General features: G+C 43.7%; 1 long non-coding RNA gene across 1 annotated transcript; it reads right to left on the bottom strand.

Moving 5' to 3' along the window:
- Nucleotides 1-65,211: 65,211 nt before the first annotated feature.
- On the bottom strand, nt 65,212-129,401 carry LOC141252973 (uncharacterized). The gene is made up of 3 exons (XR_012314175.1): nt 129,092-129,401; nt 81,186-81,233; nt 65,212-65,291 (listed from the first exon to the last, which is right to left on the bottom strand). It is a non-coding gene; the product is annotated as an uncharacterized lncRNA (long non-coding RNA).
- Between the last annotated feature and the right edge of the window lie 14,778 nt (nt 129,402-144,179).

Below are 144,179 nucleotides of genomic sequence, written 5' to 3'. Positions count from 1 at the left end.
TGCTACCTGCCTGCTAGCCTACCTGGAGGCTCCGCCGTCACTTGCCGTGACCACCTGCCTGTCCAGAGACTCGTGTCTGCTCACCTCGGAGCGCTCACCTGCTACCTGCCTGCTAGCCTACCTGGAGGCTACGCCGTCACTTGCCGTGACCACCTGCCTGTCCAGAGACTCTCGCATGCTCACCTAGGAGCGCTCACCTGCAACCTGCTTGCTAGCCTACCTGGAGGCTCTGCCGTCACTAGCCGTGACCACCTGCCTGTCCAGAGACTGTCCCTGTCACTTGCCGTGAGTACCCGTCCTTCTACCCAGAGACTGTCCCTGTCACTTGCCGTGACTACCTGCCCTGCTACCCAGAGACTGTCCCTGTCTCTTGCCGTGACTACCTGCCCTTCTACCCAGAGACTGTCCCTGTCACTTGCCGTGACTACCTGCCCTTCTACCCAGAGACTGTCCCTGTCACTTGCCGTGATTACCTGCCCGTCTTCCCTGGGAGCCACCCGCTTCCTTACAAGGACCGCCCCCTTGTATAGTTGCTCAGAGGTTCCGCCTCCCAGTCCCGTTACAGTTTGCTCGGGCCATGGAATCCGGTGGCACCCAAGCTCCCTCGCTCTCGGACCTATGTCATGAACTATCCCGTCAGAGGTCCCAACAGGAGTCCATCCTGAGTCACCTGCGGAGTGTTAACTCTCGCCTGGACCCTCTGTCTGCTCCACCTGCAACCACCGCTAGTGTCATGACTCGCAACCCGGCAGCGCCGCTGCCCACCAATACCATGGTATCCTGTCCCGGACCCCAGCTTTCTGCACCTCCTCGTTTCGGAGGTGACTCCGCTCAAGCTCGGGGCTTCATAAACCAGTGCACCCTGCACTTTGAACTCTTGTCCCACCAGTTTATCTCCGACCGGTCCAAAGTAGCCTTTATCATGTCCCACCTCACGGGGGAGGCTCTGGCTTGGCTAAATCCTCTGTGGGAGAGAGGAGGTCCCCTGGTGTCCGACCTGCCAGCCTTTCTCACGGCTTTCCGGAAAGTCTTCGACGAACCCGGGCGGAAGACCTCATCCGCATCGTCTCTGCTACGCCTCCGTCAAGGAGATCTCACCGTGGGCCAATATGCCATACGGTTCCGTACCCTTGCTTCGGAGCTGGCCTGGGATAATGACGCTCTGGTGTCTGTCTTCTGGGAGGGTCTGTCCGGCTGTATTAAAGATGAACTCGCCGGTCGGGACATTCCTACCACTCTCGACGACTTAATAACACTTGCCACCCGGATTGACATCCGATTCCAGGAGCGCGCCAAAGAGGTCACCCGTGAGAGGAGGTTTCCACGTCTAGCCCCCACTTTCCAGAAACCCGTCACTCCCTCCGTTACTCCCCAGGCACACTCACCTGAGCCTATGCAGGTCGACCAGACCAAGATGGTCAAAACCCGTCAAGACTTACGCCGTGCCGAGGGGAGCTGCTTCTACTGTGGCAGTAAGGAGCACCGGATCCGTTCCTGCCCAGAGAGGTCGGGAAACGCCTGTGTCTAGGATCGCTCAGAGAGGTCTCCCTAGACAAAAGTAAACCCTCTCCATCTCTGATGCTGCCAGTCTCTATCACCTGCGGAGAGAACCGCTATTTCGAACTGGCTCAACTTGACTCAGGAGCTGCTGGAAATCTCATTTCTCAGTCTCTGGTAGAGAAATACCGCATTCCCACCAAACCTCTGGCCGTAACTTTATCTGTCGCCGCCGTGGATGGGGGCCTCTTACCACATCCCATCCAACTCATCACCGAATCCATAACTCTGCAGGTGGGAATGCTGCATTCTGAGAGCATCTCCTTTCATGTTCTGCCTGGACTCTCTCACGCACTCTTGTTAGGCCTACCTTGGCTCCAGAAACATGCACCCGTGCTTGACTGGCAGACCGGAGAAGTCCTTCGCTGGGGACAGGAATGCCATAGGACTTGTCTAGTTCCTGTTCATCCTGCTCGTCCTTCTCCTACCCCAGTCAGTCTACCCGGTCTACCGGTTCCCTATTGGTCTTATGCGGATGTCTTCAATAAAAAAGAAGCAGAGACATTACCCCCTCATAGACCATACGATTGTCCAATCGACCTGATACCCGGCTCTACTCCTCCCCGTGGGCGTATCTACCTTTTGTCCGCAGCGGAGACCCGGTCCATGTCAGAATATATTGAGGAGAATCTGGCCCGGGGATTTATCCGGAAATCTACCTCCCCGGCGGGAGCAGGCTTCTTCTTCGTCAAAAAGAAGGACGGCTCACTCCGTCCCTGTATAGACTATAGAGGCCTTAACCAGATCACGGTGAAGAATAAATACCCCCTTCCGCTCATTCCGGAATTATTTGACCGTCTGAGGGGGGCTAGAATCTTCACCAAGCTGGACCTCCGTGGGGCGTATAACCTGGTCCGTATCCGTCAGGGGGATGAGTGGAAGATGGCATTCAACACCCGGGACGGCCACTATGAATACCTGGTAATGCCCTTCGGTCTCTGTAACGCTCCTGCCGTCTTTCAAGAGTTGGTCAATGACATCTTCCGTGACCTTCTCTACTCCTGCGTGGTGGTGTACCTGGACGACATCTTGGTCCTCTCTCCGGACCTTCCTACTCACCGGAGGGATGTTCGACAGGTCCTGCTCAGGCTCAGGCAGAACCACCTCTACGCTAAATATGAGAAGTGCATCTTTGAGCAGACCTCTCTTCCATTTCTGGGCAACATAATCTCTCAGACCGGCCTACAAATGGATCCTGAGAAACTGTCTGCCATCCAGAAGCGGCCCCGACCAGAGGGGTTGAAGGCTATTCAGCGGTTCCTGGGCTTCGCCAACTATTACCGCCTCTTCATCCCGCACTTCTCTTCCCGGACTGCCCCTATCTCTGCGCTCACCCGTAAGGGTACTAATCCCAGAAGATGGCCGCCCGAAGCTGAGGAGGCCTTTCTTTCCTTAAAACAGGCCTTCTCCTCCGCCCCGGTGCTGCATCGTCCGGACGGCAACAAACAATTCTTCCTAGAAGTTGACGCTTCCTCCTCTGGAGCCGGGGCGGTACTTACCCAAAAGTCTTCTTCCGGAAGAATGGTAACCTGCGTTTTTTTCTCCAAACTCTTCTCCTCTTCTGAGCGCAACTATTCTATTGGAGACCGTGAATTGTTAGACATTAAGCTGGCACTGGAGGAGTGGCGTTACCTGCTCGAGGGGGCTCTTCACCCGGTAATAATTTACACGGACCACAAGAACTTGGCTTACCTTCAGAGCTCCCAGAGACTTAACCCGCGCCAAGCCCGGTGGTCCTTGTTTTTTGCCCGCTTTGATTTTGTTCTTCATTTTCGCCCGGCAGACAAAAACATCAAAGCTGACGCCTTGTCCCGATCCTTCCTGGTATCTGATCTAGAGGAGGAACCTAAGCACATCATTGATCCCGCCAGAGTAATGCAAGTGGCTCCCGTGAATCTAAAGCGTCTCCCTCCCGGTAAGACGTTTGTAACTGTACCTGATCGGAAGAAGGTCCTACACTGGGGTCACTCGTCTAAGCTAGCTGGCCACGCCGGTCAGAAAAAGACCCTCCAGCTCATTACCCGGCATTACTGGTGGCCTACCCTGCACAAGGATGTAATAGACTTTGCTTCTGCCTGTGTGTCCTGCGCCCGCAACAAAGTTCCGAGACACCTGCCAGCCGGTCGCCTTCTTCCTCTTCCAGTACCTGCTGCCCCGTGGCAGCATATTGCTATGGACTTTATAACGGATCTTCCTGTCTCTGCTGGTTGTACGGTCATTTGGGTGGTCGCTGATCGCTTCTCCAAGATGGCGCACTTCATTCCCCTGCCGGGTCTCCCGTCTGCACCCGAACTGGCTAAAGACTTTATCCGCCACATCTTCCGTCTCCTTGGCCTGCCCCTCCACATCGTGTCAGATCGTGGGATTCAGTTCACCTCACGCTTCTGGAGAGCCACATGTAAGTTGCTTGACGTCACTCTGGACTTCTCCTCCACTTACCATCCACAGTCCAATGGTCAAGTGGAGCGGATCAATCAGAACCTGACCAGTTACCTCCGGCACTTCGTTAATGCCCACCATTCGGACTGGGTGGATCTCCTACCATGGGCCGAGTTCTCTTATAATAATCACGAGAGCGAATCTTCCTCCAAATCCCCGTTTTTTGTAGTCTTCGGTCAGCATCCTCGGATCCCATTTCCCGTCTCCACCTCGGTGGACAATCCGGCTGCGGAATCTCTCGTTCGCGAATTCTCCTCCATTTGGGAGAGTACCCGATCCGCACTCCTTCAGTCGTCCGAACGGATAAAAAAACACGCTGACAAGAAACGCCTGGATCCTCCACAATTCCGTCCTGGAGATAAAGTCTGGCTCTCGTCCAAATATGTCCGGCTCAAGATTTCCTCCTACAAGTTAGGGCCTCGGTTTATCGGCCCACTGGAAGTTATCAAACAGATCAACCCGGTGGCCTATAAATTAAAACTCCCGGCCAACTTACGGATCCCTAACTCCTTCCATGTATCTCTCCTCAAACCCGTGGTACTTAACTCTTTTTCCAAGTCTTCAGGTACGCCTCCTGCTCCGGTTTCCGCTGAGAACGAGTTTGAGGTAGAGAACATTCTGGCCACCAAAAGGGTAAGAGGAAAAACCTTTTTTCTGGTAGATTGGAAGGGGTTTGGTCCTGAGGAGAGAACGTGGGAGCCCCGGGAGAACATCCATGCCCCTCTCATCCTTGATAAATTTCTCTCTGGCCTAAAGAAGGGGGGGCCTAAAGGGGGGGGTACTGTAGCGTCGGCGTCCCTGCCTCCTGCTAGGCAGGGACGCTGTTCCCCTCACCTCTCCGCTCTGTGCCCGGCGTCTTCCTCCCGCTCTGCTGGCAGCCTGCGCTGCTTCCCGGCCACGGTGCTTAGGGCGCGCGCGCGCTCCCCCTCTCCTAAAGGGGCCGCGCGTGCCGTCCTAAGGAGTCCCCGGCCAATGGCCGGAGGACTTCACCATATATAAGGCACCTCCTCCAAAATGGAGGTGCCCGAGCAATGTTGTTGCAAAGCCTTCACTCTGCTTCAGCCCTCAGGTCCCGTTTCCAGTTACCTGCCAGTCACCTGTCAGATTCCTGCCTGTTACCTGCCAGTCACCTGTCAGATTCCTGCTTGATACCTGCCAGATATCCGTTTACCTGCTTGCAAGCCTGCGGTCCGACGGTCTGCCTTCCGACACCTGTCAGTCTGTCTATGGACCAGCCTGCCCACTCACCTGGGAGCGCCCATCTGCTGCCTGCCTGCTAGCCTACCTGGAGGCTCCGCCGTCACTTGCCGTGACCACCTGCCAGTCCAGTGACTCTTGTCTGCTCACCTGGGAGCGCTCATCTGCTACCTGCCTGCTAGCCTACCTGGAGGCTCCTCCGTCACTTGCCGTGACCACCTGCCTGTCCAGAGACTCTCGCCTGCTCACCTAGGAGCGCTCACCTGCTACCTGCTTGCTAGCCTACCTGGAGGCTTTGCCGTCACTAGCCGTGACCACCTGCCTGTCCAGAGACTGTCCCTGTCACTTGCCGTGAGTACCTGTCCTTCTACCCAGAGACTGTCCCTGTCACTTGCCGTGACTACCTGCCCTGCTACCCAGAGACTGTCCCTGTCACTTGCCGTGACTACCTGCCCTTCTACCCAGAGACTGTCCCTGTCACTTGCCGTGATTACCTGCCCTTCTACCCAGAGACTGTCCCTGTCACTTGCCGTGATTACCTGCCCGTCTTCCCTGGGAGCCACCCGCTTCCTTACAAGGACCACCCCCTTGTATAGTTGCTCAGAGGTTCCGCCTCCCCGACCCGTTACATGGGATCATGTGTGATGACCACGGTTTTAGGAAGTGGCCTTATTGATGTGGTATTGTTCAGCAACCAAGTGTAAATAGGTTCAACAAAACACAGCTGGCTGACTTTAATTGGAGTATATTTGGCATGCTTCACAAAATGTCTGTATTATTACTGCAGTAATATGGGATCATGTGTTACGACCACGGCTTTAGGCTGTGGCCTTGTAGTATAGTATTGGGATCACGTCTGATATGGTATTGGTCAGCGACCAAGTGTGAATAGGTTCAACAAAATACAGCTGGCTTACTTTAAATGGAGTGGAATATTTGTCACGCTCCAAGAAATGTCACGATTATTACTGCAGTAATACCGGATCACATGTGATGATGGAAATGATTCTCTGCTTACACAAAACAGCAATACGAATACAATAAAAAAAATCTTCCTGTATTCTGCTAACAAGCAAGTGGAGCAGTAAAATATTGTACTGTATTGCTTTTTAAGCAAATAATCAGAATAAAGAGAAAAAAAAATAGCCCTGATATGTAGGGCTATGGCTATCTGTAACAGCAGCAGCAGACAGAACGTCTCCTGCTATCACCAGTAATATATGCAGCTGGATTAGTCCTTATAAGTACTATTAGCTCAGATGGATATATAGCTGTGGAATACCTGACTAAAACAACCACCAATTCTGTCCCTCACTGAGCAGCAGCTCTCCCTAGTCTGCCTGTTTCCAGGATAGACAGTGACGAGCATAGGGGCACCAGGTCTTATATAGACCTGATGACGCTATGCGGCCAGCCAATCACTGTAATGCCACAACCAATATGGTTATGGCATTACAGTGAGTGGCAGGCAATCCCTGCATGTTTATTGGCTGTCTAAAGAGCGCCAAACATGCAGGGAGGGGACCCAAGCTCCCGCCCGAGCATTCCAGAAAAACTCGCCGAGCGAGTACATGTCGAGCAGTGAGATGCTTGTGCGAGTACCGAGCAGTGACGAGTACGGTCGCTCATCATTAATGACTCCCCATCTAGCCTATGCTACGTAGTTGAACCACTTTGTGACGTCATATGCTGGAGACACACTCAGCGAATCCCTTTGATCTCCAGTTCCAAGTGTTGAAAGTGAAACGTCCACCCATTAGAGGTGGAAACTGGGATAAACATTTATTACAAAAGAATGTAGATGGATTCATCGCCTGCGTTCATTTAGACCATGGGGGATTAATGAACCCTTATGTTTTACACCATTTATTGAAAGCTGAATTGCCTCCTTGTTTAATTAAACACAGCTGGACTCCAGGAGTAGAACCATCTGAAGGAGGATCACAAGGAAATGGACAGCATGTGACTTAAATATGAGTGTCTGAGCAAAGGGTCAGAATACTTATGACCATGTGATATTTCAGTTTTTTCTTTCAGTTTTTTCAGTCAAGATGGGATGCAGAGTATACTTTAATGAGATAAAAAATTAACTTTTTAGAATTTACCAAATGGCTGCAATAAAAAAAAAATGTGAAAAATTTAAAGGGGTCTGAATACTTTCCGTGCCCACTGTACATGGATCCCATTAATGGCATTGTTATCTGTTTATATGTTGTTTGGAGGAGAACTGTTCATTGAAACTGGTTTCTCCTCTTCTATGTTCATAGATATTGGGCAATAGTATGTCAATGTGATACATTGTGGGTTTTTATCTTTGCTAATTTGTAGTACCTGCCCATGCAACCTGAAATATATCCTTATTTAATGTGGGCATTCAATTTCGCACACGCTATTTTAAATAACCCGCCCTCGCTATTTTGAGTAACCTGCCTGTTATGATGATGATGTCTTCCGCTTCCTAATTGGTTGAGGGTATGACATGCTGCTAGCGCATGATTTGCTAACGAGGTTATGACGTGGGTATCCTGATTGGCCGAGTGAATGACGCGCATCCTGCGCATAACTGGATAATGCCATTATGACGCCGGGAGATACTGATTGGTTTAGGCAGATGGGCCTTCTTTGCCTGCAACTGGACCATCTATTGGTAAGAAGATAATATGCGGTTGAGCCCCTGGAATGTGATTGTTTGAGGGGCATGCCTGCAATTATCAGAGCCTTTATAAGGATGGTAGTTTGGCTGCCGAACATGGCCAACAATCATGTTGACATGTTATTCATATGTATCAAAATGGAATATTGTGAATATGCTATGCACTGCTAGCCCCTGATAACTCAAAGCAGTAAATTAAATATTGAAGAAATGCAAAGGGCTTAACTCTAGGGCAGTCATGATTATTCATATCAGAGTATGACAATCTCAAAGCTCATTGCAATTAGTGGTCATCTGTAGGTCTGAGCAGAGTTGCAGAGATGAGCGGCTTTGCCTAAGGGCTTACTACCAATAGTGGCCTGCTTTTGTGAAGTGAATTGACACTGGTGGAGTGCCCAGTAGTGGTCACCTTTGTGGTCACCTTTAGTAATTTGAAACACAGGTCCTAAATGAGTGGTGGTGTTTCTGAATACAGTGTCCTATATGCAGTGGTTTCTCCCTTGAGAAAGCAAAGCACAGGCAACGCGAAACGTGCGTTGGGAAGATGCCAATCCACCCCACCTACCGGTCTGAGGGTCTTTGGGACACTACAGTTAGGGTAAGCGGTCTTAGGCTTTGTGGTACAATACTCTGGTACTTATATATGTGTTGATGGTGGCCCTGGGAGTTTGTATTTTAGCAGGCACACTGTGTGCTTATACTCCTACTACTTGCTTTATATACACTACCTGGATTAACCTGTTATGATTAGCCTTAAATATTCCGCTTTTCCCGGCCCATACCTAGTATACAATCATAGATAACCTCTGACCTGACCAGTTTTTTTTTGTTGTTGCTCTGGGTTTTTTTTTTCCTGACACTGCTCTTTATGCACACTGCTTTTACCCATATTGTCTTCTTGCTAATATGTATACATGTGTATTTAATAAAGATTTTGTTATATTTTTGTACAAGAAACTCCTAGTTTCTCTGTTTTTTTTTAATGTTTTTGGAGTTACATGGGCACACTCTTACTTATGAATGCTGATGTGCCCTAGTCTAATATGATCTTGGGAAACCTTTATATAAGAGTATTGACCTTGTGGATTCTGTTGAGTGGTTTATTCAGATCTAACTATATCATATGTTGATCGCTTGTTATCTGACTGCTTGATAGAAACAGTTGTTAGTGCCTCCATGGCCCGGATAGAGTTTCTTTTGTTTTTGTTTGTTTTGTAATGAGTTTGCACTTTTTAATATACTTGTATATGAATTAAAAGTGATATTTTAATATTTTACTCCAATTGGATTAGTCGGTGAATTTATAATTTGAAAGTGGGGACACTCCTATACTGGTATACTGCATATAAATGCCAAAAGTTGCAATATTTTTACACAACTGTCAAGTTGCGCAAAAATACTGCAACTTATGAAGATATTCTACACACATAGGGAGGAAAGGAAAGACTACTGGAAGACTGCCTAGGCTTGTTTATTGCAACAAACATTATCTGTGAAATATGGGAACGTCACTTATAGTTTGGGCAGATATATTACAATATACTATTTCGAACCTATACTATAATAATGTCATGTTTGCCTCTGTTAATATGTGTCCTAAACAAAAGATAAAAAGGAGACATCACATTGAAACTGTTCTGTGTTTCATTTCTTATCTTTTTTTAAGAGGAAGTGTTACAAATTACTGATTATATTTCAATAATTATTTTCTAAAAAACACTGGAGGATAATCAATAAAAACAAAGTCCTCTAAGGAAGCTAATGGATGCTTTGTGATACTGCCAACTAATGCAGTACTAGAGTTCTTGGAACAGAAAAATGTTTAAACTACATTTGGTAAATTTGCTGGCTGAGGATTCTATCATAAATGCTATCAGGAAACAGATTTGCCATATTAAATCATGGAAACATTCTTTAGTCAATTTAGTAATTAAAAAATTCACATTAGCACATGTGTTGAAGAAATGTATTTTTATTAAAGGGAACCTGTTGGCTGATTCATGCTACCTAGATTACGGGCAGCATGAATCAGACACTGTAACTGCAGCCAGCTATCTTTTTCTCTGAAACGCTGAGGTGTTTTTGAGAGAAAATATAGTTTAAAAATCTGAACGGGAACTATAGGCAAAGACAAGGTTAATTTGGTGCTGCCACTGGCCCTCTTCTCCCCAAATCGCACTAGTTGATTGACACGTCTGATCCATGTGTGCACAGCGCGAGAGACCTGTCAATCACCTGGAATGACACTGTGAAAAGCCTGCCCAAGCAGGGCTAGACTTGACTCTTCCTATTGTCCCCAGCCAGATCTTAAATTATAGGTTTATCTGAGACACCAGAAAAACACAACATGGCTGCAGTCATGCAGCAGACTCGGATTCCCAGACACTAGGGAAAGGGGGAAGAGCTGACCTCCTAATCTGGACTAGCGTCACCGTGTCTCCCCCTAACGTCCCTATACAGTCTCCGCAGCTGTAGCCTATCACGTGCCTCACCCTACTATCCCTGGCGTAAGGCTATAGCTGAGGGTGGAAGGAGATGAGCACTAGTCAACCTCCGCTAGCACTCTAAAGACAAAAGGGAAAGACAACACAGGGGAATAAGAACTTAGCTTTAGAAGAAACTCCAACAGGGCCCACGGCCTCAAGACTCCAGAGAGGACGTGATGCTGCTACAGCCAAGTTCCATGTAGAAATTAGTATAACCGGCGACGCCCACCTGGAGAGATCAGGTATATATACACCCAGGCCAGAGGGAGGTAGTTGCTGGGTCCTAAAGACAGCCTCCTATCTAGGCAACTGTCTGCATTGCCAAATGTGGAGATCTCCTGCCAACCACTGCAGGACAACTGTCTGTCACCTCTGACACACCCGTGACAGAGGCCCTCTGACCTCCACGTCTCTTTCAAGGGGCATTGGAGTGCCTCCAAATTTTTGGCAACCCTTGCATTCACTGCATAGGCAAACACAATGGGAGACCCACTTCCTAATTGTTATGATTTGCAACACAAACTAAGGAAAGATAGGGGAAAGCTGTCCCTAAAGTAAAAGTAAGCTGAATCCCTACGATGTAGCGGGCTGCCTGTTCCTTGTGAACAGACCCGCCTTAGTCCTCGGCTAGTCTGAACGGAGACCTACAGAAATAAGGGAGGAGTCCCTAAAAGTACTAAGGACTGAGACAAAAAATGGACACCTCCTAACAGAAGTTGCTGCAGAACTCAAAAGACAAACAGACAAAAAGTTCTTTTCCAAGAGGACCAAGCGAACTAGACAGAGATAGGCATTGAACACCTGGTTAGAGAGACAGTCAAACAACACTGAAGTCCAGCAAAGCCAGAATGGCGGAGCTGGAATATATAGGCAGATGGTCACGTGACCGCAAAACACAAGATAGCAAAAACTAACAGGAGGGTTCTAACAGTACCCCCTCTTCTATGAGGATCCTCTGGATCCTCCAGGCCCAGGCCTATCAGGAAACCTCCTGTGGAAAGCTTTAACAAGCCTTGGAGCAGAGACATCATCCGTCGTTATCCAGGAGTTGTCTTCGGGACCGAAACCCTTCCAGGAGACAAGATACTGTAATTTCCCTCTATGCCATCTAGAATTCAAAATACGAGAAATTTCATATTCACCGTCTTCCACCACAGGAGGAACTGTGACAGTGGCGTCCCTATTAGATACGTCAGCCTTTTTCAACAAGGAAACATGAAACACAGGATTAATCTTCCAGGAAGTAGGGACATCCAACCTAACAGCAGACTGGATAACAACCTGAAGCACTTTAAATGGACCCACAAGCTTAGGACCCAGTTCTTTAGAGGGAATCCTCAACCGCAGGTTCTTCAAGGACAACCAAACCATGTCACCCACAGTAAACAAAAGCTCTTTACGTTTCCTGTCAAAATACTTCTTGGACTTCTTGTTAGCCTCTTGCAGGTTACAACGTACATTAGTCCAAACTTTCTCCAAATCACCGGAAAAATTCTTCTCCTCCGGCACCGCCGACCCCAATTTGGAGAACGAACCAAAAGACGGATGTCTCCCAGTACAACAAAAAAAAGGAGAACACCCAGCAGAGGAGGATGTATGATTGTTAAGAGCAAATTCTGCGAGAGGCAGAAACTCAGACCACACCTCTTGATTGTCCACCACAAAACAATGCAAAAACTGTTCTACATCCTGGTTCTTTCTTTCAGTCTGTCCATTAGACTCAGGATGATAACCAGACGAAAATGACAAATGGACTCCCAACCTATCACAAATAGCACACCAATAGCGAGCTACAAACTGAGGTCATCTATCAGAAACAATATCCGTGGGAACGCCATGGAGCTTGACAATCTCCTTAACAAACGCCTTAGCGAGTGTCTTGGCGCAGGGCAACTTAATGAATGGAACCAAATGACACATCTTACTAAAACGGTCCACGACCACCCAGATGACAGCAAAACCCTCGGACACAGGAAGATCAGTAATAAAATCTGCAGTGAGATGTGTCCAAGGCGCACTAGGACCCTCCAGAGGGCAAAGCAACCCCGCAGCAGGAGTATGTGAAGCCTTTGAGCTAGCACACACAGTACACTGGCGCACCCACTTGATGACTTCCTTCTGCCATCCAGGCCACCAAAAACTGCGACTGATAAGTCTCTTAGTCTCCGAAACTCCTGGATGACCTGCCAACCGAGACTCATGATGACACTCCACAAACAAATCTCTCCTAAAGGCTCTAGGCACGAACAACCTCCCATGGGGAGTGTTAGATGGAGCATCATCTTGAGCATTCAGAATCCCATTCTCCAAAACGGAGTCCAAAGCCGCCACCACAACTCCTTTCCGCAAAATGCTCTCCTCCTCCTCGGCACCGACCGTAGGAGAGAAGCTGCGAGATAAAGCATCGGCTTTAACATTCTTAGTACCAGGGATATAGGTAACAGAAAAATGAAACCGAGAAAAAAAAAGTGCCCACCTAGCTTGACGGGCATTCAAACGCTTGGCGGCATCCAAATAGATCAAATTCTTATGATCTGTGAAAGCCTGAATAGGAAATCTAGCGCCTTCCAAAAAATGAAGCCAGTGTTCAAGTTTAATAGCCAGCAACTCCTGATTTCCAACATCATAATTCAGTTCGGTTTCTGAAATTTTTTTCGAAAAAAAGGCACAAGGATGTACTCCACCCTTGTTCTCTTGAGACAAAACTGCTCCGACCCCCACTGATGAAGCATCGACCTCGACCAAAAAAGGCTTGGTCTCATCAGGCTGCATAAGGATAGGGGCAGAACTGAACCTCTCTTTGAGATACTCAAATGCTTCAATGGCCTCAGTAGTCCACTGGGCCGTATTCGCACCTTTCCTGGTGAGATAGGTAAGAGGTTTAACAATTACAGAAAAATTCTTAATGAGTTTCCTGTAATAATTGGCAAAACCCAAAAATCTCTGTATAGATTTCAAACCAATAGGCCTAGGCCATTCCTGCACAGCCTGAACTTTCACAGGGTTCATCTCAAAGCCTTCGCTGGAGACAATGTAGCCCAAAAAACTAATTTTCTGCACAGCAAATTCACATTTCTACAGCTTAGCAAAGAGTGAATTATCACTCAATAACTGCAAAACTTCACGTACACTCTGCCAATGGGACTCCAGATCTGGCGAATAAATCAAAATGTAATCTAAATACACCACCACATTCTTACCAATCAGAGGTCTCAGGATGTCATTAATAAGGTTCTGAAAAAATACAGGTGCATTGGTAAGAACAAAAGGCATCACCAGACTCTCAAAGTGACCTACCGGAGTGTTAAAAGCAGTTTTCCATTCATCACCCTCCTTCACACGTAACAAATTGTATGCCCCTCGGAGATCAATTTTGGAGAACCACTTGGCCCCTACTAACTGGTTAAACAAGTCAGGAATTAACGGCAATGGGTAGGAATTGCATACGGTAATCTTATTAATTTAGCGAAAATCCAGACATGGACGTAAACCGTCGTCCTTTTTTTTTAACAATGAAGAATCCAACTGTCACAGGTGACTTAAAAGGTCTAATGTGACCAGCAGCCAGGCTAGTCTGTATGTATTCCTCCAAGACCTTTCTTTCAGGGATAGTCAGATTAAACAAGTGACTTTTGGGAAGAGTAGCACCCGGAACAAACTCAATGGCGCAATCATAATCCCTATGAGGAGGTAAAACTTGTGACTCCTCCTCCGAAAAAACCCTCCAAAAATCTTGAATAGGTACAGGTAATTCTCCCTTTTCCACAGCCGCAATGCGATCATTACAACATTTATCATAGCACTTCGGACTCCAAGACTTAATCACATTAGTAGACCAGTCCAATAAAGGATTGTGCAGTCTTAATCAAGGCAATTCTAGAACAACTGGAGAGGGCAAATTATCCAAAACAACCAAGTCCAAAATTTCTTGGTGATCTCCATTGATAGTGAGAGGAAATGCAGCAGTCTTGTAAGTAATACATTTCAAAGGAGTGTTATCAATTGCAACCACAGAAATAGGTGATGACAAAGGTTTGGATATCAATTTAAGGTTTTCCAAAAACCCTTTATCAATCACATTAAGTGTTGAACCACAATCCACAAATACCTGAAATTCAATCAGATCTCCCTGCAGAGTAATACTCCCAGAAAGAAACACTCCTGCAGAGCGTAAACAAGCTATACGGGCGTAACTGACCTTTTTTTTTCTTTAATTAACCGACGTTCACAATACTTAAACAAATGATCATCTTTGCCACAATAAAGACACAAACCTTCGGCGAATCTCCGATCTCTTTCCTGAGAGCGGAGTGACATTGCCCCCACCTCCATTGGTTCTCCGCTGTCAGAGCAGATTTTCTGGGAACTACGACCTGAAGTTACAGGAGTTTTTACATCATTAGCCCTGGACCTCAGTTTCCTGTCCACACGAACAGCTAACTGCATAGCTTCCTGCAGAGTCTCAGGTGCAGGGAATGCAATTAGCAAATCCTTAACCCTTTCACTCAGACCAGCAAGAAATAAACATCTTAGCACAGAATCATTCCATTTAACTTCTGAAGCCCATCTCCTGAAGTGTGTGCAATAATTTTCAACATCATCTGACCCCTGATTCTAAGTTCTGATTCAGCAGATGAGATTCGATCAGGATCATCATATAATAGCCCCATAGCAGAAAAAAATTCTTCAACAGAACTTAAACATGGATCATTAGGCTGGAGAGAAAAGGCCCAACCCTGTGGTTCTTTGCGCAAAAGTAACATAATAAAACCAATGCGCTGTGATTCATTCCCAGAGGATCTTTGTCTCAAACGAAAATATAACAAACAAGCATTTTTAAAGGAAAAAAAATCTTGCTGTTTACCATAAAAAAAATCAGGCAGTCCTACCTTGGGTTCAACAAAATGCGCTCCAGGACAGCTACTCACGTGTTGCTGAAGCTCGGCCACCTCCAGAGACAATCCCTGCAGACGTTGAGCCAACTCCTGGACGGAAACCATACTGATCCCCGAATTTCTTTTCTTTTCGCTTTTTTTTTTTTTGGGCTGGACTTACTGTTATGATCTGCAACATAAACTAAGGAAAGCTGTCCCTAAAGTAAGACTAAGCTGAATCCCTATGATGTAGCGGGCTGCCTGTTCCTTGTGAGCAGACCCGCCTTATTCCTCGGCTAGTCTGAACGGAGACCTACAGAAATAAGGGAGGAGTCCCTAAAAGTACTAAGGACTGGGACAAAAAAGGGACACCTCCTAACAGAAGTTGCTGCTGAACACAAAAGACAAACAGACAAAAAGTACTAGAGGTCCAAGAGGACCAAGCAAACTAGACAGAGATAGGCACCGAAGCACCTGGCTAGAGAGACAGTCAAACAACACTGAAGTCCAGCAAAGCCAGAAGGGCGGAGCTGGAATATATAGGCAGATGGTCACGTGACCGCAAAACACAAGATAGCAAAAGCTAACAGGAGGGTTCTAACACTAATAATGGGAAGATTGTTTTCAGGAAGCCCTCCTCTAAGTCTCTTCAACGGAGAATTGGGGTGCATCCAAATTTTCAAAGGGGTATTGGGGTGCATCCATATTTTGGGCAGCCCTGCCACTCACAGCATAGGCAATAACAGTATAGGAGACCCACTCTTTAGTAATGCAAACAACAAAGCATAGCCGGCTGATGGCTCTCTAAGAATAGTGAGGGCCAACTGCTGGCCCTTTAAGAATAGTAAAAGCTGCCAGATGGCCCTATAAAAATAGGCTTTGTGACTTTCAGAGTCCCTCCTTCATAAATGAAACAGGATGTGTCTGATCATGTCTCACACACCACATACCTTGATAAGGTTGCAAAATGTTAAAATGAGATTTCCCAGTTAATGCATTTTTCTTGGTTGAAAGCAATACAAAAGTGCAAAAATGCATAAAAACGCTACATGTGAACATAGCCTATGGTGTGGAGGAGTATTTTTGTTTTTGGTTATTTATTTTGTCTTGCATACAAGTCATTATCATGGAAAGGATGTTCCTTAACATATTTCCCAGAAAAATCCATTTTGATTTCGTTTTTGCATGTTTTATTGTGAGTCCGTAAAAATGGCATAATACCTTTGACAACATTGTTGACAGCAGTGACCTGGGAGTCAGAAATGCTTCCAGGGGTCTTCCCCATGCTGTTCCCATGCCATTTGAGCACTGTTCCCATCGATTTATGTCAAATGTCCTACACGGGACAACAACACACTGGATCTCCTCTTTGCTAATGTTAAGAATGCTTATTCATTGGCTGCATTACCCCCCCTGGGGAAATCTGACCACAACCTCATACTATTGTCTCCTGCTTACCAACCAGAGGTCCGCAAACAACCAAAAAGATAAGGAAGTGGTGTCCAGCAGCAGAGGAGGCGTTACAAGACTGCTTTGATTGTACAGACTGGGAGGTGTTGTGTACCATGAAAGAGAATTGTGATGTTAATGAGATTACTGGCAGAGTTACTGATTACATCAACTTCTGTATGGACATTGTAGTACCTGTTCAAGAGATTCGGTGTTATGCAAACAATAAGCCATGGATTACAAAAGAGTTGAAACATTTACTAAACATGAAAAAACTGGCTTTTAAAAGGAAGGACAAGGAGGCATTGAAAATTATACAGCGAGACCTAAAGGGGAAAATTAAGATTGCCGTGAGGCATTCAGAGTTAAATTAGAAAATCAATTTGCACAAAAAAGCTCCAGAGAGGTGTGGGCTGGAATGAAGCTAGTGACTGGGTTTAAGGCAAGGTCGGAGCAGGGGGGTGGTGGACTTAGAATGGCTAATGAAATGAATGAGTTCTTCAATAGATTCAGCAATAAAGGTGCGGTAGCAGCAGGGAAGGGGGAGGAGGCCGGGGAACAACTAGCTAAATTAACAGGGGGTGAAATAAATCATTTCTCGGTCTCCAAAAATGACGTGAGGGACCAGTTTAGTAAGCTGGCCATTGGCAAAGCAGCAGGGCCTGACGGTCTCAGTCCACGTGTCCTCAGAGTGTGTGCAAATGAGTTGTGTACTGTCTTCCAACATCTCTTTAACCAGAGCTTACAATCAAAGAGAGTACAGTGCTATGGAAGACTTCCTGCCTGGTGCCGGTTCCCAAGACTACCTTCCCGGCTTCCCCGGGGGACTGTAGACCGGTGGCCTTAACATCGCATGCGATGAAGTCCTTGGAGAGAATAGTACTTGCTCACTTGTGTCCGAGGGTGATGGCGCATACTGATGCTCTTCAGTTTGCGTACCGGCAGGGACTGGGGGTGGACGATGCTGTAGCGTCTCTGCTACAAACAGTACATTCCTTTTTGGACAATGATGGTGCGTGCTTTGTTCTTTGATTTCTCTAGTGCGTTCAACACATTACAGCCACTCTTACTGCGTGGAAAGTTGATTAAAATGGCGGTGGATGAGGGACTTGTGAATTGGATAATTGACTACCTGTCGGATAGGCCACAGTTTGTTAGGTGGGGGACGGCTACATCAGATAGTGTACTGAGCAGTGTCGGAGCCCCGCAGGGAACAGTGCTGTCGCCATTCCTCTTTACATTGTACACAGCTGACTTTCAGTATAAATCAGACCGTTGTCACCTCCAGAAGTACTCGGATGACTCTGTGATAGTTGGCGGTATTGGGAAGGACCAGGATGAAGAGGAATATAGAAGGGTGGTTGCGGACTTTGTAGTATGGTGCCAGGCTAACCATCTAGAACTAAATGTTAAGAAAACCAGGGAGTTGGTGATGAGCTATGGAAGGTGCAAGAAGGTATGCCTACCTGTTACCATTGACGGTCAGGATGTGGAGATGGTGGACAGTTTCAAATATTTGGGGGTATACCTGGATAGCAAGCTAGACTGGAAGTGCCACATGGAGAAGGTCTACAAGAAGGGGATGAGTAGATTGTACTTCCTAAGGAAGTTAAGGTCTTTTAATGTGTGTGGCAAAATGCTTGAGGTGTTCTACCAATCCATTGTGGCTAGTGCCACCTTTGCGGCAATAATTTGCTGGGGTAACAGTGTGCGTGTTGCTGACGCCAACAAGCTCAACAAACTTATAAAGAAGGCTAGCGCGACGGTGGGCCTACAGCTTGGGACTTTTGAAGAGGTGGTAGAGGATAGGATTAAGAAGAAGTGCAGAGCTATAATGGGCAACAACACACACCCGCTTTATGAACTGTTTGCGAAACAGAAGAGCACATTCAGCAATCGCCTAATACAACTAAGGTGTAAAAAGGAAAAATACAGGAGATCGTTTGTTCCAACAGCTATGGGGGTGTTTAACAAATGTCTGAAAAGCAATGTCTAAAGCATTCCAAATGTTATGTTATCATATGTGTCATCTTCGAGATCTGTGTTCTGCTGCTGTGATACCGCAATTTCCTCCGGGATAAATAAAGTATATCTTATCTTATCTTATCTTATCTTATCTTATCTTATCTTATTTGGGTTATTTTTAGGCCCTCTGCAGACCGCTGGGGTCAGCCACCTGAAAAATGCTCGAGTTTCCCATAGACTTACTTTGGGCTCATTGCTCGGGTCAAGCACCCGAGTATTCTAATGTGCTCGACCCGAGCAATGAGCACCCGAGCATTTTAGTGCTCGCCCATCACTACCGACAAGCTTTTTGGAGATGGAAATTTCATCCTCCCGCAGGACTTGGCACCTGTCCACACTGCCAAAAGTACCAATACCTGGTTTAAAAACAACAGTATCTCTGTGTTTGTTTGGCCAGCAAACTCATCTGACCTTAACCCCATCGAGAATCAGTCAACACAAAGAAATGCGGTTTTCTGTTGATTAGATAGGGAAACCACTGAGGAGTGAACAGACCTATGGTCTATTTGTTTGCAAACCTGCATTGTAACAGGTGTTTGTGTATGAAGAGGGGAGACCACCATATATTAAAAAGATCGGAAAGCATGGATTAAGGGGCAACAGGATTCCGAATCTCTGGCAGGGGGCCTAGCAAAAACAAAAAGTAGGATGGTTTCCTTATCTCAGGCCAGGAGGCATAAAGCAAGGACTAAGCTGAAGGAAGGATTCCTTATCTCAGCCAAGGGGGTCTTAAGCAAACAATTATCTATACTAGAGAAGAAGCTAAAGTGTTGTAACACTGTGACACAAGTTCTTCTACAGAGAGTCGAAGAGGCAGCCACAGCATAGAACATGTGTCCCTCATTGAATGGACTTTGAGAGTAGTAGTGAGAAGTCGTACCGATGTACCTCAGCCAGTGAAGTCCTCACAAATCAACCTGGAGTTGAGATTAGCTGTGAGGGGGTGTAGCGTCATGCCTCGACCAGTGAGATCCTCACAGGGGAAAATAGAGCTTCCAATAATGATTTTCTGGACTTATGTAACATGTAATGGAGGTAATGTACTACCGCGTGTAACCGTAAAGTTCCTGCCTCTGGATTGTGCAGAAGAAGCATTCTGAAAATGTTGTGCCTGCTATCTGATCTATATACTTCTGATCAAGTTGTTGATCAGTTAAGAAAAGTTTCTTTTTGGACTTTAGTCTCCCTCATTTATCTCTAGCTCATCTGGTCCTGCTCATGTGAATGAATGCATGCCATGTCAAGCGGCAGCATGCATTCTGCAGAGGTGTAACAGAAGCACACACCCAGCCAGGACTCCAATCTTCCTGTAGCGTGGCAGGCTGTGGATGATGCTCACCTCGCCCCTGCCCACATTACATGTGGCCTATCTGATAGCACTTGAGAAGTTAGATTTCCCAGGATGATATAGTTATGAGTCCCTCAGCATATCGTCACTCCCTCCATTTGCTTTCTCTGTCAATGGACTCATTCCCATGACCATATTTTCAGTACTAGTGCTCTCTGTGAACAAAATGGACAGCACTCATACCAATATTATTCAATAGGACAGTGCAGTTGAGCAATTTTTTTCACTGATTGAATCTGCGTGTGAAAAAAATTGCAGCATGAACTAGTAACTTCCGTAAATCGGATGAGACTCGGCCATTCAAGTCTATGGGTGTGTGAGAAAAATCAGATGCCATACGGAGCCACAGGATATCATCCGATTTTTGTGGATACATTGCAATTCTGTAACATAGGAAACTGTAAAAAATGGATTGTATACGGACAACACACGGATGACAAGTGATAAAAAATCTGCCCCACTTTTCTGCATGAACGATTTTTTATACGCTCGTGTAAACTTACTCTAGGGAACATACTGCTGAATATTGCATGCAAATTTTAATAACAGAAACTGAGAGTGATGATTAGAATTGCTGCCATAGCGTTTCCTATAACAATGAACTGGAAATACAAAAATATTTTATAATATGAACACCAGTATAAGTAAATATAGTAACTAATGAGTCAAGCTATTTGTCATAATCTCTGATTTTTGCTTATTGAACACAATGGTGTTTTTCATCTCCTAATCTCCATGTGCGGGATGTGAATTGCTACAAATATAAAATCTACAGCAGCTGTGTGCTTTGTGTGAAGTTTTTTTTCCCTCTGTGACTAAATATAAAGCGTATCGGCTCAGCTGCAGCACGGTTCGGGGATATTGATGACTTGCACCGGTCTGAAACAAGAGAAGTACAACAGCTGGAGAGATGGAGAAAAAGCAGGGTGAAATCAGGATAACACAACATGTAAAAGCAAATGCACTGTGTCATGTAATACTCCGACACACACATTAACCCACATTATATAAAGAATGTATAAAAATACATGATCACAATTTTTTGTACAAGACAATGAGCATAAAATATTACACCTTCATATTCATAGTCACAGATTGTAGCTTGTAGTTGATCATTTCGATACATATATTGTTAATCTAAGGGCTCGCTCCAAATTGCAATGCAATCGGACGAGTGCAATCCGATAAAAAATCATATGGCACTCGCCCCAATGTTACCCCATGGTGCAGCTCATATCTGTGATTATTTCTTCATGCCGATTTGGCATGCAAAAACAATCGCAGCATGCTGCGATTGCATCTGCAAGTCGGATCGCACGCACCCATATACGGGTGGACTATCCTCAAAAATGTAACTTATTTCAGTTCTTCAATACAAAAAGTGAAACTCATATATTATATAGAGTCATTACAAACAGAGTGATCTATTTCAAGTGTTTATTTCTGTTAATGTTGATGATTATGGCTTACAGCCAATGAAAACACAAAAGTCATTAACTCAGTAAATTAGAATACTTTATAACAACAGCTTGAAAAATGTTTTTAAAATCCGAAATGTTGGCCTACTGAAATATACGAGGGTCAGTCAATAAGTAATGCCTCCTATTTTTTTTCTCCTTAAATAAGGTAGTTATGTTAAATATTCGAATTTGGCACAATTCCTCAAACTTTCTTCTCCAATCCACAGCAATTGCAACTTCCTGCACCAACAGGTGGCAGGACTGTATCCGTTTGCAAAATGGCTGGCATCGATGTTCGTATTAGACAACGTTCTGTGATTGAATTTTTGCATGCAGAAGGTGAAACGCCCATTCGAATTCATGAGAGACTGAAAAATGTGTACGGTGATGCAACAGTGGATGTCAGCACTGTTAGATGATGGGTTCGTCGCTGTAACACAGCTGAAGGGCCATCACCGTTCGCTGACAAAATGCGGAGTGGCAGGCCAGTAACTGCAGTGACTCCAAGCAACATTCAGCGAGTCGTTGACATCATTCGTGGTGACCGCCGGGTGACTGCAGATGAATTGTATGGCATTATCGGCCTCAGTAAAGGCAGTGTGATGAAAATTATTGGACAACTGGGATACAGAAAAGTTTGTGCACGGTGGGTCCTAAGAATGCTTTTTACCATGCTGGAATACATGCCCTTGTTAAACGATGGACCAAGACTGTGGAAATGGATGGAGATTATATTGAAAAGTGAAAAATTAATCGTTAATGTTGTGGTTTTCAAACTATGTAATTGCATTTGAATTTCTTACCAATTAAAAGAAAAAAATAAGAGAAAACAAATAAATCACATTGTCTGATTTGGAAAGATTTTTTTTTCAAATTTTGGTGGAAAATAAGTATTTGGTCAATTACAAAAGTTCATCTTAATACTTTGTTATATATTCTTTGTTGGCAATGACAGAGGTCAAACGTTTTCTGTAAGTGTTCACAAGGTTGGCACACACTGTTGCTGGTTTGTTGGCCCATTCCTCCATGCAGATCTCCTCTAGAGCAGTGATGTTTTGGGGCTATCGGTGGTCAACACAGACTTTCGACTCCCTCCAAAGATTTTCTATAGGGTTTAGATCTGGAGACTGGCAAGGCCACTCCAGGAACTTGAATTGCTTCTTACGAAGCCATTCCTTCATTACCCTGGTGGTGTGCTTGGGATCATTGTCATGCTGAAAGACCCAGCCACGTTTCATCTTCAATGCCCTTGCTGATGGAAGAAGGTTTGCACTCAAAATCTCACGATACATGGCCTCATGCATTCTTTTATGTACACGGATCAGTCGTCCTGATCCCTTTGCAGAGAAACAGCCCCAAAGCATGATGTTGCCACCCCCATGCTTCATAGTAGGTATGGTGTTCTTTGGATGCAACTCAACATTCTATCTCCTCCAAATACGACGAGTTGTGTCTCTACCAACAGTTCTACTTTGGTTTCATCTGACCATATGACATTCTCCCAATACTCTTATGGATCATCCAAATGCTCTCGAGCAATCTTCAGATGGGCCCAGACATGTAATGGCTTAAGCAGGGGGACATGTCTCGCACTGCAGGATCTGAGTCCCTGGCGGCACAGTGTGTTACTGATGGTAGCCTGTGTAACGTTGGTCCCAGCTCTCTGCAGATCATTCACTAGGTCCCTCCATGTGGGTCTGGGATTTTTGCTCTCCCTTCTTGAGATTATTTTGACCCCACAGGGTGAGATCTTGTGTGGAGTCCCAGATTAGTGGACTTGTATGTCTTCCATTTTCTAATTATTGCTCCCACAGTTGATTTCTTCACACCAAGCTGCTTGCCTATTGCAGATTCAGTCTTCCCAGCCTGGTGCAGGGCTACAATGTTGTTTCTGGTGTCCTTCGACAGCTCTTTGGTCTACACCATAGTGAAGTTTGGAGTGTGACTGTTTCAGGTTGCGGACAGGTGTCTTTTATACTGATAACAAGTTCAAACAGGTGCCACTACTACAGGTAATGAGCGGAGGACAGAGGAGCCTCTTAAAGAAGAAGTTACAGGTCTGTGAGAGCCAGAAATCTTGCTTGTTGGTAATTGACCAAATACTTATTTTCCACTAAAATTTGAAAACAATTTCTATCCAAATCAGACAATGTGATTTTCAGGATTTTTTTTCTCATTTTGTCTCTCATAGTTGAGGTCTACCTATGATATCAATTACAGGCCTCTCTGATCTTTTTAAGTGGGAAAACTTGCACAATTGGCGGCTGACTAAATACTTTTTTCCCCTCTGTAAATGCACTCAATACTTGGTCGGGGCTCATTTTGCATCAATTTCTGCATCAATGAGGCGTGGCATGGAGGCAATCAGACTGTGGCACTGCTGAGGAAGCCCAGGTTGCTTTGATAGCAGCCTTCAGCTCATCTGCATTGTTGGGTCTGGTGTCTCTCATCTTCCTCTTGACAATACCCCTTAGATTCTCTATGGGGTTATGATCAAGCGAGTTTGGTGGCCTATCAAGCACAGTGATACTGTTGTTTTTAAACCAGGTATTGGTACTTTTGGCGGTGTGGACAGGTGCAAAGTCTTGCTGGAGAATGAAATTTCCATCTCTAAAAAGCTTGTTGGCAGAGGGAAGCATGAAGTGCCCTAAAATTTCCTGGTAGATGGCTGTGCTGACTTTGGTCTTGATAAAACACAGTGGACCTACACCAGGAGTTGACATGGCTCCCCAAGCCATCACTTATTGTGGAAACTTCACACTAGACCTCAAGCAGCTTGGATCGTGTGCCTCTCCACTCTTCCTCCAGACTCTGGGACCTTGATTTCCAAATGAAATGCAAAATTTGCTTTCATCTGAAAACAACACCTTGGTCCACTGAGCAACAGTCCAGGTCTTTTTCTCATTGGCCTCGGTAAGACGCTTATGGCGTTGTCAATTGGTCATGAGTAGCTTGACACAAGGAATGTGACACTTGTAGCTCATATCCTGACTACGTCTGTGTGTGGTGGCTCTTGAAGCAATGACTCCAGCAGCCTTGAGAATCTCCCCCAAATTTTTGAATGGCCTTTTCTTAACAATTTCTTAACAAGTCAGCAGTCTTACCCATGATTGTGAAGCCTACTGAAATAGACTAAGGGACCTTTTTCAACACTTAGGAACCCTTTGCAGATGTTTTTTGTTAATTATTCTAATTTACTAAGATAATGCCATTTGTGTTTTCATTGGCTGGAATCCATAATCATCAACATTAACAGAAATAAACACTTGAAATAGATCACTCTGTTTGTAATGACGCTATATAATATATGAGTTTCACTTTTTGTATTGAAGAACTGAAATAAATTAAATTTTTGATGATATTCTAATTTTGCAAGAAGCACCTGAATATCTCCCGAGTGCAGTGCTATTCCCGCCGACGCCAGCAACACATGAGATGGAGAAATTAATTTCTCTGTCTCCTCTGCACCTGTGCTGCGATCCTGTCATGTGAGAGGATCGGAGCACAGAGCACTGACACCCGGCTCACGCTCGCAACAGAGCAGGAGCCGAGTGTCATTAGCATATCGCATCCGATGCTCTCGCATTGGAAGTGATACGCTAGAGGGACCTCAGCCTAAGTGCTCATACCCATCAGCATGAATAAAATCGATCCGATGTTGTTCCCGAAAAGTCATGCAAGTGTCATGCGAGTGCAATGCTATTTTTCTCACCTAGCATCCGAATGACATGTGAATGCAATCCATATTCAATACGATTTTAACATTAGCTTTTACATAGAGTAATTCTGTATGTCATTTAACCCTCTCACACCTGACCCTATTTTCACCTTCCTGACTATGCCAATTTTTCAATTCTGACCAGTGTCATTTTATGAGGTAAAAATTCTGGAACGCTTCAACAGATCCCACTGATTATGAGATTGTTTTTTTTAGATATTGTACTTCATGATTGTGGTAAAATTTCTTCGATATGACGCGTTTATTTGTGAAAAAATCAGAAATTTGGCAAAAACTTTGAAAATGTAGCAATTTTCAAAATTTGATTTTATGCCCTTAAATCAGAGAGTTCTATCACATAAAATAGTTAATAACTAACATTTCCCACTTGTCTACTCTACATCAGCACAATTTGTGAAACATAAATTTTTTGTTAGGAAGTTAAAAGGTTTACCTCTACTGTGGGTAAAATCCTGGAGGTTTCCTAAGAGATGCTATACTAGAGTATCTGAAGAGAATAACCTCATGACCCAATATCAACATGGGTTTACAAGGGACCGTTCCTGTCAAACTAATCTGATCAGTTTTTATGAGGAGGCAAGTTCTGGACTGGACCAATGAAAAGCAGTGGATGTTGTGTATATGGACTTTTCAAAAGCTTTTGATACGGTTCCACACAAAAGGTTGATACATAAAATGAGAACAATGGGGATAGGGGAAAATATATGTATGTGGGTTAAGAATTGGCTCAGTGATAGGAAACAAAGGGTGGTTATTAATGGAAAACACTCAGACTGGGTCTCAGTTAACAGTGGGGTACCACAGGGGTCAGTATTGGGCCCTCTTCTTTTTAACATATTTATTAACATATTATTAATGACCTTGTAGGGGGCATACAGAGTAATATTTCAATATTTGCAGATGACACTAAACTCTGCAGGGTAATCAATACAGAGGAGGACAATTTTATATTACAGGAGGATCTATGTAAACTAGAAGCTTGGGCTGATAAATGGCAAATGAGCTTTAATGGGGATAAATGTAAGGTAATGCACTTGGGCAGAGGAAATAAAATGTATAATTATATGCTTAATTGTAAAGCACTGGGCAAAACTGTAACTGAAAAAGACCTGGGTGTGTTGGTGGACGACAAGCTCACGTTTAGTGGCCAGTGTCAGGCAGCTGCTGCAAAAGCAAATAAAATAATGGGATGCATTAAAAGTGGCATAGATGCTAATGAGCAGAACATAATTTTACCTCTATACAAGTCATTAGTGCGACCACACTTAGAATACTGTGTACAGTTCTGGTCTCCGGTGTATAAGAAAGACATAGCTGAACTAGAGAGGGTGCAGAGAAGAGCGACCAAGGTAATTAGAGGACTGGGGGGTCTGCAATACCAAGACAGGTTATTACACTTGGGGTTATTTACTGTGGAAAAAAGAAGGCTTAGGGGTGATCTTATTACTATGTACAAGTATATGAGGGGACAGTACAAAGACCTGTCTACTGATCTTTTTACTCTGAGGCCAGAGACGGGGACAAGGGGACATCTTCTACGTCTGGAGGAAAGAAGGTTTAATCATAATCACTGACGGGGATTCTTTACTGTAAGAGCAGTGAGACTAAGGAACTCTCTGCCGCATGAGGTTGTAATGAGTGATTCCCTATTCAAATTTAAGAAGGGCATGGATGCCTTTCTTGAAAAGTATAATATTACATATTATATATACTAGATTCCTTGATAGGGCGTTGATCCAGGGAACTATAGTAGAAATAAAATCGCTGCACAGCTGGATGCTGGTGGTCGAGTAGGGGCCGAACCTGTGCAATATAATAGAATAACCTCGGCACTCGGATTAGATCAAAGAAGTGTAATTTTAATGCAGTCCATTAATTAACAAACGTTTCGGTCAAGCAGACCTTCATCAGTAAACTGCAGAACATAAATGCAAAATAACGTGAGTAAATCAAGAAAAAAAGAAAAAAACATCAGATATAAGTACATACAGATTAATTTGTAACATTGATTAAGCCATAGGGCACGGAGGAATAGTGGGAAAGGGATCAGGTCTTTGGGAGGAGGTTTAGAATCCTTACTAGGGATGCGGATGGCTAAAATGGATACAGGTAATGAATTAGTATGACACTTACCAGACTGCCTGTAAAGGGGGGTTTAAGGCATAAGTGCTGGGGCGGAGGACGTTTGTTAATTAATGGACTGCATTAAAATTACACTTCTTTGATCTAATCCGAGTGCCGAGGTTATTCTATTAGATCCAGGGAACTAGTCTGATTGTCGTATGGAGTCGGGAAGGAATTTTTTTCTCCAATGTGGAGCTTAGTGTTTGCCACATGTTTTTTTTTGCCTTCCTCTGGATCAACATGTTAGGCTATGGGTTGAACTAGATGGACTTAGTCTTCCTTCAACCTTAAAAACTATGTTACTATGTTAATAGTTGACTAGCGATTTCTCATTTTTACAACAAAATTTACAAAACAATTTTTTTAGGGACATCGCATTTGAAGTGACTTTGAGGGGTCTATATGACAGAAAATACCCAAAAGTGACATCACTCTAAAAACTGAACCCCTCAAGGTGTTCAAAACCACATTCAAGAAGTTTATTAACCCTTCAGGTGCTACACAAGAATTAATGAAATGTGGAGGAAAAAAATGAAAATGTAACTTTTTTTCACAAAAATTTTATCTAGACCCAATTTTTTTTCATTTTCACAAGGGTAACAGGAGAAAATAAACGCTATAATTTGTTGTGCAATTTCTCCTAAGTTCACCGATACCCAATATGTAGAGGAAAACTACTGTTTGGGGCGCACACGGCAGGGCTCGGAAGGGAAGGAGCTCGATTTGACTTTTTGACTGCAAAATTAGCTGGAATCATTAGCAGATGACATGTCAGGTTTGGAGAGCCATGATGTCCCTCAACAGTGTAAACCACCCACAAATGACCCAATTTTGGAAACGAAACCTGTCAAGGAACTTATCTAGATGTGTGGTGAGCATCTTGAACACCCAGGTACTTTACAGAAGTTTATAAAATTGAGCCCTAAAAATAAAGCATTACATTTTTCCCACAAAAATGTTCTTTTAGCCCCAATTTTTTTTTTCACAAGGGTAACAGGAGAAAATGCCCCTATAATTTGTTGTGCAATTTCTCCTGAGTATGCCAATACTCAATGTGTGGAGGAAAACTACTCTTTGGGCGCATGATGGGGCTCAGAAGGCAAGGAGCACCATTTGACTTCTTGAATGTAAAATTTGCTGGAATAATTAGCGGACCACATGTCACATTTGGAGAGCCCCTGATGTGCCTAAACAGTGGAAACCCCCCACAAGTGACAGCATTTTGGAAACTAAACCCCTCAGGGAACTTATCTAGATGTGTGGTGAGCATCTTGAATTCCAAGATGCTTCACAGAAGTTATAACTAGTGTTGAGCCACCCCCGTAGTGCTCGAGTTCGGTTCAGTTCGTTGAACACTAGAGATGAGCGTTGTTCTACTCGAACTGTTCGCCAATCTCAAATTCGAGCTGTTTAGGGCGGTGTTCGAGCCGGTCGGCGAACACGAACAATTTGAGAAAAATTCGGCTGTTCGAGGTTATGTTCGATAACTGTTCGTGCACCAAAATCATAACTGGATTTTTTCTCAGTAATGATGAAAATTAATGTTAATACGCAGTTTGAGTGTACAGCAGGGCGGGGGGAGGGGCAGGGGATGGATCTCTGCAGGAACAATGAAGATCTCCATTTTTTTTTCTCTTTCCCGCATTTGCAGTGGGGAGGTGCAATCTGTCAGCCTATCAGCAGCGCACACACGGAGCGAAGTGCTTTTTTTCACACAAGCAAGGGCATGTGTGATTGGCAGTGTATGTCACATGTCCTTGCCCTATAAGACCAAGCCATTTTCCCCGTCGCCACCATTTTCTCACTGCTGCAGCTGCGTGTTAAACGGCACCGCTGTTGCTGTGTGCGCTATACCTTGTTAATTTCAAGCCAATTTTCGCACAAATATACAGATAGCTTGGGAGTAGGGAATAGTTGTGATTGCAGTCCTTTTAAGGACTAGGTTACAGCATTTCCTACGACTTTTATCAGGCAGGTCTGTGCTCTTAAATAGATAGATTGTGGGAGTAAAGACTAATTGTAATTGGAGTCCTTTTCAGGACTAGGTTACATCAGTTCCTATCAGTTTTTGCCAGGCAGGTCTGTGCCAGTGCTGTGCAAGTTTTTTTCACAGCATTTGGCTGAATCTAGCAAAGCTAATCCTTTTTGGCCTATTGCAGAGTGTGTTAGTCAGTGGAGTAGCCTATCTGTGTTGCAAGATATACCACCTGTGTATAGAATACCAATTTTTTTACTGCACCTAGTGAAGTAAAATCTTTTGGGCATAGCATCATTCTATTAGTCCATCTATACTGACCTCCATCAGGTTGCAAACTGAATATAATTTTTTTCTGCATCTAGCTCTGAAAAAATATTTGGGCTTCTAGCAGTGTGTGGGACTTGGTCTATTAGTCCATCTATACTGACCTCCATCAGGTTGCAAATTAAAAATAATTTTTTTCTTCATTTATCTCTGAAAAAATATTTGGGCTTCTAGCAGCGTGTGGGACTTGTTCTATTAGTCCATCTATACTGACCTCCATCAGGTTGCAAATTAAAAATAATTTTTTTCTGCATCTAGCTCTGAAAAAATATTTGGGCTTCTAGCAGTGTGTGGGACTTGGTCTATTAGTCCATCTATACTGACCTCCATCAGGTTGCAAATTGAATAAAAAAATTTTCTGCATCTAGCTCTGAAAAAATATTTGGGCTTCTAGCGGTGTGTGGGACTTGGTCTATTAGTCCATCTATACTGACCTCCATCAGGTTGCAAATTAAAAATATTTTTTTTCTGCATCTAGCTCTGAAAAAATATTTGGGCTTCTAGCAGTGTGTGGGACTTGGTCTATTAGTCCATCTATACTGACCTCCATCAGGTTGCAAATTAAAAATAATTTTTTTCTTCATTTAGCTCTGAAAAAATATTTGGGCTTCTAGCAGTGTGTGGGACTTGTTCTATTAGTCCTTCTATACTGACGTCCAGCAGGTTGCAAATTGAATATAATTTTTTTCTGCATCTAGCTCTGAAAAAATATTTGGGCTTCTAGCGGTGTGTGGGACTTGGTCTATTAGTCCATCTATACTGACCTCCATCAGGTTGCAAATTAAAAATAATTTTTTTCTGCATCTAGCTCTGAAAAAATATTTGGGCTTCTAGCAGTGTGTGGGACTTGGTCTATTAGTCCATCTATACTGACCTCCATCAGGTTGCAAATTAAAAATAATTTTTTTCTGCATCTAGCTCTGAAAAAATATTTGGGCTTCTAGCAGTGTGTGGGACTTGGTCTATTAGTCCATCTATACTGACCTCCATCAGGTTGCAAATTGAATAAAAAAATTTTCTGCATCTAGCTCTGAAAAAATATTTGGGCTTCTAGCGGTGTGTGGGACTTGGTCTATTAGTCCATCTATACTGACCTCCATCAGGTTGCAAATTAAAAATAATTTTTTTCTGCATCTAACCCAGCCAATAGTTTTGGCCTAATACCACAGTTTGGCCACTCAGCTCTGCTCGGTTACCATCCATTGTTTTTTTGTGCAAACAACTCCAGAGTTGTGAATTAGTTAACCACCAAAATGAGTGGAAAAAGGCCTGCTGCTGGTGGAAAGGGGAATAGGCGTGTTGGGAAGGGGAAAAAAGGTTGTGTCCGTGGGGTAGGTGCAGAAGAAAGACCATCTTCCAGCCAAACTAAAATGTCTACTTCTTTTAGCGGACAATGTGATAAGATCCCTTTCTTACGGCCACGCCAATCGCTACAAATTCCAGATGAGGCACAAAAACAGCAGGTGCTTCAACGGATATCAAGTGCTCCTTTAAGTGGGCTCTCCTCCACATCAACTTCAACATCACAAATACTCCAGTCCTCAAAGGTGTCACCCAAATCGCACTTGCTTCCTCACAGCTCCCAAATCTCCAGCTGCCCGTCTGAGTATGAGGTAGAACAGATGGTTGAGTCTGCAGAGCTGTTTACTCATACTATAGCCTGGGAATCAGAGGTCGACTCCAGCGCTTCTGTGAATCCAGACGAGGAAATGATCTGCACTGATGCCCAGAATCTTTATGAGTCGGATCCAGGACCAGACGCAGAAGGTTCTGACCATAATGTAGACCCTCATTCCCAAACTGTAACTCCTGTTGGTGGAGACAATGAGGAAGACGATGATAAGACTCAAATACCTGATTGGAGCGACAACTTTAGTTTTTTGTCAGGGCAGGAACAGGTTGGCTCTGAGGACGACGGGTGTGATAACGCACAGGGTGATGATGATGAGGTCGGAGATCCCACTTACTGTCAACCCACAGTCAGCCAAGAGATGAGGTCAGCAGAGGAGGTGGAGGAAGATGCTAGTGACGACGAGGTCAGGTTGCGCCTTCCTGGACAGAGACGTAGTACTGGAAGCACGTCAACAACTGCATCCTCAAACACAACTCTGCCTCTCACCACAAGTCGTGGTGGCTCTTCAGGTCGCATGGGTGCTAAGCCTTGCATAGCCTGGGCATTTTTTCAGATCGATAAAGATGACCCAACTCGTGTTATCTGTAACATTTGTCAGCAAAAGCTAAGTAGAGGCCAAAAAATACATAGTTTGAGTACTTCATGCATGAACCGGCACATGGACATGAAGCATAAGTTGCAGTGGGAAGCTCAGTGTGCTACAATGCGGTCTAGCCGGCCGGGCCAACCACCGTCTGCCATATCTTGTGCATCCGCGGCCTCTTCATCCTCTGTGACTGGGGGGACAGCAGTCACACCTGTTTTGGGGCGCAGACCTGCCACCTCTTTACCCGCAACAGCCAGCGTGATTGGCAGGTCATCATTTTCTTTGGAGGTGGTAACACCAGCTGGTCTTGAGCGCTGTCCGACATCGATAGCACCACCTTTGGATCAAGGCAACCTAACATGTCCGCCTGCATCTTCCTCACAGACCGGCAGTTTGCCGGGGACACCCTTATCAACCCCGTCTAAGCACAATAGCCAGCCCTCGGTCCCTCAGATGTGGACAAGTAAAAGACCATTTCCTCCTAGCCATGAGAAAGCTAAGAGGTTGAATTTCACCATCTGCAAGCTCTTGGCTACAGAAATGCTGCCTTTCCGCCTGGTGGACACAGAGGATTTTCGAGACCTTATGTCCGTCGCAGTGCCCCAGTACCAGATGCCCAGTCGGCACTACTTCTCAAAGAAAGGTGTGCCTGCGCTCCACCAGCATGTCGCACACAACATCACCGCTTCTTTGAGAAACTCTGTGTGTGACAGGGTGCATTTCACCACAGACACTTGGACGAGTAGGCATGGACAGGGGCGTTACATGTCGCTGACTGGGCACTGGGTAACTATGGTGACAGCAGGACAAGGGGCTGCTGTCCAAGTCTTGCCGTCCCCACGAGTTGTGCGTCAATCCTCTTTATGTCATTTTTCCTCCACTGCTTCTGCCTCCTCAACCTCCTCTCGGTCTTCCACCTGCACCCAAAGCCTGTCTGGTCATGCCACAAGCTTTCTAACTGCGCAGAAGGGATCCTGCACACCTCCTTACTATGCTGGCAGTAGGGCTCAACGTCATCAGGCGGTTTTTACATTGAAATGTCTGGGAAATGTGAGTCACACAGCTGAGGAGTTGTGGTCAGCTCTGGAGAACCAATTTCATGAATGGTTGTCTCCACTGGACCTGAAACCAGGGAAGGCTGTGTGCGACAATGCTGCAAACCTGGGTGCGGCCCTTCGCCGGGGCAATGTCACACACGTGCCTTGTATGGCTCACGTGTTGAACCTGGTTGTCCAGCAATTTTTAGCCCACTATCCCAGACTAGATGGCCTTCTGCAGAGGGCACGGTCGCTGTGTGCTCACTTCCGCCGTTCGCATCCCGCAGCTCAGCGACTTACATCTCTACAGAAGTCGTTGGGCCTGCCACTTCACCGGCTAAAATGCGATGTGCCTACCCGGTGGAATTCAACTCTGCACATGTTGCAGCGACTGTGGCAGCACCGACAAGCCCTGGTGCAATACGTTCTGACGTATAGCCTGGGCCAACGAGATTCAGAGGTGGGGCAAATCACGCTGGAGGAGTGGTCTCAGATCAGGGACCTATGCACCCTTCTGCACAGTTTTGAAATGGCGACGAAGATGTTTAGTGCTGACGATGCCATTATCAGCATGACTATTCCGGTGATTTACATGCTGGAGCACATGTTAAACAGAATTCGGAGTCAGGTGGTGGCACAAGAGGAGGTGGAGGAAGTAGAGGAGGAGGAGTTGTATGCGGAAGGGCTAACATCTGCAAGGTCCAGACGGTCGGCAGCACCAGGGCGGCAGGCATGTGAGGGTGGGGGAGATGATTTTACCAGGGCACATGGTAGCAGACAAACTAGTGAGGAAGGTGCAGGAGCCCAGGAAGAAGTGGAGGACGAACTGATGGAAGACTCATCAGATGAGGGAGACCTTGATCACATTTCTGTTGTGCGAGGTTGGGGGGAGAGGACAGAGGAAGGAAGCATGATTGTTACCTCGCCACCAACACAACAGGGACTTGGTGCTCCTGGATGCGCAACACACATGAGTGCCTTCTTGCTGCACTACCTGCAACATGACCCTCGAATTGTGAGAATTAGAAATAATCCTGACTACTGGGTTGCCACACTGTTAGATCCCCGGTACAAAAGTAAATTTGCAGAAATGATTCCTGCCATAGAAAGGGATGCACGCATGCAGGAGTATCAGCACAGACTGTTGCAGAATCTTACATGTGCTTTTCCACAAAATACCAGTGGTGCACGTAGTGAATCTCACAGTTCCAACTTGCCAACCGTGGGACCGTCAAGTGTTCAGCACTCAAACCGTAACAGAACCACAGTATCTGCTGGTAACATCAATTTTGCGGAATCATTTCACCACTTTTTTAGCCCATCCTTTGCAAGGCCACAGGAGACAAGAAGTCTGACACATAGTCAACGCCTAGAGACGATGGTACAGTAGTATCTCCAAGTAAACATTGAAGCCACGACTGTGTCACTGGACCCTTGCTCTTTTTGGGCTTCCAATCTGGATAAATGGCCGGAGCTAGCCACTTACGCCTTGGAGATCTTGTCATGCCCCGCAGCCAGCGTTCTGTCTGAACGTGTGTTCAGCGCTGCTGGTGGTGTGCTGACAGATAAGCGCACGCGGCTCTCCACTGATAATGTAGACAGACTCACGTTCATAAAGATGAACAAATCATGGATCCGAAACGACTTTTCTACCCCTGTGTCATCCTGGGGAGAGTAAAAGCTTGATGATTGGTTAAAATCACCCTACCAACCGTTTTAAGCTTTCAAATTACTAATCATGTTTATCTGTATCTTGACTGGAAAATAATTTGGGCTTTGTAGCAGTGTGCAGCACTGATCCTATTAGGCCATCTATAATAAGCTTCACCAGATTTAAAATTAAAAATAATTTTTAGCTGCATCTAGCCCGGAAAATAATTTTGGGGCTCCGAGATGCGCAAGACACATAAGTGCCTTCTTGCTGCACTACCTGCAGCATGACCCTCATATTGTCAGAATTCGAAGTAATCATGACTACTGGGTTGCCACACTCTTAGATCCCCCAAACTTTTCGATCAACCTTTTCATTTTAATAAAGACCAAAAAAATGGTCATTTTTGAAATTATAAGCATTAGCAGGTTGTTAGAAACTGAAATCAAACAGTTTTCAACTCAAAACTTTATTCTAGGTGATGTTACATTTTCACATAGGACCCCTTGTTCGAAAGGAGCTTCTGAACTCTCTCGTCCATTGAATTTGTCAGGTTTTGGATGGTTTCTGCTTCAATTGTTTTGCATGAGGACAGAATACCCTCCCAGAGCTGTTGCTTAGATGTGAACTGCCTCCCGCCATCATAGACACTCCTTTTAATGATGCTCCAAAGGTTCTGAATGGGGTAGAGGTCAGGGGAGCATGGGGGTCACACCATAAGTTTGTCCCCTTTTATGCCCATATCAGCCAGAGATGCAGATGTTTTATGTGCAGCATGAGATGGTGCATTATCATGCAGAAAAATGATCTTGCTGTGAAATACACGGTTCTTCTTCTTGAACCATGGCAGGAAGTGCTGTTTGAGAAAATCCACATACATTATGGAGTTCATCTTTAGCGCCTTCAGGGATCCTAAAGGGGCCGACAATCTCTCTCCCCATGATTCCAGCCCAAAACATTACTCCACCTCCTCCTTGTTGGCGCTGTAGCCGTGTTTGCGTGGGGTGTCCATCAACCAGCCATCCTCCACTCCATTCATCTGGACCATCGAGCGCTGCACGGCACTCATCCGTGAACAAAACAGTTTTGAAATCAGTCTTCATGTAATGTTTGGCCCACTGGAGCCGTTTCTGCTTGTGTGAAGTGGATAGAGGAGGTCGACAGGATGGCGTATGCACAGCTGCAAACCTCTGAAGGACCCTGCATCTTGTTGTTCGGGGGACGTTGGAGGCACAAGCAGCTTCAAAAACTTGTCTGCTGCTATGACAAGGCTTTTTTGCCGCTGCTCTTTCAACCTGACGTAATTGCCTGTAGGAAAGAGTCCTCAATTTGCCCTTATCAGCACGCACACGTGTGTACTGTGAATCAGCTACATACTTCTTGATTGCCAAGACACTTCATCCTGATCATCGCACAATGTTGATTGTAGTCATGCCTTGACCTAAACACTCCACAATTTGTTGCTTCTCAGCAGCCGACACATCCTTTTTCTTTCCCATTTTGGCAGAAAATGTAGGCTGCTTAATAATGTGAGAGAGCCTTCTTAAGTAGTCTTGCCTTTCATTGGACACACCTGCCAAACTAATTAGCACAGGTGTCTGCAATTGCTTACAGTGATATAAAGAGCCCTGACACACATCACCATCAATGAGTTTAACTGACAAACAAACAAATTCTTCCCTTATCACTCCTAAACACTTTTTGCATAATAATTTGGAACGCGGTGTACATGTGCTTTTCCACAAAACACCAGTGGTTCACGTAGTGAATCTTACAGTTCTAACTTGCCAACCGTGGTCTGTATGGAATTGTTCAATAAAGGGCCCAAAATTAAGATAACATAGATGGGAGAGGTCTCTATGAATAGGAATTCCTAAGTATTTGATACCCTGTGAGGGCCAGGCAAAGGGAAAGTTGGACTGGATGGAATCCTATATGGATTTAGGGAGGGAGACATCAAGGGCCTCAGACTTCGCTGCATTGATTTTAAAATTTTACCATGTAACAAAGTGATCTATTTCAGCCATAACAGCAGGGATGGATATATGTGATTGAGTGATATATACTAGGACATCATCAGCAAATAGAGAGCACTTGTACTCGGTGCCTCCCACCTCAATCCACCTAATATTGGGGTTATGGCGAATTGATGAGAGCAGGTGCTCCGTCACTAGGATGTATAAGAGAGGGGACAGAGGACATCCCTGCCTTGTCCCATTGGTGATTGTGAAAGGTGATGAAAATGTTCTGACGCACCCCCTGGGCCTTGGGACACCCGGAGCCGGACCCTTTTTGGTGGATGCTGGTGGTTGTAGTCTTCGTGGCGGCGATCCGGTTCCGTGGCTCAGGGCGGTCAAACCAGTGGCGGAACTATTTATGTGGTTTTGATGTTTAAATGTCCGACTACGCCACCCGTGGATTGCGGTCAGAGTGAACCGCCGCTACAGGGCAGACCGCTAAGGCTGGTGTTGTGGGTGCAGCAGAGCGTAGCATAACTCCCCACGGGAGGAGTATAGCCTCAGGGCAGTGTATGCGGAGGATGGGGGTGATGGTGCAGGGCAGCAGCAGTAACGACACGGAGTCAGTGATGCAGTTCAGGGCCTTTACTCACAGTTCTTATTATCCAGACCACGTCTGCAGGTAATGGCTGCCCACGTCGTACTGTGCTCACCAGGTGAGGGGCTCAGACAACTCCCAGATAACTTTGGAGCGCTTCACAGGACCCCCTTTGTGTGTCCTTTGTCTGGCCTTTCTTACCAACACTTCTGTCCGGCTGCCTCGGGCCTCCTCTTGGTAAACTTGGCGCCAGTTTCCCTGACCCTATGTGGTGCCTTCCTAGCGGGTGGAGCAAGGGGCTGCGTCACATAAAATGTCAGAGCCTCCGGTTTCTAGCTGAGGGTCGTTTCCTGCCTCCACTAGTTCGGGGACCGGTCTCCCCCTTTGGCCTGACCCCTCCACGCAGGTGGATTCGGGCGTGCGGTGGCGACTCGCCCGTCCGCACCCCTGGGATCCCTTCATTCCTCGTTCCTGGTGCCTTCTCCGCTCCTCTTCCTTCCTTCTCCCTCTTGCAGGCCTGGGCCTCTGTTACTAGGCCCGCCTCCGGAGCAGAGCTCATGCAGAGCCCCTGCTCCCTGCCACTTCTGCTCAGACTTCTCTGCACTGAACTAAGATGGTGCCCACCTTTTATACTCCCTTCTCAATGCAGCCAGGAACTGCTTCCTCCCTGCTCCTGCACTGCAGGGTTCCCCTTCCTCAGTGTTCCCTCCCCCCACTCCAGCCAGGGACAGGGACTGTCGTGCCCATCTCAGGGGCATATTGGTCGCCCTGCCCCACGGCAATGTGGTGTAATGCATGCAGGTGTCGGGTCCTGATCCACGCTCCATCCTTATCTGAGAGTGAGATATCACACCTCTGGGTGAGGTGCAATACGTCTGTAGCAACCGAGCCCTCGGTGCTACAGTTCCATTTATCTTCAGCCTAGGTGACGTATTGTGATACAGGGCCGTGATTTTGGCTATAAAAGGGTCCCCTAGACCCCTACCCCAAGCTTTTTAAGAGAATCATATATGGCGTGCCAGGAGACTCTATGGAATGCTTTCTCAGCATCCAACGAGAGTATCTACTTACAAATTTTTAACTGCATCTAGCCCAGGAAATACTTTGTGCCTAGTAGCAGTGTCTGCTAGTCAGCGGATTATCCCGGCTGTTAAGCAAGCTATACCACCTGTAGTTTGGACACTTAATTTTTTCAAAGGAAATGCTTTGGGACCACGGGATACTTAGTGAAGAGCATCAGGAGGCACCCCAAGGCATAGGGGCTGGGACTGGCACTAGGATGCCTTGCGGTGGACAGCCGAGCTCGATCCTTATAAAAGCTTTTTAACTGCAGCAGCTTTAGTGGACGCTACTGGAGCTGGAATTACGCGGCTGCTGGCATGAGACTTGCCCTCCAATAGATCCTTGTAAATGGATTTAAAGTGTATTCATTCAAATTAGAGGGACAATTTAAATTAAAAAGCTTAGAGCTGCCTCCACCACAGGGGGGCTCTCTCGACCCACCAGCGGACAGGCACCAGTATTGGGAGAGGGGGGCTGGCCGTCAGGGTTCACCGCGGCTCTGGCACAAACCCGGCGACACGGAGGTGGCACGGGCAGGAGCGGACTGGCCGTCTCGGCTTCTCACTTTTTGGATTTTAGAAGGGCATGACATGCCTATATCTGTGTCTCCCCCTCCTTTTACTCCTCCACCTCTTTTCTTTTCGCATGACTATATGTACTTGTCACTTTTCCATGTGTTAGTTGTGTCTTCTGAGCAGTTTGTCAGCTTTTGGACACCTTTGAAGGTGTTTTCTATGTGCTTCTATGTGTTTTTGTTTGCCTGCCATTGGTTTTAACGGTGTTCGAAGGTGTTCGACGAACAGTTCGACGAACAGTTCGGCGAACACACGGGTGTTCGACGAACCGAACCGAACTCGAACACTACGGGGGTGGCTCAACACTATTGAACACCCGTATGTTCGTCGAACTGTTCGTGGAACACCTTCGAACACCGTTAAAACCAATGTCAGGCAAACAAAAACACATAGAAACACATAGAAAACACCTTCAAAGGTGTCCAAAAGCTGACAAACTGCTCAGAAGACACAACTAACAGATGGAAAAGTGACAAGTACATATAGTCATGCGAAAAGAAAAGAGGTGGAGGAGTAAAAGGAGGGGGAGACACAGATATAGGCATGTCATGCCCTTCTAAAACCAAAAAAGTGCGAAGCTGACACGGCCAGTCCGTTCCTGCCCGTGCCACCTCCGTGTCGCTGGATTTGTGCCAGAGCCGCGGTGGACCCTGACGGCCAGCCCCCCTCTCCCAATACTTGTGCCTGTCCGCTGGTGGGTCGAGCCAACCCCGCGGTGGGGGGGGGGGGGGTAACATCTGCTGAAGAAAGTCCATCTTCCAGCCAAACTAATATGTTTACTTCTTTTCGTGGACAATGTGATACGATCCCTTTCTTACGGACACGCCCATTGCTACAAATTCCAGATGAGGCACAAAAACAGCAGGTGCTTCAACCGATATCAAGTGCTCCTTCAAGTGGGCTCTCCTCCACCTCAACTTCAACATCACAAATATTCCAGTCCTCAGAGGTGTCACCCCAATCAGCACCTTAGCGATCCTGGGACTTGTAGTTCTCCAGGGATTCTGGTTATGCCTTACTGGGTCATAGAGATCCCGGTAAACTCGGATCCGGTGTCCGGTAAATGCTTCGGGGTGAGCTGGTTAAGCTCCTCTGCCCCTTATGCACTAATTCGCCACTCGCCTTCGGCATACTCGGGTCCTCACTAGGCTATACACACTAACGGCAGCTTGCCGCGCTTCACCGATCTTATGGCGCCGGCACACCCTAAGCTCTAACTGGGCTTCCTGAATCTAGTTAGCAGGAGCCTCGTGCTCCACTGCTGAACTATTAACTGAGTTCTCTAGACTAGACTGAGCTCCACTGCAGACTGACCTCACTTAGGCTTCTCTACTGCAGGAACTCTTCAGAGGAACTGAACTGCCTAGCTCCACCTTCCCTATTTATATCCCTAACGGGCTCCCTCTGCTGGTCTGAGTTGGAAGGTGGAGATGTGTGAATGTTTATGGGGGCCTCTTGTGGAGGATTCCATCAATGCACTCTTCTAGGATCTGTGATACCAAGCGCAGCGGGGCGTCACAGATGCTATTGACGACGAGGTTAGGTTGTGCATTCCAGGACAGAGACGGAGTACTGGAAGCACGTCAACAACTGCATCCTCAACTTTGCCTCTGACCACAAGTCGTAGTGGCTCTTCAGGTCACATGGATGCTAAGCCTTGCATAGCCTGGGCATTTTTTCAGATCGATAAGGATGACCCAACTCGTGTTATCTGTAATATTTGTCACCAAAAGCTAAGTAGAGGCCAAAAAATCCATAGTTTGAGTACTTCATGCATGAACCGTCACATGGATATGAAGCATAAGTTGCAGTGGGAAGCTCACTTTGCTACAATGCGGCCTAGCGGGCCGGGCCAACCACCGCCTGCCCCACCTTGTGCATCCGCGGCCTCTTCATCCTCTGTGACTGGGGGGACAGCAGTCACACATGTTTTTGGACGCAGACCAGACACCTCTTTACACGCAACAGACAGTTTGATTGGCAGGTCGTCAGTTCATTTGGAAGTGGAAACACCTGCTGGTGTTGAGCACTCTCCAACATCGAGAGCACCACCTTTGGATCAAGGCAACCTAACATGTCCGCCTGCATCTTCCTCACAGACCGGCAGTTTGCTGGGGACACCCTACTCAACCCCGTCTAAGCACAACAGCCAGTCCTCGGTCCCTCAGATGTGGACAAGTAAAAGACCATTTCCTCCTAGTCATGACAAAACTAAGAGGTTGAATTTCACCATCTGCCAGCTGTTGGCTACAGAAATTTTGCCTTTCCGCCTGGTGGATACAGAGGATTTTTGAGACCTTATGTTCGTCACAGTGCCCCAGTACCAGATGCCCAGTCGGCACTACTTCTCAAAGAAAGGTGTGCCTGCGCTCCACCAGCATGTCGCACACAACATCACCGCTTCTTTGAGAAACTCTGTGTGTGACAGGGTGCATTTCACCACAGACACTTGGACGAGAAGGCATGGACAGGGGCGTTGCATGTCACTGACTGGGCACTGGGTAACTATGGTGACAGCAGGACAAGGGGCTGCTATCCAAGTCTTACCGTCCCCACGAGTTGTGCGTCAATCCTCTTTATCTCGAAGTTCCTCCACTGCTTCTGCCTCCTCAACCTCCTCTTGGTCCTTCACCTGCACCCAAAGCCTGTCTGGTAATGCCACCTGCTTTCTAACTGCGCAGAAGGAATCCTGCACACCTCCTTACTATGCTGGGAACAGGGCTCAACGGCATCAGTGTTTACTTTGAAATGTCTGAGAAATGTGAGTCACACAGCTGAGGAGTTGTGGTCAGCTCTGGAGACCCAGTTTCATGAATGGTTGTCTCCACTGGACCTGCAACCAGGGAAGGCCGTGTGCGACAATGCTGCAAACCTGGGTGCGGCCCTTCGCTGGGGCAATGTCACACATGTGCCTTGTATGGCTCACGTGTTGAACCTGGTTGTCCATCAATTTTTAGCCCACTATCCCGGACTAGATGGCCTTCTGCAGAGGGCATGGTCGCTGTGTGCTCAGTTCGCATCCCGCAGCTCAACGACTTACATCTCTACAGAAGTCGTTGGGCCTGCCAGTTCACCGGCTGAAATGTGATGTGCTGACATGGTGGAATTCAACTCTGCACATGTTGCAGCGACTGTGGCAGCACCGACAAGCCCTGGTGCAATACGTTCTGACATATAGCCTGGGCCAACGAGATCCAGAGGTGGGGCAAATCACGCTGCACGAGTGGTCTCAGATCAGGGACCTATGAAGTTGATGCGCCCCCTGTGCCGTGGGGTACCTGGAGCCGGGCCAATAGACCCTGGGTGTTGTAGTCACTGTGGTGGTGACCCGGTCCGTGACCCATGGCGGTCAATCCAAGGGTAATTTGTATATATGGGTTTGATAATGTCCGACTACGCCACCTGTGGAGTGCGGCCAAAGGGGCCACCGCTGCGGAACAGTCCTCTGAAGCTGGTGGTTTTGCAGCAATGTTATTATTACTTCCCACAGGAAGAGTGTAGCTTCAGGGCAGTGTGGGTGGATGATGGTGGTTGTAGTGCAGGGAGTCAGTAATGATCACAGAGTCCATGTGATGCAGTCCCAAGATCTTTACTCACAGTTGTTGCAGTCCAGATTACAGGTACCAGAGCAATCTCCCCCGTCGTGCTGTGCGTACTCAGTGAGGGGCTCAGTCCACCCCCAGTTAGCTCCGGAGTACTTAGCAGGACCCCCTTCTGTGTGTCCTTTCTCTGACCTTCTCCCTGCACTTCACACCCAGTGACACTTCTATCCGGTATCCTCGGGCCTTGGCGGACGACGTGTGTTCCGTCCCCTGGGTCCTATGTGGCTACCTTCTTAGTGAGACTGGTGTGGACTTTGGCATGCAGTACATGAAATGCTGCATCCTCTGGTTTCTAATTGAGCTTTGCTGTTTCTCCGCTAGTTGAGGGACCGGTTCCCCTTATCTGGCCTGACCCCTCTACCTCCTGGTAGCAGCGGGCGTACGGGTGGCCTTCTGCACGGCCCGTACCCTTAGGGTCCCTTCAGTTCCTGGAGCCTTCCTGCTCCCACTCCTCTCTTCTCTCCTTCATTCCTGGGCCTCCCAGGCTGGGCCCGCCTCCGGAGCAGAGCTCATGCAGAGCCTCTGCTCCTGTCACTTCTCCTCCTCTGACTGGCTTGGTCTTTCTAAGATGGCTTCCTATTTATACTCTCCCTGTCATGTGCTCCCCTAAGCTGCTCCCCTAAGCACCCACTACAGAGGACCCTCCCACCAGCTAGGGACCTGGGACTGTGCTCTCCCTTAGGAGCAATCTCGCCCTACCACCACTGCGGGTATGTGTTGGATGCAGGTGTTAGGGTCCTGAGCCATACTCCTTCATTACCTGAGGGTGAGATACCACAACTCTGGGTGAGATGCAGTATCTCTGTGGTGACTGAACCCTCAGGGGCGCTACATACCCTTCTGCACAGTTTTGAAATGGCGACGAAGATGTTTAGTGCTGACGACGATGCCATTATCAGCATGACTATTCCGGTGATTTACATGCTGAAGCACACATTAAACAGAATTCAGAGTCAGGTGGTGGGACAAGAGGAGGTGGAGGAAGTAGAGGAGGAGTCGTATGCGGAAGGGATAACATCTCCACGGTCCAGACGGTCGGCAGCACCAAGGCGGCAGGCATGGGAGGGTGGGGGAGAGGGATTAACCAGGGCGCATGGTAGCAGCCAAACTGTTGAGAAAGGTGCTGGAGCCGAGGAAGAAGTGGAGGACGAACTGGCGATGGGCATGGAAGACTCATCAGATGAGGGAGACCTTGATCACATTTCTGTTGTGCGAGGTTGGGGGGAGAGGGCAGAGGAAGGAAGCATGATTCTTACCTCACTACCAACACAACAAGGACTTGGTCCTCCTGGATGCGCAAGACACATGAGTGCCTTCTTGCTGCACTACCTGCAACATGACCCTCGGATTGTCAGAATTCAAAGTAATCCCGACTACTGGGTTGCCACACTCTTAGATCCCCAGTGCAAAAGTAAATTTGCCGAAATAATTCCTGCCATAGAAAGGGATTCATGCATGCAGGAGTATCTGCAGAGACTGTTGCAGAATCTTACATGTGCTTTTCCACAAAACACCAGTGGTGCACGTAGTGAATCTCACAGTTCTAACTTGCCAACCGTGGGACTGTCGAGTCTTCATCACTCAAATTGTAACAGTAACACAGTATCTGCTGGTAACAGCAATTTTGCGGAATCGTTTCACCACTTTTTTAGACCATCCTTTGCAAGGCCACAGGAGACAAGAAGTCTGACACATAGTCAACGCCTAGAGAGGATGGTACAGGAGTATCTCCAAGTGAACATCGAAGCCTTGACTGTGTCACTGGACTTTTGCTCATTTTGGGATTCCAATCTGGAAAAATGGCCGGAGCTCGCCACTCACGCCTTGGAGATCTTGTCATGCCCTGCAGCCAGCGTTCTCTCTGAATGTGTGTTCAGCGCTGCTGGTGGTGTGCTGACATATAAGCGCACGCGGCTGTCCACTGAGAATATAGACAGACTCACGTTCATAAAGATGAACAAATCATGGATTCGCAAGGACTTTTCTACCCCTGTGTCATCCTGGGGAGACTAAAAGCTTGGGGATTTTTGTAAAATCACCTCACCAACCGTTTTAAGCAACTGTGGGGCAATTGATGCCACTTAACCTTCCGTCAGGGGCAATATGTTTCATAACGAGTTTAGGGGCATTGCGCATGTCAGGCACAGGCTAGAAAATTGGCTATATTTTCCTTTTTTTAAAATTTCAATGCTCTAAAAGTGATCAGTTACCTTAATAGGAATGTAATAAATGAGAATACACATAATCACACAGCCTTTAAAGTTAGGAAGGTACTGGGAGGAGGGTGCTTCCCAGACAAACCACTGAAAATAGAGAAATGAAACTAAGTGAGCTGCGCCTGTCAGATCAGTTGCCCCTGATGGAGGGTTAAGTGGTGTCTGTGCCACAATTTTGGGAAAAAATGGAGACTCTTTTTGGAGTCCCCTTGCTGTGTCTTACGTGACGTTGGCATCGTCAATTTCAGGTGGGTTGGGTCGCCCCCTTCCCTTTTAACTGTAAGAAACTACATACACTATGGCTTGGGGTAACCCAGATGGTTGAGTCTGAAGAGCTGTTTACTCAGAGGTCTGCTCCAAAGCTTCAGTGTCTGCTAGTCAGCGTAGAATTTTTAACTGCATCTAGCCTAGGCAATACTTTGGGCGTAGTAGCCCAGCTGCGAAGCAAGCTGCACCGCCTGTGTATCTACTAAGAATTTTTAAATGCATCTAGCCTAGGCAGACTGTGGGGACCCCCAAACAAACCCAGACGCTCAGCCCCCCTACTGCCCCCCTTTCCTTGACAATACAATAATGTAACTCTTACAACTAGATGGGTGAGGATCGGTCACAGCTTTATTAACTCTTTATACTCATTCCATTAGAAAGGCATTTTATTTCTAAAATAATTCAGCTTGTTGCAGCATGCCCTGGGTCTCCACTTCGGCAAATTGGCCAACAAGTGTAACTCTCCAACATGTCCTTTCTATTTCCAGGCCACGGAGGATCCTCCGTACTCGTATGCAGGACTCTGACCCCCACCCATCACTATTAACACTTGTTCCACTCCGTCCTGGAGTCCTGACAGGAATATGTCCAGTCCAATATCCATTAAGTGAACACCATCTGGCCGTATGAGGCCTGCTTTATCTCCTTCCAGTTGTCAGTGTCGTATCACTACACCGCCTCTGTCTCTTCTAAATTTTGCCATTCGAATATTTATTACCCGCCCTGTCCGTTCGATGGCCGTGATGTCTCGTGCACCTTGCCATACCGCTATCGGCACAATCTCTGACCATACTATAGTTAGTTTTGTGAAAAATTCTCTGAAGCGCTCTGTGTCTAGTTTCACTATTGCCATTAGTTATGCGCTCTTGTGATGACCTAGGTTGTTTCCCCCGGCCTGTATTACTAAGATGACCAGACCTCTTGCCTCTCTCCCTACCTTGATTACCTCCATTAGTACCTGTGGCCATAGCATGCCTCTAATACATCTCCAGGTGAAATATGTGTTATGAAACTCTAATTTCCTCCCGCCTGGGCGGACTTTCACCATTTTTTCTGCCCAATATATATACGAGTGGCCTATCACCCACACTGTTGGTTTAGCGTCACCTGTAAAAGAAACAAACCACGTTAGGATAACAAGTCCGGTCTTATGTATCTCGTCAAACACGTGGATCGCCATCTCCCTATCCTCTAAACTTCCGTTTCTGACAGTCCTGCTCTTGCTGCTTCCGTGGCCGCGCCTATGCGGAATGAGTGTGTCCCGTAATCTTTGGGGTTGTTCCCTGCCGATGTTATGCATTTATTAAATATAGCTTGGAACTGGTATCTTGATAATGGCGTTCCATCAATGTGTGATAGGAAGAAATTACTTTGTGATCTGATGGTTATATATGTTTTTACTATAGTTACCCGACTCAGTGTACCGTTTGTGGGTTGTAGAAGTACCCAAGTGCCCCTGCCTGCTGGAACCATTTTCGATTGGCGTATGCGTAGACGTATTGCATTATTGGCTATGACTACGTCCTGGTGTAATAAGCCTCCACTGGTGGTAATTTTGGATTGAGGGACTAATTCGCTTATGCATAGCGCCCCGAAGAAGGCGATCGCAAATACAGTAGACAGTAGTGTTGCTTCAAATTGTGAGTGTCATGTTAATGGTGTTAGGGATATGATGTGAGAAATCAGTTTTAGTGATACGGGACGGGACGTCTACACTCCTGACTTGGCTGACCCCTTTTCCACCCTTTTATGGATTGTCTGATGATGAATCTTTGTCACATCTCCCCAATTCAGTAGTTGGAAGTGAAATGCTACTCCGGTCAGACACCGCTGCGCTGACGCCCCTGATATGCCCCTCATCATTAGCTGGTGGAGAAATTCTATGGTGACTTGAGATCTGGCTGGTTCACATTGGTCAACCCGTCTGCCTGCTACTAGTCGAGTCCACTCTTCCCATGCCTTACCGTATGCTTGCCACATCGACGGGGCAACTGACGCTCTGATTAATGGCATCAACTATTCGCCACTAGATCCCATAGGGAGGGTGGGCAACTGTTGCCCGATGGGTGGGCGTTGGGGAAGAGCTCTGTAAAAATCTGCCAATTGAATTGTGATAAAGTGTTAGCAGCAGCTTTAGACCCCTGAGCATCGTGGCTAGCGCGGACCCATACATTGTGTTTTAGGCACAGGAATGCTAGCCGGCATAGTAGGCCTAGCACTGGGAGAGACAATGATGCCATCTTATTAATGCAGTGCGCTAGGCTGGTGTTTTTTGTTATGAAGCGTATATTTTTGTTAGCCAGGCGCGCGCCCCATATTTCTATTGCTACCACTATTGGGAAGAAAAATAATTTTCAGGGCTGGATGCAGCTAAAAATTATTATTAATTTCAAAGCTGGTGGAGCTTGGTATAGATGGCCTAATACAATGAGTACCACACATAGCTACATGCCCAAATATTTTTTCAGAGCTAGATGCAGAAAAAAATTATATTGAATTTGCAACCTGACGGAGGTCAGTATAGATGGACTAATAGACCAAGTCCCACACACTGCTAGAAGCCTAAATATTTTTTCAGAGCTAGATACAGAAAAAAATTATATTGAATTTGCAACCTGATGGAGGTCAGTATAGATGGACTAAAAGACCAAGTCCCACACACTGCTAGAAGCATAAATATTTTTTCAGAGCTAGATGCAGATACAAATTATATTGAATTTGCAACCTGGTAGAGGTTAGTATAGATGGACTAATAGAACAAGTCTCACACACTGCTACAAGCCGAAATATTTTTTCAGAGCTAGATGCAGAAAAAAATTATATTGAATTTGCAACCTGATGGAGGCCAGTATAGATGGACTAATAGACCAAGTCCCACACACTGCTAGAAGCTGAAATATTTTTTCAGAGCTAGATGCAGAAAAAAATTATTTTTAATTTGCACCCTGGTGGAGGTTAGTATAGATGGACTAATAGAATGATGCTATGTCCAAAAGGTTTTACTTCACTAGGTGCAGTAAAAAAATTTGTATTCTATACACAGGTGGTGTAGCTTGCAACACAGATAGGCTACTCCACTGACTAACACACTCTGCAATAGGCCAAAAAGGATTTGCTTTGCTAGATTTACCCAAATGCTGTGAAAAAAAACTAGCACAGCACTGGCACAGACCTGCCTGGCAAAAAGTGATAGGAACTGATGTAACCTAGCCCTGAAAAGGACTGCAATTACAATTAGTATTTACTCCCAACCTATCTATTTAAGAGCACAGACCTGCCTGATAAAAGTCGTATGAAATGATGTAACCTAGTCCTTAAAAGGACTGCAATCACAACTCTTCCCTACTCCCAAGCTATCTGTAGATTTGTGCGAAAATTGGCTTGAAATTAACAAAGTATAGCGCACACAGCAACAGCGGTGCCGTCTGACACGCAGCTGCAGCAGTGAGAAAATGGTGGCGACGGGGAAAATGGCTGGGTCTTATAGGGCAAGGACATGTGACATACACTGCCAATGACACATGCCCTTGCTTGTGTGAAAAAAAGCACTTCGCTCCGTGTGTGCGCTGCTGATAGGCTGACAGACTGCACCTCCCCACTGTAAATGTGGGAAAGAGAAAAAAAAAGGAGCTCTTCATTATTCCTGCAGAGATCCATCCCCTGCCCCTCCCCCCGCCCCACTGTACACTCAAACTGCGTATTAACATTAATTTTCAGCATTACTGAGAAAAAATCCAGTTATGATTTTGGTGCATGAACAGTTATCGAATATATCCTCGAGCAGCCAAATTTTTTTCAAATCGTTCGTGTTCGCCGAACGGCTCGAACACCGCCCAAAACAGCTTGAATTTGAGATTGGCGAACAGTTCGAGTTGAATACCGCTCATCTCTAGTTATAACATTGAAAATGAATGTGAAAATAACCAAAAAAAATTTCCCACAAGTTTTTTTTTGCCCTTAAATTTAGCATTTTCACAAGGGTAACAGGAGAAAATGTACCATACAATTTGTTGTGCAATTTCTCCTGATTACACCGATACCCATATGTGGGGGAAAACTACTGTTTGGGCGCATGGCAGGGCTCGGCAGGGAAGGAGCACTATTTGACTTTTTGAATATAAAATTTACTAGATTAATTAGCCCCTGATGTGCCTAAACAGTGGAAATCCCCCACAAGTGACACTATTTTGGAAATTAGAATCCTTAAGTAAAGTTATCTAGATGTATGGTGAGCGGATTCAAGGTGCTTCAAAAACGTTTATAATGTTGAGCCATGAAAATAAGAAAATCTAATTTTTGCCCACAAAAATGTTTTTTTAGCCCCAAATTTTGCATTTTGCAAGGGTAATAGGAGAAAATGGACACCAAAATTAGTTGTGCCATTTCTCCTGAGTACACCGTTACCTCATATGTTGTCGAATACTACTTTTGAGGCACAGTGCAAAGCTCAGAAGGGAAGAAGAGCCATATTGGAGTTCAGATCTTGCTGGTCTGGTTTGAGAGTGCCATGTCAAATTGGTAAAGCCCCTGAGGTGCCAGAACAGCAGAACAACCCATAAGTGACCCCATCTTACAAAATACACCTCTCAATGAATTCATCTAGGGGTGCAGTGATCATATTGACACCACAGGTCTGTCACAGATTTTCATACCATTGGGCAGTGAAGAAAAAATAATTACATTTTTAACACCCAAATTTTCTTTTAGCCCCAGATTTTACATTTTCACCCTGGGAAATGAGTAAAAACAGCACCAAATTTGTCCCACAATTTCTGCTGAATGTAGAAATGTAGAAATGGCTTTCCAGTACTGATCTCAGAGTGACGTAACATATGAAACTCCTGATGGATCCATTCACTATATTGAAGCAGTAGAGTTATTCTGGACTCCATCTTGCCTCTGTTTAGCGCTGTCGTTCTTTTCAGAAGTGCACAAAACTGTGGCAGACCGTGCTTTTATGCGCGCCTAAAAAGACAGACACTGGTCAGACGGCGTCCACAGTGCCTCCATCAGTCTCATTGTAGGGAATTTTCCGCCGTGGGTTCTGTATCACGTATTTCAGGGATTTACGTTGAAACCCCGGTGTAAGTGCTCAGCACAGAGCACAGGATAAATGTGAGCCGAGCCTTACTGCAATCTTTGGGAGGCAGAATGAACAAATCAACAGCAGGTGTAGAATTGGTTTTATTTATTTTTTACGCCATACCTCGTGCAGTATAAGTGATTAGACAACTTCATTCTTTGGGTTGGTGCGATTACAGCGCTACCAGATTTATATAGGGTTTTTATGTTTGGCTGCTGTCACACACTGAAAGGCATTTTTGATTGCAAAAAGAAGTTTTTGCATCACCATATTTAGATAGCTATAATTTTTCCATACTTTGGCAGACAGAGTCATGTGACGGCTATTTTTTGATGGACGAGTTGATGCTTTTATTGGTATAATTTTAGAGCACATACATTTTTTTGATCGCTTTCTATTCTGATTCTGAATGAACAAAAGCCAGCAAATCAGAACTTTTTTATGCCATTCTGCATGTGATAAAAGTGATCAGACAGCTTTATTCTTCAGGTCACTATGATTACAGCGATACCACATTTATATTTTTTTTATGTTTTGACGCTTTTACACAATAAAAACTATTTTATATAAAAATAATTATTTTTACTTTAATCTGAGAGCTGTAATTTTTTTGTTTTTCCACTGACGGAGTTGTATTGCTTTTTTTTTTCTTCGGAGCAAGATGAAGTTTTCAACGGTACTATTTTTATTTACATTCGTCTTTTTGATCGCGTTAAATTGCACTTTTTGTTTGGCATTATGATTCTAAAGCATAGTTTTTTGCCTCAGTTGGTGGTTACTGAAGGGGTTAACCAGTGGTACAGTTTTAGAGGTCAGGTTGTTCTGGACGCGGAGATACCAAATATGTGTACTTTTTTGTTTATATATTTTTTACATAAATAAATGTATTTATTGGATTCATATTTTTTTTTTTTTGTTCTTTATTTGGGGATTTTTTAAAATTTTTTTTACAATTTTTAATAGCTGTTTTTTACTTTTTTACATTGCCACAGAATGGGACATCATCCTTCCCTGACCTGGTCACTGAGCTGATATTCTGCAATGCTTCTGCCTCAGGGCATCAGAGCAGTGTCTCTCAGGCCGGGAGGAGGCGTGTCAGCTCCTGCTGAAAGCAAGAGCTGACAGGCCACCATCCCAGGGTGATCCTACAGCCATCTTTCGGCCCAGGGTCACCATGAAGATCATCAGCACAGCGCGATCTCCATTGCGTTGTGCTGATGGGATCAGACAAGGAGCTTGCTCCCTCTGCGATGCTCCTCACTGTTGCTGTCACTATTGACAGTGGCATTAGAGGGGTTAAATGCCCGCATTCGGTGCTAGCACTGATCGTGGGCATTGCTGCAGGGTGTCAACTCTCATATAGAGATGACACCCATGCTCTATCTCGGTGGTGCTCAGTGAGAACCCGCGCGATCATGAAGTAGTTTTATGTACGGCGGTTTGCGGGAACGCAGCTCCCACAGCACCGTATAAATACGGCGCATGTCGGGAAGGGGTTAAAGATACTTTTCAAAAAAAATATTCTTAGAAACATAGATAAAAGTATGTGAGTGAGATATATAATCAGTGCTTTGCATGTGTAGCTTACTATGCATGTATTTTAAAAATAAATAAATTACAGAAAAATATGGCGCAGGCTCATCGAAATTTTAATAACTAAACAGGGAAAACCTGCAGCCGGGGGCTGATGTTTATAGCCTCAAAAAAAACAAAGATAGAAATATAATAAGTAAATACCCTGCAGTAAATAAATCAACAGCAATAGTGCATGAAAATAATATAAGGTACTTAGTTAACATAATTTTGATAAAAAAAATGCAAAAGCCATCCCACCACTTCACAGTGACCCTATTTGGGACAGTCCTAACTCTAATATTAAAACCTTACTGTTTGTCAAGTGACACGCATGTGGATAAGGGCTGAAAAGGACAGATCCCAACTAGCAGACACATAGCCATGGGGAACAACATGAATAGAAGGAAATTCTCAGTGAGTTAGTGAGGTGAACGCGGAGTTCATCGGCTATGAACTCCGGTCACCTTATTCACGTCACCATGAGTCACGTGCAGCTCAGTGTCTCTGCTGGATGCCAGGCTGAATGGTCACATCATGTAACCATTCAGCAAGGAATCTAGATATAGCAGAGCTAGACTCATTGCGAGACAAATAGATGGTGAGGAATGTGGTGGTTTATTATTTTTCCTTTTTCTATAATAAATGGGTACAAGAGAGGGTGTGTTTTTTTCAAATAAATATGTCAGTGTCTTTAATTCTATTAAAGAACTTTATTCAGGCTGTGTATTATTTAGAATTTGACTATGCAGTTAGTAATGAGGGTGTATTATAGATGCCTCGCCGTTACTAACCCCTGGGCTTGATGTCTGCTGCCAAAACAAAGCTGACATCAACCCCAACACTATTACCCCACTTGACAAAGCACCAGAGCAAGTGGTAAGAGTGGAGGGTAAGCGCCAGATTTGACGTATCTTATAGATGAGTCATTTCTGTGGCAGCTGAGAGCTGATGTTTTTAGCATAGGAGGGGGCCAATATCTATGTCCCCTTCCTAGCCTATTAATATCAGCCCACAGCTGTCTGGCTAGCCTTTGCTGATTATTAATTATAGGTGGACCCCACGTAATTTTTTTGGGGGGTCTACCATTTTAATAACCAGTAAAGCCTAAGTATACAACTGTGAGTTGATATTAACAGCCTGGGAAGCTCCATGTGCATTACCCACTTTCCAGGCTATAAACATCAGCCTCCAGCTGTTTGCTTTCCTCAGCAGGTTATTACATTTTTTTCTGTAATTTATTTATTACTAAAATACATGTACACTAAGCTACTCATGCACTGCACTAATTCTATATGTCACTCACATATTTCTATCTATATATTCTATGTATATATCTCTATTCTATTGTGACATGTCACACTGTGATTTTACTGTACTCGGCTGATGAAATGTCGGGTTTGCACCCGATGGATGCGTAAAAATCGAACGGCACACAATTTTTACGAGTTTAATCGAATGCTGACTATTTTTTCCTCAGTCCAACCTGAGCAGAGAAAAAAATCACAGATGAGCAAGGAATCATTGAATAACATTAGTCAGAATGCAATCCGATATTTTGCACTAGTTCGTTTTTCTCACAGATGAGTATGAGCACTAATCTTTAGGCTAGGATCACACGACCATTTTTCTCTAACCAAAGAAAATCAGTCCAGTTATGCTACTCATACTCTGATCAGAGTTTGATCAGTATGTGATCACAGCGTGATCTGTCTGAGCAGAGTTTGATCAGAGTGTGATTAGCATAATTGACCTGATTCTCTCGGATGAAAAAATCCACGCTCGTCTGCACCTAGCCTTAGCAGCATTGATGAGCACACACTTGAAATCAGCAGCAGAACCATGCCACCTGCCTAAATTGTCAGTTATTCCAGAGCGCACTGACCGCTGTCAAGCAGGAGGCAGGGGAGCAATGACTTTGAGAAAACCCCTATAATCATGACAATATCATTTTTTCCAGAGAGCACTTTAAGAAAACCAAACAAAAACAATGTTGCAAAAAGTATGTCACCTCAAAAAGAAGCAAAAAAGGGAATACTTCTAAATTTAGTTCGAAAAGGGTTAACCGAAGAGTATGCTGTAAATGCTGCAACATATTTGCTGCTTCATTAGTATTTAGTAAATTAACTGAGAAATGAAGTTCCGCTATCCCTAGCTTTTGCCATCAGTAGGTAATTCAGTAAGCAGCAGCCATAGATACCTTCCAGCTATGCACACCGAAAATGAAAAAGTAGAGCACATAGCTGAAAGGGCATCTTAACATTGTACAAAGCCATTACTTAGAGGTATAGGGATAGTTTTGTTTCCATGTCCAATACTGTTACATAACAGAACAGCTTACAAACAACAACAAAAAAAGCAAATTATGCTCATTGACTTCCATTGCCCAGCAGCACGTTCTTAATACAACTGTGTCAGCAGAGCACTCCACCGAATTCTGAGAAGCTAGAACAGTCATCAGACTAATCAAGGAACGAACGCTTCATCCAAAAAAGAAATTTCAGTCATTAGCCTCGGGAAGAATTTGTCTTCACTCTCTAAAAATTATGGAGCACTTATCAGAAATGCCTTGGAGAAACTTGAGCATTGAAAGGCACGCAGTCCTGTACATTTCATAGGATCTCTCCAGAGTTGCTGCGTTAGCTTATTTTAATGCGCCGTATCCAATCCACAATTGTATACTTGCAAATAAAACCAAAGTAATAATAAAAAATAATAACTAACACAATAAAAAATCAACGTTTTCATCCCTTTTAATGTTGCAACATACTATTCAGTCTATCTTCCAAATATACTATTAAATGCACTTTAAAGGGCATTTACCATTTGCAAAGATTATATGCTTCAATCCTATAATCCACTCTCCTCTTTAAAGGATTGGAGGCCTGTAAAGACATTAACGGATGACAAGCAATTGGACTGTTCTTACAGAAAGGAAAGATATTTCATTTTATGTGCAGACCATGTCCATCCTCTACGGTTTTGGATTTAGTACTACATCCGTATCTTAGAAGGATAATTGAACTTTATTTGTCTTTTACACGTTTTATGTTTTTATTATATTTTATATTTATTATCATATTTTTATATTTTATTCAGAGAATGTAAAGAGTTGTCACTTTCATATTCATGGTCAGTAAATGAAAATGATACTCTAAGTATGGAAATGCCCTGTACCCTGACTCAGCTGGCAGATGCTTGCAATTGCTGCTTCTTAGCAGCATAGCTATACTTTTCAGGAATCGCTTACATTATAGAATACTAAGCAGCTCGGTTGGCCAAAATATTTGAAATAAATGTATATTAGTGTCAGATTTCATGACTTTATTTTTTGCATTCCAGCATTTTTTTTTATTCCTAGGGTCAGAAGGTTATAAATTTATTTCTAAAACCTGGACTGTAAATACTAGAGTTGTAGCTATATGTGCAAAAGCTTAAAGATAAAAACAATACAAGACCAAATGATTTCTAGTATTATGTATCTTCTATGCATAAAAGCAGGGCTGGACACACCATTGGTGCAGTCGCACAGTGGCCCAAGAGGTAAGGGGGGCAATTCTACCTCTAAAGCAGATGTAATTGTGCATTATGATGAGCTATTGGACTGCAAATGGCCCATATATTGTTCTTGCACAGTGGCCTTCTTCTGTTTGTGTCTACATCTGAATACGAGAAAGTAAAAAAGTAAACAACTGTCAATTTACAGACCACATGGAGAACTGAATTATAGCTGAAAATGTGTCATGTGGCATTTACATCAACTATATGCTGGGAGATCCAATTATTGTTACATATCCCAGAATGGAGTGATTTATGGAAGGACTATGATTAGATACAAGTAGTCACATTCCTTCCCGTACAAGGTTCCTATTGTCACAGTAATCTGACCGGCTCCTATGAGATAAGTCCCATACTTGATCGGGATGAGTTATTGGATGTCATATAATGTATCTCGATTTTTCCCAAATATTTCTTAATAATGCATACAACAGGTTGATACATAAAACAAGAATACTTGGATTGGAGAAAACATGTGTAAGGGCTCATAAAGACAAATGTGTAATCAGCCCATGTGCTGTCCATATGCAAAATGGGTAGCATACAGACAGCACACTAATGCAAGCCAAAGTTGTAGTTCCTATGAATAGTTTGACTCACAGGCCAATTGTTCTGCATGTAAACAATTGCTGCATGCCCTATTTTGTTCCATATTAGATCAGACTTGGCCCTTATAAGACAGAATATAGTATTAAAACAACTGAGCAATTACTTTGCAGTAAGTACATAAATAAATAATATTAGTACATGTAAATAACATAGGGTACTTAGTTAACACTAGTTGACTATTTTGATCAAAAGAGCATTAAATCCATCCCTCCACGACAAGGTGTACCCAATGAGGATGGTCCCTAACTCTTGTAGTTCACCTCACTATGTGTCAGAAAACCTCAAAGGAGACTGGGGCAGAGCAAGACCCAGACCTGACTGTTTCAACAACTGTCCTGAGAAACCTATGTAGACAGAAAGCACAATCCAAAAAGGGGGAGCCTCGCGTTGCTCCCCCTTTTTGGACTGTGGATTCTGTCTATAAATGTTTCCCAGGGCAAGTTTTGAAACAGGTCTGGGTTTTGTTCTGCCCCCGTCTATTTTGAGGCCTGCTGGCACATAGTGAAGTGAGCTTGAAGAGTCTCGTAGGGACCATCCTAATTGGGTACAGCTTGTGGTGGTGAGTTTACTTTTATGCTATTTCTATAAAATTAGTGTCAACTAATAACCCCATGTTATTTACTTACTGCAGGGTATTTGCTCAATTATTTTTATCCTCGGTTCTGTTTCTTATTGTTATGCATTTAGCAAATGCAATGAAGACTCTTTTTTGGATTCCAGAGAAGGTGTTTTTAAAAGTAAAAGTGTTTTTTTATAGGGGTTATATCAGGATCACCTTACGTATTAAGAGGTTTTTCAATTTTGTAAAATGCAGGCATTGGTGTGTAGGGTTTGACCTACTTGAGGTCTGTGTAGACAGTTTTCTCTGCACAGCAATACCTTGGTGTGATGATGCAGTCTATAATCTTAATAAGCCAGATGTTTAGACTTGTTAATCTAAGCGAAATACACTATTATCTTTCTGTATTTATGTGCCTGCTCAATAAGGACAGACCAGTATTTGTATTACCCTGATTGTTATCTCCTCTTGGATTTGGAAATAATAATGTTTGCTAATATTCTAATTACATATTGTACTAAAAGTCAGCTGAATGTTGTTTTAACCCCTTTACAACCCAAGGTGGTTTGCACCTTAATGACCAGGCCAATTTTTACAATTCTGACCACCGTCACTTTATGAGGTAATTACTCTGGAACACTTCAACAGATCCCCCTGATTCTGAGACTGTTTTTTCGTGACATATTGTACTTCATGATTGTGGTAAAATTTCTTTGATATCACTTGCGTTTATTTGTGAAAAAAATGGAAATTTTGTGAAAATTTTGAAAATTTTGCAATTTTCAAAATTTTAATTTTTATGCCCTTAAATCAGAGAGGTATGTCACACAAAATAGTTAATAAATAACATTTCCCACATGTTTACTTTACATCAGCACAATTTTGGAACCAAAATTTTTTTTTGTTATGGAGCTATAAGGGTTAAAAGTTGACCAGCGATTTCTCATTTTTCCAACAAAATTTACAAAACGATTTTTCTAGGGACCACATCACATTTGAAGTCATTTTGAGAGGTCTTTATGACAGAAAATGCCCAAAAGTGACACCATTGTAAAAACTGCACCCCTCAAGGTGCTCAAAACCACATTCAAGAACTTTATTAACCCTTCAGGTGCTTCACAGGAATTTTTGGAATGTGGAAGAAAAAAATGAACATTTGACTTTTTTCAGAAAAATGTTACTTTAGACCCAATTTTTTTTATTTTCGCAGGGGTAACAGGAAAAAATGGACCCCAAAATTTGTTGTGCAATTTCTCCTGGGCACGCAGATACCCCATATGTGGGGAAAAACTACTGTTTGGGCGCACGGCAGGGCTCGGAAGGGAAGGAGCGCCATTTGAATTTTCGATTGTAAAATTTGCTTGAATAATTAGCGGACGGCATGTTGCGTTTGGAGAGCCCCTGATGTGCCTAAACAGTGAAAACCCTCCACATGTGACCCCATTTTGGAAACTAGACCCCCCTGGGAACTTATCTAGATGGGTGGTGAGCATTTTGAACCCCCAGGTGCTTCACAAATTAATCCAAAAAAATGAAAAAGTATTTTTTTTTCCAGTTTTTCATTTTTACGAATCAATTTGTGAAGCACCTGGGGGTTCCAAGTGCTCACTATGCATCTAGATAGGTGCCTTGGAGGTCTAGTTCTCAAAATGGGGTCACTTGTGGGGGAACTCCAATGTTTTGGCACACAGGGGCTCTCCAAACGCGAGATGCTGTCCGCTAACAAATTGAATGGAAAATCGGCTCAAATTGTTAGCGGACACCATGTTGCATTTGGAGAGCCCCTGTGTGCCTAAACATTGGAGCTCCCCCACAAGTGACTCCATTTTGGAAACTAGACCCCCCAAGGCACCTATCTAGATGCATAGTGAGCACTTGGAACCCCCAGGTGCTTCACAAATTAATCCGTAAAAATAAAAAAGTGTTTTTTTTTCCCACTTTTTCATTTTTACGAATCAATTTGTGAAGCACCTGGGGGTTCCAAGTGCTTAATATGCATCTATATTGGTGCCTTGGGGGGTCTAGTTTCCAAAATGTGGTCACTTGTGGGGGAGCTCCAATGTTAAGGCACACAGTGGCTCTCCAAACGTGACATGGTGTCCGCTAACAAATTGGAACCATGTCGCGTTTGGAGAGCCCCTGTGTGTCTAAACATTGGAGCTCCCCAATAAGTGACCCCATTTTGGAAACTAGACCCCCCAAGGCACCTATCTAGATGCATAGTGAGCACTTGGAACCCCAAGGTGCTTCACAAATTGATTCGTAAAAATTAAAAAGTATTTTTTTTCCACTTTTTCATTTTTACGAATCAATTTGTGAAGCACCTGGGGGTTCCAAGTGCTCACTATGCATCTAGATAGGTGCCTTGGGGGATCTAGTTTCCAAAATGGGGTCACTTGTGGGGGAGCTCCAATGTTTAGGCACACAGGGGCTCTCCAAACGCAGCATGGTGTCCGCTAACAATTTGAGCCGATTTTCCATTCAATTTGTTAGCGGACACCATGTCGCGTTTGGAGAGCCCCTGTGTGCCTAAACAGGGGAAACCCCCCACAGGTGACCCCATTTTGGAAACTAGACCCCTCAAGGATTTTATCAAGGGGCATAGTGAACATTTTGAACCCAGAGGTACGACAGAGAATATGATAACATTAGGTCATCATATTGATTAAATTGTCATTAGTCTTGAGCACAAGTGCTCGCTACTTGAGTTTGCATCGGGTACTCAGGTATGCACCATGTACTGCGTGTGCTCGAGTGACATGCTCGAGTCCCTGCCCCGCATGTTTCACGGTTATTAGACACCCAAAAAAAAACATGCAGGGATCGCTCGTGCATGGCAGGCAATCCCCGCAAAGTTTTTTTGGCTGCGAAGCATATGGGGCGGAGACCTGAGCATGTCACTCAAATACCCACAATACTCAATGCATAACAGAGCACGCGATGCAAACTCAAGTAGCGAGCACTTGTGCTCAACACTAGTCACCATATCGTCATCTTTTTTTATTACTTTTGAAAAAAATCCCAACCCCAACCCTAACCCCAACCCCAGCCCTAACCCTAGCCCAACCCTAACCCTAGCACAACCCTAACCCTAGCACAACCCTAACCCGAGAGTTTATTTTTTATGCCGTTCCTCATGTGGTATAAGTGATTAGACGACTTTATTCTTCGGGTCGGTGCGATTACAGTGATACCAGAATCATATGGGGTTTTTATGATTGACAGCTGTCACACACTAAAAGATTCATTTTTTGTAAAATCTAGTTTTTACATCGCCATATTTTGAGAGCTATAATTTTTCCATATTTTGGCAGACAGAGTCATTTGATGGCTTGTCTTTTGCGGGATGAGTTGACATTTTTATTGGTGCCATTTTTAGGCATGTGACATTTTTTGATCGCTTTCTATTCCGATTTTTGGGAGGCAGAATAAACAAAAAACACCAATTCAGGAATTGTTTTTTTTTTTTTTTTTTATTCTGCTCCACGTGTGGTAAAATTGATAAGGTAGCTTTATTCTTCGGGTCAGTATGTTTACAGCGGTACCACATTTATATTGTTTTTCTATGTTTTGGCGCTTTTACACAATAAAAGCTATTTTATAGAAAAAATTATTTTTTTGCATTGCTTTATTCTGAGAGCTATAACTTTTTGATTTTTCAGATGATGGAGCTGTATGGCAGCTTGTTTTTTGCGGGATAAGATGATGTTTTCAGCGGTACCATTTTTATTTATATTCGTCTTTTTGATTGCGTGTTATTCCATTTTTTGTTTGGCGGTATGATGATAAAGCATTGTTTTTTGCTTTTTTTTTTTACCGTGTTCACTGAAGGGGTTAACTAGTCAGACAGTTTTATAGGTCAGGTCGTTCCGGACGCGGTGATACCAAATATGTGTACTTTTATTGTTTGTTTGCTTTTTTCTCATAATAATATTTATTGATGGGTACATTATATTTTTATTTTTGGTGGATTCTTTTTTTTATTTTTTTTTAAATATTTTTACAATTTTTTTTTTTTTTCTTCATTTTCTCACAGTTTTTACACTTTTTTACTTTGTCCCACTCTGGGACTTTAACTTTTTTTATTCTGATCGCCTGCACAGCATAGGGATGGAGCACCATCCCTGTGCTATGCAGGCTGTCAGCGCTGCACAGTGAGAACATTGTGTGGTCGTGCACTGCGCATGACCAAACAATGTTCCTGCTGCCTGGTGACCCGGATGTTGTCATGACGACATCGGGTCATCATGGCAACACCCGGGAAGCCGCGGCAGACAGCGCTGGAGGCCGGAAGCGGAGGTGAGTATACCGATTACCTCCCCTTGCCACCGCAATGCTGCAATCGACTTCAATCACAGCATTGCGGGGGTTAATGTGCTGGGAGCGGTGCGGGACCGCTCCCTGCACATAGTACCGGGTGTCAGCTGTGACAATCAGCTGACACCTGGCGGCGATCGCGCCCTCACAGCCTGTGTGCGCGCGCGATCGCGATGACGTACTAATACGGGTCAGGCTCTTAAAGCCCAGGGCACTGACGCGTATTAATACATCATGGGCTGTAAAGGGGTTAAAGAGCCCACTGTATACCAACTACAGTTGGGCTCAAAAGTTTAAATACCCCGGTAGAATTTTTCCTTTCTTGGCCTTGTTTCAGAGAATATGAATGATAACAATAAAACTTTTTCTCCACTCATGGTTATTGGTTGGGTGAAGCCATTTATTGTGAAACTACTGTGTTTTCTCTTTTTAAATCTTAATGACAACGAAAAGCATCCAAATGACCCTGATCAAAAGTTCACATACCCTGGTGATTTTGGCCTGATAACATGCACAGAATTTGACACAACTGTGTTTGAATGGCTAATAAAGGTAACATCCTCACCTGTGACCTGTTTGCTTTTAATCAGTGTGTGTGCGTAAAAGGTGCGTGAGTTTCTGGGATCCAGACAGACTCTTGCATCTTTCATCCATCCATTAATCTTTCTGGATTGTGAGTTATGGGGAAAGCAAAAGAATTGTCAATGGATCTACAGGAAAATGTAGTTGAACTGTATAACACAGGAAATAGATACAAAAGATATCCAAGGAATTGATAATGCCAGTCAGCAGCGTTCAAACTGTGATTAAAAAATGGAAAATCAGTGGCTCTGTAAAAACCAAACCACGGGCAAGTAGACCAACAGACCACAACTGCCAGGAAAATTGTTTGGGATGCAAAGAAAAGCCCACAAATAACATCAGCTAATATTCAGGACTCTCTGAAAACTAGCCGTGAGGCTGTTTCAAGATGCACAATAAGGAGGCACTTGAAGAAAAATGGGCTGCATGGTCGAGTCGCAAGAAGAAAGCCATTACTGCACAAATGCCACAAAGTATCTTTCCTACAATACGCCAAACAGCACAGAGACAAGCCTCAAAACTTCTGGTACAAGGTAATTTGAAGTGATGAGACCAAAATTGTACTTTTTGGCCACTACCATAAATGTTACATTTGAAGATAGGTCAGTAAGGCCTATGATGAAAGGAACACCATTCCTACAGTAAAGCACGGAGGTGGATTGCTGATGTTTTGGGGATGTGTGAACTACAAAGGCACAGGAAACTTGGTAAAAGTTTAAGGAAAGATGAATGCAGCACGTTATCAGCAAATACTGGAAGCAAATTTGCACTCTTCAGCCCAGAAGCTGCGCATGGGACGTACTTGGACGTCCCCACATGACAACAATCTAAAACACAAGGCCAAGTCGACCTGTCATTAGCTACAGCAGAACAAAGTGAAGGTTCTGGAGTGGCCATCTCAGTCTCCTGACCTCAATATCATTAAGCCACTCTGGGGAGATCTCAAGCGCATAGTTCATGCTAGACAGCCTAGGAATTTACAGGAACTGGAGGCATTTTGCCAAGAAGAATGGGAAGCTTTACCATCGGAGAAATTGAAGAACTTCATCCACAACTACCACAAAAGACTTCAAGCTGTCATTGATGTTAGAGGGGACAATACACGGTATTAAGGAATGGGGTATGTGAACTTTTGATCAGGGTCATTTGGATGTTTTTGGTTGTCATTAAGATTTAAAAAGAGAAAACACAGTAGTTTGACAATAAATGGCTTCACCCAACCAATAACCATGAATGGAGAAAAGTTTTTTTTGTTATCATTCATATTCTCTGAAACAAGGGCAAGAAAGGAAAAATGCTGCTGGGGTATGTAAATTTTTGATCACAACTGTATGTAAATTGATTAGCTCAAACAATGAGATCTGAGCACTGCCCTTTCCCCCAACCAGTGACTGATGACCTTATACAGATGTAAATATAAACAGGGATGTCTGTAGTGCTGCAAGCAGAATCAAGGAGCATCAGAAAGACTTTACAAGGAGAATGAGAGACATCCTTCAGGACAGTAGATAGATTGCATGGTGGCTCCATCAAAAGAAAGAGACATAGCTTTGGATTCTACATGATTCTAATCTAAGGGTATATAGCCCTGACTGGAAAGATGCAAATCTGCTCCATTAACCTTCTGAGAGTCCATGGATACATTTGGAAAGACCAGGTTGGGACGATGAAGTCACCTGGCCCCATGGATATGTTGTCTAGGGTTGCCAGGAGGGACCCACTGGTCGCCTGGAACACATGGAGAAATTTGTAGAAGCCAAATTGCGACCAGCCGGTTATCTGGCCCCATGGAAACTCTCGGAGAGGCCAGGGTGGGACCCTCGGGTCTCCTGGCCTTGTACCTCGATGGACTGCTAGCTTCCTAAGCTTGACACTACCTTCTCTCTGTGGGGGCCTGCCAGAAGCGGGGGGCCACTGGTTAAGGTAGTTGCCCCTGGAAGTCTCAAAGTCACAGCTGTTCTCTCTCACGCAGCCGGAGCGGAAGGGTGAGACTGTGTAATGTTGTACCATCTTGGACAGTTGCTGAGACTGTTCTATGTTTTTATTGTACATTTTGTGGTTCAGTAAACTATCACCACACTGTTTAACCCTCACCCTGTGTTGTTTGAGTAGTGTTACACCCATGGAAGACCTCGTGTCTACACATTTTGGTGGCAGCGGTGGGATACTACTCAGCCCAGCAGATCTCGGGGAGCTGCAGGGGACTGGTGTTAGCACACACCGTCCAAAGGGCTCCATAACGATGGAGGCATGTAGACAGACCCAGCAGACCACAGGTGAGGCATACACAGTGGGTTTTGGATGCTGCCATGTCCAACCCCAACAGTCCAACCTTTGGAGGAGAACCGGAGAGAATATATAGCAGCAACAAGAAATGGCAACTACAAGAGCTGTCCAGCTTCAATAGATTAAATACCAAGCCACCAACACTCATTGGATTTAATTCAGGAACCACGGGATGCTGAAGACGGCATGTGTGGACGCAATGGATACCAGTATATTTTCGGTAATTATGTATCGAGTTTATTCGCAAGGAAGACATGGAATATGCGCTGAGGAAACTGGATGATGCAAAGTTTTGTTCTCATGAAGATGAGACCTCTTACATTAATGTCTGTGCTTAAAGACATGCTGATGGACTGTTTCTGTTTTGATCTGCAACATGTACTAAGGAAAGATAAGGGAAAGCTGTCCCTACAGTAAGACTAAGCTGAATCCCTACCATGTAGCGGGCTGCCTGTTCCTAGCGAACAGACCTGCCTTAGACCTTGGCTAGTCTGAACGAAGACCTATAGCATTAAGGGAGGGGTCCCTAAAAGAACTGAGGACTGGGACAAAAATGGGACACCTCCTAAACAGAGAAGTTGTTACAGAACACAAAAAGACAAACTGACAAAAAGGTACTAGAGGTCCCAGAAGGACCAAGCGAACTGACAGAGAAAGGCACCGAAGCACCAGGCTAGAGAAACAGTCAAACACTGAAGTCCAGCACAGCCAGAAGGGCGGAACTGGAATATAAAGGCAGATGGTCACGTGACCGCAAACACAAGATGGAAAAAACAAACAGGAGGGTTCTAACAGTTTCCAATAAGTGGAGAAGGATGATTGGGATCCTATCATGTCTGGCTAATTAAGATTGGGGGAGCAATGTGATGATACAGCCTATAATCTTAATAAGCCTGACATTTAGATTTATTAATTTAAGAGAAATACACTATTATTTTTGTGTTTTTATGTGCCTGGTCAATAAGGACAGATCAGTATTTGTATAACCCTGAGTGTTATCTCCTTTAGGATTTAGAAACAATGATGTTTGCTAATATGCTAATTACATATTGTACTAAAAGTCAGCAGAATGTTGGTTTAAGGAGCCCACTGTATACCAACTATCTGTAAATTGATTTGCTCAAACAATGAGATCTGAGCACTACCTCGATGGACTGCTAGCTTCCTAAGCTTGCTGCTACCTTCTCTCTGTGGGGGCCCACCAGAAGTGGGGGGCCACTAGTTGAGGTAGTTTCCCCTGGAAGTCCCAAAGTCGCAGCTGTTCTATCCCAGGCAGGGGGAGTGGAAGGGTGAGACTGTGTAATGTTGTACCATCTTGAGCATTTGCTGGGACTGTTCTATGTGTTTATTGTCTGCTTTGTGGTTCAATAAAGTATTGCCACACTGTTTTACCCTCACCCTGTGTTGTCTGAGTAGTGTTACGCCCACGGAAGACCCCGTGTCTTCACACTTGGCACCAGCTATGCAGGGAAATAAATTCATTCCTATTCACTTGAGTCAGGATACATTGCAGTTTTCAGGTTTATTGTTCCCTACAATCTTAAAGTTTTAGTGCATAACAGCTATATGTCAGAACTTTATAAAATGGAAATTTTCTTTACTTACTTATCTTTATCACATAACCTAATGCAAAGTTGCAGTATATTGGACAACTTTTGTCACTAGAGTGCTGGCAATGCCGTCGGTGATGCTGCTGGCTACATTGGCATTATTTGGTGGTTTAGCCAGCACTTAAAGATTAACAAATTTTTTTAAATTCAAATATTAATCACCTTCTATAATGCTAATCTTTGTGATATACTTCATTACCTTACTTTGCTTCTATTCGTAACACCTTGCAGAAAAGTGCTGGCTTGCCTTCATTTTTGATTCCGTCTTACCGTATTTCTAAACAAAAAAGAATTAAAGATTTCAATTAATGCCATACAACAAATCATTCAATATATAAGTATATGTTTAATTTCCCTATTATAAATTCCAGCAAGAAAATGACATAATAAACACGGGCTCTGCTAGGAGATACACTAGCTGTGATAGTTGCATTAACTCTCATGGGGCTGCTAAGGAGAAAGTTCATAACTTGTTTCTATCACATGACACTAGCACATTGTCCCTTGATGTTAAAAGGGTCACCAGAGAATTAATTATTTTACAAAGGTAGAATACGAGCTCTTCAAACAAAGCTTTGCAATGAGACATCTGTATATGAGCTATTATTTATTTCAGAAAAGACATGCATACGTTCATGTATTTGACTTTTTGTTCCATGAAAGCAATTTTCATATATTCATATATTTAATCATTTATTTAATTCCAATTGTTTCCCATATTTTCTTCTGTTACCCCCACTAGAAAATGTATATTTTATCTATTATTATTTTTTTAATTTAGCCTTTCACTGTATGAGTTCTTAACTTTATATCTAATGACTTTAAAGTTTATGGAGAAAAACTACAGCACTCAATTGTACAGCAATTCTTCAAATTATTCAATTTATTCTCAACTTAATTAAATAAATGACTAAAGAATAAATAAATGAATACATAAAAAAGTTAAAGAGAAACTGTCAGCTCAATTTTGTAATCTATACTAAATACATGGCTGTAAAGGTGCTGTAATGCAGAATAAATTAATATCTTTGGCGAAGAAATCTGCCTTGTTGTTCTTTAATCACTCTTTGAAGTTTTCTGCTAATTAGATTTCGGTGCACAGAGGCTGGACTGTGCACTGGGTATTCTCCTCCCTTTTGTGTGACTCTCCAACCCCTGTGTTGGCCTCTAGTCTGTGAATGACCGAGCTTATCAGTTTAAAATCTCAGCAGTGACCTGTCACTCAAAGAAAGGGGGCAGGCAGAGAGGCCGGGGGTTCATAGACACAGAGGAGAAGACCCAGGGCACAGTCCATCCCCTGTGCACCAAAATCTAATTAGCAGAAAACTTCACATGGTGTTTAAAGAAGAACAACAAAGCGGATTTCTTCACCAAAGGTATCAATGTATTCAGTATTAGAGCACCATTTCAGCCATGTATTTACTTTACATTACAAAATTGTGCTTAAAGATTCTCTTTAAAGGCATAGTTCATCAAGACTGGTGTTATTCATGCTGGTCTTGACGAGGGGGCATGTTGGAGTGAGACTCTCCCGATTGATTAGAAGTTCCATGCCTCTTAATGAAAGCGGTGTGTGCCTGTGTGCGCCTCAGGGCTCACTTTCTCCATTCTGGGATTGGAGTAAGACTTCTGGTATAAGATACATCACAGCTCATCTTGAATTATATAAGCTGCGGTATGTCGCCTCATCATGCTTCCATCCTGCTAAAAATCCACCTGTTTTTGGTGAATCTTAGCAAACTGGTTTGAGAACGATAAAAGTCACAAAATGTTTCTGTAAGGCTGTGTGCCCCCGATGCGTTTTTTAAGTTTTTCCGCAGTGGCAAAAACGCTGCAGAAACACTTAAAAAATGCTTGGTAGAAGGCCTGCCATGTTCCCCAATGATAATCCGCATGTGCTTTGCTCATGCTGCGGAAATTTCTGCTGCGGATTATCATTGCGGAAAAAAAAGCAGCACTACCAATTATTTTGCGGAAGTGCTGCGTTTTCGCCGCCATTGACTTGCATTAGATCGCATGGATTACGCATCACTGTATATGTAGGTGCGCATTCCATGCGTTCTAATGTGCAGATGGTACCTGGGTCTGGAGAAGAGGAGACTCTCCTCCGGACCTGGGTACCATAGAAAACTGTAAAAAAAAAAGAATAAAATAAAAAATAAATATATTCTTACCTTCTGGCGGCCAACGATGCGCTCCTCCTCCTTGCATGCTGGCAGTTCGCGATGGACTGAAGGACCTGCGCTGACATCATAGTCATGTGACAGGTCATGCAACGCTGACGTCGGCAGGTCCTTCAGTGTATAGTGTGACCAAGTTGACAAGCACTTTCCAAGTGATGCTAAGATCGCTTGGAAAGCGCTTGTCAACCCGCATGCGGAAATGCAAGTGAAGAACGCTTCATATTCGCATGTCGCTGGCAGGAAAATGCATGTACAATCCGCATGCGTTTTTTTCTGCCAGGGAGATGCAGAAATGCTCAGGAAAAAATCCTGAGCATTTCTGCATCGTGGGCACAAAGTCTAATAGTAGGTTGTACAAGAATTATGCAACCTTTCAAGGTGGTTTACTATTTTTACAGAAGTCTGTGGAAAACACTTAAATAAATCAAGGCCATATTATAATCTGACCATAGAATTACCAATATGCAATCAAAATGTCTTTACCCCTCCAGCAAATATTTAGGTTTAACAGTACTAAGATATTACAGTCCTTCTCGCACTTCTTCTAGTAGCATCTAACTTAAGAAGTTGCAAAAGTGCAAGCCATAAAAGTTACAGTTCACATAAGTGTCATGACTTCTGTACTTAGTGGGATTTGTCCAGAACATGTATAAAATTTGCGAGGGACTATGATATAGTGAATCCTTGTCACATGACTTAGGATAAACTGTCCCTCTCCGCAAGGAGAAATGTTACCCCTTGGATCACGGTCAGACACCTCTCATCCAGTCATACCAGATCTCACACTTTGCATTGATGAGGGGCAGTACGCCGCAGCACAGTGTCTGCAAATTGAGATTTTGGATTTGGCTGTTATCCTAGGTCATGTGACAAGGCTCATTAGAGAGTCGATATTGACTCTTAGGATTGCTACTTCCTATAGGTGGCACTAGAGTTCTAGCCCTCTTCCTCTCTGAAAAGACAATTTGCATATTTCCCAGCGGAGCATTGCGGCTTAAAAGTCTTCTCACCTTGGCATGTCAGGCTTGCCTTGTCACTCCACAGAACAAGTTTCCACTACTCCAGAGGTGGCATGATTGATCTCTTCCTGCTTTCTACACATTTTTGAGTGGCATTGGGGTGGATTCATCAACAGTGGCCTAGTGCACGCTCTGCCATATGCCAGTCTTTTTGCAGTAGAAAGTGGGGATTTTATAGGCACACGCCACTTAAGGAATTCATCACCTCTTCAGAATGCTATGTGCCTTTGTGCGCCACTCCAGAAATGTTCCTCCAGTTAGTGTTTTGTACCATTTGTGGCGTAAAAAACTCTATCATATTTGATGAATTTGACTGGTGGGTGTGGCAACCCCATCCCACCCTAGCTCCTACACAGCTTTGTCCATTTTGGAGCTGATTAAAACTGGCATGTACACACCAAAAGTTGCAAAATATTTCCATAACTCTCAGTTGTGCATATGTTTTGCCACTTTTCAAAGCTTATACTCCACTTTTTTAGCATAAAAGCTTCTTTAACCTTTTTCTCTGTGTTGGATCCATTATTGGTCTTTGCTAAAATTATAATTAATACAGGCTGCATTTAGTCTACACTGTGAATCTTTTTTTAGTTAGTGGAAAGATTTAACACAGCAACTATGTCTTTATATCAAGAGTTAAGGTATTATGGGGATTTGTGTTAGAACAAAGCTCTAAAAACAAGTATGACTTAGCAAGTAACTTTTGGGCATGAAAGGGTGCACATTAGCATCTTATACATTTATAGTATTGCTGTTCTGCACATATTAGTTCACACTGTATGAGCATAGTCTGTTTCTTATTTTATCGCATTTGACAAATGCTGCCATCTTCTGTTTAGAATTTATAACGTCCACAACCATAGATTAAAGCAGGAAGGAACACTCCTTTTCCTTTTATTTTGAAAACACTTTGATTACCACAGTGCAAAATAATTTGACTTTAGCACTATGCATTTTGCATGAATACTAATAGGTACAAATAACAAATACACATTAATGCTTCAAGTCCTGGACATTCAGCTCTGTTTATTAACATTTGGAATCAATTATATACTTACCGTATTTTTCGGACTATAAGACGCACCGGACCATAAGACGCACCCCAAATTTTAGGGTGGAAAATAGGAAAAAAATTATTTTTTATAAGATGGGGGTCCGTCTTATAGTCTGAATAGATATCTTACCTGGGGGGGTGGAGGAGCAGGGGTCACAGGAGGCAGGGTCCTTCAGGAAGCCGGCGGAAGTGGAGGCATGCTGGTACCTGGTGGCTGGGGGCCTGGTGCCCTGGTACCTGGGGTGCTGGTGCTGGGGGCTTGGGGTGCTAGTGCTGGGGGCCTGGGGTGCTGGTGCTGTGGGCCTGGGGTGCTGGTGCTGGGGGCCTGGGGTGCTGGTGCCTGGCCTGAGGTGTGGGTGCCTGGCCTGGGCTGCGGGTGCCTGGCCTGGGGTGCTGGTGCCTTGCCTGGGGTGCCTGGGGTCTTGTTTGCATTCTGTGCAAATTAAGGGTGTGGCATCCCCTTTGTTGAGCTGATTAGTATATATGTAGCTTACCACGGGCCTAGGTGGTCTGGAGTTGGGACCTGGTCCTATTTGTCTACCCTTTTATATGCATTACTTTAACTTTGATATACAGCAAGGTTTTTAATATAGACAGTGTAGGTACCGTCCCAATTTAGGGTCACCTTGTCGCTGGTGGGACGGCTTGTATACTTTTTTTGATCAAAAATAGTTCACTAAGTACCCTATATTTAATATGCAACTTTGCTTTACATTTATATATAATGATGGTAGGGTATGAGATATATTTTTTGTCTTTTGCAGGTTTTGCTTCTTTTTGCTAGTGTGAACATGCTCCTATTTCTTGCATGTGTACCATCTTAGACCTCAGTTCACATTGCTTGTTTTTTTGTCTTGTTTGCATTCTGTGCAAATTAAGGGTGTGGCATCCCCTTTGTTGAGCTGATTAGTATATATGTAGCTTATCACGGGCCTAGGTGGTCTGAAGTTGGGACCCGGTCCTATTTGTCTACCCTTTTATATGCATTACTTCAACTTTGATATACAGTAAGGTTTTTAACATAGACAGTGTAGGTACCGTCCCAATTTAGGGTCACCTTGTCGCTGGTGGGACGGCTTGTATACTTTTTTTGATCAAAAATAGTTCACTAAGTACCCTATATTTAATATGCAACTTTGCTTTACATTTATATATAATGATGGTAGGGTATGAGATATATTTTTTGTCTTTTGTAGGTTTTGCTTCTTTTTGCTCGTGTGAACATGCTCCTATTTCTTGCATGTGTACCATCTTAGACCTCAGTTCACATTGCTTGTTTTTTTGTCTTGTTTGCATTCTGTGCAAATTAAGGGTGTGGCATCCCCTTTGTTGAGCTGATTAGTATATATGTAGCTTACCACGGGCCTAGGTGGTCTGAAGTTGGGACCCGGTCCTATTTGTCTACCCTTTTATATGCATTACTTCAACTTTGATATACAGTAAGGTTTTTAATATAGACAGTGTAGGTACCGTCCCAATTTAGGGTCACCTTGTCGCTGGTGTGACGGCTTGTATACTTTTTCTGATAAAAAATAGTTCACTAAGCACCCTATATTTAATATGCAACTTTGCTTTACATTTATATATAATGATGGTAGGGTATGAGATATATTTTTTGTCTTTTGTAGGTTTTGCTGGGGTGCTGGTGCCTGGCTTGGGGTGCGGGTGCCTGGCCTGGGGTGCTGATGCCTGGCTTGGGGTGCGGGTGCCTGGCTTGGGGTGCGGGTGCCTGGCCTGGGGTGCGGGTGCCTGGCCTGGGGTGCTGGTGTCTGGCCTGGGGTGCTGGTGCTGGAACAAGAAGTGAGGCGAGCCGGTATCTGGCTGGGGGCCGGGCCTGGCCGGGTACCAGGGCCGGTGTATTGCTGTGAGCGGAGTTTGCAGAGCAGAGTGAGTGGCTTCCGGTGGCCACGGCCATGTTCCTTAAGATGTGCTCTACAGGAAAATGGCCGCCGACTCGGCAGAGTGCATGCGCTGGCTCCGGCGGCCATTTTCCTGTAGAGCACAGCTTCAGAAACATGGCTGCGGCCACCGGAAGCCACTCACTCTGCTCTCCAAACTCCGCTCACAGCAATACACCAGCCCCGGTACCCGGCCAAGCCCGGCCCCCAGCCAGATACCGTCTCGCCTCACCTCTTCTTTCGCCGCTGCCCTGCGATCCCACTCCACCACCACCGGTAAGTTGCGTTCGGACCATAAGACGCACCCCCCATTTTCCTAGCAATTTTGGGGGGAAAAAAGTGCGTCTTATGGTCCGAAAAATATGGTAATATTTATGCATAACGAACATTTGTTTATTATTTGTACAAATATAAATCAGTAATAAAAGTAAAAGCAAGAAAATATAATACTTAGGGCATATTATGTGATTGTTATGTTAATCAAACGACAGGTAAGGAATGAGAAAATTTGAAACAGATTGGGAATGGACATTTTAATCCACGTTCTACTGCACAGTGGGGAAAAAAAGTATTTAGTCTGCCACCAATTGTGCAACTTCTCCCACTTAAAAATATGAGAGAGGCCTGTAATTGACATCAACTATGAGATACAAAATGAGAAAACAAATCCTGAGAATCACAGTGTCTGATTTGGAAAGAATTTTTTTTCAAATTTTGGTGGAAAATAAGTATTTGGTCAATTACAAAAGTTCATCTCAATACTTTGTTATATATTCTTTGTTGGCAATGACAGAGGTCAAACGTTGTCTGTAAGTCTTCACATGGTTGGCACACACTGTTGCTGGTATGTTGGCCCTTTCCTCCATGCAGATCTCCTCTAGAGCAGTGATGTTTTGGGGCTGTCGCTGGGCAACACGGACTTTCAACTCCCTCCAAAGGTTTTCTATAGGGTTTAGATCTGGAGTCTGGCTAGGCCACTCCAGGACCTTGAAATGCTTCTTAAGAAGCCACTCCTTCATTGCCCTGGTGGTGTGCTTGGGATCATTGTCATGCTGAAAGACCCAGCCACGTTTCATATTCAAAGCCCTTGCTGATGGAAGGAGGTTTGCACTCAAAATCTCACGATACATGGCCCTATTCATTCTTTCATGTACACGGATCAGTTGTCCTGGTCCCTTGGCAGAGAGACAGCCCCAAAGCATGATGTTGCCACCCCCATGCTTCACAGTAGGTATGGTGTTCTTTGGATGCAACTCAGCATTCTTTCTCCTCCAAACACACCGAGTTGTGTTTCTACTAAACAGTTCTACTTTAGTTTCATCTGACCATATGACATTCTCCCAATACTCTTTTGGATCATCCAAATGCTCTCTAGCAAACTTCAGACGGGCCGGACAAGTAATGGCTTAAGCAGTGGGACACGTCTGGCACTGCCGGATCTCAGTCCCTGGTGGCGTAGTGTGCTACTGATGGTAGCCTATGTAACGTTGGTTGCAGCTCTCTGCAGGTCATTCACTAGGTCACCCCCGTGTGGTTCTGGGAATATTCTCACCGTTCTTGAGATCATTTTGACCCCACAGGGTGAGATCTTGTGTGGAGTCCCAGATCGAGGGAGATTATCAGTGATCTTATATGTCTTCCATTTTCTAATTATTGCTCTTACAGTTGACTTTTTCACACCAAGCTGCTTGCCTATTGCAGATTCAGTCCTCCCAGCCTGCTGCAGGACTACAATTTTGTTTCTGGTGTCCTTCGACAGCTCTTTGATCTTCACCATAGTGGAGTTTGGAGTGTGACTGTTTGAGGTTGCGGACAGGTGTCTTTTATACTGATAACAAGTTCAAACCGGTGCCAGTACTACAGGTAATGAGTGGAGGACAGAGGAGCCTCTTAAAGAAGAAGTTACGGATCTGTGAGAGCCAGAAATCTTGCTTGTTGGTAATTGACCAAATACTTATTTTCCACTAAAATTTTAAAAAAATTTCTATCCAAATCAGACAATGTGATTTTCAGGATTTTTTTTCTCATTTTGTCTCTCATAGTTGGGGTCTACCTATGATGTCAATTACAGGCCTCTCTCATCTTTTTAAGTGGGAGAATTTGCACAATTGGTGGCTGACTAAATATTTTTTTCCCCACTGTACCTACACACTGAACCTATGATAAAAAAAACTGTGAGCGCTATTAATTCCTTTGCATTGAAATTATTGTTCATTTAGAAGATTAGATTACTTTCTAAATATTTATTAAATATTTTCTACAATTTTCTTGCTGTGAAGTCTGCACAACTGTAAATACATGTCTGTGCTCCATAGATGGGTTGTGACATATTGATGATACACGTTGGGCTCTGACACCCAGCATCCCCACTGATCAACTGTTATCAGTATGTAGATGGAAAATCATGGCTAAATACACTGTTTAGTGTCTGTTCCTGGGTACTACAGCCTAGCTCCTAATGAAGTGACTAGCAGCTGAGCTGTAGTACCTCAGAATAGCCACTACACTGTGCTATTCCGGCTCTTGTAAACTGTTTAGAACTAGTTGCATTAGAACTATTATTGCTGCCCTACAGAGAGGTCATCAGTATGTTATTTCCCGGCAAGCTTTTCTACCAATTTCAAGAAAAAATGTAGTTAGATCTGTAGATCCATAAGCACACTGCTCTTAAGTCTATACTACAGTCATGGCCAAAAGTATTGAGAATGAGACAAATAGTAATTTTTCCAAAGTTTACTGCTTAATTTTTTGTAATGGCAATTTGCATATACTCCTGAATGTCAAAGAGTGATCAGCTTAACAGCAATTACTGTACTTGCAAAGTCAATATTTGCCCAGAAAATGAACTTTAACCCCCAAAACACATTTCAACATCATTGCAGTCCTGCCTTAAAAGGAGCAGCTAACATCGTTTTAGTGATTGATCCATTAACACAGGTGTGGGTGTTGATGAGGACAGGGCTGGCGATCAATCAGTCATGATTAAGTAAGAATGACATCACTGGACACTTTAAAAGGAGGCTGGTTCTTGGTATCATTGTTTCTCTTCAGTTAACCATGGTTATCTCTAAAGAAACACGTGCAGCCATCATTGCACTGCACAAAAATGGCCTAACAGGGAAGAGTATCGCAGCTACAAAGATTGCACCTCAGTCAACAATCTATCGCATCATCAAGAACTTCAAGGAGAGAGCTTCCATTGTTGTCAAAAAGGCTCCAGGGTGCCCAAGAAAGACCAGCAAGCGCCAGGACCGTATCTTAAAACTGTTTCAGCTGCGGGATCGGACTACCAGCAGTGCCGAGCTTGCTCAGGAATGGCAGCAGGCTGGTGTGAGTGCTTCTGCACGCACTGTGAGGCAGAGACTCTTTGAGCAAGGGCTGGTTTCAAGGAGGGCAGCAAAGAAGCCACTTCTCTCCAGAAAAAACATCAGGGACTGACTGATATTCTGCAAAAGTTACAGGGAGTGTACTGCTGAGGACTGGGGCAAAGTCATTTTCTCTGATGAATCCCCTTTTCGATTGTTTGGGACATCTGGAAAACAGCTTATTCGGAGAAGAAGAGGTGAGCGCTACCACCAGTCTTGTCTCATGCCAACTGTAAAGCATCCTGAAACCATTCATGTGTGGGGTTGCTTCTCAGCCAAGGGAATCGGCTCACTCACAGTCTTGCCTAAAAACACAGCCATGAATAAAGAATGGTACCAGAATGTCCTCCAAGAGCAACTTCTCCCAACAGTCCAAGAGCAGTTTGGCGCCCAACAATGCCTTTTCCAGCAAGATGGAGCACCTTGCCATAAAGCAAAGGTGATAACTAAATGGCTCATGGAACAAAACATAGAGATTTTGGGCCAAGGCCTGGAAACTCCCCAGATCTTAATCCCATTGAGAACTTGTGGTCAATCATCTAGAGACGGGTGGACAAACAAAAACCAACAAATTCTGGCAAAATGCAAGCATTGATTATGCAAGAATGGACTGCTATCTGTCAGGATTTGGTCCAAAAGTTGATTGAGAGCATGCCAGGGAGAATTACAGAGGTCTTGAAGAAGAAGGGGCAACATTGCAAATATTGACTTGCTGCATTAACTCATTCTAACTGTCAATATAACCTATTGATACTCATAATATGATTGCAATTATATTTCTGTATGTGATATAAACATCAGACAAACACTAATAAAAACCAGAGGCCAGCAGATCATGTGAAAATATAATTTTGGTGTCATTCTCAAAACTTTTGGCCATGACTGTATACTATGCTATAGAAAATATAAGTCTCTAAGCAGTCTTTAGCTGCCGTAGACTGACATAGTTTCCTAGACTATAACCTGGCATTTCCTATTAAGTCAAAAAACATCCTTGGATTTATAGACCTCACATCCACCATGTACAATGTTACTGGTGATACAGATTTCAGGTTTTAGTAGAACTATTCAGCACTCATTGTGGGAGATTTAAATGAATTACATACAGAAAATTTTACCTTCATCATCACAACATAGAGGATTACAGAGAACTGACACTAATAAGCTATGGAGAAGTCATGCAGTCAGGGCTAGTTTTAGACAAAAGCTGGCCATTGGCAAAAGTTAAAAGTGGGGTCCCAAATTCTAATATAGTACACCATCACACAGAAATATTTAGGGTACATTTACACTAACTGATTTTAGACCATTAAATGATCTCTGGGCTTTGTATTATGTTATACTTGTTTTGGTCTTATTGTATACTGCTATGTCATGGGATTTATGCATTGTTTCCATTGGCTATACCAGTGTTTATACTTTCATTGTGATTCATCTTCATTAGCTTTGAGAAAGAATGCCAGAGAGCATTTGAAATGTGTTGCTCCTGATCACATTATGGATTCATTCAATTCTTTTTTAAAACTGTTTAAATAAATTTAGACTTTTAAAAAGCTGGATTCTCCTATCTTTTTACTGGATTATCTACGTGGGGTCACTCTGGACTGACATCAGACTGTGACTCACTTTCCTGTAGGATCGTACTATCCGATCAGCCGTCTCTCTCTTGCCACAGGACACCCACTGCATGTGGTTATACTTCTCAGTCAGACCTAAGGTCTGCTACTGCTGTAGGCTCATCCCTATTTTACAATCTAACAAGAAATGCTATGTTGTGCCCACACTTAGCACCTCCTCTCTGGGCTAGTCCCAGCTGTTATCCAACTATCCCTGTTAACTACATAGTGCTGGGCAAAACACAACTCCATCAACAACAATATAAATCATTAGACATTTCAAGCACCATAATGCATAACATCATTTTACATATCTTCGAGGGGGAACGTGGGCAACGCTTCCACTTCCTTACAGGTGCACATACCCTAACAAATGTAATACTCTTTTTTTTAATGTCAAAAATGCCCATAGCCTTTCAACATCAGAGGGAGTCTGTTGTCTCCATATGTCATCAAAGTATGTGGTTAGAAAGCTTAAATTACTATAATTGCATTATTGCACATCTATAATCAATCATTTTTTAACCTTAAATCTAATTTTAAAACTTAAAAAAGTATGATAATAATAGCTATTAGTTATTCTGAAAAAAAAAAGAAAACAGTTTAGTTTATTTCATGGATGAAAATTGTTCAACCATGTGTATTTATTAGATACTCCAAAAAGGGAAAAACTGGGACCAATGCTCGCTTTGTCTTACAGAACCATTAGACAAACTTCCAAGCAGCAGGGATCTCGGGTGCCAGAAAGACCAGCAGGCAAATATTGAGGAATGTGAGGAAAAAGAAAACCTGGCACTCACTGTCCCCTAAAATCCTCCTTTATTAGTGAAGGTTAAAACATGGCAACAGGCTGAGAATGCAACTCAATGAGGACGATGGCCGTTTCACACTCCTCTGCGCATCAACGGTCCTGAAAGAAAGGAAGTTAGGGACTCCACCTATAAGTAAGTAAACTTTCTCGACTTGAACAGAATGTTAACCCTTGCAAGACTGATACAAACATAACAGATTTTTTCACATAAAATCTAAGCATCAAAACAAAGACAACTTTTAAAAACACAGACATATCACATTTTTCATTAAAACCTAAAGGACCTTGTGCCCGTGTACTCATGATCTGGCTTCTCTCCTTAGTAGGAGCTTACGATGGTTGCCCCCCTGTACAGGAAAATTACATTTTTCCAAGCCTGTGAATCGCAACACCTCATGATCTGCATTATGTACCTCATGAATGTGCTGAATCAATCTGCAGAGACCTTTACCTGTCACAATGGATCTGACGTGCTCCCTAAAGCGAACAAAGAGGGGTCTTTTTGTTTTGCCTATATAATATAGACCACAGGGGAAAAAAATTAAGTACACAAAAAAAAGAAATAAACTCTTTTCCATGATGGGTTATACCTCCTACAGTATATTCAACACCTTGGAAATCAAATGGAACCTACAAAAAATGTTAAAACTTAAAAAGTATGATAATAATAGTTAGTAGTTATCTTGAAAAAAAAAAAGAAAACAGTTTAGTTAATTTCATGGATGAAAATTGTTCAACCATGCGTAACTATTAGTACTAGAATTTGTCCAGTAGGTCATCCTTTGACTATTTCTATTGAACTAGATTGCTCAAATTTGCATTAAAGCTTATATACATAGATATATGAAATGTAATAATGATCTATGTCTCAATTTTATAATTGAAATGTTTTAGTAGTGCCGTTTACTGACATTATGATACATAAAAGGGCCTATACCAAATAGTAACTCTGTAATATAAAATAGATGATAGCTTGCAACGTGTGAGGTCTATGTGTTAATGCGCAGCATTTCCGCAGTTAAATCTTCAGTGGAAAATCTGTAGCTGATAAGTTCCACACAACTATCTAAAAGCCTATGTAAGTGCCGTAAAGAACCTTTCCTCCACAAGAAAATTATATCCTAGACTTTAAGACCCTTTGTCATTGGCTCTGTGGGGAATTCTGTCACTTGCAAGAACAACACAGCATGAATTACTATTTTTCAAAATGAAAGACATATTTGTAGATCCCACTGATGAAAACTTCCAGCTGTAATCAAAATGATTCAACCCCCATTTCAAATTAGGTTTACTAGCAAAATGTATAAACTTTCTGCTGTTTATTTACAATAAACCTATCAAACAAGAACAATTTAAATAACTCAATGAAATTAATGTCACAAGTGATTTCTCTGAATTCAACACAAAATGCCACTTTTAAAGGGAACCTGTCAGCAAGTTTTTACATATAGAAGTAATGGTATGGCTGTATAGATGCTTGTCCCCCAAAAAACAATGATATCTCTTTTTGTAGAGATCTGATGTGCCAGTCATGAGATATTTAGTGTAGAAGTCATATGCAGATCAAGCTGTAAGTGCATTGGGTGTGTGTCAGAGCACTTGGACTGCACCTCCATTTGAATATGAATTCTATCTTAAATTTCTGATTATTGCCACATCAGATCTCTACCAAAAAGCTATAATCATTATTGGGGGCAAATGTTTATAAAGCCATACTACTATTTTCATATGTAAAAATATGTTAACAGGTCCCTTTACTGACTACGGCAATCTTAGAATTATTCAACCCCTTCATGATAAGTATATTTAGTACTTAGTAGAGCTCCTTTTGCTCCTTTTAGAGTTCCTGAAGAATCTTAGCCTATCCCACATTAGCTGTGACCTGCAGTTCACTAATATCCTTAGATTATCAAGAGAGTGGTCCAAAAAGGTTAAGAGAAGAATACACTGCTTTGCACAAGCAATGAACAATGTATAAAAAGACAGCTGTAACGCTATTGCCATTACTCCTGCATGGTTCCCCTTTCCCCTCCATGCAGGGATGCTGGCATACTCACTGCCCCGGCTGTGCGGTGTGGTTACCGGCGTGTTCCCTTCCTTGTTCTGAGATCCAGCGTCGTGCCTAGTGAGCAAGGTGCTCTGTTCTTAAAGATGGCTCACAGAGAATCACTGGGAGACATCCTGTTTAAAAGGCACCCTCCCCAATAGAGAGGTCCCAAAGTAACAAAGAGTCATTAGGCAGTTTGGTATCGTAAATCAGTGTCGTGTGCCTATCCGAGTATTCGTGTATCCGGGCTGTCCTCTCAATCTCCGAATCAACTCTGTCTGAGACTCCGTGTCAGTAACCATTCTACCCGTGGATCCTGAACCTAGTAGTCTGAATGGAATCTGAGTCCGTGTTTGCATCAGTAACTGTTCTGCAGAGGATCAAGAACCCATTAGTCTGAATGGAGCCTGAGTCCTATCTTTATCTGCATATCTGACCACTGGGTCAGCAGCTGCAGTACCAAGTACTGCCCAGGAGTGGTACGTGGCATGTACCTGCAGATCAAGGCTGACTCCACCATCAGGAGCTCCAGTGAACACCAGGTAGCTGCTTAGCTATTCCCCGAGCCCCGTGGCACAGTGGGTCCATGAACCACTTGCGTGCATAACAATAGTAAAGACATTGAATGTTCCTAGATATACAGTTGGATATAAAGTTTGCAAATTCAAAGTTAAAGGAGAACTGGCTACATGCACTACCTGGACATGGCAGATTCCTGAGGAGGCAGATGGTCAAAATCCATTGAATGATTGCAAAAGACCTCCAGCAAGGCACTGATGTTTCGGTTTGTACAATAGGAAGCATATTAAATTCTGAAAGTCTCCATGTATAAATTCCAATATGTACACATTTACTATTGATCTAAAAGCACATGAAAAGATGGTTCCAATAGGCTGAAAACTATATAAATAAGCCATTGACGTTTTGTCATTTTTCTGTTTGGAGCGATGGAACAAACCTGGAACTTTTTGGGTCTATGTATGAGAGGTACGTGTGAATGAGTAAGAATGAAGCTTACACTGAAAATAATACCTGGCCAATTTTTAAGTATAGAGGTGGTTCAGTGATGCTCTAGGACTGTTTTGCTTCCTCTGGTGCTGGAAACCTGCAGCATTTGGAAGACAAGATGAATTCAATCAAGCATGAGGAAATGCCATCTGTGAGGAAGCTGAGGCTTGGCCATCATTGGGCATCCCAACAGGGTAATGATCCCAAGCATACCTCAAATTCCACTTAGCCACTTAGCTCCGGAAGTTTTTGGAGATGTCTTCACAATTACCTGACTTGAACCTATATATAATCTTTGATTTGAAAAAATTGACTGCAGCACACAAACTCAAGAATATTAGTGAACTAGAGGGTATTGCCCATGAGCAATGGGATAATATTCCTCAGTACTGTTGTTACAAGTTGGTGTCTGGCTGAGAATCACATTTGCAGCAGGTAATATAAGCCAAAGGACACTCTACCAGCTATCTTATAAGCTTGTCACGAAGGGGTTAAATCATTTTTATTTTCTAATAGTATGTCAAAAGTGGATGGTATTTTATGTTTAATTTGGAGAAACAAAATGTTATGTTAGCTGTGTTGAGGTATTTAAATCGTTCTTATTTGATTAAGTAAATGCAAACAACAGAAAGCTGGTAAATTTTGCTAATAAACTTAATTTAATAAGGGGTGAATAATTTTGATTGCAGCTGTAGATTTGTATGCCAGCTCTGGCACACCTAAATTTGATTGATCCTTTGTGTTCTATTCCTTCCAGTTTAACCTACTTTAAAGCACTTCTCTTAATTACTTCAAAAATTGAGAGAAAATAGAAGGAATAAAACGTGGCATTCATCATTGATGTATATGTTGTCCTTTATTTTTCCATGATAGTATGGGCCCAGTTTGTGTGTCTCTACTATGTACTCCTGCATCATCATGGAATAATAAAGGATAAGTTGTGCGTGACTTTTTCTTCCCTCTATTTTCTCTTACATTGTGAAGAACGTATGTGCTTTATATAGCTGAGCACCACTGTGTCTAGCATTTTTTTCTGACCAGAGCTGTATGCTCCAGTTGTGCCGGTTTGGCACTCTTCTGTAGTGGACGTCTCTTAATTACTATTTTTCCTTACTGCTCTGCATGACCCCCTGTTTTCATTTTCGGCAACATTCTCATCTTTATTGTTTTTACCTGACTTGCTGACATGTCTTCCCACAACTTTCTTCAACAGCCTGACGCCTGTGTGGAGAGAGAAAGAATGGCTGGCATCAAGTATATCTGTGGTAGCCTATTTTGAGTTGAAGGATTAACTAAAGAGATCAAGTCAAACAGGTTCATCAGTCACCATTTGGATGCATTGTAAGCATTATGACTTCCATTTTAATTTACTGTAGCGTCATACCTTTTATGAACAAGTGGGATCAGTCCTATCAGTTCCATACATATTAATTGTGTTGCTTATTCTGCCCCATTCATCTAATCTAATATACAAAGCAAAGGTAATGAATTTTTATGTTTCAACACATAAATATTAGCATACCTGGTTACAGAAAAAAGAATTATCTTCGAGTAAAAATCCACCAAAAATAAAAAGCTTAGTGCTACAAACAGAATAGAAAGAAAGATGTAAGTCCAGGTAACAGGTCACACTGGTAACCCAGTGCAATGTACCATCCACAGTCTGGATGTGTTACAAGTACAGATTTAGTCCATGTGTTCTTCATTTCTTGGCATCTCCTTTAAGTGGGATTTACATAAGCCTAAATTTGATAAAGTAGGATTACAAACAGATGAATAAATCTGTAGTGATTTACATGATGGAGTTCTGGTATTAAGATGTTCATCTTTTAACCTAATTTTTTATGAACATTTTCTGAGGTATATGAACACATACAAATCACTGGTAAAGATTGTCAACAAATAGTATATCATATTAAACATGTACAAAAGCAATAACCTAAGATATGGAAAAAAGGAGCAAGGTGGCACATACGGCTAGCTTCATCAGGATATTTTGCTGCTTCTGGAGGTGTTTTATATTTTTGTTTACCACAACACTCTAAATAGTTAAAGAATGGAGACCTCATTTGTATAGGGAAGTCTTCTCCATGATAGCAGAGTAGATGGTTTGATGGCAGCACTAAGAGAGGTGGACTTAATGGGGAAGGTGGGAAAAGGGTTCTAACTTTTCATACAGCTATGTACCAATGGATGAACATAATAGCGAACTGGGCTCCTAAACAGTATATGCACTTCTTGTATAGAGTTGTAGAAAAAAATCCAGCATATAGATCTTCTTATAAAAACATACGTTTATTGAAAAATGAAGTTAAAAAAGTCGCAACTCCCATAACCAAAAAATAAACAAGAAAAGGCCTTTCAGATAGAGTTCTTGTACTAAGGATTCTATCTGAAACGCGTTTGCTTGTTCATTTTTTGGACAAAGGATTCTGTCTGAAACGCGTTTGCGTGTTCATTTTTTGGTTATGGGAGTTTTTTAACTTTATTTTGTCAATAAATATATGGTTTTATAAGAAGATCCTCATGCTGGATTTTTTCTACATTTCTATTCCCATCTTGTTGCACTACAAGTTTCCATGCATTGGATCTCCTGGGGAGCTGACATTACTGTATTTTTCTTGTATTGAGTAGGCTGAAGCATCCTCTATGCCTAGCACCAATCCAGGAATGCTCATTCATTGCTCTCTTGGTAAAGGTTAATTGGCATGCTGCAAACATACTAAGACCCAAACATGTACCCACTTCTGTTTTTTTCTATTTCCTTTTCATTCAGCTCATTTTGCAAGTACAAAAACTGAAGTTGGAGGATGTTAATATCTGGCCAAGGAAGTAAGAGTAGAATGAATGCAGACGTTGTAGTTATAACTGAATCATGGAGCCTGAGATGGTGACTCTAACACTTATGATGACACCAGCAGTATAAGGAAAAATAATGAACAGGGGACTTGTTCAGATCATTCATTAGGGACGATGAACTATAGAAGTTGTAACTAAGACATGACCTCAAATCTTTATAAACCTTGAAATAACGTATAAGGTTAAAAACATAGTATATAGACATGTCTGATATACCTCTGAACAAGTAGAAGGAAGTCCAACTTTTAGTTGCAAGTTAAATATTTTTATCTTCAAAATGGTTTGGCTACCCCTAGGTGTTGGTATTTAGCTCAATTTTATGCTTATATACATTACAACTCCCTTCAGTCATTTCTTTGTGTTACATGCTACATCTTATTTCATAAGTTTTTTATGGTCTTTGAAAACATCTAAAATTTCCTAGCAGTTTGTCAAGATTCACAAAGAAAACAATTTATGAATTAGTCCATGGTCCAGCAAATAGCTATAATTTCTAGCGGCATTTCATGATTACATGACATATATTGACATTCACTGCTGGAAATTGGCTGAACATTTCTTCATTAACAGTAAACACTTGATAGAGCTTTTTGTTGCATAGGAATTAATAATAAATAGTTTTCTGAAAAAAAGAGCATAAAACTAGAGGAGAAGTTGCCAAGGCAGAATGTGTTATAAACTCTGCAAAACTTAGACTGAGCAGTCAGCATGCATGTGACTAGCAATATAATAATGAAACTAAAAAATATGAATTAATCAAAAAAATAAAATTCATCATTTTTTCCAGTGATCTTCCTTCTACTGAAGTGTGCAAAGTCCCTTACAAACCTGTAGACATCCATCCAATATCAGCAACCTAATCCAAAAGCAGAATGGCAGAGAGCTTGGGAGATATCTATAAGTTCTTTAATTCAAGCGTCTATCTCAATCAATCAAAATGTCTAGATGAAAGATGCCCTGAGAGGATTATACCACATATAAAGACTTTAATAAATAAAAATAAATAAGATATACCCACGCCACAGATTTATTTCAATAGCATAATCAACCAGTTGTTTAGGGGCTGCTGTTAGATGATAACACCTATAATTTAATTAATTTAAAAAAATCGAAATGCTTGGTATTACCATGCTCCTATACACAATTATTACTATAGATAGTTAGCAATATCCCCTATATATTGGACAGTGTGGTAGATGAATATAACACTGTCTATCACTGTTAATGCTTTTTATCCTCAGTGATCACCAGAATAAAGGGCTAAATGCAAATAAATGTAAGAGGACTGACCTGGGTTAAAGTTAAAGGGGTTGTCTGACCTTAGGCTACACCGGAATTCTCCAGTGCCAGCGCCGGCAGTCATGTGACTGCAAGTATACAATTTGCATATTTCCGGCCACATTCAATACACTTGCATTGAGCAAAGCCCATCTAGTTGGCACGTGACTGCATGTATGCAAATCAAATACATGTGGTCACGCACCCACCACTCCTGCCGCCGCACAGGAGAATTCACATTAGAGTGACTGCTGACTAGTGTTGAGCCACCCCCGTAGTGTTCGAGTTCGGTTCGGTTCGTCGAACACCCGTGTGTTCGCCGAACTGTTCGTCGAACTGTTCGTCGAACACCTTCGAACACCGTTAAAACCAATGGCAGGCAAACAAAAACACATAGAAACACATAGAAAACACCTTCAAAGGTGTCCAAAAGCTGACAAACTGCTCAGAAGACATAACTAACACATGGAAAAGTGACAAGTACATATAGTCATGCGAAAATAAAAGAGGTGGAGGAGTAAAAGGAGGGGGAGACACAGATATAGGCATGTCATGCCCTTCTAAAATCCAAAAAGTGAGAAGCCGACACGGCCAGTCCGCTCCTGCCCGTGCCACCTCCATGTCGCCGGGTTTGTGCCAGAGCCGCGGTGAACCGTGACGGCCAGCCCCCCTCTCCCAATACTGGTGCCTGTCCGCTGGTGGGTCGAGCGAGCCCCCCTGTGGTGGAGGCAGCTCTAAGCTTTTTAATTTAAATTGTCTCTCTAATTTGAATGAATACACTTTAAATCCATTTACAAGGATCTATTGGAGGGCAAGTCTCATGCCAGCAGCCGCGGTAATTCCAGCTCCAGTAGCGTCCACTAAAGCTGCTGCAGTTAAAAAGCTTTTATAAGGATCGAGCTCGGCTGTCCACCGCAAGGCATCCTACTGCCAGTCCCAGCCCCTATGCCTTGGGGTGCCTCCTGATGCTCTTCACTAAGTATCCCATGGTCCCGAAGCATTTCCTTTGAAAAAATTAAGTGTCTAAACTACAGGTGGTGCAGCTTGCTTAACAGCCGGGATAATCCGCTTACTAGCAGACACTGCTACTAGGCACAAAGTATTTCCTGGGCTAGATGCAGTTAAAAATTTGTAATTAGATACTCTCGTTGGATGCTGAGAAAGCATTCCATAGAGTCTCCTGGCACGCCATATATGATTCTCTTAAAAAGCTTGGGGTAGGGGTCTAGGGGACCCTTTTATAGCCAAAATCACGGCCCTGTATCGCAATACGTCACCTAGGCTGAAGATAAATGGAACTGTAGCACCCTGAGGGCTCGGTTGCTAAAGACGTATTGCACCTCACCCAGAGGTGTGATATCTCAATCTCAGGTAAGGATGGAGTGTGGATCAGGACCCGACACCTGCATGCATTACACCACATTGCCGTGGGGCAGGGCGACCAATATGCCCCTGAGATGGGCACGACAGTCCCTGTCCCTGGCTGGAGTGGGGGGAGGGAACACTGAGGAAGGGGAACCCTGTAGTGCAGGAGCAGGGAGGAAGCAGTTCCTGGGTGCATTGAGAAGGGAGTATAAAAGGTGGGCACCATCTTAGTTCAGTGCAGAGAAGTCTGAGCAGAAGTGGCAGGGAGCAGGGGCTCTGCATGAGCTCTGCTCCGGAGGCGGGCCTAGTAACAGAGGCCCAGGCCTGGAAGAGGGAGAAGGAAGGAAGAGGAGCGGAGAAGGCTCCAGGAACGAGGAATGAAGGGATCACAGGGGTGCGGACGGGCGAGTCGCCACCGCACGCCCGAATCCACCTGCGTGGAGGGGTCAGGCCAAAGGGGGAGACCGGTCCCCGAACTAGTGGAGGCAGGAAACGACCCTCAGCTAGAAACCGGAGGCTCTGACATTTTATGTGGCGCAGCCCCTCGCTACACCCGCTAGGAAGGCACCACATAGGGTCAGGGAAACTGGCGCCAAGTTTACCAAGAGGAGGCCCGAGGCAGCCGGACAGAAGTGTTGGTAAGAAAGGCCAGACAAAGGACACACAAAGGGGGTCCTGTGAAGTGCTCCAAAGTTATCTGGTAGTTGTCTGAGCCCCTCACCTGGTGAGCACAGTACGACGTGGGCAGCCGTTACCTGCAGACGTGGTCTGGATAATAAGAACTGTGAGTAAAGGCCCTGAACTGCATCACTGACTCCGTGTCGTTACTGCTGCTGCCCTGCACCATCACCCCCATCCTCCGCATACACTGCCCTGAGGCTATACTCCTCCCGTGGGGAGTTATGCTACGCTCTGCTGCACCCACAACACCAGCCTCAGTGGTCTGCCCTGTAGCGGCGGTTCACTCTGACCGCAATCCACGGGTGGCGTAGTCGGACATTTAAACATGAAAACCACATAAATAGTTCCGCCACTGGTTTGACCGCCCTGAGCCACGGAACTGGGTCGCCGCCACGAAGACTACAACCACCAGCATCCACCAAAAAGGGTCCGGCTCCGGGTGTCCCAAGGCCCAGGGGGTGCGTCAGAACATTTTCATCACCTTTCACAATCACCAATGGGACAAGGCAGTGATGTCCTCTGTCCCCTCTCTTATACATCCTAGTGACGGAGCACCTGCTCTCATCAATTCGCCATAACCCCAATATTAGGTGGATTGAGGTGGGAGGCACCGAGTACAAGTGCTCTCTATTTGCTGATGATGTCCTAGTATATATCACTCAATCACATATATCCATCCATGCTGTTATGGCTGAAATAGATCACTTTGTTACATGGTAAAATTTTAAAATCAATGCAGCGAAGTCTGAGGCCCTCGATGTCTCCCTCCCCAAATCCATATAGGATTCCATCCAGTCCAACTTTCCCTTTGCCTGGCCCTCACAGGGTATCAAATACTTAGGAATTCCTATTCATAGAGACCTCTCCCATCTATGTTATCTTAATTTTGGGCCCTTTATTGAACAACTCCATACAGACCACGGTTGGCAAGTTAGAACTGTAAGATTCACTACGTGAACCACTGGTGTTTTGTGGAAAAGCACATGTACACTGCGTTCCAAATTATTATACAAAAAGTGTTTAGGAGTGATAAGGGAAGAATTTGTTTGTTTGTCAGTTAAACTCATTGATGGTGATGTGTGTCAGGGCTCTTTATATCACTGTAAGCAATTGCAGACACCTGTGCTAATTAGTTTGGCAGGTGTGTCCAATGAAAGGCAAGACTACTTAAGAAGGCTCTCTCACATTATTAAGCAGCCTACATTTTCTGCCAAAATGGGAAAGAAAAAGGATGTGTCGGCTGCTGAGAAGCAACAAATTGTGGAGTGTTTAGGTCAAGGCATGACTACAATCAACATTGTGCGATGATCAGGATGAAGTGTCTTGGCAATCAAGAAGTATGTAGCTGATTCACAGTACACACGTGTGCGTGCTGATAAGGGCAAATTGAGGACTCTTTCCTACAGGCAATTACGTCAGGTTGAAAGAGCAGCGGCAAAAAAGCCTTGTCATAGCAGCAGACAAGTTTTTGAAGCTGCTTGTGCCTCCAACGTCCCCCGAACAACAAGATGCAGGGTCCTTCAGAGGTTTGCAGCTGTGCATGCGCCATCCTGTCGACCTCCTCTATCCACTTCACACAAGCAGAAACGGCTCCAGTGGGCCAAACATTACATGAAGACTGATTTCAAAACTGTTTTGTTCACGGATGAGTGCCGTGCAGCGCTCGATGGTCCAGATGGATGGAGTGGAGGATGGCTGGTTGATGGACACCCCACGCAAACACGGCTACAGCGCCAACAAGGAGGAGGTGGAGTAATGTTTTGGGCTGGAATCATGGGGAGAGAGATTGTCGGCCCCTTTAGGATCCCTGAAGGCGCTAAAGATGAACTCCATAATGTATGTGGATTTTCTCAAACAGCACTTCCTGCCATGGTTCAAGAAGAAGAACCGTGTATTTCACAGCAAGATCATTTTTCTGCATGATAATGCACCATCTCATGCTGCACATAAAACATCTGCATCTCTGGCTGATATGGGCATAAAAGGGGACAAACTTATGGTGTGACCCCCATGCTCCCCTGACCTCTACCCCATTCAGAACCTTTGGAGCATCATTAAAAGGAGTGTCTATGATGGCGGGAGGCAGTTCACATCTAAGCAACAGCTCTGGGAGGGTATTCTGTCCTCATGCAAAACAATTGAAGCAGAAACCATCCAAAACCTGACAAATTCAATGGACGAGAGAGTTCAGAAGCTCCTTTCGAACAAGGGGTCCTATGTGAAAATGTAACATCACCTAGAATAAAGTTTTGAGTTGAAAACTGTTTGATTTCAGTTTCTAACAACCTGCTAATGCTTATAATTTCAAAAATGACCATTTTTTTGGTCTTTATTAAAATGAAAAGGTTGATCGAAAAGTTTGGGGGATCTAAGAGTGTGGCAACCCAGTAGTCATGATTACTTCGAATTCTGACAATATGAGGGTCATGCTGCAGGTAGTGCAGCAAGAAGGCACTTATGTGCCTTGCGCATCTCGGAGCCCCAAAATTATTTTCCGGGCTAGATGCAGCTAAAAATTATTTTTAATTTTAAATCTGGTGAAGCTTTAGTATAGATGGCCTAATAGGATCAGTGCTGCACACTGCTACAAAGCCCAAATTATTTTCCAGTCAAGATACAGATAAACATGATTAGTAATTTGAAAGCTTAAAACGGTTGGTAGGGTGATTTTAACCAATCATCAAGCTTTTACTCTCCCCAGGATGACACAGGGGTAGAAAAGTCGTTTCGGATCCATGATTTGTTAATCTTTATGAACGTGAGTCTGTCTACATTATCAGTGGAGAGCCGCGTGCGCTTATCTGTCAGCACACCACCAGCAGCGCTGAACACACGTTCAGACAGAACGCTGGCTGCGGGGCATGACAAGATCTCCAAGGCGTAAGTGGCTAGCTCCGGCCATTTATCCAGATTGGAAGCCCAAAAAGAGCAAGGGTCCAGTGACACAGTCGTGGCTTCAATGTTTACTTGGAGATACTCCTGTACCATCGTCTCTAGGCGTTGACTATGTGTCAGACTTCTTGTCTCCTGTGGCCTTGCAAAGGATGGGCCAAAAAAGTGGTGAAATGATTCCGCAAAATTAATGTTACCAGCAGATACTGTGGTTCTGTCACGGTTTGAGTGCTGAACACTTGACGGTCCCACGGTTGGCAAGTTGGAACTGTGAGATTCACTACGTGCACCACTGGTATTTTGTGGAAAAGCACATGTAAGATTCTGCAACAGTCTCTGCTGATACTCCTGCATGCGTGCATCCCTTTCTATGGCAGGAATAATTTCTGCAAATTTACTTTTGTACCGGGGATCTAACAGTGTGGCAACCCAGTAGTCAGGATTATTTCTAATTCTCACAATTCGAGGGTCATGTTGCAGGTAGTGCAGCAAGAAGGCACTCATGTGTGTTGCGCATCCAGGAGCACCAAGTCCCTGTTGTGTTGGTGGCGAGGTAACAATCATGCTTCCTTCCTCTGTCCTCTCCCCCCAACCTCGCACAACAGAAATGTGATCAAGGTCTCCCTCATCTGATGAGTCTTCCATCAGTTCGTCCTCCACTTCTTCCTGGGCTCCTGCACCTTCCTCACTAGTTTGGCTGCTACCATGCGCCCTGGTAAAACCATCTCCCCCACCCTCACATGCCTGCCGCCTTGGTGCTGCCGACCGTCTGGACCTTGCAGATGTTAGCCCTTCCGCATACAACTCCTCCTCCTCTACTTCCTCCACCTCCTCTTGTGCCACCACCTGACTCCGAATTCTGTTTAACATGTGCTCCAGCATGTAAATCACCGGAATAGTCATGCTGATAATGGCATCGTCAGCACTAAACATCTTCGTCGCCATTTCAAAACTGTGCAGAAGGGTGCATAGGTCCCTGATCTGAGACCACTCCTCCAGCGTGATTTGCCCCACCTCTGAATCTCGTTGGCCCAGGCTGTACGTCAGAACGTATTGCACCAGGGCTTGTCGGTGCTGCCACAGTCGCTGCAACATGTGCAGAGTTGAATTCCACCGGGTAGGCACATCGCATTTTAGCCGGTGAAGTGGCAGGCCCAACGACTTCTGTAGAGATGTAAGTCGCTGAGCTGCGGGATGCGAACGGCGGAAGTGAGCACACAGCGACTGTGCCCTCTGCAGAAGGCCATCTAGTCTGGGATAGTGGGCTAAAAATTGCTGGACAACCAGGTTCAACACATGAGCCATACAAGGCACGTGTGTGACATTGCCCCGGCGAAGGGCCGCACCCAGGTTTGCAGCATTGTCGCACACGGCCTTCCCTGGTTTCAGGTCCAGTGGAGACAACCATTCATGAAATTGGTTCTCCAGAGCTGACCACAACTCCTCAGCTGTGTGACTCACATTTCCCAGACATTTCAATGTAAAAACCGCCTGATGACGTTGAGCCCTACTGCCAGCATAGTAAGGAGGTGTGTAGGATCACTTCTGCGCAGTTAGAAAGCTTGTGGCATGACCAGACAGGCTTTGGGTGCAGGTGGAAGACCGAGAGGAGGTTGAGGAGGCAGAAGCAGTGGTGGAACTTTGACATAAAGAGGATTGACGCACAACTCGTGGGGACGGCAAGACTTGGACAGCAGCCCCTTGTCCTGCTGTCACCATAGTTACCCAGTGCCCAGTCAGCGACATGTAACGCCCCTGTCCATGCCTACTCGTCCAAGTGTCTGTGGTGAAATGCACCCTGTCACACACAGAGTTTCTCAAAGAAGCGGTGATGTTGTGTGCGACATGCTGGTGGAGCGCAGGCACACCTTTCTTTGAGAAGTAGTGCCGACTGGGCATCTGGTACTGGGGCACTGCGACGGACATAAGGTCTCGAAAATCCTCTGTGTCCACCAGGCGGAAAGGCAGCATTTCTGTAGCCAAGAGCTTGAAGATGGTGAAATTCAACCTCTTAGCTTTCTCATGGCTAGGAGGAAATGGTCTTTTACTTGTCCACATCTGAGGGACCGAGGGCTGGCTATTGTGCTTAGACGGGGTTGATAAGGGTGTCCCCGGCAAACTGCCGGTCTGTGAGGAAGATGCAGGCGGACATGTTAGGTTGCCTTGATCCAAAGGTGGTGCTATCGATGTCGGACAGCGCTCAAGACCAGCTGGTGTTACCACCTCCAAAGAAAATGATGACCTGCCAATCACGCTGGCTGTTGCGGGTAAAGAGGTGGCAGGTCTGCGCCCCAAAACAGGTGTGACTGCTGTCCCCCCAGTCACAGAGGATGAAGAGGCCGCGGATGCACAAGATATGGCAGACGGTGGTTGGCCCGGCCGGCTAGACCGCATTGTAGCACACTGAGCTTCCCACTGCAACTTATGCTTCATGTCCATGTGCCGGTTCATGCATGAAGTACTCAAACTATGTATTTTTTGGCCTCTACTTAGCTTTTGCTGACAAATGTTACAGATAACACGAGTTGGGTCATCTTTATCGATCTGAAAAAATGCCCAGGCTATGCAAGGCTTAGCACCCATGCGACCTGAAGAGCCACCACGACTTGTGGTGAGAGGCAGAGTTGTGTTTGAGGATGCAGTTGTTGACGTGCTTCCAGTACTACGTCTCTGTCCAGGAAGGTGCAACCTGACCTCGTCGTCACTAGCATCTTCCTCCACCTCCTCTGCTGACCTCATCTCTTGGCTGACTGTGGGTTGACAGTAAGTGGGATCTCCGACCTCATCATCATCACCCTGTGCGTTATCACACCCGTCGTCCTCAGAGCCAACCTGTTCCTGCCCTGACAAAAAACTAAAGTTGTCGCTCCAATCAGGTATTTGAGTCTTATCATCGTCTTCCTCATTGTCTCCACCAACAGGAGTTACAGTTTGGGAATGAGGGTCTACATTATGGTCAGAACCTTCTGCGTCTGGTCCTGGATCCGACTCATAAAGATTCTGGGCATCAGTGCAGATCATTTCCTCGTCTGGATTCACAGAAGCGCTGGAGTCGACCTCTGATTCCCAGGCTATAGTATGAGTAAACAGCTCTGCAGACTCAACCATCTGTTCTACCTCATACTCAGATGGGCAGCTGGAGATTTGGGAGCTGTGAGGAAGCAAGTGCGATTTGGGTGACACCTTTGAGGACTGGAGTATTTGTGATGTTGAAGTTGATGTGGAGGAGAGCCCACTTAAAGGAGCACTTGATATCCGTTGAAGCACCTGCTGTTTTTGTGCCTCATCTGGAATTTGTAGCGATTGGCGTGGCCGTAAGAAAGGGATCTTATCACATTGTCCGCTAAAAGAAGTAGACATTTTAGTTTGGCTGGAAGATGGTCTTTCTTCTGCACCTACCCCACGGACAAAACCTTTTTTCCCCTTCCCAACACGCCTATTCCCCTTTCCACCAGCAGCAGGCCTTTTTCCACTCATTTTGGTGGTTAACTAATTCACAACTCTGGAGTTGTTTGCACAAAAAAACAATGGATGGTAACCGAGCAGAGCTGAGTGGCCAAACTGTGGTATTAGGCCAAAACTATTGGCTGGGTTAGATGCAGAAAAAAATTATTTTTAATTTGCAACCTGATGGAGGTCAGTATAGATGGACTAATAGAACAAGTCCCACACGCTGCTAGAAGCCCAAATATTTTTTCAGAGATAAATGAAGAAAAAAATTATTTTTAATTTGCAACCTGATGGAGGTCAGTATAGATGGACTAATAGACCAAGTCCCACACACTGCTAGAAGCCCAAATATTTTTTCAGAGCTAGATGCAGAAAAAAATTATTTTTAATTTGCAACCTGATGGAGGTCAGTATAGATGGACTAATAGACCAAGTCCCACACACCGCTAGAAGCCCAAATATTTTTTCAGAGCTAGATGCAGAAAAAAATTATATTCAATTTGCAACCTGCTGGAGGTCAGTATAGAAGGACTAATAGAACAAGTCCCACACACTGCTAGAAGCCCAAATATTTTTTCAGAGCTAAATGAAGAAAAAAATTATTTTTAATTTGCAACCTGATGGAGGTCAGTATAGATGGACTAATAGACCAAGTCCCACACACCGCTAGAAGCCCAAATATTTTTTCAGAGCTAGATGCAGAAAAATTTTTTATTCAATTTGCAACCTGATGGAGGTCAGTATAGATGGACTAATAGACCAAGTCCCACACACTGCTAGTAGCCCAAATATTTTTTCAGAGCTAGATGCAGAAAAAAATTATTTTTAATTTGCAACCTGATGGAGGTCAGTATAGATGGACTAATAGACCAAGTCCCACACACTGCTAGAAGCCCAAATATTTTTTCAGAGGTAGATGCAGAAAAAAATTATTTTTAATTTGCAACCTGATGGAGGTCAGTATAGATGGACTAATAGAACAAGTCCCACACGCTGCTAGAAGCCCAAATATTTTTTCAGAGATAAATGAAGAAAAAAATTATTTTTAATTTGCAACCTGATGGAGGTCAGTATAGATGGACTAATAGACCAAGTCCCACACACTGCTAGAAGCCCAAATATTTTTTCAGAGCTAGATGCAGAAAAAAATTATTTTTAATTTGCAACCTGATGGAGGTCAGTATAGATGGACTAATAGACCAAGTCCCACACACCGCTAGAAGCCCAAATATTTTTTCAGAGCTAGATGCAGAAAAAAATTATATTCAATTTGCAACCTGCTGGAGGTCAGTATAGAAGGACTAATAGAACAAGTCCCACACACTGCTAGAAGCCCAAATATTTTTTCAGAGCTAAATGAAGAAAAAAATTATTTTTAATTTGCAACCTGATGGAGGTCAGTATAGATGGACTAATAGACCAAGTCCCACACACCGCTAGAAGCCCAAATATTTTTTCAGAGCTAGATGCAGAAAATTTTTTTATTCAATTTGCAACCTGATGGAGGTCAGTATAGATGGACTAATAGACCAAGTCCCACACACTGCTAGAAGCCCAAATATTTTTTCAGAGCTAGATGCAGAAAAAAATTATTTTTAATTTGCAACCTGATGGAGGTCAGTATAGATGGACTAATAGACCAAGTCCCACACACTGCTAGAAGCCCAAATATTTTTTCAGAGCTAGATGCAGAAGAAAAATATTTTTAATTTGCAACCTGATGGAGGTCAGTATAGATGGACTAATAGAACAAGTCCCACACGCTGCTAGAAGCCCAAATATTTTTTCAGAGATAAATGAAGAAAAAAATTATTTTTAATTTGCAACCTGATGGAGGTCAGTATAGATGGACTAATAGACCAAGTCCCACACACTGCTAGAAGCCCAAATATTTTTTCAGAGCTAGATGCAGAAAAAAATTATATTCAGTTTGCAACCTGATGGAGGTCAGTATAGATGGACTAATAGAATGATGCTATGCCCAAAAGATTTTACTTCACTAGGTGCAGTAAAAAAATTGGTATTCTATACACAGGTGGTATATCTTGCAACACAGATAGGCTACTCCACTGACTAACACACTCTGCAATAGGCCAAAAAGGATTAGCTTTGCTAGATTCAGCCAAATGCTGTGAAAAAAACTTGCACAGCACTGGCACAGACCTGCCTGGCAAAAACTGATAGGAACTCATGTAACCTAGTCCTGAAAAGGACTGCAATTACAATTAGTCTTTACTCCTACAACCGATCTATTTAAGAGCACAGACCTGCCTGATAAAAGTCGTAGGAAATGCTGTAACCTAGTCCTTAAAAGGACTGCAATCACAACTATTCCCTACTCCCAAGCTATCTGTATATTTGTGCGAAAATTGGCTTGAAATTAACAAGGTATAGCGCACACAGCAACAGCGGTGCCGTCTAACACGCAGCTGCAGCAGTGAGAAAATGGTGGCGACGGGGAAAATGGCTTGGTCTTATAGGGCAAGGACATGTGACATACACTGCCAATGACACATGCCCTTGCTTGTGTGAAAAAAAGCACTTCGCTCCGTGTGTGCGCTGCTGATAGGCTGACAGATTGCACCTCCCCACTGCAAATGCGGGAAAGAGAAAAAAAAATGGAGATCTTCATTGTTCCTGCAGAGATCCATCCCCTGCCCCTCCCCCCGCCCCGCTGTACACTCAAACTGCGTATTAACATTAATTTTCATCATTACTGAGAAAAAATCCAGTTATGATTTTGGTGCACGAACAGTTATCGAACATAACCTCGAACAGCCGAATTTTTCTCAAATTGTTCGTGTTCGCCGACCGGCTCGAACACCGCCCAAAACAGCTCGAATTTGAGATTGGCGAATAGTTCGAGTAGAACAACGCTCATCTCTACTGCTGACTTGTAGCCTGAGGCCGGACAACCCATTAAATGTGTTGAATGCAGAAGATATTTGGAGTGCTATGTCATTGGTTAGATTAAAAAAGCAATAATTCACTTTAAAAAAATTTCCAAAAGTGTTTTGCAATGAAATGTACATTTATGTACACTGACTATAATCATATATAACGTGTTACAGCTATAAATGTGGAGTAGCACTATCACTAAAGGTATTATCACATGTTAAGCAGTTACTCCAAGTTATTTTGAGATCACATAAATGGAAATTAAATTATAAATAGTGATGGGCGAACCGGTCACTGTTCGGGTTCGGCTAATATAGTCGAACACCGAACAGTTTTTCAAAAGTTCGGGTTCGGATACCAGAACAGTACCCGAAAACAGGACCCCATTCTGGGAGACTTAAAATCAGCTGGTTTCCTGCGCTGTCATTTTCGTGAATGCGCAGGAAACACAGGCTCTGATTGGCGGTAATTGCATTACTGTGATCAGAGTGCTGTGGCATCATGCTGACAGATATCAGCATGATGCCACAGATGTGACAGTGACCCGTTGTAAAAAGCTTACCGCGGGTCATAGGCGTCGGCTGATGGTACTACTACCACCATCAGCTGGCGCCTCCTGCCATTGGAAACAGCGAGCACAGGCACTGCTGGATGGGAGAATAGTAGCAGCAGCCACCCCTGCAAAAAATAAAAAATAAAAAAAACACCATATACTCACATTACACCTAATGCCCGAAGCCCACGATCACCTGTAATAAAAGTTAAATAATAAAATAACCTCATCCTTACCTTTCTGACGCAGTCCAAATAGCACGGGTCCCACGAAGATCCTTTGAACAGAGCGGCCACATTGTATGTGGCTGCTCTGTTTATTTGCCGGCTATACACTGACTCAGTGTACTCCCGGCAAATGAGGTATGCGCATGCGCAGTGAATATTTTCCCACACTTGCAGTTGAACTCAGTTTAACTCATTGCATGCGTGGGAAAATACTCACTGTGCATGCGGTGACCTAAGTTGCCGGAAAGAGTCAGTGTATTGTGCAAATGAACAGAGCAGTTACATACCATGTGGCTGCTCTGTTCATGGGATCTTCGTGGGACACTCGTTATTTGGACTACGGAAAGGTAAGGGTGAGGTTGGTTTATTATTTTATTTTATTGCAGGAGATGTTGGCTTCAGCTGGAATGGGCGTGACGGTAAGTATGGTTTATTTTAGGATATTAAAGGAATACTGTCTTTATTTCAAATAAAATATTTGGTACACAGTGTGGGTGTTTTTATTTTACATTTTACTTACACTATGGGGTTAGTAATGGGGGCGTCTTATAGACGCTTCTCCATTACTAACCTGGGCTTGATGTCAGCTGGAATTATAAGCTGATATCAACCCCAACCCTATAACCCCACTGTCACCGCTACAGGGCAGTGGGTAGAGCGAGGCTAAGTGCCAGAATTAGCGCTTCTACACATCCTTTACTGGCTATTAAAATGGGGGACCCCCGAAAAAATGACGCAAGGTCCCCTTATTTTAACAGCTAGCAAAGGCTATGCAGACAGCTGGGGTCTGATATTACTTGCCTAGGAAAGGGCCATGAATATGAGGCCTAGAAACATGAGGCTAGAAACAGGAGCCCTCAGCCCCAGAAATGGTGCATCCATATGATGCCTACCTTAAGTTCCTTACCTTGAGTTCAACTCATTGCAAGCATGGGAAAATACTCACTGCGCATGCGCAGACCTCATTTGCTAGGAATACACTGAGTCAGTGTATTGCCGGCAAATGAACAGAGTGGTCATGTACAGTGTGGCCACTCTGTTCATGGAATCTTCATGGGACACTCGTTATTTGGACTGCGTCGGAAAGGTACGGATGAGGTTGGTTTATTAGTTTACTTTTATTACAGGTGATTGTGGGCTTCCAGAATTAGGTGTAAGGTGAGTATATGGTGTTTTTTATTTTTTATTTTTTGCAGGGGCGGCGAACATCGGGGACAAGGTGTAGGTGAGTATATTGTGTTTTATTTTAATATTTTTTTATGAATTTTAACTTTTTTTTTTAACATTCAGCAGAGCACAGGTGCCGGCGGATGGGAGACTACTGCTCCCATCCAGCGGTGTCTGTGCTCGCTGTTTCCAATGGCAGGAAATCGCCCAACACTAATTATAAAGTACAGGATCCATTCATTTGAATAAGAGATAGCAATGTCATAAAACATCTTCCATTTGACTGCAATCTGTCTTTTAGATGGATAAAAAAATACCTGTTTTGTGCCGCCAAACTAACCCCCCCAAAAATGGATACCAATTTAATCTGCTTGTTTTAAGGTTGCAGTCTACAAGAAATGGACAATAACAGTTGGCCATCTGTTATGTCACCCATTAACGGTCCAGTTTCTTAAGTACTGCTCATGTCTAGAACACTAGAGTTGTTCAGAGACATCTCTAGTAAAAACAGCTCAGTTAGAAATTGAAAAAGCAGATAAAAATGGAGATCAAAGCGCAATCCATATTTGCTCCATTTGTAACAAATCCAGCTTTTCTTTTACACTGGATCTGTTACAAACTGATGACCACTGGAGATGTGAACTTAACCAAAGTGATCTCACTGGTATACAGACACTTTATGGTATCTGTATACCAGTCCATCTGATGCATTTTTAAAAATAATATTGTTTCAGTAATCAGGTATACAGTTGCATGTAAAAGTTTGGGCATCCTTGGAGATTTGTGTGCTCAGATAACTTTGACCAAGGTTTCAGACCTTCATTAGCCTGTTAGGGTTATAGCTTGTTCACTATCATCATTAAGCCAGGTGATGCAAATTTCCCAGCTTTATAAAAACCCAGCCTCCTCTAACCTTGTGCCAAAAAACAGCAGCCATGGGTTTTTCTAAACAGCCCCCATCATGGTATATATGTTCCCCACCCTGGGCCTATCCTGTTATATACAGTGGGTACGGAAAGTATTCATACCACTTTAAATTTTTCACTCTATGTTTCATTGCAGCCATTTGGTAAATTCTAAAAAGTTCATTTTTTCTCATTTAAGTACACTCTTGACTAAAAAAAAACAGAAATGTAAAAATTTTTGCAAATTTATTAAAAAAGAAAAACTGAAATATCACATGATCATAAGTATTCAGACCCTTTGCTCAGACACTCATATTTATGTCACATGCTGTCCATTTCCTTGTGATCCTCCTTGAGATAGTTCTACTCCTTCATTGGAGTCCATCTGTGTTTAATTAAACTGATAGGACTTGATTTGGAAATGCACACACCTGTCTATTTAACACTAGTGATGAGTGAGCATGCTCGCTACAGCTCGAGATGCTCGGCGCTCGCCGAGTATTTCTGGGTTGCTCGGGCGGGAACTCGGGTCCACTCCCTGCATGTTTGGCGCTCTTTAGAGAGCCAATGAAGATGCAGGGATTGCCTGCCATGCACTGTAATGACATAGCCATGTTGGTTGTGGGCATTACAGTGATTGGCTGGCCGCACAGCGTCATCAGGTCTATATCAGACCTGGCGCCTTCATGCTCATCACAGTCACTCCGGATCAGACAGTGTAGGGAGAGCTGCTGCTGTGTCAGGGAGAGATTTGATTGTGTATTAGGTAGTGTAGGGAGAAAAACCGTACATTACACATATCCATCTTAACAAACAGTCCTTCTGAGGACTAATCCATCTGCAGAGATATCAGGCAGGGTGTATAGGCAGGCGGTGTATATAGCAGACTGCAGTGCATATAGCACAAGAGGCTCCATTCCAAGTCTGCCTTCTGCTGCTGTTAGATATTTCTATACAAAGGCCCTGGTCTCAGGGGCCAGGAATACTTTTCTTTGGATCTTAATCCTCATTATTTGCTTAAAAAGCAATCCAGAGAACACCGTTTTTCTGCGCCATTTGCTTGTTTTGGGAGAGGTGCTGCTGCATTAGGGACAGATTTGCTTGTATATTAGGTAGTGTAGGGAGAAAAACTGTACATTACACATATCCATCTTAACAGTCCTTCTGAGGACTAATCCATCTGCTGAGATATCAGGCAGGCAGGGTGTATAGGCAGGCAGTGTATATAGCAGACTGCAGTGCATATAGCACAAGAGGCTCCATTCCAATTCTGCCTTCTGCTGCTGTTAGATATTTCTATACAAAGGCCCAGGTCTCAGGGGCCTGGAATACTTTTCTTTGGATCTTAATCCTCATTATTTACTTAAAAAGAAATCCAGAGAACACCATTATTTCTGCGCCATTTGCTTGTTGGCACTGCAGAATACAGCCAGGTCCTGTCCATATTAGAGCGCTAGAAATCCAGCTATTTAAAACTGTGTTTTCTCCGTCAAACGGATCACATATACATTGTCAGAAAATACTGCCATTTCTGGCCTCCATTAAATATTTCCTTTAGTGTGTCAGTGAAGCAATTCACACCAGTTTGCTGTCAAAACTACTTACCTACAGGTCAGGTATTTAAAACTCTGTTTTCTCTATCATACGGATCACATATAAGTTCGCTCCAAACTCAGTCATTTGTAGTGAGCGTGGAGGATACTGTCCTCCATTTAAAATGGGCAAGGCACGAGGCAAGGGACGGGGAACTGGACGTGATGGTAATGGTGCATGCAGAGGCCGAGGACAAGGCAGTGGGCAAGCCAAAATTGTACCAAAACAAACACCCACATCTTCTCGCCTGACCTTCCTGTCCCAATTTCTAGGGGACCGCAGCACACCACTATTGAACCCAGAGCAGTGTCAAAAGGTTGTTGGTTGGATAGCGGATAATGCTTCCAGTCACTTAGCCACCACCACTACCACCCTGTCTTCCACACGGTCAAGTCTCAGTAGCCGTGAGTCTTGACCACATATTCCTCACCTTGATTCTCCTTCCTTTCACCATGCCGAGTACCCAGAGACAACTGATCGCACACTTGGACACTCTGAAGAGCTGTTCACTTTTCCATTTATAGATTCGGGCCTCTCGCCCGGTCCACTTGAAGCGGGGCAAGAGGAGATCGCATGTAGCGATGCCCAAATATTTGAGCAGCCACGGTCACACGAAGGCGACGGTGGGAACGTGTCACAAGAGGTGGACGATGATGAGACACAATTGCCAGAAAGTAAGGAGGAGGACCAGTATGCGGAAGTGGAAGATGAGGTGGTGGATGATATAGTAACTGACCAAACCTGGCAGGAGGACATGCAGAGCGAGGACAGCAGCACACAGGGGGAGGGAGGCAGAGCACCCCAACAGGCAGGAAGAAGCAGTGTGGTGGCCACAGACAGAAGGCAGGCAACCGTTCCCAGTAACACCAACACGAAGGAAGTTGCCAGTACAACTGTTAGGCCTTCCCGAGTCTGGTTGTTTTTTAAAGACTCTGCCGATAACCCCAAAAAGGCCATTTGCACTACCTGCCAGGCCAGCATCAGCAGGGGTTGCAAAACTAGCAGCCTGACCACCACCAGCATGATCAGGCACATGGCAGCAAAGCACCCGACTTTGTAGGGCGAACCCCAGAGTCCAGGAACAGTGTCTGTGGGTGGCACTATTGCTTCTTGCGCTGTTGTGCATGCAAGTCAATCCCCTGTCCATGGTGCATGCGAAGACCCCTCCTGCCCTGCACCTGTTGTTGCACACTCTCAAGTAGCAGCATCAGGAAGCACGTCCATGTCCTTGTCCCAGCGCAGCGTTCAGTTGTCCATACCCCAGTCCTTGGAACACAAGCGCAAATATGAAGCCAATGCCACACAGGCCACACTACTAAATTCTCACATTTCACGACTGCTTGTGCTCGAAATGTTGCCTTTTAGGCTCGTGGAGATGGAAGCATTCCGCAACCTGATGACAGCGGCTGTCCCTTGGTACTCGGTCCCCAGCCGCTACTATTTCTCCCGGTGTGCCGTCCCCACATTACACAGGCACGTGTCCCAAAATATTAGCCGTGCTCTCAACAACGCAGTTACTGGTAAAGTCCACCTAACCACGGACACGTGGACAAGTGCTTGTGGGCAGGGATGGTACATCTCGTTGATGACACACTGGGTTAACATAGTGGAAGCCGGGACCCAGTCGGACCTTGGGACGGAACACGTCCTCCCGACGCCAAGAATTGCGGGCCCTAGGTCAATCAGGGTTGCCCCCACGGTCTACAGCTCCTGCACCTCATCTTCTTCAGCCTCCTCCTCCTCTTCAGCCTCCATCTCTGAAATGACCACATCAGTCACAAGCTGGAAGCACTGCAGCACTGCCTCGGCCAAGCGGCAACAGGCTGTGCTGAAGCTAATATGCCTTGCTGAAAAACCGCACAATGCTGAAGAGTTGTGGACAGCTCTGAAAGAGCAGGCAGATCTGTGGCTCACACCGTTGAACCTACAGCCAGGCATGGTCTTGTGTGACAATGGCCGGAACCTGGTGGCGGCTCTGAGGCGAGGTGAGCTCACACACGTACCATGCCTGGCCCATGTGCTTAACCTCGTGGTTCAGTGGTTTCTCAAATCCTACCCAGAACTGCCGGATCTGCTTGTTAAAGTACGCCGCCTGTGTGCCCATTTTAGAAAGTCAGCTACAGCTTCCGCCACCCTTGCAGTGTTTCAACAGCATTTACAGCTTCCGGCTCACAGACTGGTGTGTGATGTCCCCACGCTTTGGAACTCTACACTGCAGATGTTGGGAAGGATTTGTGAGCAGAAGAGGGCAGTTGTTGAGTACCAGCATCAACAAGGCCATCGGTATTCAGTTCAGACTCCACACATAAGACCTCAGGAGTGGACATGGATGTCAGACATATGTACCATCCTCCAAAACGTTGAGGACTCCACCAAGATGGTGAGCGGTGATGACGCCATAATTAGTGTCACCATCCCGCTTCTCTGTATTCTGAAATGCTCTCTGCTCCCAATCAAAGAGGATGCATTGCAGGCGGAGCACGATGAGATGGAGCAAAGAACCATACAGGGTGATTACACAGCCAAGCCTCATCTCATCCCAACGTGAATTGGGTGACAATGAGGAAGAGGAGGAGGAGGAAGGACAGGAGCTAGTTTCATGCACTATAGACGGTACTACCTGCACAGCTGTCATACCGTCTGTTCAGCGTGGATGGCCAGAGGACAGAGAGGAGGAGGAGGAGAGCATGGTCAGTCATCCTCTTGCTAAGGACACGGAAGTCTTGCCTGTTAGTAGTCTGGCACGCATGGCTGAGTTTGTTACGCTGCCTTTCTCATGACCCTCATGTTCTCAAAATTTTGAGTGACAGTCATTACTGGTTGGTGACACTTCTTTAACATTATATCTCTTATTCCTGAGGTGGACAGGTGGACAAAAATGGGGCAGTACCAGAAGGCCCATGTTGCGGAAGTATGAAAAAAATTCCCATCTGAAAATGCATGCTGCAGAGGGCACACTTTGTTGGACAACCAAGGAGTACAGGCAAGAGAGACACAACTTCAATCCAGCAGAGGCAGGGGAACACTGTCAAAGTTCTGGGAGAGTTTTCTCAGACCCTCCCATCGCACAAGCCCTGAGGCGCGGGGTACTCTCACAAGGAGTGCAAAGTTTGGGAAGATGCTGAGGGAGTATCTTGCCGACCGTACCAACATCCTCCGTGATTCCGCTGTGCCTTGTAATTATTGGGTATCCAAGCTGGATACGTGGAAAGAACTGGCTCTCTATGCCTTGGAGGTCCTAGCCTACCCTGCCGCCAGCTTTTTATCAGAGCGGGGTTTTAGTGCCGCTGGTGGAAATATAACTGAAAATGCTGACAGGCTGACTCTTATAAAAATGAACAAGGGCTGGATTGGGCCAGACTTCTCAACACCACCTTTTCACACCCACACATGGGTATACGCTTCCTGATTTTGACTATTTTCTCTTGTCCTCCTCCTTCTCTTCATCCTCCACCACCATATCACCAGGGTGACCGTGGTCCGTGATGCAACACCCACATAATTTTTTTAAAGGGTTTTTATGATGCCTGTAAAAAATTTTTTTTATACAGTATGTTCATGTATACTCCCCAGGGGTAAATGTTTGTCAGCCCATACACTTAGTGCATGGGCATTACAAGTATAGGAGGCCTGCTCCTTTATAATGGGAACATTTCTATATGAGGCCCTCTTCCACGTCTCTTCCAAGGGGCATTGAAGTGCCTCCAAATTTTTGGCAGCCCTTGCAATCACTGCATAGGCCAACACTATGGGAGACTCTCTCCTTTCTAATGGGAATTTGTCGTTACTGTGGCCCTGTTCTGTGTGTCCTTAAATTCTTAGTGGTGTTTTTCCTAAAATTGGTCAGCCGTTGGACTCACTGCATACCCTATAACTGTATAGCAGACCCTCTCCTTTCTAATTGGAACATGTCGTACCTTGTTACTGTGGCCCTGCTCCGTGTGTCTTTTTATTCTTAGTGGTGTTTTTCCTAAAATTGGTCAGCCGTTGGACCCACTGCATACCCTATAACTGTATAGCAGACCCTCTCCTTTCTAATGGGAACATGTCGTACCTTGTTACTGTGGCCCTGCTCCATGTGTCTTTAAATTCTTAGTAGGGTTTTTCCTAAAATTGGTCAGCCGTTGGACTCACTGCATACCCTATAACTGTATAGCAGACCCTCTCCTTTGTAATGGGAACATGTCGTACTTGTTACTGTGGCCCTGCTCTGTGTGTCTTTAAATTCTTAGTGGTGTTTTTCCTAAAATTGGTCAGCCGTTGGACCCACTGCATACCCTGTAACTGTAAAGCAGACCCTCTCCTTTCTAATGGGAACATGTCGTACCTTGTTAGTGTGGCCCTGCTCCGTGTGTCTTTTAATTCTTAGTGGGGTTTTTCCTAAAATTGGTCAGCCGTTGGACTCACTGCATACCCTATAACTGTATGGCAGACCCTCTCCTTTCTAATGGGAACATGTCGTACCTTGTTACTGTGGCCCTGCTCTATGTGTCTTTAAATTCTTAGTTGTGTTTTTCCTAAAATTGGTCAGCCGTTGGACTCACTGCATACCATGTAACTGTATAGCAGACCCTCTCCTTTCTAATGGGAACATGTCGCACCTTGTTACTGTGGCCCTGCTCCATGTGTCTTTAAATTCTTAGTAGGGTTTTTCCTAAAATTGGTCAGCCGTTGGACTCACTGCATACCCTATAACTGTATAGCAGACCCTCTCCTTTCTAATTGGAACATGTCGTACTTGTTACTGTGGCCCTGCTCTGTGTGTCTTTAAATTCTTAGTGGTGTTTTTCCTAAAATTGGTCAGCCGTTGGACCCACTGCATACCCTATATCTGTATAGCAGACCCTCTCCTTTCTAATGGGAACATGTCGTATCTTGTTACTGTGGCCCTGCTCTGTGTGACTTTAAATTCTTAGTGGGGTTTTTCCTAAAATTGGTCAGCCATTGGACTCACTGCATACCCTATAACTGTATAGCAGATCCTCTCCTTTCTAATGAGAACATGTCGTACCTTGTTACTGTGGCCCTGCTCTATGTGTCTTTAAATTCTTAGTGGCGTTTTTCCTAAAATTGGTCAGCCATTGGACCCACTGCATACCCTATAACTGTATAGCAGACCCTCTCCTTTCTAATTGGAACATGTCGTACTTGTTACTGTGGCCCTGCTCTGTGTGTCTTTAAATTCTTAGTGGTGTTTTTCCTAAAATTGGTCAGCCGTTGGACCCACTGCATACCCTATATCTGTATAGCAGACCCTCTCCTTTCTAATGGGAACATGTCGTATCTTGTTACTGTGGCCCTGCTCTGTGTGACTTTAAATTCTTAGTGGGGTTTTTCCTAAAATTGGTCAGCCATTGGACTCACTGCATACCCTATAACTGTATAGCAGATCCTCTCCTTTCTAATGAGAACATGTCGTACCTTGTTACTGTGGCCCTGCTCTATGTGTCTTTAAATTCTTAGTGGCGTTTTTCCTAAAATTGGTCAGCCATTGGACCCACTGCATACCCTATAACTGTATAGCAGACCCTCTCCTTTCTAATGGGAACATGTCGTACCTTGTTACTGTGGCCCTGCTCTATGTGTCTATAAATTCTTAGTGGGGTTTTTCCCAAATGTTGGCAGCCCTTGCAGTCACAGCATGGACATTACCACTATAAGAGACCCGCTCCTTTATAATGGGAACATTTTTTTACTGAGACCCTCCTCTATGTCTCTTGAAAGGGTTATTGGGTTGTGTCCAAATTTTTGGCAGCCCTTGCAGTCACTGGATACTCAATAACAGTATAGAAGACCAACTTGTTAATAATGGGAACAACAAAGCAAAGCCGGCTGATGGCTCTTTAACAATAGCTAGGGCCGACTGCTGGCCTTTTAAGAATAGTAAGGGCTGTCTGATGTCCCTATAAAAATAGGCTTTATGACTTTCAGAGTCCCTCCATCATAAATAAAAAAGGATGTGTCTGATGATTTGTCACACACCACATTGCCAGATAAGGTTGTAAAATGTTAAAATTACATTTCCCGGTGAATGCATTTGTCTTAAAAAATAATGTCCAAAAAAACGAAACAATAGGATCTTTCTTTAGTATAAAAAACAGCGTCACCCATTTAACCTCAATGTAATCACATTGTTCAGCTCATGCACCTCCTCCTCCATCTCCGAAATGACCACATCAGTCACAAGCTGACAGCACTGCAGCACTGCCTTGGCCAAACGGCAACAGGCTGTGCTGAAGATAACATGCTTAATGCTTAATTGACAAACCGTCCAGCGCTGCAGAGTTATTGAAAGCTGTGGCACAGCAGACTGATCTGTGGCTCTCACTGCTGAACATACAGCCAGGCATGGTAGTGTGACAATGGGCGGAACCTGGTGACGGAGAATTGACAGCCGTGCTATATACGGTTTCCCTCTATGCCAGTCCTTTCACCAAGCTAAAGAATATGGCTGTGGTAAAATAGAACTTCCACTGAGAAGCTGTTTCAGATTGAAAAACATTGTGCCCACCAGAGGATTTGATTCTGAGGGCTAACCTTTCTCACCCGCTCAAGAGCCCCATAGCAGCTGCAAAGTTAGCGCTATCATGAACTCTCCTGAGGTAGAAGCCAAGGTACACCAGAGGATTCTCTGGTGGGACCATCCAACCCTGCCGAGAAGCAGTCCTGGCTAAGAAGAGTGTGTGGGAAGGTTCCTGGACACTCTATGGCTGCTTTTTTACTGAGGAGGAAACATACGCAAACACGGGAAGAACATACAAAGTCCTTGCAGATGTTGTCCTTGCTGGGATTTGAACCCAGGATCCCAGCGCTGCAAGGCTTCAGTGCTAACCACTGTTCCAATGTCCTGCCGTTCACCCTCTAATATCTCACAGGCTGGAGAAACTTGCACCTACTGCCATTCTATCTTCAGCTCCTTTGTGAGAAAATGTATTTGGGCAGCCACTCAGTCTACCAAATAAAATTCCTGAGAAGGAAATTGGGGATGGCTTCGCTACTGGTACTGGGGGCAGTGCTAATACCATGGCGTTGTACCATAGTTTGCTAGAAATATTCTGGGCTGGTAGGAGGCAAGCAAATTCCAACAGAAAAGTACCAGCAGTAATGTTCAGGCCACATTTCAAGTGCAAGCAGCTTTAGAGGACTTCCTGGGGGAAATGACACGCAGGGTAGATACAGTTTCCCTCTATGCCAGTCCTTTCACCAAGCTAAATACAACTCTTAGCAAAAAAAGTGGTGGACTGGCTCCGTACCGTCCCTGGCCACATTCATCTGTCCGCGTGTTTGTGGTTAGGCTTTCCTTCCCAGTAAGTGCACTGGGGAGGGCACGGGTAATGTTGTGGGACCCGGGCTTGTGGAAGGCGGAGGCGATACCAGGAAATATAGTGGCGGCTGGGGACCGAGTATGGACACCCGGCCGCCGCCGGCATGAGTTTGTGAAAAGCTTCAGCCTCCACGAGCTTAAAAGGCCATATTTCAAGTGCAAAGAGCTGCCCAGAAATCTGACAGTTTAGTGTTGCGGCCTGTGGGTGCGTGGGTGGCTGGCTGCATACTTGCACTTGCATTCCAAGTAACAGAAAACTAAGCAGATGGTGGCCTCTATCATCATCATGGCCTCACATCGGCACTATGAACTCTCCTGAAGGAGAAGCCAGGGCCCGCCGGAGGAGTCTTCGGTTCTCTGGTGGGCCCGTCCAACCCTGCCGAAAAGCAGTCCTGGCTAAGAAAAGTGTGGGGGAAGGTTCCCGGACACTCTATGGCTGCTTTTTTAATGTGGATCGACCATGCTTATGCATGTTATTTCTCAAAACGCATTACAGATCATGCCATTGTCCAACTCTGTATTCAAGAAATTAAATGCGCAAACAAAGATGTGTGTGTGTCAAAGCACCACCGACAAGTGCGAGTTGATGTTGGACGGGCTGCCATTGCTTCTGCAACAATTGCAGGACTTCCTTGGAGAAATGACATGCAAACCTTTCACCGAGTTAAATACAACTCTTAGCAAAAAAAGTTGTGGACTGGCTCCGTACCGTCCCTGGCCACATTCACCTGTCCACGTGTTTGTGGTTAGGCGGTCCTTCCCAGTAAGTGCAATGGGGAGGGCACATGTAATGTTGTGACACCCATGCTTGTGGAAGGCGGAGGCGATACCGGGAAATATAGTGGCGGCTGGGGACCGAGTATGGACACCCGGCCGCTGCCAGCATAAGGCTGTGAAAGGCCACATTTCAAGTGCAAGCAGCTGTCAAAAATTTGGCAGCATAGTATTGCAGCCTATGGGTGGGTGGGTGGCTGCCTGCATACTTGCGCTGTCATTTCAAGGAATGGGGTAGGGAACAACTGAACACTGCAGTGGGACAAGGACTTGGAAGGTTATTGTTGCAAGTCTGCAACGACAGGTATATGGCGGGAGGCATCTTCGCATGCGCCAAGGATCGCTTATGAAGGGCACACTTTTAGGCAGTGACCTGGGAGTCAGAGATGCTTCCAGAGGTCTTCCCCATGCTGTTCCCATGTCTTTTCAGCACTGTATGCATGTGTCTGATGATGTGTCACACACCACATGGCCAGATAAGGTTGTAAAATGTTAAAATGACATTTCCTGGTGAATGCATTTGTCTTGGTTGAAAGCAATTCAAAAGTGCAAAAACGCATCAAAAATGCTACGTGTGAACATAGCCCAAGTTGTGGAGGAGTATTTTTGTTTTTGGCTATTTATTTTGCCTTATATACAAGTCATTACCCTAGAAAGGATGTTCCTTAACATATTTCCCAGGAAAATCCATTTTGGTGTAGTTTTTGTACGTTTTATTGTGAGTCCCTAAAAGTGGCGTAATACTCTGACCACGTTGCTGACAGCAGTGATCTGGGAGTCAGAGATGCTTCCAGGGGTCTTCCCCATGCTGTTCCCGTGTCATTTTAGCACTGTTCCCATCGATTTGGGCAATTTTTAGGCCCTCAGCAGACCGCCGGGGGGAGCCGCCTGAAAAATGCTTGAGTTTCCCATAGACTTACATTGGGCTCGTTGCTCGGGTCGAGCACCCGAGTATTCCAATTTTCTCGACCCGAGCAACGAGCATTTTAGTGCTCGATCATCAGTACTTAAGACCTCACAGCTCACAGTGCATGTCAGACTAAATGAGAATCATGAGCTCAAAGGAACTGCCCAAGGAACTCAGAGACAGAATTGTGGCAAGGCCCAGATCTGGCCAAGGTTACAAAAGAATTTTTGCATTACTCAAGGTTCCTAAGAGCACAGTGGCCTCCATAATCCTTAAATGGAAGAAGTTTGGGACCACCAGAAGTCTTCCTAGACCTGGCCGTCCAGCCAAACTGAGCAATCGTGGGAAAAGAGCCTTGGTGAGAGAGGTAAAGAAGAACGACAAGATCTCTGTGGCTGAGCTCCAGAGATGCAGTAGGGAGATGGGAGAAAGTTCTACAAAGTCAACTATCACTGCAGCCCTCCACCAGTCGGGCCTTTATGGCAGAGTGGCCAGACGGAAGCCTCTCCTCAGTGCAAGACATATTAAAGCCCGCATAGAGTTTGCTCAAAAACACATGAAGGACTCCCAGACTATGAGAAGTAAGATTATCTGGTCTCATGAGATGAAGAGAGAACTTTTTGGTGATAATTCTAAGCGGTATGTGTGGAGAAAACCAGGCACTGCTCATCACCTGCCCAATACAATCCCAACAGTGAAACATGGTCGTGGCAGCATCATGCAATGGGGGTGTTTTTCAGGTGCAGGGACAGGACGACTGGTTACAATTGAAGGAAATATGAATGCGGCCAAGTACAGAGAAATCCTGGATGAAAACCTCTTCCAGAGTGCTCTGGACCTCAGAGTTGGCCGAAGGTTCACCTTCCAACAAGACAATGACCCTAAGCACACAGCTAAAATAACAAAATGAGTGGCTTCAGAACAATTCTATGACCATTCTTGACTGGCCCAGCCAGAGCCCTGACCTAAACCCAATTGAGCATTTCTGGAGAGACCTGAAAATGTCTGTCCACAAATGTTTACCATTCAACCTGACGGAACAGGAGAGGATCTGCAACGAAGAATGGCAGAGGATCCCCAAATCTAGGTGTGAAAAACTTGTTGCATCATTCCCAAGAAGACTCATGGCTGTACTAGCTCAAAAGGGTGCTTCTACTCAATACTGAGCAAAGGGTCTGAATACTTATGACCATGTGATATTTCAGTTTTTCTTTTTTAATAAATTTCCGAAAATTTCTACATTTCTGTTTTTTTCAGTCAAGATGGGATGCAGAGTGTACTTTAATGAGAAAAAAATTAACTTTTTAGAATTTACCAAATGGCTGCAATGAAACAGTGTAAAAAATTTAAAGGGGTCTGAAAACTTTCCATACCCACTGTATACCCCCCCATTTTGGTATATCTGAAGCTTGCACTGGAGTCGGTAGGCCATCACCCGTTACGCCCCTGGTTTAACAGTTACAGAAGGAGCGAGGGCACTGCTAGCAAGCTTGCAATCTATAAGGAAATAGGGGAACACAATAGGTAAAAGATGCTGGTCATGTATGGTTCAGCCATCATTATAATAAATATGGCATTTCAAATAAGTTTCATGATCTGGTCATCAGCCAGTATCTGTCTAAGTACAGTTACCAAGTGCAATTGGGAGCAAAGAGTATGTGGAGACAGATGAAAAGGAGAGGCCAGATTCAAAGGAAAACTTAGAAAGAGGGAATAGAGAAGAGTTAGATTATTGAAGTGAGGTGATAGAACTGTCTAAAGAGATGTGTTTTTAAAGCATGCTTAAAAATGTGGGGACTAGGTATTAATCGTATCGTTCAGAGTAGTATATTCCAGAAAACTGGTGCAGCACAAGAAAAGTCTTGGAGATGGAGATGTGACATTGATATTATGGAGGATGTTTGTTTTAAATCAGTCGTAGAACAAAGAGCATAGGTAGGGTGACAGAGATGAAGGAAGAACTATAGAGTGGTGCAGAACTGTGGAGAGCTTTCTTGGTAAAAGAGAAGTTTGTATTGTATTCTGTAGTGAATAGGCAACCAGTGTAATGACTGATAAAAAGTGGAGTCATTGGTGTAATGGCTGGATAGAAATACGACCCTGGTTGCCGCATTCATGATGGTTTGGAGAGAAGAAAGTTTGGTTAGAGGGAGATCAGTAGAGAGTTCCAGTAGTCCAGGCGAGAATAAATAACAATTACAGTAAGAGTTTTTGTAGTTTCAAAGGTGAGAAAAGGTCAGATTCTGAAGATGTTTTTAAGATGCTTAAATTAATTAAAACTTAATAACTGATGCCACATGAGCCGCACTGTTATGCTCTGAATGATGCAGAGGACTGGTGCTGAGTGTAAGAGACTGTGACATAATAACTGGTAAGCTGCCAGATAAGCTATTGCTGGATATTACTGCCAATACAGATGATTGTGAGAGGGGTAGTAACAAACAGTGTCAGCAAACTATCACAAATGTCAGCAAATTGTTGCAAGAGATTATTACCAATTGTCTACTTCTGTTCAGAAAAAGTATATAGGCCTGTTTCCTTCTACATTTTCCAACCTGGTAAATGTAATGCTTCATGTAAGGCTGCGTGCCCACTATGCGTTTTTCAAGCGTTTTTGCCTGTTTTTGCCTGCTGTGCACATGCTGCGGAAATTTCCGCTGCGGATTATCATTGCGGAAAAATACGCAGCATGTCCATTAGTTTTGCGGACACGCAGCTTAATTGCCGCCATTGACTTGCATTGAATCTCTTAATATCCGCATGACTACATGTGCACTTGCGGATATTAAGCGATTCAATGTGCGGATGGTACCCGGGTCTGGAGAAGAGGAGACTCTCCTCCAGACCCAGGTACCATAGTACCAGTAAAAAAAAGAATAAAAATAAAAAATAAACATTATACTTACTTTCCGATGTCCCCCGGTCTCCTCTGTGGTGCGTCCTGGCTGTATGGCAGTCACGTGACCTGTCACATGACTAAATGACGTCATGGAAGGTCCTTTTAGACCACCGCGAGCCACACAAGAGACCGGACACATCGTACAGGACCGGGGGCTATCAGAAGGTGAGTATAATGTTTATTTTTTATTTTTTACCATTTTTATTCTTTTTTTTAACTGTTAACTTGGTCACACTATACAGTGGTGGCCAAAAGTATTGGCACCCCTGCAATTCTGTCAGATAATACTCAGTTTCTTCCTGAAAATGATTGCAATCACAAATTCTTTGGTATTATTATCTTCATTTAATTTGCTTGCAAGGAAAAAACACAAAAGCGAATGAAGCAAAAATCAAATCATTGATCATTTCACACAAAACTCCAAAAATGGACCAGACAAAAGTATTGGCACCCTCAGCCTAATACTTGGTTGCACAACCTTTAGCCAAAATAACTGCGAACAACCGCTTCCGGTAACCATCAATGAGTTTCTTACAATGCTCTACTGGAATTGTAGACCATTCTTCTTTGGCAAACTGCTCCAGGTCCCTGATATTTGAAGGGTGCCTTCTCCAAACTGCCATTTTGAGATCTCTCCACAGGTGTTCTATGGGATTCAGGTCTGGACTCATTCCTGGCGACCTTAGAAGTCTCCAGAGCTTTCTCTCAAACCATTTTATAGTGCTTTTGGAAGTGTGTTTTGGGTCATTGTCCTGCTGGAAGACCCATGACCACTGAGGGAGACCCAGCTTTCTCACACTGGGCCCTACATTATGCTGCAAAATTTGTTGGTAGTCTTCAGACTTCATAATGCCATGCACACGGTCAAGCAGTCCAGTGCCAGCAGCAGCAAAGCAACCCCAAAACATTAGGGAACCTCTGCCATGTTTGACTGTAGGGACCATGTTCTTTTCTTTGAATGCCTCTTTTTTTTTCCTGTGCACTCTATGTTGATGCTTTTTCCCAAAAAGCTCTACTTTTGTCTCATCTAACCAGAGAACATTCTTCCAAAATGTTTTAGGCTTTCTCAGGTAAGTTTTGGCCAACTCCAGCCTGGCTTTTTTATGTCTCGGGGTAAGAAGTGGGGTCTTCCTGGGTATCCTACCATACAGTCCTTTTTCCTTCAGACACCCACTCATAGTACGGGTTGACACTGTTGTACCCTCGGACTGCAGGGCAGCTTGAACTTGTTTGGATGTTAGTCGAGGTTCTTTATCCACCATCCACACAATCTTGCGTTGAAATCTCTCGTCAATTTTTCTTTTCTGTCCACATCTAGGGAGGTTAGCCACAGTGCCATGGGCTTTAAACTTCTTGATGACACTGCACACGGAAGACACAGGAACATTCAGGTCTTTGCAGATGGACTTGTAGCCTTGAGATTGCTCATGCTTCCTCACAATTAGGTTTCTCAAGTCCTCAGACAGTTCTTTGGTCTTCTTTCTTTCCTCCATGCTCAATGTGGTACACACAAGGACACAGGACAGAGGTTGAGTCAACTTTAATCCATGTTAACTGGCTGCAAGTGTGATTTAGTTATTGCCAACACCTGTTAGGTGCCACAGGTAAGTTACAGGTGCTGTTAATTACACGAATTAGAGAAGCATCACATGATTTTTCAAACAGTGCCAATACTTTTGTCCACCCCCTTTTTTAGGTTTTGGTGTGGAATTGTATCCAATTCGGCTTTACGACAATTCTTTTTGTGTTTTTTCATTGAAGACAAATTAAATGAAGATAATAATACCAAATAATTTGTGATTGCAATCATTTTCAGGAAGAAACTGAGTAATATCTGACAGAATGGCAGGGGTGCCAATTAGAGATGAGCGTTGTTCTACTCGAACTGTTCGCCAATCTCAAATTCGAGCTGTTTTGGGCGGTGTTCGAGCCGTTCGGCGAACACGAACAATTTGAGAAAAATTCGGCTGTTCGAGGTTATGTTCGATAACTGTTCGTGCACCAAAATCATTACTGGATTTTTTCTCAGTAATGATGAAAATTAATGTTAATACGCAGTTTGAGTGTACAGCGGGGTGGGGGGAGGGGCAGGGGATGGATCTCTGCAGGAACAATGAAGATCTCCATTTTTTTTTTCTCTTTCCCGTATTTACAGTGGGGAGGTGCAATCTGTCAGCCTATCAGCAGCGCACACACGGAGCGAAGTGCTTTTTTTCACACAAGCAAGGGCATGTGTCATTGGCAGTGTATGTCACATGTCCTTGCCCTATAAGACCAAGCCATTTTCCCCGTCGCCACCATTTTCTCACTGCTGCAGCTGCGTGTTAGACGGCACCGCTGTTGCTGTGTGCGCTATACCTTGTTAATTTCAAGCCAATTTTCGCACAAATCTACAGATAGCTTGGGAGTAGGGAATAGTTGTGATTGCAGTCCTTTTAAGGACTAGGTTACAGCATTTCCTACGACTTTTATCAGGCAGGTCTGTGCTCTTAAATAGATAGATTGTGGGAGTAAAGACTAATTGTAATTGGAGTCCTTTTCAGGACTAGGTTACATCAGTTCCTATCAGTTTTTGCCAGGCAGGTCTGTGCCAGTGCTGTGCAAGTTTTTTTCACAGCATTTGGCTGAATCTAGCAAAGCTAATCCTTTTTGGCCTATTGCAGAGTGTGTTAGTCAGTGGAGTAGCCTATCTGTGTTGCAAGATATACCACCTGTGTATAGAATACCAATTTTTTTACTGCACCTAGTGAAGTAAAATCTTTTGGGCATAGCATCATTCTATTAGTCCATCTATACTGACCTCCATCAGGTTGCAAATTGAATATAATTTTTTTCTGCATCTAGCTCTGAAAAAATATTGGGCTTCTAGCTGTGTGCGGGACTTGTTGTATTAGTCCATCTATACTGACCTCCATCAGGTTGCAAACTGCATATATTTTTTTTCTTCATCTACCTCTGAAAAAATATTGAGCTTCTAGCTGTGTGTGGGACTTGTTCTATTAATCCATCTATACAGACCTCCATCAGGTTGCAAACTGAATATATTTTTTTCTGCATCTACCTCTGAAAAAATATTGGGCTTCTAGCTGTGTGTGGGACTTGTTGTATTAGTCCATCTATACTGACCTCCATCAGGTTGCAAACTGAATATATTTTTTTCTGCATCTACCTCTGAAAAAATATTGGGCTTCTAGCTGTGTGTGGGACTTGTTGTATTAGTCCATCTATACAGACCTCCATCAGGTTGCAAACTGAATATATTTTTTTCTGCATCTACCTCTGAAAAAATATTGGGCTTCTAGCTGTGTGTGGGACTTGTTCTATTAATCCATCTATACAGACCTCCATCAGGTTGCAAACTGAATATATTTTTTTCTGCATCTACCTCTGAAAAAATATTGGGCTTCTAGCTGTGTGTGGGACTTGTTGTATTAGTCCATCTATACTGACCTCCATCAGGTTGCAAACTGAATATATTTTTTTCTGCATCCACCTCTGAAAAAATATTGGGCTTCTAGCTGTGTGTGGGACTTGTTCTATTAATCCATCTATACAGACCTCCATCAGGTTGCAAACTGAATATATTTTTTTCTGCATCTACCTCTGAAAAAATATTCGGCTTCTAGCTGTGTGTGGGACTTGTTGTATTAGTCCATCTATACTGACCTCCATCAGGATGCAAACTGAAAATATTTTTTTCTGCATCTACCTCTGAAAAAATATTGGGCTTCTAGCTGTGTGTGGGACTTGTTCTATTAATCCATCTATACAGACCTCCATCAGGTTGCAAACTGAATATATTTTTTTCTGCATCTACCTCTGAAAAAATATTTGGCCTCTAGCTGTGTGTGGGACTTGTTGTATTAGTCCATCTATACTGACCTCCATCAGGTTGCAAACTGAATATATTTTTTTCTGCATCTACCTCTGAAAAAATATTGGGCTTCTAGCTGTGTGTGGGACTTGTTCTATTAATCCATCTATACAGACCTCCATCAGGTTGCAAACTGAATATATTTTTTTCTGCATCTACCTCTGAAAAAATATTTGGCCTCTAGCTGTGTGTGGGACTTGTTGTATTAGTCCATCTATACTGACCTCCATCAGGTTGCAAACTGAATATATTTTTTTCTGCATCTACCTCTGAAAAAATATTGGGCTTCTAGCTGTGTGTGGGACTTGTTCTATTAATCCATCTATACAGACCTCCATCAGGTTGCAAACTGAATATATTTTTTTCTGCATCTACCTCTGAAAAAATATTGGGCTTCTAGCTGTGTGTGGGACTTGTTGTATTAGTCCATCTATACTGACCTCCATCAGGTTGCAAACTGAATATATTTTTTTCTGCATCTACCTCTGAAAAAATATTGGGCTTCTAGCTGTGCGTGGGACTTGTTCTATTAATCCATCTATACAGACCTCCATCAGGTTGCAAACTGAATATATTTTTTTCTGCATCTACCTCTGAAAAAATATTGGGCTTCTAGCTGTGTGTGGGACTTGTTGTATTAGTCCATCTATACTGACCTCCATCAGGTTGCAAACTGAATATATTTTTTTCTGCATCTACCTCTGAAAAAATATTGGGCTTCTAGCTGTGTGTGGGACTTGTTGTATTAGTCCATCTATACTGACCTCCATCAGGTTGCAAACTGAAAATATTTTTTTCTGCATCTACCTCTGAAAAAATATTGGGCTTCTAGCTGTGTGTGGGACTTGTTCTATTAATCCATCTATACAGACCTCCATCAGGTTGCAAACTGAATATATTTTTTTCTGCATCTACCTCTGAAAAAATATTCGGCTTCTAGCTGTGTGTGGGACTTGTTGTATTAGTCCATCTATACTGACCTCCATCAGGTTGCAAACTGAATATATTTTTTTCTGCATCTACCTCTGAAAAAATATTGGGCTTCTAGCTGTGTGTGGGACTTGTTCTATTAATCCATCTATACAGACCTCCATCAGGTTGCAAACTGAATATATTTTTTTCTGCATCTACCTCTGAAAAAATATTCGGCTTCTAGCTGTGTGTGGGACTTGTTGTATTAGTCCATCTATACTGACCTCCATCAGGTTGCAAAATGAATATACTTTTTTCTGCATCTACCTCTGAAAAAATATTGGGCTTCTAGCTGTGTGTGGGACTTGTTCTATTAATCCATCTATACAGACCTCCATCAGGTTGCAAACTGAATATATTTTTTTCTGCATCTACCTCTGAAAAAATATTGGGCTTCTAGCTGTGTGTGGGACTTGTTGTATTAGTCCATCTATACTGACCTCCATCAGGTTGCAAACTGAATATATTTTTTTCTGCATCTACCTCTGAAAAAATATTGGGCTTCTAGCTGTGTGTGGGACTTGTTGTATTAGTCCATCTATACTGACCTCCATCTGGATGCAAACTGAAAATATTTTTTTCTGCATCTACCTCTGAAAAAATATTGGGCTTCTAGCTGTGTGTGGGACTTGTTCTATTAATCCATCTATACAGACCTCCATCAGTTTGCAAACTGAATATATTTTTTTCTGCATCTACCTCTGAAAAAATATTTGGCCTCTAGCTGTGTGTGGGACTTGTTGTATTAGTCCATCTATACTGACCTCTATCAGGTTGCAAACTGAATATATTTTTTTCTGCATCTACCTCTGAAAAAATATTGGGCTTCTAGCTGTGTGTGGGACTTGTTCTATTAATCCATCTATACAGACCTCCATCAGGTTGCAAACTGAATATATTTTTTTCTGCATCTACCTCTGAAAAAATATTGGGCTTCTAGCTGTGTGTGGGACTTGTTGTATTAGTCCATCTATACTGACCTCCATCAGGATGCAAACTGAAAATATTTTTTTCTGCATCTACCTCTGAAAAAATATTGGGCTTCTAGCTGTGTGTGGGACTTGTTCTATTAATCCATCTATACAGACCTCCATCAGGTTGCAAACTGAATATATTTTTTTCTGCATCTACCTCTGAAAAAATATTGGGCTTCTAGCTGTGTGTGGGACTTGTTGTATTAGTCCATCTATACTGACCTCCATCAGGTTGCAAACTGAATATATTTTTTTCTGCATCTACCTCTGAAAAAATATTGGGCTTCTAGCTGTGTGTGGGACTTGTTCTATTAATCCATCTATACAGACCTCCATCAGGTTGCAAACTGAATATATTTTTTTCTGCATCTACCTCTGAAAAAATATTGGGCTTCTAGCTGTGTGTGGGACTTGTTGTATTAGTCCATCTATACTGACCTCCATCAGGTTGCAAACTGAATATATTTTTTTCTGCATCTACCTCTGAAAAAATATTGGGCTTCTAGCTGTGCGTGGGACTTGTTCTATTAATCAATCTATACAGACCTCCATCAGGTTGCAAACTGAATATATTTTTTTCTGCATCTACCTCTGAAAAAATATTGGGCTTCTAGCTGTGTGTGGGACTTGTTGTATTAGTCCATCTATACTGACCTCCATCAGGTTGCAAACTGAATATATTTTTTTCTGCATCTACCTCTGAAAAAATATTGGGCTTCTAGCTGTGTGTGGGACTTGTTGTATTAGTCCATCTATACTGACCTCCATCAGGTTGCAAACTGAAAATATTTTTTTCTGCATCTACCTCTGAAAAAATATTGGGCTTCTAGCTGTGTGATGGACTTGTTCTATTAATCCATCTATACAGACCTCCATCAGGTTGCAAACTGAATATATTTTTTTCTGCATCTACCTCTGAAAAAATATTTGGCCTTCTAGCAGTGTGTGGGACTTTCTCTATTAGTCCATCTATACTGACCTCCATCAGGTTGCAAATTAAAAATAATTTTGATCTGCATCTAGCTCTGAAAAAATATTTGGCCTTCTAGCAGTGTGTGGGACTTTCTCTATTAGTCCATCTATACTGACCTCCATCAGGTTGCAAATTAAAAATAATTTTTATCTGCATCTAGCTCTGAAAAAATATTTGGCCTTCTAGCAGTGTGTGGAACTTTCTCTATTAGTCCATCTATACTGACCTCCATCAGGTTGCAAATTGAATATCATTTTTTTCTGCATCTAACCCAGCCAATAGTTTTGGCCTAATACCACAGTTTGGCCACTCAGCTCTGCTCGGTTCCCATCCATTGTTTTTTTGTGCAAACAACTCCAGAGTTGTTAATTAGTTAACCACCAAAATGAGTGGAAAAAGGCCTGCTGCTGGTGGAAAGGGGAATAGGCGTGTTGGGAAGGGGAAAAAAGGTTGTGTCCGTGGGGTGGGTGTTAGGCTGTGTATATGCTGCGGAATTTCCGCAGCGTAAACGCTTGAAAAACGCATGTATATCCGCACCCCATGGTCCCCAATGGGATTCCTCAAGTTCTATGCACATGCTGCGGATTTTTCCGCAGCGTTTATGCCGCGTTCAAAAATCCGCAGCATGTCATTTAATTTTGCGATTCCGCAAGCAGAATTGCCTTTGTCCAATGCATAAAAAACGCAAGGCAATTCCGCATGTGGAAAACTCGTGATAAACGTGCGAAAAATGCGCGATAAACGCGTGCGGAATTCCGCATGCGTTTTTCCGGGAGAGGACTTGCATTTATGCAGCAGAAATTTTCTGCTTCATAAATGCAACGTGGGCACATAGCCTTAAAGCAACAGTAACATCTGCAGAAGAAAGACCATCTTCCAGCCAAACTAAAATGTCTACTTCTTTTAGCGGAAAATGTGATAAGATCCCTTTCTTACGGCCACGCCAATCGCTACAAATTCCAGATGAGGCACAAAAACAGCAAGTGCTTCAACGGATATCAAGTGCTCCTTTAAGTGGGCTCTCCTCCACATCAACTTCAACATCACAAATACTCCAGTCCTCAAAGGTGTCACCCCAATCGCACTTGCTTCCTCGCAGCTCCCAAATCTCCAGCTGCCCGTCTGAGTATGAGGTAGAACAGATGGTTGAGTCTGCAGAGCTGTTTACTCATACTATAGCCTGGGAATCAGAGGTCGACTCCAGCGCTTCTGTGAATCCAGACGAGGAAATGATCTGCACTGATGCCCAGAATCTTTATGAGTCGGATCCAGGACCAGACGCAGAAGGTTCTGACCATAATGTAGACCCTCATTCCCAAACTGTAACTCCTGTTGGTGGAGACAATGAGGAAGACGATGATAAGACTCAAAAACCTGATTGGAGCGACAACTTTAGTTTTTTGTCAGGGCAGGAACAGGTTGGCTCTGAGGACGACGGGTGTGATAACGCACAGGGTGATGATGATGAGGTTGGAGATCCCACTTACTGTCAACCCACAGTCAGCCAAGAGATGAGGTCAGCAGAGGAGGTGGAGGAAGATGCTAGTGACGACGAGGTCAGGTTGCGCCTTCCTGGACAGAGACGTAGTACTGGAAGCACGTCAACAACTGCATCCTCAAACACAACTCTGCCTCTCACCACAAGTCGTGGTGGCTCTTCAGGTCGCATGGGTGCTAAGCCTTGCATAGCCTGGGCATTTTTTCAGATCGATAAAGATGACCCAACTCATGTTATCTGTAACATTTGTCAGCAAAAGCTAAGTAGAGGCCAAAAAATACATAGTTTGAGTACTTCATGCATGAACCGGCACATGGACATGAAGCATAAGTTGCAGTGGGAAGCTCAGTGTGCTACAATGCGGCCTAGCCGGCCGGGCCAACCACCGTCTGCCATATCTTGTGCATCCGCGGGCTCTTCATCCTCTGTGACTGGGGGGACAGCAGTCACACCTGTTTTGGGGCGCAGACCTGCCACCTCTTTACCCGCAACAGCCAGCGTGATTGGCAGGTCATCATTTTCTTTGGAGGTGGTAACACCAGCTGGTGTTGAGCGCTGTCCGACATCGATAGCACCACCTTTGGATCAAGGCAACCTAACATGTCCGCCTGCATCTTCCTCACAGACCGGCAGTTTGCCGGGGACACCCTTATCAACCCCGTCTAAGCACAATAGCCAGCCCTCGGTCCCTCTGATGTGGACAAGTAAAAGACCATTTCCTCCTAGCCATGAGAAAGCTAAGAGGTTGAATTTCACCATCTGCAAGTTCTTGGCTACAGAAATGCTGCCTTTCCGCCTGGTGGACACAGAGGATTTTCGAGACCTTATGTCCGTCGCAGTGCCCCAGTACCAGATGCCCAGTCGGCACTACTTCTCAAAGAAAGGTGTGCCTGCGCTCCACCAGCCTGTCGCACACAACATCACCGCTTCTTTGAGAAACTCTGTGTGTGACAGGGTGCATTTCACCACAGACACTTGGACGAGTAGGCATGGACAGGGGCGTTACATGTCGCTGACTGGGCACTGGGTAACTATGGTGACAGCAGGACAAGGGGCTGCTGTCCAAGTCTTGCCGTCCCCGCGAGTTGTGCGTCAATCCTCTTTATGTCAAAGTTCCTCCACTGCTTCCGCCTCCTCAACCTCCTCTCGGTCTTCCCTTGCACCCAAAGCCTGTCTGGTCATGCCACAAGCTTTCTAACTGCGCAGAAGGGATCCTGCACACCTCCTTACTATGCTGGCAGTAGGGCTCAACGTCATCAGGCGGTTTTTACATTGAAATGTCTGGGAAATGGGAGTCACACAGCTGAGGAGTTGTGGTCAGCTCTGGAGAACCAATTTCATGAATGGTTGTCTCCACTGGACCTGAAACCAGGGAAGGCCGTGTGCGACAATGCTGCAAACCTGGGTGCGGCCCTTCGCCGGGGCAATGTCACACACGTGCCTTGTATGGCTCACGTGTTGAACCTGGTTGTCCAGCAATTTTTAGCCCACTATCCCAGACTAGATGGCCTTCTGCAGAGGGCACGGTCGCTGTGTGCTCACTTCCGCCGTTCGCATCCCGCAGCTCAGCGACTTACATCTCTACAGAAGTCGTTGGGCCTGCCACTTCACCGGCTAAAATGCGATGTGCCTACCCGGTGGAATTCAACTCTGCACATGTTGCAGCGACTGTGGCAGCACCGACAAGCCCTGGTGCAATACGTTCTGACGTATAGCCTGGGCCAACGAGATCCAGAGGAGGGGCAAATCACGCTGGAGGAGTGGTCTCAGATCAGGGACCTATGCACCCTTCTGCACAGTTTTGAAATGGCGACGAAGATGTTTAGTGCTGACGATGCCATTATCAGCATGACTATTCCGGTGATTTACATGCTGGAGCAAATGTTAAACAGAATTCGGAGTCAGGTGGTGGCACAAGAGGAGGTGGAGGAAGTAGAGGAGGAGGAGTTGTATGCGGAAGGGCTAACATCTGCAAGGTCCAGACGGTCGGCAGCACCAAGGCGGCAGGCATGTGAGGGTGGGGGAGATGGTTTTACCAGGGCGCATGGTAGCAGCCAAACTAGTGAGGAAGGTGCAGGAGCCCAGGAAGAAGTGGAGGACGAACTGATGGAAGACTCATCAGATGAGGGAGACCTTGATCACATTTCTGTTGTGCGAGGTTGGGGGGAGAGGACAGAGGAAGGAAGCATTATTGTTACCTCGCCACCAACACAACAGGGACTTGGTGCTCCTGGATGCGCAACACACATGAGTGCCTTCTTGCTGCACTACCTGCAACATGACCCTCGAATTGTGAGAATTAGAAATAATCCTGACTACTGGGTTGCCACACTGTTAGATCCCCGGTACAAAAGTAAATTTGCAGAAATTATTCCTGCCATAGAAAGGGATGGACGCATGCAGGAGTATCAGCAGAGACTGTTGCAGAATCTTACATGTGCTTTTCCACAAAATACCAGTGGTGCACGTAGTGAATCTCACAGTTCCAACTTGCCAACCGTGGGACCGTCAAGTGTTCAGCACTCAAACCATAACAGAACCACAGTATCTGCTGGTAACATCAATTTTGCGGAATCATTTCACCACTTTTTTAGCCCATCCTTTGCAAGGCCACAGGAGACAAGAAGTCTGACACATAGTCAACGCCTAGAGACGATGGTACAGGAGTATCTCCAAGTAAACATTGAAGCCACGACTGTGTCACTGGACCCTTGCTCTTTTTGGGCTTCCAATCTGGATAAATGGCCGGAGCTAGCCACTTGCGCCTTGGAGATCTTGTCATGCCCCGCAGCCAGCGTTCTGTCTGAACGTGTGTTCAGCGCTGCTGGTGGTGTTCTGACAGATAAGAGCACGCGGCTCTCCACTGATAATGTAGACAGACTCACGTTCATAAAGATGAACAAATCATGGATCCGAAATGACTTTTCTACCCCTGTGTCATCCTGGGGAGAGTAAAAGCTTGAAGATTGGTTAAAATCACCCTACCAACCGTTTTAAGCTTTCAAATTACTAATCATGTTTATCTGTATCTTGGCTGGAAAATAATTTGGGCTTTGTAGCAGTGTGCAGCACTGATTCTATTAGGCCATCTATAATAAGCTCCACCAGATTTAAAATTACTAATCATGTTTATCTGTATCTTGACTGGAAAATAATTTGGGCTTTGTAGCAGTGTGCAGCACTGATCCTATTAGGCCATCTATACTAAAGCTTCACCAGATTTAAAATTAATAATAATTTTTAGCTGCATCTAGCCCGGAAAATAATTTTGGGGCTCCGAGATGCGCAAGACACATAAGTGCCTTCTTGCTGCTCTACCTGCAGCATGACCCTCATATTGTCAGAATTCGAAGTAATCATGACTACTGGGTTGCCACACTCTTAGATCCCCCAAACTTTTCGATCAACCTTTTCATTTTAATAAAGACCAAAAAAATGGTCATTTTTGAAATTATAAGCATTAGCAAGTTGTTAGAAACTGAAATCAAACAGTTTTCAACTCAAAACTTTATTCTAGGTGATGTTACATTTTCACATAGGACCCCTTGTTCGAAAGGAGCTTCTGAACTCTCTCGTCCATTGAATTTGTCAGGTTTTGGATGGTTTCTGCTTCAATTGTTTTGCATGAGGACAGAATACCCTCCCAGAGCTGTTGCTTAGATGTGAACTGCCTCCCGCCATCATAGACACTCCTTTTAATGATGCTCCAAAGGTTCTGAATGGGGTAGAGGTCAGGGGAGCATGGGGGTCACACCATAAGTTTGTCCCCTTTTCTGCCCATATCAGCCAGAGATGCAGATGTTTTATGTGCAGCATGAGATGGTGCATTATCATGCAGAAAAATGATCTTTCTGTGAAATACACGGTTCTTCTTCTTGAACCATGGCAGGAAGTGCTGTTTGAGAAAATCCACATACATTATGGAGTTCATCTTTAGCGCCTTCAGGGATCCTAAAGGGGCCGACAATCTCTCTCCCCATGATTCCAGCCCAAAACATTACTCCACCTCCTCCTTGTTGGCGCTGTAGCCGTGTTTGCGTGGGGTGTCCATCAACCAGCCATCCTCCACTCCATCCATCTGGACCATCGAGCGCTGCACGGCACTCATCCGTGAACAAAACAGTTTTGAAATCAGTCTTCATGTAATGTTTGGCCCACTGGAGCCGTTTCTGCTTGTGTGAAGTGGATAGAGGAGGTCGACAGGATGGCGTATGCACAGCTGCAAACCTCTGAAGGACCCTGCATCTTGTTGTTCGGGGGACGTTGGAGGCACAAGCAGCTTCAAAAACTTGTCTGCTGCTATGACAAGGCTTTTTTGCCGCTGCTCTTTCAACCTGACGTAATTGCCTGTAGGAAAGAGTCCTCAATTTGCCCTTATCAGCACGCACACGTGTGTACTGTGAATCAGCTACATACTTCTTGATTGCCAAGACACTTCATCCTGATCATCGCACAATGTTGATTGTAGTCATGCCTTGACCTAAACACTCCACAATTTGTTGCTTCTCAGCAGCCGACACATCCTTTTTCTTTCCCATTTTGGCAGAAAATGTAGGCTGCTTAATAATGTGAGACAGCCTTCTTAAGTAGTCTTGCCTTTCATTGGACACACCTGCCAAACTAATTAACACAGGTGTCTGCAATTGCTTACAGTGATATAAAGAGCCCTGACACACATCACCATCAATGAGTTTAACTGACAAACAAACAAATTCTTCCCTTATCACTCCTAAACACTTTTTGCATAATAATTTGGAACACAGTGTACATGTGCTTTTCCACAAAACACCAGTGGTTCACGTAGTGAATCTTACAGTTCTAACTTGCCAACCGTGGTCTGTATGGAGTTGTTCAATAAAGGGCCCAAAATTAAGATAACATAGATGGGAGAGGTCTCTATGAATAGGAATTCCTAAGTATTTGATACCCTGTGAGGGCCAGGCAAAGGGAAAGTTGGACTGGATGGAATCCTATATGGATTTGGGGAGGGAGACATCGAGGGCCTCAGACTTCGCTGCATTGATTTTAAAATTTGACCATGTAACAAAGTGATCTATTTCAGCCATAACAGCATGAATGGATATATGTGATTGAGTGATATATACTAGGACATCATCAGCAAATAGAGAGCACTTGTACTCGGTGCCTCCCACCTCAATCCACCTAATATTGGGGTTATGGCGAATTGATGACAGCAGGTGCTCCGTCATTAGGATGTATAAGAGAGGGGACAGAGAACATCCCTGCCTTGTCCCATTGGTGATTGTGAAAGGTGATGAAAATGTTCTGACGCGCCCCCTGGGCCTTGGGACACCCGGAGCCGGACCCTTTTTGGTGGATGCTGGTGGTTGTAGTCTCCGTGGCGGCAACCCGGTTCCGTGGCTCAGGGCGGTCAAACCAGTGGCGGAACTATTTATGTGGTTTTGATGTTTAAATGTCCGACTACGCCACCCGTGGATTGCGGTCAGAGTGAACCGCCGCTCCAGGGCAGACCGCTGAGGCTGGTGTTGTGGGTGCAGCAGAGCGTAGCAAAACTCCCCACGGGAGGAGTATAGCCTCAGGGCAGTGTATGCGGAGGATGGGGGTGATGGTGCAGGGCAGCAGCAGTAATGACACGGAGTCAGTGATGCAGTCCAGGGCCTTTACTCACAGTTCTTATTATCCAGACCACGTCTGCAGGTAACGGCTGCCCACGTCGTACTGTGCTCACCAGGTGAGGGGCTCAGACAACTCCCAGATAACTTTGGAGTGCTTCACAGGACCCCCTTTGTGTGTCCTTTGTCTGGCCTTTCTTACCAACCCTTCTGTCCGGCTGCCTCGGGCCTCCTCTTGGTAAACTTGGCGCCAGTTTCCCTGACCTTATGTGGTGCCTTCCTAGCGGGTGTAGCGAGGGGCTGCGCCACATAAAATGTCACAGCCTCCTGTTTCTAGCTGAGGGTCGTTTCCTGCCTCCACTAGTTTCGGGGACCGGTCTCCCCCTTTGGCCTGACCCCTCCACGCAGGTGGATTCGGGGGTGCGGTGGCGACTCGCCACCCCTGAGATCCCTTCGTTCCTCGTTCCTGGAGCCTTCTCCGCTCCTCTTCCTTCCTTCTCCCTCTTCCAGGCCTGGGCCTCTGTTACTAGGCCCACCTCCGGAGCAGAGCTCATGCAGAGCCCCTGCTCCCTGCCACTTCTGCTCAGACTTCTCTGCACTGAACTAAGATGGTGCCCACCTTTTATACTCCCTTCTCAATGCACCCAGGAACTGCTTCCTCCCTGCTCCTGCACTACAGGGTTCCCCTTCCTCAGTGTTCCCTCCCCCCACTCCAGCCAGGGACAGGGACTGTCGTGCCCATCTCAGGGGCATATTGGTCACCCTGCCCCACGGCAATGTGGTGTAATGCATGCAGGTGTCGGGTCCTGATCCACACTCCATCCTTACCTGAGAGTGAGATATCACACCTCTGGGTGAGGTGCAATACCTCTGTAGCAACTGAGCCCTCAGGGTAATACAGTTCCATTTATCTTCAGCCTAGGTGATATATTGCGATACAGGGCCGTGATTTTGGCTATAAAAGGGTCCCCTAGACCCCTACCCCAAGCTTTTTAAGAGAATCATATATGGCGTGCCAGGAGACTCTATGGAATGCTTTCTCAGCATCCAACGAGAGTATCTAATTACAAATTTTTAGCTGCATCTAGCCCAGGAAATACTTTGTGCCTAGTAGCAGGGTCTGCTAGTCAGCAGATTATCCCGGCTGTTAAGCAAGCTACACCACCTGTAGTTTGGACACTTCATTTTTTCAAAGGAAATGCTTCGGGACCACGGGATACTCAGTGAAGAGCATCAGGAGGCACCCCAAGGCATAGGGGCTCGGACTGGCAGTAGGATGCCTTGCAGTGGACAGCCGAGCTCGATCCTTATAAAAGCTTTTTAACTGCAGCAGCTTTAGTGGACGCTACTGGAGCTGGAATTACGCGGCTGCTGGCATGAGACTTGCCCTCCAATAGATCCTTGTAAATGGATTTAAAGTGTATTTATTCAAATTAGAGAGACAATTTAAATTAAAAAGCTTAGAGCTGCCTCCACCACAGGGGGGCTCACTCGACCCACCAGCGGACAGGCGCCAGTATTGGGAGAGGGGGGCTGGCCGTCAGGGTTCACCGCGGCTCTGGCACAAACCCGGCGACACGGAGGTGGCACGGGCAGGAGCGGACTGAACGTGTCGGCTTCTCACTTTTTGGATTTTAGAAGGGCATGACATGCCTATATCTGTGTCTCCCCCTCCTTTTACTCCTCCACCTCTTTTCTTTTCGCATGACTATATGTACTTGTCACTTTTCCATGTGTTAGTTGTGTCTTCTGAGCAGTTTGTCAGCTTTTGGACACCTTTGAAGGTGTTTTCTATGTGTTTCTATGTGTTTTTGTTTGCCTGCCATTGGTTTTAATGGTGTTCGAAGGTGTTTGACGAACAGTTCGACGAACAGTTCGGCGAACACACGGGTGTTCGACGAACCGAACCGAACTCGAACACTACGGGGGTGGCTCAACACTAGTGCCAATACTTTTGGCCACCACTGTATAAAGCTTGCATGGATTTATATAGTGTGACCAAGTTATCAAGAACTTTTCCAAGTGATGTTAAAATCGCTTGGAAAATCGCTTGATAACCCGCATACGGAAATGCATGCAAAAACGCTTGACAAAAACTTCTACCTGGCAGGAAAAACGCATGTAAAATCCGCATGCGTCTTTCTAGCCAAGGAGATGCGGAAAAAATCTGGAGCATTTCTGAATCGTGGGCACTTAGCCTAAGACTATGTAACCCTCATGCTTTCTGCATTGTGCAAGACTTTGTAAGCATTAAACTTGTTGCCTCCCTCTGAGTCAAGTTGTTGAGCTGACTTCTCCTCCGACTTCACTAAGTAGGGAAACCAATCTACGATCAATGGCAATTACATCTTAACCTATTTAAATGGACATACTATCCACCATTTCTTTCCTTCAGGGGTCTGCCCTGAACACAATAATTACCAAGAAAAAAAACTCTCCCCTATGCATTTTTATTGGTTTACTTTTATTTATTTTACTCACTTATATAACACAATTAATTCCCCATTGGTGCTCACAAAATAGATTCCCCATCACTATGTCTTAGGAGTGTGGGAGGAAACCCATGTGAACACAGGGAAAACATACAAACCCGTAGCACATATTGTCCTTGTAGGGATTTGAACCCAAGACTCCAGAGCTGCAGTGCTAACCACTGAGCCACCATGCTGCCTTGATATAAATGTATCATATTCTGATTAAGCTTTTGCAAATATTATCTCCAAAGGGACCTAATAATAATATAAAGAATTGTTATATACATTGGTTTGATCAATATTAGTAATTTTGTTTGGTTTTGTAGATTTGTCTTCTGTGGAAGACATAGTAACATAGTATGTATTGCTTAAAAAAAAAAATAAGTCTGTCCAATCCTGACGATTATGCTGCAATGGTGATCAAAATTAAGACGAAAACCCTCATGTGATACAAGTTAATTTTCCTCATTTCAAGACATAAATTCTTTCCTGACTTCAAATTTGACATTGAAAAATAAATCCGAGGATGAACAAACTATCTCCAATTATGTAAAAATCATAATAATGTCATAGTATCATACTCAAGAATGGAAAGGGAAGAGTTCTGCTCTGTACACATATATGTCTTTCTATATACTGACAATTATATGTATATTTACACTGTTTCTTTGCTGTCACCAGTATTCTTACCTAGACCATTAGTAAAACCGGTTCCATTAAGCTGTAAAGCACATAATTGTCCTGATGCATTGCTGGCCCACTTTTTATAAATTCATTTTCCCAGCATTATTTTCCCACTTAAAGACAATTTTCTATAGCTTCTTAAAAAAAGCAATAATTGAACATGTTTGTATGAACAGATATAGCACTTGTACACTAATTAACTTCAGAGGAACTACATGGGTATAGGTGAGAAGGAAGGCATAGAGGAGCATAGTCTATACTTACTGTGGAGCTCTTTTATATCCATTCGTTTGAGTAAAAGAAGCTCCATCTAAGGAGCAGTGAGCCTTTGATGTAACTGAATAGTCTCTGCTTCAGCTTCTTTTTTCTATGACCACATTTCCCATAGCAGGCAAACTAATCCTACATATCTGCCGCAACATGTAAGCACTTGGGTGTGCATTTCTTTACCGCGATGTACCACTAGAGAGCAGCAAAGCTATTGGAATAATTGATATGTTTTTCGCCTTCTTTCTTTATTAAGTTTCTCTACTGCCTATTTTTCTTTATGACCTACAGAGAATCCTCAGTGTGCAATTCTTATTTTGTAACTCGCTGGGCATTTTTTTTTTCTTATGCTAAAAATAGCACATGAGATGGCTTTTTAATTACCAACTTTCTTAGCTTGGCTAAGTTGCATGCTTAATTTTCTTATGACAATGACACATGCTAGGCATAAAGTTTGCTAATTAAATATCATCACAAATGAATACACGAAAAAGAACATTTTGAAATAGCAATTCATATTCTGGATAGGGATTTTTAATATCTTTCTATAAATGCATTAAAACAATGTGCTGGAGAACTGTTTGTCCGTCTGAATTTTATGCATAGTTCGCTGGTTATCATCAAATTAGTTTAAATTGCCAAAGTTTTGAAATAAAAAAGTATTATAGGATCATTTTCATGTTGTCAAGAGAAGTTCCCCCTTACATTGATCTTGAAACTTGGTTATATGTAATACTTATCTGTGAAGAAAAAATAAAATTATAATTGTGGGATAACCCCTTTAATGTCATGACTGATCCATTGAAGCCAAATTAACAAATGATATAAATGTGAGAGTTTTAATACTTCCTTACTACTACAGTGCCAATGTTAGTTAATTAGCTTCAGCTTCACATTGGAATAAAAAAAAAACAATTTGTAAAAAACAAAACTACAGAAGTGTGGAACAACTACATCGAATCTTGCCTGACAATCGCGCATACTTGTTTAAGTATGGGGGAATGGAGTACCCTCTTAAACACTGATTGCCAGAGGCATTTTTTATCTTTATGCCCAGAGAAAAATGTCACAATCTGTAAAATTGCATTTCAAAAGGGATTTTCTCATTTCTTAGCTTACCTCGCAATTTGTTCTTCTATTTTTTTTTTACAGCCTAAACATGGAGTTTATATTATTTACAATTGAAGCAGATATTATTAAATCAGTTTGATTTAAGGAAAATCGGTCCGAAAAAGAGCACAATAATTTCCAAAAAATAATATTTTTCAGATTTTTTTTGATAATCAAATACCATAGTTCAATGAATAATAATTGCCCCATAAATAATCTCTTATGGAGTCAGATTTTAAAGCAACACAATATGTTATATATTTGTAAAGAAGCTTGAGCAGCAATTAAACAAGTCTTTTCCTAAATATGATATACTGTTCTCCATGATCTGGCTAGTAGAGGCACAAGCTCTGCTAGCCGGATCTTGGAGAACAGTCAAAAATTGTGAGATGTCTTGCAGAGGGATGCAGCAGTCTTGAAATTTCCCAACTTTTGAAGCATGATCACCGAACAATCAAGCGTTTCATGGAAAATAGCCAGAAGGGTCGCAAAAAGCCTGTTGGCCAAAAAAGGCGCAAAATAACTACCCAAGAATTGAGGAAAATCAAGAGTGAAGCTGCCAAGAAGCCATTCGCCACCAGTTTTGCCATATTTCAGAGCTGCAGCATTACTGGAGTATCAAAAAGCACAAGGTGTGTGATACTCAGGGACATGGCCAAGGTAAGGAAAGCTGAAAAACGACCACCTTTGAACAAGAAACATAAGATAAAACGTCAAGAATGGGCCAAGAAATATCTTAAGACTGATTTTTCAAAGGTTTTATGAGCTGATGAAGAGTGACTCTTGATGGGCCAGATGGATGGGCCAGAGGCTGGATCAGTAAAGGGCAGAGAGCTCCACTCCGACTCAGACGCCAGCCAGGTGGAGGTGGGGTACTGGTATGGGCTGGTAACATCAAAGATAAACTTGTGGGACCTTTTCGGATTGAGGATGGAGTGAAGCTCAACTCCCAGACCTATTGCCAGTTTCTGAAAGACAATTTCTTCAAGCAGTGGTACAGGAAGAAGTCGGTATCGTTCAAGAAAAACGTGATTTTCACGCAGGACAATGCTCCATCACATGAATCCAACTACTCCACAGCGTGGCTGGCCAGTAAAGGTCTAAAAGAAGAAAAAATAATGACATGGCCCCCTTGTTCACCTGATCTGAACCCAATAGAGAACTTGTGGTCCATCATAAAATGTGAGATCTACAGGGAGGGAAAAGAGTACACCTCTCGGAACAGTGTCTGGGAGGCTGTGGTGGCTGCTGCACGCAATGTTGATCGAAAACAGATCAAGCAACTGACAGAATCTATGGATGGAAGGCTGTTGAGTGTCATCATAAAGAAAGGTGGCTATACTGATCACAAATTTTTTTTGTTTTTGTTTTTGCATGTCAGTAATGTTTATTTCTAAATTTTGTGCACTTATATTGGTTTACCTGGTGAAAATAAACAAGTGAGATGGGATTATATTTGGTTTTTATTAAGTTTCCTAATAATTCTGCACAGTAATAGTTGCCTGCACAAACAGATATCCTCCTAAAATAGCCAAGTCTAAAAAAAACCCACTCCAATTTCCAAAAATATTAAGCTTGGATATTTATGAGTCTTTTGGGTTGATTGAGAACATAGTTGTTGATCAATAAAAAAAATAATTCTCTAAAATACAACTTGCCTAATAATTATGCACACAGTGTAGAGAATTGCAGTCAAGTGCATTTTCCCGATGCTTGGAGGACTCCAGGCCAGTTTCCTTAAGTAATATTGAGGTAAGAAAAAAGAATGTAGTAATCTGGCACCAAGAGATAACAATTTAATGGGATTATCTTATTTAATTTCCATTTTGATAAAAAAATGTCCATATAAAAGAGTTAGAAATACACGACATTTGTCATCTGTAGAACGTTTTCTACTGGAGCAGGTTTACTACGTTATTTTTTTCTCCTTTTTATTTAGTCCTGAGTTTTATGGTTTTTACTAAAGGGTAATTTCTCACAGGATTCTGTAGAGGCATATCTGTAAGCTGCTCTGTATTTTTACCCTATGAGCCATGACCCTTAGTAAAGCCCATAAAAATGAGCATTAAATAAAAATGGCCATATCTCTCGAACAGTATGTCGGATTTGAAGAGAACATGTCTACATGATTTTGCAAGTTATGGTAAAGACAAGAATGTAATTGGGCTAATTTATACACTAAATTGATAACTTTGGTAAAGAAATCTGCTTTCTTGTTCTCCTTTAATCAGCATTTGAAGTTTTCTGGTAATGAGCTTTCAGTGCACAGGGGCAGGACTGTGCATTGGGTCTTCTCCTGCCCCTCCACCTACTTCTGGTGTTTGAATAACTGGTTACTGCTTTTTCATTGACCTGCCTCCTGTTTGAAATTTCATACTGGCACCGTCATTGTCATGGGACTCGTGTGCACTGATTGATTTCCCAGCTAGTGTTCAATAAAATGGCTTTAGGAACGGTACATGCGCAGATTGAGATCTCAGCTCAATGACATCTGTTAGAGATGTCTACGAGTTAAAGGGAATGCCCTTAGAACCGCCAGCAGTTGTGTTTGCATATCTAAATTCCCTTCCTAACAGTCCCTTTATTACATTAAAAACAAACAGATCTTTAGAACAAATATTTCTAAAGTCCCTTTATGATATGTAAATGAAGCCTGTGACTAGTCGATGGGGTGTTAGCTTCCCTAGACTTGTCAGCCCACTTTGCATGTTATAACGCTCCTATGGGTGTGAAAACATAACTTTCAAGCGTCGGCATCATTGCTAGCACTATACAAACCTCGCCCATGCGTGCAGATTTTTTCCCTCACTACATTGAGCCTCTGAAAGGGTGTACGCATCCCGGCTTCAGAGAGGCGAACAGCACATGACCGGAAGTGCAAAAGACAATGACACCAGCTCTTGTAAGTCATGTTATCATGCCCACAGGGGCGTGATAACATGCTAAGTGGGCTGACTAGTCTGGGGACATTAACGCCCCATTGACTAGTCAAAGGCCTCATTTACATATCATAAACGGACTTTAGAAATATTTATTTTAAAAATCTGTTTATGTGTTGAATAAAAGAATGGAAAGACAGCGCACATAAGGCTTTATCCGTATAAAAGTAAATACCAGGTCCCACAATCAGTCTGACTCACCTTCTGAGGTTGTGTGAGTCACAACCAACTGTGAAGCACCTGTCAGATGGCTGCTGCAGGAGACTCCACTGATCAGTAAACAATGAGAGGAGATAAGAAGCCAGGCTGATCCTTCGCACTGGTCCAGAGACACACAAGGGTTAATGATAAACCAAAACTTTCCTTATTCCTTGGCCTACGCGCTTCGTGGCTAGTGTAGTCACGAAACGCGTAGGCCAAGGAATACAGAAAGTTCTGGTTTATCATTAACCCTTGTGTATCTCTGGACCAGCGCGGAGGATCAGCCCGGCTTCTTATCTCCTCTCATTGTTTATGTGTTTAAAGTAATACAGGAACTGTTAGGCAAGGATTTTACATATGCAAACCCAACTGTTGGTGGTTCTTTGGGCATGGGGGACCTGACAGGTTCCCTTTAAGATATAAATCTGTGCATGAGCTGTCCCCTCATCCCTATGCATGTATTGGGAGAGGTCCCCGTAAATATACTGATCATGTTCAAAGTTTCACTCAGCATATGCTAAATAGAGATACTTTGGGCATATTCTGAGTCTATATGTATCACCACACAGTTTTTTAACAGTATAAAATAGCATAATAGAGAGTACTATTTTGTGCAGAGATTGAGGAGAGATTAAAAAAGTATAACACCTCGAATAAACCAGTGCTGATAATGTTGGTGCACAGTACATCTGAAGTGACTCTGTGTTCCTCTGTGAGATCTCCTGCTTCATCAGCTACCACAGTGTGTCAGGGGAGATAAGCAGTTTACATGAAACAATCTACAGCAGAGACAACAGCACCAAGTATGTTAGGTGTTATGGGCTTACCAAGTGAGGTGGATTCTCTAAGCCATCAGTCCTGGTGAGCAGTATACCCTACCTTGATGGATGGCACATGGAACTGCGAGTATCAATAGAGGTGAATATGCAAGACAGCAGATGTATGAGCAAAGTAGGAATTACTAGAACAGCAGAGCCAATTGTACGGGCTGCACTGGAGCATTAGAGTAAAAGTTGGGACAGGACTAGGACAGCTGAGATGAATTGGTTATCAGCCATTTGATACAACAGAGTTAAAGATGTGGCAGCTCGAAGATGTTTGATATGAGTTTATTATTAAGTAACAAAACACAGCAGAGCTGTAGTTGTAGAAGCACCAGGATAGCTGTGAAAATTTTGTCATTAGGTAACTTTAATAATATTCGGTATTATTCGGCATCACAGGAAAGCAGAGATGAGTTCATTATCAGGTACCTTGTAGCAGGTTTGAAAGTGAGAACAGCAGGAGTAGAGGGAAAGAGCTCCTAATCAGGTAGCATGATGCAGCAGAGTTGAAGGTGTGAACAACACATGAAGTAGCACAAATAAGTTTGTTAATGGGTACTTTCTTGCAGGAAAGTCCCATCAATCAGCAATTCATCACCTTTTCACTATAGTAAATCAGCTACCCAAGATTTGGACTCCAATGGTCATTTTATACAACTTACCACTCTCCAGGAAATTAGACTTATGTCATGCACAAACATCATGTTCTGGGTTTCAGCACAACTCTTGTTCTTTTGAATTCGAGTTGTACTGCAGTAGCTGGCATCGATCGGTAGTGCCCACTACACTATAAATGGAGCTGCTCCCGGCAGCTTAGCTCAAGGTGTTTCCATCCGGCTGCTGCCAGAGTAAAAATTCAGTTGACTGGTGGGGGCGCCGAGTGTTGGATCACCACCGGTCTGTGATTTCTTACCTATTCTGTTGATAAGTCATCAAATTTCTATAAATGGACAACCCAATAAGCCAAATTGACACCCCATTTCATAGCCAGATATGGAGACAATCAGAAGGAAATTAACCTTTGTGTTTTCCAAACCATTTTTACAAGACTGCTTGTTTAAGGAAAACACACAAGATCCCGCAGATTGACAATCACAAGGGACAGAATTATCACCAGTTTTGTTTTTCATTTATTTCTAAGTTTAGTGTTCCTTCAACGCAAATGTAACAATTTTGGAACATTCATACATTTTTGGTATGTAAAAGACTTGTCTTTGGTCTTGATGATTTACCGGACATTGTCACAAATGGGGACAGTATTATCGAAGCACTGCCTTTCCTGTGAGTTGCAGTTTTATTTCTAATCTCAGTAATATCACATAATAACTTTAGTCAGTGACATGATCAGAGTACTGAAGCCCTTATCTGAACATATTCAGTGGCAGCTTAAATAAAGCCTTAAATCTCAGAGTGGAATAATGATCAAAATGTACAAAAACTAAGTGAAATCATGTAAAGTTTTACAATTTTAATACAATTTTTATTAAATCAGTTACTTGTTCTGCCAGAGATATGTCAAGTATAGGATCAATCATGTGTCAAATCAGTATGTAAAAGGAGTTTGGTAATGTGTGATATAAATCTGCAGCTGGGCAGATTTTAGCTTTTCTGCCACCTGAGGCATTAAATGAAATACAGAGCTAGCAGAAGTTATTTAACTCAGAAAATGTAGAACTGGGGTATTATGGCACGAAAAAGATTGATTTAACAACAAACTTGAAATAGGTCAATGACTTGTGCAATGTTAAGCTATCCTAATCATCTTAAGATAACCTTCTTTGACAACTTGTCAAGAAGGTGCATTATAAGTTATTGTAACCTTTAGTACATCTGTAACAAGAAGCAATCCCACATACTACCACCAAATTAGACCACAATGCCGTAACGGAATAATACTTTAATATAGAAAACAGACATAAAATATTCCTATAAACATTGCTAGGCAGCACCCCCATACAAATTGGTTGTTGAAAAGGGCTCCCATATAAAGTGACTGCCAAAGACTGTCCTCATTTACAGTATCTGCCAGAGAATGATCCCATATATACAGTGCCTGCCAAAAATGCTCCCTTTTACAGGGTATAATTATTACCCAACATACAGTGACTTGCACTCACCCATATATAGTGGGGAAAATAAGTATTTGATACACTGCCAATTTTGCAAGTCTTCCCACCTACAAAGAATGGAGAGGTCTGTAATTTTTATCGTAGGTACACTTCAACTGTGAGAGACAGAATCTACAAATAAAAAACAGATAAACAAACAGCGGCCCACCTCATATTATTAATCAAGCTAGGATGCCTGGTCAGAACCACCAGACCATAGCCTGAACATTGCCTACTCAAGGAAATGTGGAAGAACTGGAGGAAACATGAGTATAATGGCATAAAAGACCATTTTATTTATAGAAAAATAGTACTTAGAAATTCATTAAATAGTTAATCACAACAATACGACAGGGCATGAAGTGCAAGGTGCCAGACTCTGCGATGCCACACAGAGGAAGAAGGCAAAACATATATATATACAGTACAGACCAAAAGTTTGGACACACCTTCTCATTTAAAGATTTTTCTGTATTTTCATGACTTTGAAAATTGTACATTCACACTGAAGGCATCAAAAATATGAATTAACACATGTGGAATAATATACTTTACAAAAAAGTGTGAAACAACTGAAAATATGTCTTATATTCTAGGTTCTTCAAAGTAGCCACCTTTTGCTTTGAGGACTGCTTTGCACACTCTTGGCATTCTCTTGATGAGCTTCAAGAGGTAGTCACCGGAAATGGTTTTCACTTCACAGGTGTGCCCTGTCAGGTTTAATAAGTGGGATTTCTTGCCTTATAAATGGGGTTGGGACCATCAGTTGTGTTGTGCAGAAGTCTGATGGATACACAGCTGATAGTCCTACTGAATAGACTGTTAGAATTTGTATTATGGCAAGAAAAAAGCAGCTAAGTAAAGAAAAACAAGTGGCCATCATTACTTTAAGAAATGAAGGTCAGTCAGTCCGAAAAATTGGGCAAACTTTTAAAGTGTCCCCCAAGTGCAGTTGCAAAAACCATCAAGCGCTACAAAGAAACTGGCTCACATGAGGACCGCCCCAGGAAAGGAAGACCAAGAGTCATCTCTGCTTCTGAGGATGAGTTTATCCGAGTCACCAGCCTCAGAAATCGCAGGCTCAGCAGCTCAGATTAGAGACCAGGTCAATGCCACACAGAGTTCTAGCAGCAGACACATCTCTACAACATCTGTTAAGAGGAGACTTTGTGCAGCAGGCCTTCATGATAAAATAGCTGCTAGGAAACCACTGCTAAGGACAGGCAACAAGCAGAAGAGACTTGTTTGGGCTAAAGAACACAAGGAATGGACAATAGACCAGTGGAAATCTGTGCTTTGGTCTGATAAGTCCAAACTTGAGATCTTTGTTCCAACCACCGTGTCTTTGTGCGACGCAGAAAAGGTGAACGGATGGACTCTACATGCCTGGTTCCCACCGTGAAGCATGGAGGAGGAGGTGTGATGGTGTGGGGGTGCTTTGCTGGTGACACTGTTGGGGATTTATTCAAAATTGAAGGCATACTGAACCAGCATGGCAACCACAGCATCCCGCAGCGGCATGCTATTCCATCCGGTTTGCATTTAGTTGGGCCATCATTTATTTTTCAACAGGACAATGACCCCAAACACACCTCCAGGCTGTGTAAGGGCTATTTGACCAAGAGGGAGAGTGATGGGGTGCTACGCCAGATGACCTGGCCTCCACAGTCACCAGACCTGAACCCAATCAAGATGGTTTGGGGTGAGCTGGACCGCAGAGTGAAGGCAAAAGGGCCAACAAGTGCTAAGCATCTCTGGGAACTCCTTCAATATTGTTGGAAGACCATATCCAGTGACTACCTCTTGAAAGTCATCAAGAGAATGCCAAGAGTGTGCAAAGCAGTCATCAAAGCAAAAGGAGGCTACTTTGAAGAACCTAGAATATAAGACATATTTTCAGTTGTTTCACACTTTTTTGTTAAGTATATAATTCCACATGTGTTAATTCATAGTTTTGATGCCTTCAGTGTGAATGTACAATTTTCAAAGTCATGAAAATACAGAAAAATCTTTAAATGAGGTGTGTCCAAACTTTTGGTCTGTACTGTACTACGAATGATAGTAGTGAGTAGAGGGAAATGTGCATATTACATTTACCATTCAGGCTGCACTAGACTATCTCAGAGGCCAACATAGGCTATATCACTGGAATGTCCCTACATTGATAAACCAAAAGACTCACCATGCGGGAAATGCCTTCAAACTACTAAGGGCTTCACAGGAGTGGAGTGGTTCTTGGAACGCGCATTACGAATGTAGGGACGTTCCAGTGATATAGACTATGCTGGCCTCTGAGATATACTCATATTTTCTCCAGTTCTTCCAAATAAAAAACAGAAAATCACATTTTATGATTTTTAAATAATTAAATTGCATTTTATTCTACGAAATAAGTGTTTGATCACCTACCAACCAGCAAGAATTCTGGCTCTCACAGACTTGCTAGTTTTTCTTTAAGAAGCCCTTCTACTCTGCACTCATTACCTGTATTAAATGGACCTATTTGAACTCATTACCTGTATAAAAGACACCTGTCCACACACTCAATCAAACACACTCCAAACTCTCCACCATGGCCAAGACCAAAGAGCTGTCTCAGGTCACCAGGGACAAAATTGTAAACTTGCACAAGGCTGCGATGGGCTACAGGACAATAGTCAAGCAGCTTGGCGAGAAGGCAACAAATGTTTGCAGAATTGTTAGAAAATGGAAGAAACACAAAATGACTGTCAATCTTTCTTGGTCTGGGGCTACATGCAAGATCTCGCCTCGTGGGGTAAGGATGATTCTGAGAAAGGTCAGGATTCAGCCCAGAACTACATGGGAAGACCTGGTCAATGACCTGAAGAGAGCTGGAACCACAGTCTCAAATATTACCATTAGTAACACACTACTCCATCATGGATTAAAATCCTGCTGGGCACGCAAGGTCACCCTGCTCACGCCAGCACATGTCCAGGCCCGTTTGAAGTTCACCAATAACCATCTGGATGATCCAAAGGAGGCATGTGAGAAGGTCATGTGGTCAGATGAGACCAAAATAGAACTTTTTGGTATCAACTCCACTCGCCATTTTTGGAGGAAGAAGAAGGATGAGTACAACCACAAGAACACGGTCCCAAGCGTGAAGCATGGTGGGTAAAACATGATACTTTGGGGGTGCTTTTCTGTAAAGGGGACAGAATGACTGCACCGTATTGAAGGGAGGATGGATGGGGTCATGTATCGTGAGATTTTTGGCCAACAACCTCCTTCCCTCAGTAAGAGCATTGAAGATGGGTCGTGGTTGGGTTTTCCAGCATGACTATGACCTGATACACACAGCCAGGGCAACCAAGGAGTGGCTCCGTAAGAAGCATTTCAAGGTCCTAGATTGGCCTGGCCAGTCTCCAGACTTGAACCCAATAGAAAATCTTTGGAGGGAGCTGAAACTCTTTCTTTGTAGGTGGGAAAACTTGCAAAATCGGCAGTGTATCAAATACTTAGTTTCCGCATTGTAGGTACAAGTGCTTGGCAGAGAATGCTGCCATAAAAAGTACCAATCCTCTGTCCACCTACCATCACACATGCTCACTTCCTCCTGCTCCCAACAATATCTTCAGCATAGAGTATAAGAGAAAAACTGAAACTATAATCAGTAAGGCTTTTGAATAAAGATGAGTGAATATATTAGAGTGGAATAGAATTGTACTTAAATGTTACAAAAATCCACATTTGACAAAATTCAGATTTTTTTATTATCTGCTTCTGCACGGATTCAGGCAAATGGCGACCCAGGCTGCCATTTTTCTGAGCATGAAAGGGCCATTAAAAGGTTTAAAGATAAAACAAAATCCTTATGCTCATCTTATGGCTCACTTCTCTAGCCCCTCCATTCCTGACTGTCACTTGTCTGGTCCTCCGTACAGCTTCTGATGGTTGCCTTGAGTCCTAAAATCCTCTATTCGGCAGATGTCACGATGTTGAGACCTTTCACACATGTGCGCTGAACCCCCCTTGACGTCAACACAATTTCTGTGCAAGTGGCGGCAATAAGAAGATGTGGCGAGTGACCTGTAACACTGAGGAATGGAGGGGCCGGAGAGGTGAGCGGTAAATGAGTATATGAATTGTTTTTATTTTTTACATCTTATGTTTATTATAATTATGCTCTGGTGTCTGAAGAGATTACAGAGCATAAAAAAGTACACTAAATTCACGGAGAATGACTTCTCTACAAATTGAATTTCAGAACAAAATCCAGGCGAACGAGGAAATTTGATTTTTGTCTGATCCACTCATCTCTACTTTTGAAAAAAAAAAGGCTAACTCCAAATCAATTTCTCATAAAAAATATGTTTACTTATTCTCTGTAACAGATTCCACTCATCAGGGAACAAACAAAAGTGTATAACAAGGATGTACCCCCAACAGCAGCTCAACCTTCAGCTAACACTCAATAGCAACCCAAGGGAGCTCATCTTCCACAGATCTGGGTAAACTTCTGCTCAACAGCATGGCACTAATATGGTGAGAATATGGCCGCAACATGTCAAAATAATGGAGATAAATTGACTGCAATTTAGAAGGACTTTAGCAAACATCTTAAACAGCTCTGAAGAGTCATGATTCCTTCCATCTTTTAGTGTTTGTTTGCACACTTCTACTGTCACACTACTTCTCCCAACACTACAACTCTTTTCAGTTGATGCAGCACCTTTTTATAGCTTCCCTTCTTCCAGCAGGACATTTCATCGTTGGCACAGCTACATGAAAGTAGACTCCCTTTCCTATGCACATTGAGGCTGTGGCTGGTCACTTCACATAGTCATCTCCGGTGGGTCATAAGCTTCACTATGCATCATCTACTGCAGCAGCACCTATAGCACACCTTTATCTTTCACTCCTTTATAAATGCAGCATGCATCCCCACATGGGCACATGCCCAACTTTTCACTGGTAACCTGCTCTGCATTGACACATTCTCGGGATCTAAATTGAAGCTATTACTTTGCTGCACTATTTTATGTATGCATCTCCAGCAGGGGAGTACATGTTCACACATACACACACCAAAACTTCAACAAGATAGTTCATTCACTTTCATATTGCTGTACCTTGTACTTTATTGTCCTCTTGAAACTTGCGGTGCACAGGGTCAGTGCCCGAATGTTCCAAGGGCAAGTTGCATCCATTTTGTCCATCACAGTCCCCAGCCATGCTCAGGATGTGCCCTCCTTTAGAGGAAGTGATCCCATTGTGCATTTCCCCTTCCATGATGTTGCCGGTTTCTTCTTCAGCAGCTGTACAGAAATGTGACTGTCATTATTACTATTTTGTTTGTTCTAAAATGACTGCACTCCACATACTGTCTCTTGGTCTTGGGATAGCATTGGAACAGCAGTATTACAAAGATTGGGGGCTCACTCACCCCAATAATGTTAAATACATTAGTTGTGAAACAGCCTGTTAGAAAAAAAATATGGCAAGTGATTGGAACCAAAGTAGTCTCTAAATACTGTTGTCTAATGCTTGACAACAGGGTCTGTTATTAATCGTATGTCATGCAGTTATGACAGAGCCAGGGTCCACTGGATCCTGTGGACTATGGTAAAATCTTTAATTCCCCCCACAGTCAAATATTTTAGTAGTCATATGAGATGATCTCGTATTCTAAAATACTGTAAAACTTCAGTTTTTATAGACACAATTAAGTAACTACATTTTCATATAAAATAAGTCTGATCATAATTACAACATATGATCTAAACCCATTTGGGTGTTACACTAAATTGAAGTGTTGATTTGTAAACCACATGATGTTATGTGAAAACCACTTCATATAAATGCTAAATCTTTTGAGCAGTGTCAACATTTTAACTTACATGATGCACGTGCTGTAAATTTGCACAAGCAGTTGGTTAAGAAATTATACTGAGTGGACTGTGAAAACACATTGTTGTGAATTGTACCTCATAGGCACAGAGAGCCAAGATATACAAGAACTATGGATTATACATTCAGGATTTATGTGGAGCATTAAACATTATTAAAAAAGCTGATCATTGAATAAGAGGCGTAACTATACTGGGGGTAGTTGAAACAGTTACACACTGACCAATGGCGAACACAGACGGAAAAACGGCAAACACAGTTATGGGATGTATTAAGAGAAGCATAGAATCTAGATCACGTGAAGTCATTATCCCCCTCTACTCCTCCTTGGTCAGACCTCATCTGGAATACTGTGTCCAGTTCTGCGCACCACATTTTAAAAAAGACATTGAAAAGCTGGAGCAAGTTCAGAGAAGAGCTACCTGGATGGTGAGCAGATTGTAAACTATGTCTTACGAGGAACTGGGAATGTTTAGCTTGCAAAAAAGAAGGCTAAGAGGAGACTTAATAGCTGTCTACAAATATCTGAAGTGATGTCACAGTGTAGAGAGATCATCCTTATTCTCATTTGCACATGGAACATGAGAAGCAACAGGATGAAACTGAATGGGAGAAGATACAGATTAGAAATTAGAAAAAACTTTTTGACAGTGAGGGTGATCAATGAGTGGAACAGTCTGCCACAAGAGGCGGTGAGTTCTCCTTCAATGGAAGTCTTCAAACAGAGGCTGGACAGACATCTGTCTGAGATGGTTTATTGAATCCTGCAATGAGCAGGTGGTTGGACCAGATGACCTTGGAGGTCTCTTACAACTAACATTCTATGATTCTGTAATAAGACACGTGTGCAAGAATAGTGTATGGGCCCCTCTTAATGTCTGTGACAGGACCTAGCTGCTGATTTGAAGGTGAAAGTGGCCCCCCTTACTTCCTTGACCCCTGTCTGGCTGCACACATTGTATCAATGATATGTCTGACCCTGGAGTCTGAGAGAACAATGCCTCATGAAGAGACATGCATAATATAAATGCTAAATGAAAGGTTGGGGCCAGGCCCCAGGCATCAAGCTCAAATACATCCACATCAAAGGTCCAATTACCCTTGGCAAAATAGTACCAGCATACAGTGACTAGATAATAATGGTTCTAGATAACTCCACCATACTGTTACTAAAAGTTATACTAGAGTACCATAGCTAAAAAATACAATACTGTTACTAAATAAAATCACTCTACCATGGCTATATAACACCACCATACTGTGACTAAGTAATATAACTTGACTGAATAATGCCTTAATAGTTTAACGATTATTCTCATTACCTTTAATGGATAAATTTGCTGTGCTTGTAAAATAAGTGCAAATGCTTGCAAAATATAGCAATTTTGCAATTTAATTTTTAATGTTGATTAATTCTTGCTGTCTAGGTAACATGAGCTGTGCTTGCAAGCTCTTTCCAGTACAGCTTGTATGCACTGCAATGAAGCCGGCTGACATCACTAGAGTAAACTGTTAGCTCCCAGTCCAGGCCAGCTACAGTCGCCCTGCATTCTGATGTTGCAAACGCAAAGCTGTCTCTGCTTGTAGCATGGGAGAGTGCACAGTTCAGGCCAATCGTGTAACAATGGTGCTGATCAGCACTATCAACCAAGCAGGAGTGCACTACGCCCCGACAAGCAGAAAAACAAAAGACAGGGGAGCAGTGCACTCCTCTCCTTTAAGATACAGCATGAGAAAACCTCTTTAAAATAGTTGTCCAGGACTTTTTTTTTTTTGGGAGGGGGGGGCTATAATGTTGCAGCTAGAGGAAATACCAAATTCAGCTATCCCACAATCCCTCAATACAGAACTACCTCTCCACCATTGCTCCAAACTTTGTTGAAAGGCTGCCATGGTAACGTCATGACTGCAGCATAGGTGACTGCTGCAGCCAATGACTGGGCTCAGCAGTGCTGCTGATGTAGATGGAAGGAGCCACTGACACCACTGATTTTCTGCAGCAATCATGTGCACTACAATCATGACTTCA

This window comes from Phyllobates terribilis, unplaced genomic scaffold (assembly GCF_046119375.1).
Source record: "Phyllobates terribilis strain yellow unplaced genomic scaffold, ASM4611937v1 Scaffold_2__4_contigs__length_985480577, whole genome shotgun sequence".
NCBI lineage: Eukaryota > Metazoa > Chordata > Amphibia > Anura > Dendrobatidae > Phyllobates > Phyllobates terribilis.
The sequence above is the reverse complement of the archived record's forward strand: the minus strand, read 5'-3'. Positions and strand labels throughout refer to the sequence as shown.